General features: G+C 30.3%; 15 protein-coding genes, 2 long non-coding RNA genes and 1 other non-coding gene across 21 annotated transcripts in view; 13 read left to right on the top strand and 5 right to left on the bottom strand.

Annotated features, from left to right (window-relative positions):
- LOC109120963 (subtilisin-like protease) overlaps positions 1 to 180 on the top strand; it is a 2,640-nt gene extending 2,460 nt beyond the window's left edge. Inside the window, exon 1 of the mRNA XM_019215356.3 lies at positions 1 to 180. This exon is cut by the window's left edge and continues 2,460 nt beyond it. Coding sequence (XP_019070901.1) covers positions 1 to 39 — 39 coding nt within the window. The 3' untranslated portion in view covers positions 40 to 180.
- A 4,023-nt stretch (positions 181 to 4,203) lies between these two features.
- LOC101251910 (glyoxylate/hydroxypyruvate reductase HPR3) lies at positions 4,204 to 6,069 on the top strand. The gene is made up of 2 exons (XM_026032423.2): positions 4,204 to 4,956; positions 5,528 to 6,069. The coding sequence occupies exons 1-2, from the start codon at positions 4,495 to 4,497 to the stop codon at positions 6,050 to 6,052; spliced, it is 987 nt and encodes a 328-aa protein (XP_025888208.1). The 5' UTR covers positions 4,204 to 4,494; the 3' UTR covers positions 6,053 to 6,069.
- Positions 6,070 to 6,216: 147 nt separating this feature from the next.
- ANS (anthocyanidin synthase) lies at positions 6,217 to 8,672 on the bottom strand. 2 transcript variants are annotated; one of them, XM_019215279.3, is made up of 3 exons: positions 7,449 to 8,672; positions 6,525 to 7,230; positions 6,263 to 6,436 (listed from the first exon to the last, which is right to left on the bottom strand). In XM_019215279.3, exons 1-3 carry the CDS (start codon positions 7,958 to 7,960, stop codon positions 6,371 to 6,373), a joined length of 1,284 nt encoding a protein of 427 aa, XP_019070824.1. In that variant the 5' UTR covers positions 7,961 to 8,672; the 3' UTR covers positions 6,263 to 6,370. The 2 variants fall into 2 exon arrangements, with proteins under 2 accessions (NP_001361323.1, XP_019070824.1); NM_001374394.1 differs by having other exon boundaries at positions 6,217 to 7,230; positions 7,449 to 8,014.
- A 3,337-nt stretch (positions 8,673 to 12,009) lies between these two features.
- LOC101251312 (PGR5-like protein 1A, chloroplastic) lies at positions 12,010 to 16,663 on the top strand. The gene is made up of 11 exons (XM_004245620.5): positions 12,010 to 12,365; positions 13,540 to 13,655; positions 13,825 to 13,921; positions 14,017 to 14,117; positions 14,472 to 14,528; positions 14,629 to 14,705; positions 15,095 to 15,146; positions 15,423 to 15,533; positions 15,617 to 15,714; positions 15,813 to 15,889; positions 16,390 to 16,663. The coding sequence occupies exons 1-10, from the start codon at positions 12,182 to 12,184 to the stop codon at positions 15,880 to 15,882; spliced, it is 963 nt and encodes a 320-aa protein (XP_004245668.1). The 5' UTR covers positions 12,010 to 12,181; the 3' UTR covers positions 15,883 to 15,889; positions 16,390 to 16,663.
- Positions 16,664 to 19,464: 2,801 nt separating this feature from the next.
- On the top strand, positions 19,465 to 21,237 carry LOC101251019 (expansin-A18). Its single transcript, XM_004245619.5, has 3 exons — positions 19,465 to 19,728; positions 20,158 to 20,467; positions 20,682 to 21,237. Exons 1-3 carry the CDS (start codon positions 19,542 to 19,544, stop codon positions 20,992 to 20,994), a joined length of 810 nt encoding a protein of 269 aa, XP_004245667.2. The 5' UTR covers positions 19,465 to 19,541; the 3' UTR covers positions 20,995 to 21,237.
- A 50-nt stretch (positions 21,238 to 21,287) lies between these two features.
- Positions 21,288 to 24,182, top strand: LOC101267435 (uncharacterized). The gene has a single exon (XM_004246083.5). The coding sequence runs from the start codon at positions 23,057 to 23,059 to the stop codon at positions 23,990 to 23,992; it is 936 nt and encodes a 311-aa protein (XP_004246131.1). The 5' UTR covers positions 21,288 to 23,056; the 3' UTR covers positions 23,993 to 24,182.
- A 6,789-nt stretch (positions 24,183 to 30,971) lies between these two features.
- On the top strand, positions 30,972 to 35,190 carry ccs52A (protein FIZZY-RELATED 2). The gene is made up of 10 exons (NM_001318070.1): positions 30,972 to 31,540; positions 31,667 to 31,789; positions 31,903 to 32,007; positions 32,709 to 32,888; positions 32,991 to 33,053; positions 33,148 to 33,342; positions 34,280 to 34,381; positions 34,514 to 34,576; positions 34,695 to 34,763; positions 34,853 to 35,190. Exons 1-10 carry the CDS (start codon positions 31,049 to 31,051, stop codon positions 34,904 to 34,906), a joined length of 1,446 nt encoding a protein of 481 aa, NP_001304999.1. The 5' UTR covers positions 30,972 to 31,048; the 3' UTR covers positions 34,907 to 35,190.
- Positions 35,191 to 36,120: 930 nt separating this feature from the next.
- Positions 36,121 to 38,674, bottom strand: SGR1 (senescence-inducible chloroplast stay-green protein 1). Its single transcript, NM_001247794.1, has 4 exons — positions 38,416 to 38,674; positions 38,142 to 38,315; positions 36,856 to 37,023; positions 36,121 to 36,688 (listed from the first exon to the last, which is right to left on the bottom strand). Exons 1-4 carry the CDS (start codon positions 38,530 to 38,532, stop codon positions 36,329 to 36,331), a joined length of 819 nt encoding a protein of 272 aa, NP_001234723.1. The 5' UTR covers positions 38,533 to 38,674; the 3' UTR covers positions 36,121 to 36,328.
- A 4,830-nt stretch (positions 38,675 to 43,504) lies between these two features.
- On the bottom strand, positions 43,505 to 54,915 carry LOC101250432 (agamous-like MADS-box protein AGL19). Its single transcript, XM_004245617.5, has 7 exons — positions 54,362 to 54,915; positions 46,092 to 46,179; positions 45,511 to 45,572; positions 45,322 to 45,421; positions 44,655 to 44,696; positions 44,515 to 44,556; positions 43,505 to 43,776 (listed from the first exon to the last, which is right to left on the bottom strand). Exons 1-7 carry the CDS (start codon positions 54,541 to 54,543, stop codon positions 43,618 to 43,620), a joined length of 675 nt encoding a protein of 224 aa, XP_004245665.1. The 5' UTR covers positions 54,544 to 54,915; the 3' UTR covers positions 43,505 to 43,617.
- Positions 54,916 to 71,839: 16,924 nt separating this feature from the next.
- On the top strand, positions 71,840 to 80,814 carry LOC101249947 (uncharacterized). Its single transcript, XM_004245615.3, has 12 exons — positions 71,840 to 72,259; positions 73,798 to 73,916; positions 74,063 to 74,169; positions 74,297 to 74,384; positions 77,744 to 78,767; positions 78,927 to 78,981; positions 79,083 to 79,164; positions 79,319 to 79,399; positions 79,687 to 79,791; positions 79,875 to 79,921; positions 80,306 to 80,438; positions 80,541 to 80,814. The coding sequence occupies exons 1-12, from the start codon at positions 72,100 to 72,102 to the stop codon at positions 80,622 to 80,624; spliced, it is 2,085 nt and encodes a 694-aa protein (XP_004245663.1). The 5' UTR covers positions 71,840 to 72,099; the 3' UTR covers positions 80,625 to 80,814.
- LOC138338086 (uncharacterized) lies at positions 75,311 to 76,174 on the top strand. The gene is made up of 3 exons (XR_011211324.1): positions 75,311 to 75,548; positions 75,660 to 75,799; positions 75,888 to 76,174. It is a non-coding gene; the product is annotated as an uncharacterized lncRNA (long non-coding RNA).
- Positions 80,815 to 83,147: 2,333 nt separating the features above from the next.
- On the top strand, positions 83,148 to 83,248 carry LOC112939996 (U6 spliceosomal RNA). The gene has a single exon (XR_003247962.1). It is a non-coding gene; the product is annotated as a U6 spliceosomal RNA (small nuclear RNA).
- Positions 83,249 to 85,549: 2,301 nt separating this feature from the next.
- On the top strand, positions 85,550 to 90,184 carry THOX2 (homeobox 2 protein). Its single transcript, NM_001311183.1, has 5 exons — positions 85,550 to 86,264; positions 86,358 to 86,478; positions 88,721 to 88,911; positions 89,485 to 89,616; positions 89,805 to 90,184. The coding sequence occupies exons 1-5, from the start codon at positions 85,917 to 85,919 to the stop codon at positions 89,943 to 89,945; spliced, it is 933 nt and encodes a 310-aa protein (NP_001298112.1). The 5' UTR covers positions 85,550 to 85,916; the 3' UTR covers positions 89,946 to 90,184.
- Positions 90,185 to 92,060: 1,876 nt separating this feature from the next.
- On the top strand, positions 92,061 to 98,228 carry PLDb1 (phospholipase PLDb1). 2 transcript variants are annotated; one of them, XM_010327001.4, is made up of 10 exons: positions 92,061 to 93,869; positions 94,390 to 94,506; positions 94,820 to 95,014; positions 95,567 to 95,815; positions 95,894 to 95,962; positions 96,056 to 96,203; positions 96,523 to 96,671; positions 96,958 to 97,131; positions 97,233 to 97,430; positions 97,544 to 98,228. In XM_010327001.4, the coding sequence occupies exons 1-10, from the start codon at positions 92,913 to 92,915 to the stop codon at positions 97,835 to 97,837; spliced, it is 2,550 nt and encodes an 849-aa protein (XP_010325303.1). In that variant the 5' UTR covers positions 92,061 to 92,912; the 3' UTR covers positions 97,838 to 98,228. The 2 variants fall into 2 exon arrangements, with proteins under 2 accessions (XP_010325303.1, NP_001234509.2); NM_001247580.2 differs by having other exon boundaries at positions 92,526 to 93,860; positions 97,544 to 98,075.
- Positions 98,229 to 100,769: 2,541 nt separating this feature from the next.
- Positions 100,770 to 102,953, top strand: LOC101249670 (bifunctional dTDP-4-dehydrorhamnose 3,5-epimerase/dTDP-4-dehydrorhamnose reductase). Its single transcript, XM_004245614.4, has 2 exons — positions 100,770 to 101,371; positions 102,292 to 102,953. Exons 1-2 carry the CDS (start codon positions 100,919 to 100,921, stop codon positions 102,742 to 102,744), a joined length of 906 nt encoding a protein of 301 aa, XP_004245662.1. The 5' UTR covers positions 100,770 to 100,918; the 3' UTR covers positions 102,745 to 102,953.
- A 4,065-nt stretch (positions 102,954 to 107,018) lies between these two features.
- Positions 107,019 to 108,429, top strand: TCP20 (TCP transcription factor 20). The gene has a single exon (NM_001247027.2). The coding sequence runs from the start codon at positions 107,087 to 107,089 to the stop codon at positions 108,197 to 108,199; it is 1,113 nt and encodes a 370-aa protein (NP_001233956.2). The 5' UTR covers positions 107,019 to 107,086; the 3' UTR covers positions 108,200 to 108,429.
- Positions 108,430 to 111,568: 3,139 nt separating this feature from the next.
- LOC109120958 (uncharacterized) lies at positions 111,569 to 112,392 on the bottom strand. Of its 2 annotated transcripts, none has more exons than XR_011211326.1 (3): positions 112,238 to 112,392; positions 111,998 to 112,143; positions 111,569 to 111,853 (listed from the first exon to the last, which is right to left on the bottom strand). It is a non-coding gene; the product is annotated as an uncharacterized lncRNA (long non-coding RNA). The 2 variants fall into 2 exon arrangements; XR_011211325.1 differs by having other exon boundaries at positions 111,998 to 112,086; positions 112,238 to 112,375.
- A 214-nt stretch (positions 112,393 to 112,606) lies between these two features.
- HMGS1 (hydroxymethylglutaryl-CoA synthase 1) lies at positions 112,607 to 117,032 on the bottom strand. The gene is made up of 12 exons (XM_004245613.4): positions 116,635 to 117,032; positions 115,996 to 116,102; positions 115,681 to 115,813; positions 115,107 to 115,250; positions 114,821 to 114,979; positions 114,369 to 114,442; positions 114,207 to 114,282; positions 114,052 to 114,107; positions 113,876 to 113,963; positions 113,611 to 113,751; positions 113,316 to 113,465; positions 112,607 to 113,153 (listed from the first exon to the last, which is right to left on the bottom strand). The coding sequence occupies exons 1-12, from the start codon at positions 116,704 to 116,706 to the stop codon at positions 112,965 to 112,967; spliced, it is 1,389 nt and encodes a 462-aa protein (XP_004245661.1). The 5' UTR covers positions 116,707 to 117,032; the 3' UTR covers positions 112,607 to 112,964.
- Positions 117,033 to 123,061: the final 6,029 nt, after the last annotated feature.

The raw sequence follows: 123,061 nt of genomic DNA on the forward strand, positions 1-123,061 counted from the left end.
TATGTTGTAAGAATTCCAATATCTGTTAAATTGGAATAAGTGAAACTTCTAATTGATAATCTTTTATGTTTGTTTATGTAATAATAGTAGATTACAGCTATTCTGAATAGCTGAAAACTACAACATTGTTGTAATTTAGTGAGATTTTACTATATATTTGATATGAATACCTTTGCATTTCTTTATAGACTTTATTTTGGGTAGGTCTACCAATAATTGGAATCCCTACCATCAGTATAGTATAGTAAATTGAGACTTTGTTAAGGTCTTGAATTTGAATTCTCATCAAGTGAACTGTTTGTCGTGTCAGCTACATAGCAACCACTATTTCACTTGAAGTACCTCGCACTTCACTTGCTTAAAAGAGTTTAAAGTTTCAAAGTCCGGAGCCTAAAGGGTACAAGTTATTAACAAAAATTTCAAATAATGTTATATGAATTTTTATTTTAATCAAAAGGACAAAATCGCTAGAAGAACAACGATGTTGCTCACCAAAAAAAGCAAAATCGCTGCAATAGCAGTAATTTCCAAAATAATTTTTTTTTAATAAATCGCTGTCTAAGAAGCGATTTCTTTAATTTTTTATTTTAATTTATTATTTGAAATGTAAAAATAAAATAAAATGAAGAGCAAATCGCTGCAAGTGCAGCGATTTGTCTCCAATTTTTCCTTTATATTTTTTTAAATTAATTTTTTTAAAAAAATTTGATTACTACTTATTTTTAAAAATCAATAAAAAAAATTATTTTGGAATAAGTAGTCAATTTCTTTTTTAAAAAAATATTTTAAAACGTTTAAAATAAAATTTTAAACTTTTTTTAGAAATTTTAATTTTAAATTCTTTACTAATTATTCCAAAATAAATTTTTTTTAATGATTTTTAAAAATAAGTAAGTAATCAAAAAATTTTAAAAATTTGACTTAAAAAAACATAAAAAAATTGGAGACAAATCGCTGCACTTCATTTAATTTTTTTAAAATTTCAAATAAAAAATTAAAGAAATCGCTGCTTAGACAACGATTTATTAAAAAATTTATTTTGGAAATCGCTGCTATTGCAACGATTTTGCTTTTTTCAGCGAGCAATATCACTGCTCTTCTAGCGATTTTGCCCTTTTGGTTAAAATAAAAATTCATATAACGTTTTGAAATTTTTATTAATATTTTATACCATTTAGGCTCCGACCCCATTAATAAGCTAGTTTAATAAAATACACCTCTGATTAATTTTTAAAAAAAATACTAAGCCAATCAGGATCAATTAATTAATTTGAAATGAAAGGGAGTGCTTCTTTAAGGATATACATAAAATACATATTCTTCATTTCAAGAGCATTTTGGCACATGCTATGTGCAAATCTGGAAATTTGTTACAATAAAGGAAAAAAACTCAATGACGGAGATATGTTTTACAAATATGAACAAAACAATTTGAAAATAATTCAAAAAAGGAAATATAGTTAATAAAATATTTGACCATATAATAAGGTAGGTATCCTAGCATCCCTATAAAAGCTGAAGTTCTTCCCTTTCATTTGAGTAACATAACAAAAGAACATGGAGAAAATAATAATACTTTTTGGTTTTCTATTTGTTTTTCAATCTATATCTGCTATGTACCCTCCTTGTGATGATTGTGGTTGTAGTGGCAATGGTTGTAAACTACCAGGAGATCCAACTCCATATGAATGGCCAGAGTTGATGGGAGTTGAGATCATGAAAGCTAAGGCTGCAGTTGAAAGTAGTAATCCTAATGTTACTGCTGTACCGTTAGATAGTGATTGTATTCATATTTTTAACCTATGCTGTAACCGTGTGTGGCTTTGTCCAGATGAAAAGGGTCTTATTAGGGAAAAGCCTGTAGTTGGATAATAAATCTAGTTACGTTGGAGGGATGTGTCAATCATTTTTTTTTTCGTTTCACTCTTTATAATCTTATATATCCTTTTTGTCCAACTATTTATCGTTCTATCTCCCTCTATCTCTATTTAGTTGTTCAGCCACCATAGGTTGGTTATAATTTTATCATTAACTTAAAAGATTATGCAATTCTCCAAGTATAATAAATGTATTTTCTGATTACAAAAAGCATGCATTACAACTTAGTAGTACTGGAAAATTTCTAAAATTAAATTAAGGTATATTAGGGAAAAAAATATTGTTCTTTCTTGATTTGTTAAAATAAACAGATATAAAAGAAAATATGAACAAGTAAATAACACAGAGGATTTTGTATGAAAACGATCCAATGAAAACATCAATATTTGTTGGGTATAAACGATAACTCATAATATTTTGTGATATTGAACACTTTTTTTTTTAATTCCTATTTTGCATAGTGAGTTTAATAATTTTTTACATAAACATGATTGAAGAACATATTAAAAACTTTTATTTTTCTTGACTACTCCCTCCATTTCCTTTTAAAATTAAAATACTGAACTCCAGTATTTTAATAACAGTATTTTAATAAGAGTGATGTTTACAAATATTGAAATTCAACAAATTGAAATATTAATGAGTTGCAAATACTTCTACTAAATAACCTTTTTCCCCGCTTGGCTCATTAGTTACTATCTCCGTCTCATTTATACGCCATATTTCGAATTTTAAGAGTCAAATAAGTCTATTTTTGACCGTAAATAGATTTTTAAATATTTTGAACTATCAACTATAGTGAGTCATTGTACTTGTAATTTTTACGTAATTTACAAATATATAAATTTCATTTCAAAAAAATTGAAGATTTCATGTGTAAATTTTTTATCAAACATAAAGTGTTTGACTTTCAAAACATAAAAAGTGTCATGTAAATTAGAACAGAAGAGGTAGAAATTAAGGAAACGACTGGGGAAGAAAGTTTTACGAAAACATTTCGTCTCTTCACATTATTAATCTTTAATAATTCATAATTGAATCAAACGCACTCTATTTTATACCACTTTTGGAAATCTACCAAATAAATTTTACACAAAATTAATATTGATATTTACAAATCAAATACGGTGTAAATTAATACAGGGTTTGACTTGATCCTTGACGAGACTGAGATTTCCATATAGCTGTGTTAAAAGCCTGCTATGGTTGGTACGAGGCTCCCACTCTACAGCAAGTCTTTCTGTATCACGATTAAATTATTGTGAATTATGTATTATTATGAAAATGATTGTCTCTTCATTATTTATGTGAATATGTTATTTGTATTATTGTTCTGAGACGTGAATGTGACAAGTATTATGTGAATTGATAAATCTCGCTGTGAAAACATTAATTTTTATTTGATATAAGCAACAATTTTTTATTCTTTGTGATATTGACCACATTTCTGATCCCTAATTTCTAATATAAAAAAAACTTCTCTGTCTAGGAATTATTTACAGAAATAGTGTATCCATCTCTGTCTCTCCTCAATTATATTTGGAAATACTTATTGGTAGCATCATTTCACATTTACATTTATGAAATTTTAATAGGTACAAATAAAATCATAATATACTATTGTCTATTATCGGGGTGTATTTATTTTTACAACATACATAATTTTACTCGAATAAAGACAGAATTATTGAAGAAACGCCAACAATTGAATAATAAATATCGTTAGAGGGATGAGTCTTAAGTTATTTTTGTTTGAAAGTTATTGCTAGTAAATTGGAACATGCATTGTCATGCCTGATGTCCATGTAAATCTTCTTGTTTAAGCTACAAACAACAAGAAATGTGAAAAGCCCAAAATAATTTTTTCACCTTATAATTAAGACTTAAAATCATCTTTATTTTATATGAAGTATTGCATAGTCCATTAAATATTGATATACTTTTGATGTTTTCCCCAATTTTTCACCTATTATATAATATTAATTTAGTGCACAATTTTATTGATGGACTGTTCAATGTCTTTTTCTTTTTTAATGTTTAGTGGAAATAATAATTGGAGAAAGTGAGGTCTTATTTTGTTCAGGCAGCTAAACTAATTTTTTTTAAAAAAAAAGACTAAATCACCTTATTTTATTGATATATAACATTGCAAACAATTTATATTATCGTAGGTGAAATTAATGTGATTGAAACTTTTGATTTAAATTTAAAAAAAAATTAAAAGAGCTAATTATATTGTATTTTTATTCTTTTTCATATTTATAAAAAAATCTTGATACATTCTAAATATCTCAATATATCGTGTCTCGATCGTGATTATGTAATGTCTCAATTTCAAATATATTACTTGATATTTCAATATATCATATAAAGTGATGTAGCTGGTTAATACATTAATTAAATGTATTCGAGAATATGACAGAGTAGAAATTTTTGTAAATTATTTTTCAAAGTGATGGGAAATCTTAAAAAATATGAAAAATAAGTTGTATGTTTTAGATAATTTTTGGGGAAGAAGGAAGGAGAAAGACGACAAGTTTTGACAAAGGTTTCATCCATTGGTTGGCTCTGAAAATTTGAGCAGTAATTCAATACGCACTCCAAGAAAACCAGAACATGGCTTCTGCCGATCAGCATCAGTCGCCGGGAACTACCAATATCCGGCAAGTTCTCGTCCATCGCTATCCGAGATTTGGAAATTCGTTCTCATCCAAACTAAAAACCTGGTACAGGGTTTTCGACCCGCTTGACGAATCCGACCCATCACTTCCACCCATTTCCGGCTCGGTTCGGGTCATGCTCTGTGTTGGTCCTACTCCGGTCACCTCGGAGACCCTGGATAAGTACCCTAATTTGGAGTGCATCGTGGGTACTAGCGCTGGATATGACCATTTTGACCTCGCTGAGTGTCGCCGCCGTGGCATCCGCGTCACCGGCGCCGGAGATTCGTTCTCCGAGGATGCTGCTGACTTTGCCGTCGGCCTATTGATTGACGTCCTCCGTCGTGTATCTGTTGCTAACCGTTTTGTTTGTGCTGGCTCTTGGCCTGTTAAAGGAGAATTTCCCCTCGGTTCCAAGGTCAATTTTGTTCTAAAATGTGCTCATCATTACTATATTCTGTTTATTTTTTATGCACTTTTACTCGTCGCATATCACTTTGAATCAATTTAACTGATATATTTAGTAAACTAATTTTTATTAATTCAACATTTTAAATCAAACTGTATATTGTAATTCTTTTTATATAATTATTATGATGAAAACAAACATCTTGATATGTCCAAGTTTTTGACTCTCGTGAAGTGAAAACACATGGAGTATGTATTAAAAAATAGTATCTTGATTTGTCCAATGCCTCTTTTGGATTGTTTTGATTAATGATCAAAGATTGAAACTTTTCAAAAGAAGAAACTTGGAACAATTGGACCGAGTGCCTTTCGGAAACAATTTCTATCTACCTCCACGAGTTAAATATAAGGTCCCTGTATACTCTACTTTCCCCAAACTCCACCTATAGGATTTCACTTAAGTATTTTTCATTTCAGTTTTGCTTCACTTTGTTGACTTAATAATAGCAAGTTGTTTGTTCCTCAAATGACTTGTGGGAACTGGCTAGATGATATTGTACTTAACATGTATTTTTACGCAGGTTGGTGGGAAACGAGTGGGCATTGTAGGTTTAGGGAGCATTGGTTCGAGGGTTGGTAAAAGACTTGAGGCCTTTGGCTGCAGCATTGCATACACCTCAAAGAGGATGAAGCCCAATGTTTCGTTTCCTTTCCATTCTAATATTCATGATCTTGCAATCAACAGTGATGTTCTAATTCTTTGTTGTGCTTTAACAAAAGAAACACACCGCATAGTTGGCAAAGAAGTGCTGACTGCCCTTGGGAAGGAAGGTATTGTCATAAATGTTGGACGAGGGGCACTCATTGATGAGAAGGAATTGGTTCAGTTTCTGAAGAGAGGTGAGATTGGCGGTGCTGGTCTTGATGTTTATGAAAATGAACCTCATGTGCCAGAAGAATTGTTTGGGTTGGATAATGTGGTGCTGTCTCCACATGTTGCTGTTTTAACTCCAGAATCTTTTAAAGCACTTGAAGAGCTATTCACTTACAACTTAGAAGCTTTCTTTTCAAATAAACCCTTGCGGGCACAAATTCAATGTGAATGAGATATACATTCCTTTTACTGCTGTGAGCAACTTGATTAAGTTTCTTCACCAAGTTGAGGGTCACTTTATTCTCCAACAAAACATGCTGAACGTGAAAAGATATAATGTATGTGTATGTGAACACTTGATATTATTTCGCTTAAATAATTGTGTTTTTATTGATGAAAGAATCCACAGGATGTTGTGTTGCTCATATACAAAGGGGTGATATTGCTTGAAATTTTGTTGATATGCTTATTAAATAAAGACATCGCAGAGGACACGAAATAGGGGATCATCAACAAATAAACAACCATCGGAGTATGACAATAAGAGAAACTATTCAGATTCTTCAGCAGGAACATCCTTGAGGACTTTATGCTCAGTAACAACATCCTGATCATCCTTCTTGAAAAACTTTGAGCTCAGCAACTGCATCCTGCTCATCCTCCTTGAGAACTTTGCGCTCAGCAAGAACAATATCCTGATCAACCTTCTTGAAGGCTTTCTGTTCAGCAGCAAAATCCTGTTCGTCTTCCTTGAGGACTATGTGCTCAGCAACAATATCACGTTCATCCTTTTCGGAGGCTTTATGTACAGCAGCAGAATCCTGATCATCCTTCGTGAATACTTTTTGTTCAACAACAGCATCGTTATTATCCTTCTTGAAAAGCTTGTGTGCCATATGTTGTGCAAAGGTGCGAGGTGGGAATTGAGATGGCTCAGCCGCGGTGACAGTCTCAGGTAGGGGCTTAAGCATAATCTTCTCCTTTGGAGGCTCACAGAAAATAGCCCATGAAATCCTTACTTTCTCTTTGTTCACAACCCCTCTGTGAAGAATGCTCTTGTACTTTCCGTTGCTTAGGATTTCAATTGTATCCCCAATGTGCATAATTATGGAATTAGGCACACACTTTGCAGTTACCCACTTCTCTTCATAAAAGAGTTGCAAGCCAGGCACCATATTGTGGAGGATGAACGTCAGTGCACTCACATCAGTATGAGCTTCGACGCCAAGTGCTAGTTCTGGTTGGGGACATTTGGGGTAGTAGTTAATCTTCATTTGAAGCAGCAAGTCTTCCATGCCTCCAACTTCCTTCTCTAGTCTTCCTTCCTCCAATCCCAACCCAATCGAAAGCACTGCAAAAATCTTTGTTGCTAGGTTCCTGATCTGCTTGGCATATTCACTTGTTGCTGGACTGCAAAACAGAAATGTTTAGCGGTTAGTGAAGTGGTAAAAGTTGATGAATCTTAGTACCTCAGTTGGTTATCTACCTTCACCTTCACCTATGTTGGTGGAGGTAGTAGCCCTCGGTGGATTAGTCAAGGCAACGCACAAGCGAGCCCGGACACCACCATTGTCAAAAAAGAGAAGATTGAAAACTATGCAATCATGAAACTATGTAAAGAAGCTTACATGTAGTCAGCAGGGGTTTTAGGCCAGATGGCCAAATCGCGCTTGTCCTCGGGGAAAACACAATGAAAGAAGTAATCCTCCCACTCAAGCTGACCACAAGCACTATTTGCTAGCTTGCTTCCATAGCCTTGGACATTACCAGAAGCTTGATCATTAGCATACTTCTCCTTCTCTTCAACAGGTAGATCAAAAAAGGTCCTTCCAGCAACCTTGACACGTTCAATTAGCTCATCCGATATCCCATGGTTAACGAGGTGCATAACACCCCACTCTACCGCTGCTTTCTTCAACTCCTGGTGGCATTTTTTGCGAATTTCCTTGTCCTCTGAGTCAATTTCTTTTAGATTAATCGTCGGTACTTGAGGTCCTTCATCTTTCTTCTCTTCCTCAAAGATGTTTCCTATACCATTTAACTCTTCTTGTGGCCTCACATACTCTTTAGGAATGACTTGGATTCCACTTTTAGCCAAGCTTTCAACTCTTGAAGGAATTGAAACCACTTCACTCACCATCTCTATAATACGCGGAGTACTTATTTAGAAGTAGACTGAATACTATCTCAATCTCGAAAAATAGAAGTACAAGCAATAAGAAAAAAAAAAAGAACACCCTTGTTTCTTGTTTTTTTTAAAAAAAAATTCTTCCCCTTTAGGGTGATTTATATTGTGGGTGCCAAAAGGTAGGTTTTGTTATTTTGAATGGAAGATAAAACTTAAACATTCAACAACCACCATGCATGCATGTGACTCATAGCTAACCCTTCTTTTTTTAAAAAAATTATGTTAAGGTTTTCAGTTTTTAGTTTTTGAGTCTTACCTAAAAATAGAAATGGTGGTTGGCACACAATTTTATGATATTGCAGGTGGAAACAAATGACTGGTGGCTGGATCCATTTTTTACATATATGTTTTAGTTTGGTTATATTACTTAAAAAAGGATATTAACTATCTTAATCATCAAGAGTTTTTGTCTAACCTGTTTTGTGACTGTTCTTATACATCTCATTTAATTGACAATCCACTAATTGTGGAATTGTAAAGGTGGATTTGGCGCTCGGGTGTTGGCTAGTGATTGATGAAGTAAGTTGAAAATAACGGGATTTTATGTTTAAATTTCAGTACACGCAAAAACACTAGGTGATTGATTGTTAATTTGTTATACATCTTAACTCTTGGTGAATAGAAATATTTGATATATGTGCTAATGGGAGGTAGCAGGTATTTCGAAAAAGTTTTCGATGCGTATGTAAGTTTTAAGTTCAACCACTGATAAATGTAGTGCAATGGATGGGTTGTACCTCCCTTAACCAGAGGTCTCGACTTCCAATCTTGAAAAAGTTCGGATGCATCACAAATCTGAATTAGTAAGACTCTAATATATGAAAATTAGTTGGGTTCTAATATATGTACCGACAAAAAAAAGTTTTTTTAAGTCCAAAAGAGGAAAACTATTATACATCACGGAAATGGCACTTTGAAAGACAAATAAACATATTGAGCAAAAGTTTAGTTCTAAATATATTCTCTTCAATAAATGATGTTCACCTAAACTATGGAACTATGTTTTAGTGTTTAACAAATAAGTCTTTGACAATATAAAACCCAAACTTTTGAAAGAGTAAAATAGTAGTTTAACATTAAGATTGTATAAAAGTAGTTAAAAACTATAGTCTATTCTTCAATAAATTACTGAGATTTCTTATAATAGTACATGTACTGGTAGCTAGAAATTTAGAGTCATCTTTATTCCAAACTATTAAAACTAAAACATTTCTATTACATATACATATAATGGTTTACTAGATTATTTTATTATATTTAGAAAACTCTGTTGGAGTATTAATTATTGGACAAAAATTAGATGTGACTTTGTGTAATATAAAAAAAGATGTAGCTAAGTTGATAAATACAGAATGTCATCTCAAATTAATTCAGTACGATTATATTTATAAAAAAAATACTCCCATTTGGATATCCAGTAAAATATCAAAAGAAAATAATTCTTTATAAAAATAGAATTCTCTGGAATGCACTTAAAAGAATATGTTTATCTTCGAAACTAATTGTAGAATATTTTATGAAGATAATCAAAAATAAACTTTATGACTCAATTATCTAATTCGAAAAAAGAAAATAGAATTAGTAATAGATGTGAACATATTAATAATATATGTTGTAAGTAGATTTAAGCCTCCCTATAAAGCTTAATTTCCTTGACACATTTGAGTAATAATATGTGTCAATATTATATCAAATTAAATTCAGTATCGTTATATTATATATATAAAAAAAAATCACCCATTTGGATTCATTAAAAATATTAAAAGAGCATAACTCCTTAAGAAAAATAAATCAAACTCTTGAATTTTTGTTTTAAATACACTTAAAGAACATTTTATCTTATAAACTAATTGTAGAATACTTTATGAAGATAGTCAAAAATAGCTTTATGACTCAATTATCTAAATTAATTGTCATTAGTTAATCACCAAATAAAAATCATTTACACCTTTTAATTTTATTTTTAAAATCAAACTCTCTAGTCCATTTTGAATAATAGACATTATATTCTCTCTTTATTGAAAATTTATTCTTATATTACTAACCTTCTGTCTTTTTTTTTTCACTTTTATAAATCATGATGTTTTTATTTTAATCGATGTAACAACTACCCTAAACAATAAATATTACAAGTCTGTTTAAATTGACTTAAAAGTCAAACTGAAATGACTTTCAAATCAAAAAATAAAAGTAGGAGAAGACCTACCTACTTTTAGTTTTTGACTTATTTTAAGTCTTTTGAAATTTATTTTAACTTATATTTGATCTTGTCAAACACTTTCTAAGTTGTATTTAGTTTATATTTGTCAACTGACTTAAAAATAGATTTGATAAACTTTTAAGTCAATTCAAACATTATTTAAGTCAATAATGTTTTGTAATAAAATAAAATGAGCTCAATTAATATTACAAACAAGGAAAATAGAATTAATAATAGGTGTGAACATATTAATTAAGTATAATTAGTAGTAATCGTGTCTAGTTTGTGCTCTGATAAAAAAAGGTCTTATTGTTCAGATACCACAATAGTTGGATAATAAATGTTGTTAAAGGGATGAGTTTAAGTTATTTTTGTTTTGATTAAAATGGAACTTTAATGTACATTTTCTTGTTTAAGCTATAAGCAACAAGAAATTATTATGACATTTTATCCTAGTAATTTTTAATTTTATCTTATAAGAAAGATCCTTTGTTCCATTTTGGTTATCACTTTTTTTTTATTTTACGTTCTGAATTTTATTTATTACTCTTTCTCTTTCTTTCTTTTTTCCAAAAATTAATGATTTTATTTGAGACGATTTAGTTAAATGATAGAGTCCACTAATAAAAATAATTTCATATTCAAAAAGATATTGCATAAAAGGGTTTTTTATTTTTTTAAAAAATAATAATTAAAATTCATGAGAGTGAAATTTGTATCCACGCAGAAGGGGCAACAGTACTCCTAATAAAAATGAAAAAATTACTTAATAACATGTCTTATTTTTCTGATTTTTCCAATGTCTGCTTCTATTTGTAAAAATCTCTATAACCTCTTTTTTTTTTTTAATGTATTTGAACTGTATATTAATATATTCGAGCTACATATTATATATTCAAGCTAGTTTTTAATGTATTCGAACTATTATTATGTATCTGATTTATATTATAATGTATCTGAGATATTCTTTAATGCATTTGAACTACGTATTATTGTATCCAATTTGTGTTACTCTTTTAAAGAACTAATGTAATTACAGACTAAAGAAGATAAATTGTAATTTCATATTAAAACTACGTGATTTCAATAAAAATTTACATTTAAAAAAAAAACTCCAAGCTTTTTGTTATTTTTATTCTCACAAAAAGTGAGCATGAGAAACAGATTGTTTCAAATGTTTTTTTATAATTCTTTGTTTTTTCTTTTTATAATTTCACAGGTAAAATTAATACGAATATAACTTAGATGTCCAATAAGATATTTTTCCTTAACTTCTTGAAGGATTTCTCATATAATTGACTTTCTTTTTCTCGAATTTTACTCGTAATGACTCTTATATATATTCAAACTAAAATAAATTAACTTATAAAATTGCGACTTCTAAAAAATAACACTTAATTCAAAAGACGAGATAAAAGACCAAAATATAGCTGGATGGACCAATATCACGTGACAAACACATGAACAGACCAAGCCTCCATGTGTCAAGCAATTGTAGGATCCTAGATTCTGGTGTTCAACCACATTAAAGCTGACGTGGCAGATCATGTAACATCAAATTAAACTTAGAAAATAAAGGGCATATTTTGCCCTTCGTCGAAAGTCGTGGATGAGACTGTTCTTTCATTAGCTAGTTAATTTTCGAGTTTGAATCGTAAATATAAAAAAGAAATTCATAAATTATAAGAAATAGCTTTATCTAAATATTATACAGTGTAAATTTAAATTAATCGAGCTCTGATGGGATACAGACATATTTTGTTGATGAAATTCAAATAGAGACAAAAAAAAATTAATTTCCCTCCACACATTAACCTTATCTTGAATTCCTCTCATTTGTTGCCACTCTTTCCTCTCCCTTCTCTACCATAACCATCACATTCAAGATTTTTTCCCACAATGCATCAAAATTTTCTTCTTTTTACTCTCTTTAAGTTTCTACACATTTGTTGCCACCTCTATCAAGAACAAGAATGGCCACCAAACTTGGATTCAGTATAACAAGCTCTAAACTTTTTCATGCCCCTTTTAAAAGACCAATCTTTTCTGCTTCTTCTTCACCAAGACCCCCATTGATCCCTTTTGGTGTCAGTAGAAAGTTGTCTATTAGAAGAAAGTTGTTGGTTCTTTCCCCTAAGGCTGCTGCTGACCAGCCAGGTTAGTTAGGGCTTTAAAGTTTTCATCTTTGGTTCTGTTTACTCTGATTTGTGGATAATCTTCGGTTTATGTTAGGGAAATTGGTTAAAGATTTGATTTTTATCCATTATTGTACTTTTGGGTTCAGTCATACCCATTGAGAATTTGCTAACTGTTGGTAAATGGTTGTATTTTTCATTGATCTTAATGGGGGTTTAACTCTAACTTGAAGTGTTAAAGAAATTAATTTTAAGGCATAGTGAAAAGTAAAGGTGTAATTTTGGACCTTTTTCCTGGACATTTTGGAATTCATTCAGTGTCTAAGTGTAAATACAAGATTATTTGCTAATAGCAAAGGTATGGTTCGCGGAAGTATAACGAAGGGTAAAGTAGGATATTCATTGTAGTATGAGGAAAATTTGGACCTTTTCTCCTTTCTTTTGTTTTTTCTGAGTTTATGAATTATGATTGTCTTGAAGGATTGTTTAGGGAATAAGGATTCAATCCAAGTTTAGGGAATAAGGATTCAATCCAAGTAGTCTTGCAATTATTTTTAGGATGAGAATGAGGACAAGGTGGCAACATGACACTAGTCAATTTATGATGAATTCTCATAATATAGAGTATTGAACAATACACTAGGAGTTCCATCACATTGGCGCTTGAATGTAAGGAATTTAAATAGAGTGACATGGTCAGTAAGGATTTATATAGACGACCACAACTTTTTTGGGGTCGAGAAATAGGCGTTGTACATACCAATCTTAATAACTTTTGAAAGGATTGTGAGATATTCCAGCCTGTATGAAGTGATCTAGGCAAAGAATGACGATAGTGATTACGTACTTGCAGAGTAAGTCTGATCAAATACATTAAGACCAGACTTTTTAGCAGCAAGATTACATCAATTGAGGGAGAGAATATAAGGAAGCTTGCAAAAGTTAATGCCATCTAGTCTTCCAGGCAACTCAAATAGTTTTAACAAGCTTCTGCTGCACCTCAGAAAAGTAAACCTTGTTCTATGATCAATATGGCGAGGCAAGGTTGCTGCAAAGAAAAGTGATTCACTGTCAACTACCTTACTAACAGGAGTAAAAGAAATCAATGATAGTGCCTAAACATGTTCAACCAAATTCTCGATTTCATGGTTCCTATACCATGTTTTGTTCATGAAACCTCAGTTTTTTGCTTTCAGGTCAGGTCAAAGAAGAAGAGGAAGAGGACACTAAGATTTTGCAGTATTGTAGTCTTGACAGGAAACAAAAGAAATCTATGGGTGAAATGGAACAAGAGTTTCTCCAAGCACTACAAGTAATGAAGCAAATATCTTCTATTCATTCCCTGGATTTTATATTTTTATGATGATTGAGGCTTGTATATATGGTTATATCTTACCGCTTTTGATTGTTCTTCTTCATTGCTTTTTTATGGTTCCCTTTTCTAACAAACAGAATGGCTTTTTCTTGGTTGTGTACCACAGGCATTCTATTATGAAGGAAAGGCCATAATGTCGAATGAGGAATTTGATAACCTCAAGGAAGAACTTATGTGGGAAGGGAGCAGTGTTGTCATGCTAAGTATAGAATAATTTCATTTAATCGTCTAAACTCTTAAAATATGGTCTTTGTGTGTCTTCAATATGGGCCCTTGACATCAATTCCTCTTAATGTAGGTGCCGATGAACAGAGATTTTTGGAAGCTTCTATGGCTTATGTATCTGGGAATCCGATTTTGACAGATAAAGAGTTTGACAAGCTGAAGTTGAAACTTAAGGTGCTTTACCATTGGTCAATCATATTCTTATATTAGTGTTTCATATATAATACAACAGAAAAAATTAGCTTGGTACTGAATGTTATTGTAAAATATCCCTTTACATTACTTGCAAATGCAAATACACCACAAAAACAAGAGCAAAGTAATCTCTGTTATGAATTAAAAGTGACTGATTTACACTGTATAAGACCAGGTTTTCGATTATCAACAGTTATCTGGTACTTTCTGTAGGTATCAAGTTATTTTTAAGTTTGACCGGTACTTTCTTGTTCTCTTATTCATTTTCTTTCTTAAATATATCATTCTTATTTCGCTTTCAAAATTTTCTTTTTTGTATCTCTTAATTGCTAGATGGATGGCAGTGATATTGTGGTTGAGGGTCCACGATGCAGTCTCCGTAGTAGAAAGGTTTGTCCTAACAGTTTTCCATTTGCACTACGAGGACATGCTACTTTATTTCCATTGTGTATCCTCATAATATTCCTTTGATCAAATTTACTTGCTGCAGGTTTACAGTGACCTTTATGTTGATTACCTGAAGATGTTCTTGCTAAATGTTCCCGCTGCTGTTGTTGCGCTTGGATTGTGAGTAGCATTTCTTTTCTCTCGATAATTCTACTTCACACTTGCATTGTTTCAAACAACTCCGTTTCTAAAATTTATAGTGACATCTTAAAGGTCTGTTTTTTCTCGCTTTTGTGTTCATAATATCAAACAGACATTTTAAATTTGGGGATGGGATAACAACTTGAGACAGTGAGAGAAATGAAGAAACACAGACATCCAAATGCTTCCATCAATTTTATAAACTTATTCGTTTAACTCTCATGCTTAAATCTTGAATTCTTGATGATCTTCACACTAAGTCAAAAATGAAAAGGCAACAAGATAGCATCATTTGTATTTGTGTTCTTAGATCATAAAGCAACAATTCCATTTTTCATTAGTAAGGTTATTTGGCTGCTGTATTACAGGTTTTTCTTCCTCGATGATTTGACTGGATTCGAGATCACTTATCTTTTGGAGGTAAATATATATCATTCTTTTGCCTGGTTCTTCACTTTTTCTTCCTAGTCAAAGTGATTACGTGCAGATTATGAAAAAGTTGGGTATGTTCATTCGCTTAAGCAAAGTGACAGGAAGTTGGAAGATCTCTAAGAATGAGACAATACTAACATAGGAGAATCCTGCTTGTCTTAATGCACTGTCTATGCATGTTTCTGCTCGTCTTAATGGTTTTCCGGAAAACTAACTGTCATCATTTCTCCTTCTCTTAAAAACTAATGGTTAATTGTTTTGCAGCTTCCGGAGCCATTCAGCTTCATTTTCGTGTGGTTTGCTGCATTGCCCTTCATATTGTGGCTATCCTTTACATTTACTAACTTTATCGTTAAAGATTTTCTGATCTTAAAGGTACAAAAGTTCATAAACGTTCTGTATGATGATGTAAAGGTTATATAGATCTGAAATTGACGCATGATAAACTTAAATTTCAGGGCCCCTGTCCGAATTGTGGAACAGATAACACTTCCTTCTTCGGTACCATATTATCTGTGTCTAGCGGAGGTAAAACCAACAAAGTGAAATGCACAAAGTAAGTCCAAAAGTGTCGACTTCTTCTAAGGTTCTTCCATCATCATTCTCTAGTTGATTTATATCTCAACAGTCTAACTATTGATATAATTTTCTCAGTTGTGCTACGGAGATGGTCTATGATTCAGCCACACGCTTAATCACACTGCCAGAAGGAAGTAGCGCGTGAAATCTAGGTACCTATACTATTCTATTATTACTCAAGAAAGAAAGAAAAGACGCGTCTGTTATGTTAAAAAGGAAAATTAACCTTGAACCTAACGCAACATAAAGAAGAGACTTATTTTAGTGAAATTATCGCGCATTGTCCCTTTCCCAGACTACTTTTAGTAAATAATCATCTTTTTAATTTCTCTTGCAACTTATAGACCTCTTAAATACAGTCTGATCCTTGTTGAGCAGACTTAAAATCTTATGTGAAAAACATTAGACCACAGTCTACAACGTTCGAATATTGCACACGTTTATGATAGTGTGATGCAATATATGATCAAACATTAGACGTGCGCCTAACATGGTCTTGAAAAAGGACATTTGCACGAATTATGTTCATTTTGTGTGGAGACAAGTTTAAATTGATCAACCATGATGGTAATCGGCAACTTTCCTTTTGAGCTGAGGGTCTATCAGAGGTAGTTGTTGTTGTTGTAACTGACAACTTTAGTTGTAAATGCAGGGTGATATGTGTGTTGAGACATCTGCAAAGAGAATGCACTAACACCAGTTTGCATGGGGAATAAATCATATCAATATGTACATGATGAGAGCAATTTGTAAAAATAAAAAAAACTTTTCTTATGTTAAATGGTGGATGCTTTGCAATTTGCAGTGTGTCAATATGTAGTTAAAGTAATGTATGTATATACTATAGGATAAAATTTAACAAATTTTAAGCAAAGGGGAATGTTTTGGTTCAGATAATCAAATATCCTGAATAGAGTTGGATCCTATCATGCAGTTTTACTTGATGTTTTATTGAATGTTCCGTAATTAGTGACGGAGTCAGGAATTCAAATAAAGAGACAAAATATAATATAATGTTATGGATCGAAGGGGATTTGACCTAGTGACTTAGCAATTTTTCAACCTCAGTTATGGGTGTTTATGGTTTAATTTGAGTCGATATAGGAGAAAAATTAAAATCAAATTAATTAAGTCAATTTTTAAATTATTAATATCAAATCAAAGTAAAGATATTTTCACGTGAATTAATAAAAAATTTACACTTAAAAATATGATTTTTCCAACTCAACTCCTACTGCTGGGAAAATGCACGGCAAGAAGTAGATTCTATTGAAATATTAGGAATAACCATGGAACGTTTTTTCTTTTTCTTATTGATTCAATTAAAATACAGAATTACCTCTGTTATTTTTGGACGGGAAATTTTAATAGGAAAATAGTAATTTTTAGTAGTGATGTAATCAATATATCTCACTTTGATTCGATTTTTATTTTTTTTTTAAAAACATAATGATATTTCTCCCTATTAATTTTTTTCCCACAATTAAAAAAAAAAAACTCTTCATTTTTTTGTTGGTTGTTAAAAGACCAATTCAGTTTTAAAATAAAGGCTTAAGTCATTTGCGGCCCCTTAAAGTTGTTCGCATAATTCACTTAGACACCTCAACTAAGACTATTACCTATTAGACACTTTAATATTAAAGAATATGTATCTATTGAACATAAAACGAAAACTTTTTTTAAAAATATTTTGTGTGTAGTTCACGCGCTTTGACTTAAAAAAATGACAAATAAAATTATGACACTTGGCACATGGACCCAATCTAGCAATAAAATATAATTTTTTAATTTAAAAAAATGAAAAATAGTTTCCCTTTATTTATTAATCACAAAAATATTAACAAAAGAAAATCCCCACCCCCACTTAAGCCTTTGACCTTTCTTCTTCCTTTATCCATTCCTCTACCCAGTAACCACGACCACCATAACAAAAATAAAAACCTCCTTTCAAATTTAATCTCCTATCATCTGTTATTCTCCATTTGTTTTGAGATTTTTGTGAAAATAAATAAACGTCAATAAATTGTTTTTAAGATTCATGACCAAGAAAAATTGAAAGTATGTTGAATTTTTTAATATCATCTTTAATAAATTAATGAGTGGCGATGTTTGTTCAATCGGAGTGATCGAAATAGAGCTAGACGAATATCGATCAATTTTTAACTCCAATGTTCGAATTTCTCTTCTTCACATATTAAATTAGCAGATTTTTTTTACAAAAAATGAAAAAAAAAAAAAAAGAAGAATGAAACAAAATGCTAAGAATTTTGAAACCATTGGAATGGTGGGGGAAGAAGATAACCACTGATGCTAAGAATTTTGAAATCATTAGCATGATGGGGAAGAAGATAACCATTGAAGCATGGGTATGGGGGTTGTGTTGGGTTGGGGTTGATAGAAATAGGGAAGAAGAAGAACAAATCTTCTTTTTTGTTAATTATTTTTAAAAAAAATTAACTTAGGGGTATAAATTAAAAAAAAGAAAAAATATTATTTTTAATAAATTAACGCGCTCAAGGAAAGTGAATTACACATTTTTTGCCATGTCAGCATTTTGTGTCTAATAGGAATGACTTTTAAACAAATAAAGTGTTCAATTGGCACAAGGATTAGTTGAGGTGTCTAAATGAATTATGCGGACAACTTTGAGTGGTTGGAGATGACTTAGGCCTAAAATAAATAAACAATGAAATTGCCCATATTCTGCTTGACACGTACCCATGCATACCAAACTTTATCCTCCTTTTACTCTTTTTTAAAAAAAATAAATAATCAATTGTTCCTTGTTTGACTATTCAAAATTTCTTAAAGTTTAGTTTAATTTGTCAAAATAGAGACACAAGACATGCAACTAATCATAAGAAAATTCTAAGAACCTAGAATCAAGTTTATGTTCAATGTTACACATTCCTAGAACATCTCTGTTAATCCTTCCGTTTTAATTTGTCTCCCCGTTTTTTTTAAATTTATTTAAAAATAAACAATCTTCTTTTTAATATGTTCATGTGTTGTTTGCGAGCTATCGTATAATAATTTTATCATGAGCACAGCGAAAGGATAGCAGCAACAAATTTTCCTTTTCATAAAAAAAAATTATTTTTCAACTTTTTACGTGACATTAAGGGCGAATCTAGTGTATTGATTATAGGTTCGGATAACTTTGATTCAAATTTTGAGTAAAAAGTTCATTGAATATTTAGAAACTATTAGCTTAAAAGAATCGAAATTCTGAACTATTAAACTTAAAATTCTAGATCTGTCTTTGCATGATATGTTTTATGTTTAATTTATCAGAAGATTAAAAGAAATTTTGATACGTTTTATATATTTTTAGTTTAAAATTGAAAGATTCAAAACTCAAAAGCACGTATTCTTTATTTTCTTAAATTTTATATGTGTACGAGTCAAAATCAGACAAACAAATAAAAAAAGACGGAATATATTATTAAAAAAAAACCAATATTGAAAACAGTACGGCGGGCTAAGCACCAATGTACCACATAACTTGTTTGCACGTTATCAAAAAACAAATATAACAAACTTTGTAGTTTTGATTACGTGGTGCAATTAAGATAAAATAATTTTTAGAATAAAACATTTGACTTATAATTTATACTTTAATTTTATAAAAAAATTGACTTAATATCTCTAAAAACGTTCGTGAGGGCACGAAGGTTACAATATTTTAATTATAATATCCTTTAGACACAAACTATAAAAGGACCAAATTTATATGTCAATTTCATCAAAACAAGATTGTAACATTTTCATTCCTTAGAGAGAAAAAAAACTAAAAAAAAAACTATGGCATCTTTTAATTACAAATTGAGTTTGATTTTCTTGATAATTGTGTCAATGGCATTTTTTCATCAAGCTATGGCTGCAGCCTCTTATTCCACCCCCTCCATTAGCCCCACTATGTTCAAAGCCATGCCTTGGAAACAAGCTTTTGCCACATTTTATGGAGACGAAACTGCTTCTGAAACAATGGGTGCGTTACTTAGTTGATATCGACTATATAAATCCTTTTTTTCCCCATAGTTTGGTTACACTTTTACAGTCTATCATCAACGTACCACAATTTTTGTTCGATCATGAAATATTAATCCATTATGCGTGTGAATCAACCAAGTTACACAATACATTACTTAATTATATCTTTAAAAAAAAATCACCAATTTTTTTTCTCGAAATTTAGTAATTTTTCACACGAATATCTATATTCAACTTTAAAATATTAGGTTCAATTGAACTCGTTGATCGCTTGTAGTATAGAGAATATATACATCATTATTACTGGATTTTAATCTGTTATAGTATGTTATTTGTCTTTTTTTAAAGCTACTGATCGATTTCACTCATTATTTATCGTACTCTCATAAATGATCTGACAGTATAACCGTTTTCTTTTTTTTTTTAGGTGGGGCTTGTGGATATGGAAACTTGTTTAATTCAGGTTATGGAACAGCAACAGCAGCATTAAGCACAGTATTATTTGGCAATGGATATTCATGTGGTCAATGTTTTCAAATAATGTGTGTAAAATCAAAATTTTGCTATACAGGGTTCACCACAATTACAGCCACAAACCTTTGTCCACCTAATTGGTCCCAAGATTCAAACCATGGTGGATGGTGCAACCCACCACGCCAACATTTCGACATGTCAAAACCTGCTTTCATGAAAATTGCCCAATGGAAGGCTGGTATTGTCCCAGTCTCGTATCGCAGGTACGTAACAGTAATTTTACATCATCATCATCAGATCACCTGAAAGAAAGTTATCGTGATATGTGATAGTGTTAATCAAATTCAATGACAATTGAGTGCAAAGTTCGAAGTCATCTAATTTCGAATTTTTTTTTGAAATTCCCATTTTGCCCCTCTAAGGTTAATTTTACATCATTTCATACCCTCTAATCTAAAATAACGTGTATGGTTGTAGGGTACCTTGTATTAAGAAAGGCGGGATTAAATTCGCACTCCAAGGAAACGGTTACTGGTTATTGGTATACGTGATGAACGTGGCGGGAGGCGGTGACGTGGCAAGCATGTTGGTGAAAGGAAGCAAAACAGGATGGATGAGCATGAGCCACAATTGGGGAGCATCATATCAAGCATTTGCAACACTTTCAGGCCAAACTCTCTCATTCAAGCTCACTTCATACACATCTCATCAGACAATTATAGTTAATAATGTTGCACCTTCCAATTGGCGCGTAGGCATGACTTATCAAGCAAATGTCAACTTTCGTTAAATCGAGCCAGTAAATTTTGAATACTTACTTCTAAGCCTTCTAGAAGTCCCGATCCCGAGCCTCTATTATAGGCAATATTTTTCACCTTTCACTTTCTTTTTTTTTCTAGACGCCCTTCAAGGAGTGGTGCGATGCTCTTTTTGTTATTTTTCATAAAACTTTTATTTTGTGATATTGTACCCTAGTCTTTCATCACTATTGAAAAGAATAGAGCAATAAATTTATCATATATAATTTCCTTTATTTTTTTCAAGTCTTATATATATATGTGCATATAATTCCAATTAGTGACAATGAAGACATTGATTAAACGAATTAATTAACAAAAATTATACCAAACAAATTTGAGCAATAATTGGATCAAAATACTATATTCTGATTAACACTAGATGATATGTATAAGTAGGTGGGAAAAAATGAATCTGATGTACCAACTAATAATGGAAAGAAAAAAATTTTATACTCTAATCATAATTAGCATGGGTTACTCTTATATCAAAGAAATCAATAAGTACCTATCAAGAGAAAATTATTAAATATACTTGAGATGTATGACAATTGAGAAACAAAATTAAGCTTAATTATCATCTAATTGTCTTTCTATATATATATCATCAAAACTAACTTGAGAATCTAATCATATTTCGTAAACACAAGTAATTTTTCATACAAAATAACTTAGATATATCATCATACAATAAACTTGAACTAGTCGCTAAAAATAAACCTAAATTTTATTTTATTTTAAACTTAAAATTCCTAATGGATTGATTCAAGAGAAGTAATTTTAACAACTTCAAATTGTGTATTGTTGATTGTCTAATCTAAAAATTTACACGTATTATTAAAAGTAACATTAATATATTTTTATTTACTTTATTATATCTCTAACGACTTTTTTGACATAAAAAGATTTACGAGAATAGAAGGGTTTAATTTTTTGAATGACTCCTTGCCAATCAAGAATTATCCATTATTGGAGTGGGGGACATATAAATATAATGATAACCAAAAGATGGAATATTTTAAGTGCATAAGTAATACAAAGAGCCTTTTTTGCCTTAAGCACGCCTCTTTCTTTTTTGACATGAATTGACATCATCATATCCACCCCCTCCAAAATCATTTCTACAGCCTTTGTCACATCCCCACCCCCACCCCACCCACTCACCTCTCACTTATATTTATCTCGTAAAAGCGGTGTTCAAATTTGAAGTTTATAGTTATTTAGTTCGTGAATATATTTATACATATTAAATACAAATTCGACACTAATCCAAAGTTATTGAGCTCGTCTGAAACTGTTCCTGATATTGTAGCTTCCGCCATATTGCTTAGATTCTTCAACAAATATTGTAGCATCCATTTCAGATCCTTAAATAAATACTTGATATTTTCAGCTTTGTCGTCCTTTGTCGCTTGAAATCTTCAAAATATTATGCTCATCGTCAAGGAGCTGAGCTGAGCTAGCTAGCTCATTGGTTGGACCTGGTATCTTCGATTCAAACCTTATTTTGTATTAAGAAAATTCATTGAATATGATTAATTTTGAACCAATAACTTTATAATTTTAGAATCACAAACTAATAAACTTTAAATTCTAACTTCGACGGATCTTTAAATGATGCATTAGGTATGATTACACAGTTGCAAGATCCAATCAACATAATTAATTTCGATCCCATTTAAAAGTTACATTACTTTCAAATTTACATGCCAAAGTATAACAGCTCATTTTCCCTCAAAAAGTTTTGAAACAAAGAAGATTCACTAATAAAGTTAGTCGAGACTTCACCACAAAGTATACATTCTTTTTTAAAAAAAATTGAAACTTTATTTCAAGATTATGGCCCCCTATAGTCTACCCCTAACAAAAGTTGGAAAAAAAAATTACAATAAGACTTATATTGCCTTAAAAAACATGTTACATACCACAAATTCCAAATAATACTTCCCTCTTTTCTCCAATTATCTCCATTTTTGCCAAAAAAATTAACCTTTTGATGATCAATCCTGGAAAGAACTCAACAATCTACACTCAATTAAGCAATTCCTTGTTCAAATGGGCTCATTTCTTTACCTTACTCTAACATTAATTTCATTGTCATTCACCGCGACTCTTACATCTCAAGCACAAGGTATAAAATCATCTCGACTACTTGATCTAGTCCTACGAGACAATACATTCCGATATTACAACACAAAGAAGTTTAGAACCGCGAAGTTATACCCCATACAGTTACCATCCAATCTATCAGGCATCAAAGTCGATTCAGTAAAGTATCGTTGTGGTAGTCTAACAAGATATGGTGCAAAAATTAAAGAATTCAAATTGCCAATTGGGGTAAGTATTCAACATTGTGCTGAAAGAGTACTTATTATTCGACAAAATCTTGGATCTAATTGGTCTTCGATTTACTATGATAACTATGAATTATCAGGTTATCAACTCATTTCCCCTGTTTTAGCACTATCAATGTACAATGCTGGTGACGACATGGTAACATCGTCTAATATTCCTTTTGAACTGAATTTTCTATCTGACAATACTCCGATCACTATTGATTTTAGTAACACCACAAGTGTAGTAAATTCGAGTATGATCATACCATTATGCGCTAGCTTTGAGCGCGATGGGAAGGTGATAGTAACAAAACAAGTGTCGAAAAATGTATGCTCTGCTTCAAAACAGGGGCATTTTGGTTTGGTTATTGAGTCGCCTTTGATACCTTTGAAAAATAAACGCGAAAGTAAGTGGAAATTAGCTATTGGGAGCTCGATTGGAGCTGCATTGGGCGCGTTTCTATTAGGTTTATTATTGATCGCGATATTTGTGAAGGTGAAGAAGAAAGCAAGGATGGAGGAATTGGTGAGAAGAGCCTATGAAGAAGAAGCTTTGCAAGTTTCAATGGTGGGACATGTTAGAGCACCAATTGCAGCAGGTACTAGGACTGTTCCAACTATTGAACATGAGTATAGTCATCATAATATTTCTTGAAAAGAAAAAATTACAATATTTTTTTTTTTTTGTGGAATATTATTCTTTTTGTAAGATGAAAATGTTTTTGAAGTTTTTTTTTTATGTATTGATAGAATTTAAATGTTTTAGGTTAGGGAAATAGAGTAAAATGCTGACAATTAATTTGTTGTTATTTATCTGTTCTGTTAAAATGAAGTTCTTTCTAGTTCTTTTGTTCTTCGTTATAACTTGTCTACAATGTAGTATTTTTTTACTTTAGATGGTCTTTCGGTTTTCAAATTCATAAGATAACAGTAAAATCAGCGTATACTTTATCATTTTCGGTTTTATTTTCATAAAGTAATAGTAAAATCTGTGTATACTTTATCGTTTTCAGACTCTACTTGTAAGATTTCATTGGGTATTTGTTGTTTTAGTAGTATACTTTTACTTGTTAAAAGATGAGTAATGTACTTGATCTTCTAGGTTAATTATCTTTTAGTAATATTTTATTTCGAGAATAATGAGTGTTATACAATTTTATGGTATTTATTTGATTCTTCCAAATAATAATATAAATTATGTTTGAACTTAAGTTTGATTGTGATTCAAGGACTTGAATAGCTAATCTGTGTTTTGAATTTGAGTTTTAATTATTTGTCATGAATATTTAAATGGTTGTCACGAAAAAGAAAAATCTAAATTTCACGATACAAACAAATAATCTTCCGCTCGGAAATGCTCTAAACATTTGAGATATTTTGTTGTTGATCCTTGAATTACTTGGGAATAGCATGTAAATAATTAGACATCTACAACTTGTAGAGAAAAATTGATGACTTTTGATCCACAAGTTCGCAGGGGCGGAGCTACCTAGGATAAGAGTGTCAAATGACATTCTTTATCGAAAAAATATATTGTATATATAAGCTAAAAATTGATTTAAATAATATATATATAAGTGATAACACATCTTGACATAAGTTGAAGGTTTAGTGTAGTGATCAAGGAATCACAAAAATTATTTGAGATTTTGTGTTTAATTCTTAATAGCGGTATTTATATTTCAACTTTATATTTTAATACCCCTTAGTAAAAGTTCTGACTCCTAAAAATTTGGACATGGAAGTTAAAAATTCACACAAAATGCAAAATAAAAAGACTCATCTATGTAGGGGTTTTTGACTTTTGACTGTGGAATTAAAAATGATGTACCATGATTATGAAGGAAAAAAAGAACAGTAGAAATTATAAAAGCTTAAAGGCGTGTAACTTTGAGTAGACAAAAACTTTAGAAATAAGGCATGACATGTTAAGCAATCATGAAAAATTGTGTGATAAACATATAAAAATTGCACATGTTTGAGAATTGAGAGTCAAATGTAAGAAAATAGACAATAGCATATAGTAATGTATTTCTATAAAATTACGATTCTCTTTAATATTATCTCCGTCCCTAATTACTTGTTCATATTTTTTTATAGTTATTTTTAATTACTTGTCCATTTTGATAAATTAAGAACAATTTTTTTACCTATTATACCCTCAATTAAATGACTAATTAATTTGAAAATAATTTTTCATCCACTTCACAATTAATAGGGATAAAATAGTAAACTCACTATGTCATTAATTATTTTCTTAATAGGTGTGTCAATTTAAAAATAAACTAGTAAAAAAGAACAGAGGGAGTAGCTTTTATTTTGTGTCTAATATATTATAATTTTCTAGAATGTTGTCGCAGTTATGATTTATTCGATAACATGGAAGGAATGCATCTGACGTAAAATTAAGATATTCATGTATTTTATCTTTATTAGATCTCGTTTTATAAGAATACACTATGAAATGTAGTAACAGTTATGATTGATTCGACTAAATAGAAGGAAGGAATCTAAAATAAAAATAGTATATGTGTGCTTTCGACCTTCTTCAGACCTCACTCTATGAAAATACACTATGGAATATAGTGATAGCTATGATTAATTCAATAAAATAGAAGAAATATTTGATGTACATATAAAATATGTGTGTATTCTACCTTCTTCAAACCTCACTTTATAAGAATACACTCTGAAAATATATCTGACATAAAAATAAAATATATATTTATTTTATCTATTTCAGATCTTACCGTACGAGAAATTGAGAATATACACTTAAACTTTTATTGATAAAGTGGAAGATATTGTTTGTATTTTTTGGTGGAATTTTTTATTTATTTATTTTTTGAAAGGGGATGGGGGGTCTCATTAAATTTTGTATAATCATGGAATAGAGAAATTGTCTTTTTCCTCTATTTTTTTTTTCTCGTAGGCCCTCTTGTTGTAATTTTTTTTAAAATAATAATCTTTCCTCCTTTACTTATTTGTCTTATATGAAAATTAAATAAAAATAAGAACCTTTTTTTTTCTTCATATTAAATTATTTTTTTATTGAACTTGTAAATGACTAATATAAAAGGTGTGACTTCAAGGATATGAGAAATTGCTTTATGCTTGCAAATCAAAATGGACCTATTTGTCTCCCCTTACACTTAAAGACCTAATTTAATCCTAATACCAAAAAGTGTCTACACTTTTATTACAAGAAAGAATATGTAATGGTTTTTAATTTTGTAACCTAGCTTGCCAATAAAAGTAGTAAATTATTTTATGCGGTTTTCGGATTTCAATCATGAATGTTTATGTTTAGAAATGATTGAATAACATCATAGAATGACCATCCACAAAAACTTACATTTCAATCATCTGAACTCGATTTTAAGCACATTTTAGATTAGAATGTCTACTGAAAATTGAATAAAACCATTCTTCTTTTTGTTTTTTTGGTTTTTAATTATAAAAATGATAAATTTTGGTTTGGCTTTTATTTTAGAAAAAGAAAATCAAACCAAATTAACTAAATAAATACCAATGTAAAGAATTAGTAATTGTACATATTAATGTTTGTGCACTCCTAGTTTGTCATTCAAGTTTTTGCCTTCACTTTCTTGTTTGACTTGTAATTTTATGTTGATAATTTCTAGAATTTATTTCATGTTCTAAACAATTTATCTTTTGATAGTTATAAATTTTTCAATATTATCTAATTTAATTAGCGTCTATATCTTTGTATATCACAATTAGAGCTTTAACTTTTTACATAAATTTTATAATGTTCCTTTGGAGATGATAAATTTTCGGATGATAGTAAATTTTTGAAATTTTCTTCATTATTTACCCTTTAATTAGTAAGATTTACTGCTTTAAAATTTTTGAGATTAGTCTAAAAGTAATCAAAATTTATATCTTTAAATATTTTGGATGACACATACCTCAACAACTCATTTAATATGAACAAGAGGCAAGAGTTTTTTTCATAATAAAAAAAGAACAAACCACAAAATTGACATAAATTGAAGCGATGAAAAAACAATTAAATTTGTTTGGTTTGATTTCAATAATTAAGTAATTCGTTAACTTTAACTTTTATATGAACTAAATTATGATCTACTCTACTCTTAGGTTTAAATTTTAAAAAGGATAGTAAGTAATTTCTCTTCATTTGTTGAAGCCAAACTTATAAAATCAAATAAAATAAATATACATTGATTTGAATATCACGATTAGAAAAGAAAATAATTGAAAAATATTTTACACCACCTATGCATAGATATTAAATTCACTACAACAAATAATTAATAGCATGACCAAAACTACATATATTTATTCTCTGTCTTTTCTATTAACCCTTTGAAAGATTCCTCAATTAATCTAATATATTATTATGCCAACTACTATGGAGTATGAATTTATTTCATTTTAACAACTTGTCTCTTACCAAAAATTAATTTCTCTAATATCAACCAACCAATAATCACTTTTAAGAATCAACTCAAATTAATGATTCTCTTCCCACCAAGAAAATGAAGTTAAAAGGGTCTAATTTACTTACAATTTCTACCAATAAAATACTTAGGGTATGTTTGAACGTGTTACATAAAATAATGTTTTGAAATTAAAATGGTTTAAGTTGAAATTAGATGGAAATTTCAAATTATATAGTTTGAAGAAATTGAGATCTGAAATTACAATTTCAAATCACATGTTCAAAAGTTAATTTGAAATCATAACTTTATTGAAAAATTGATATCTGAAATTACAAGTTCAAAAGACTAAACACAATTTTCAACCACATTCTATATGTATATCAAATCAAACACAAAATATATACACCATGTATTCATTTATTTGGTGTAAACACAGAGAGATTATTATGTAGACTAAACACAATTTTCAACCATATTCCATATGTATATCAAATCAAACACAAAATATATACACCATATATTCGTTTATTTAGTGTAAACACAGAGAGAAAATTAATTTATATATATCGTCATTTGATTTCCATGGAGAGAAGGAACCAAGTAATATTAAAGAGGCCCATACGAACTCTCTTTCATCATATTTTACTATTATAACAACAAAAATAACAATATACTCGGTGTAATTTTAATACAGAATTTTAGAAAGGATTGAGCATAACGAACCTTATACATATATAAAAAGGTAAAGATACTGTTTTCCATTGACCCTGGATTCAAGTGTATATTTAAAAATAAAATTACTTTTATAATTATATGATAAAATGTCAAATCCTTTTAACTTCTTTATATATTTACTTCTCCGTATTTTAATAAAAATTGGAAACTCTTGTCTTGATCCTTCCTTTGCTTTAATAAAATTATACCTACTAATTAGGAATGTAGTAGGTTTAAAATATTAATCATACTAATCATTCGTTTGTGATAATTAACAAGTTCATACAAAGAACAAATAGAATTATCGCGCATAATTTACTCACTTGAAATCATTCAATCAAAAATTAAAACACAAACGCATTTACCATTTACCCCATCAAATTTAATATCTTTGATTTTTTTTTTTCTTTACCAAATCAGCATAAATACTAGAACAAAATTATATTTTAGGAAGTTAAACTGTTTTGACATTATTATATATTTCCTCCGTCTTAAATTATTTAATCTTAATTTTGTTTTACATACATTTTTAAACATATAAACTAGGAGAGTTATTCAAAATTACTTTATCTGTGCATTCGATTTTTCTGTTCGATTTTAAATTCAATTTGGATTTTGATTTTTTGTTTTGAAGAGGTGTAACCCAACTCAAACCAAAATAAATTTAGTTTGGTTTGGTTTTCTCTTTTTGGTTTGGATTTTTTCGATTTGGTTAATCGGTTATGTCAATAATTAGATACATAACAAAGTTATATTTGCAATTTTAAAAAAATTATATATTTATATATATTGAATTTCTTAAATATACTTTTTAATATAAATTATGAGCATAACGTACAACACAATAGTTAAAAGTATATCAATTATAGATGTTCAAACATAAAAAAATAAACTAAATTATAATGAAAATAACTAAAAAGGACAAAAGTAGTTAACTTCAACTTAATTCTAAACACACACACAAGAAATTAAAAAGTATATTTAAGAAATTCAATATATATATATCTATATATATATTAAAAATCAATTTTCATTTTTCTATGTTCGAAACCAAATCAAGAAACCAAACAAAGTAAATTATAATTCCGATACCAAATCAAGAATCTAAAAAAACAACTCAAATTAAAATTCAGTTTGACTTGATTTGATTTAATTCAAATAGTGCACATCCCTACCTAACCTCACCGATAATTGAGATTTATAGTCTTTAAAAATAGTAACTAATTTTATCATAAACATTTATTATCATATATAATTTAAATTAAATATTTTTAAAGATCACAAGAAATAATTTTAGTATAGCATTAATTGAATAAGGAACTTTTTGTTCTTGTCAAGACAGCTGGCTGTTTTGTTTTGCCGTTTTCATGTTATACAAAAACAAACATCCAATTATAGAAAATTAGAAATAAAAAGAATAAAAAATGCTTCTTTCATCCAAAAAAAAGTATTACACAAGTTTTATTCCATAACAACAATAACATATAGTAAAATTTAATTTCACAAATTGAGGGAAGTAGAATTTTACAGGTTCAGCATTATTTATTCGATGGCAAATAATTATTCTTTTATTAGCAAACAGAACTTTTAAGAGGAATATTTAGGGTTAGTAAAATTAATTTAAGAAAATATAATTTGTTCAATTTGGCAAACGTTCATTATTTATTTATCGTTGACTCAATTCATTTTAATCAATCTAATCTCAATCATTTAAAAATTGATGTAAAGATGTTTCTTAAATTCAATGAGAAGTCTAGTCAAATCAACTTGAAAGAAAATGTTAACTAATATGTTATACATAGTTATAATAATTTAAAAAATAAAATGTTATTAATGATTTTATAATTATTAAATCCACTTGATCTAACGAATCGCATCCTATATAATGACATGTTAACAATTTATCATATATTAACTCAATTCATTTTTGACTTATCAGATTTTTAACATTGACACTCACTAACAACACTCCGTACAACACCCAAGAGTATGTGCTTAATGGTCAATAATATCGATTATACATCATGAAATTTCAAATTTAATTTTCTATTTAAAAAAAATAATCTACAGTTTTCTTTATTTATGACGATGATAACAACACTCAATGCACGATAAATCTTATTCATGATAGATGATACTATCCAACCAAACTTAATTAAGCGAAGATACACGTTTGTTACTCATATATAAATATATTTATTGTTTTGACGTAAATATCAGATAAGTTTCTATCAATTTCCTAATCTATTTTAGGATAATAAAAAAGGTCCCCTACACTCTATAGTACGACACCGTTTCCGATTGTAACCATCACTTTCCTAATTTTAGTAACAGAAATAAAACCTATCTCAATTTTCCCGCAAATCTTTTTCTTCAGTTAGTAATTTTCCCGGGAAATTTTTACTACATAGTAATATTAATAATAAAAAAATAATTCGCAAATAAAACAAAAAAATTAAAAATAATTTATTTTTTTTCCCCATAAATTTTCTTAACCTTTAGATCTCTTCATTTTTGTTCTTTCTTCTTTGTTTCTTCTTCCTTCTTCCTTCTTTCTTCTTCGATCTACTATGGAAAATTCTTCTGTAAATCCTCAAAATCCAATTTCTTCATCATCTGATCTAAATCCCAAAACCCCATCAAGAACAAATCAGTTAATTCCGGGTTTCAATTCATATCATCCTTCACCTTCTAGAACAATCTACAGTGATCGTTTCATTCCGAGTAGATCTTCGTCTAATTTTGCTCTTTTTGACCTTCCTTTACCTCCACAATCATCTTCATCTGAGGATTCCACCAATGCCTATACTGCACTACTTCGTTCAGCTCTGTTTGGAGCTGATTGTGGATCGGTGGTGCCGCCGGTGACACCGGATAAGTCGTTGGGTTTAAATGCAAGAAATTTACAGATTTGTAGACCCAATTGTAATATTTTTCGGTATAAGACGGAGACCCGGCAATCATTGCAGTCATTGTCGCCGTTTGGGTTTGAGGATCAGCTTCCGGGTTTTAGTCCTAGCCCGGTTAAAGCTAACCGGAAAGTTCCAAGATCGCCTTTTAAGGTATTTTTCTCAGCTGGGTTGATCTTGACTTTGCTTATTCAACACTCAATGTAATTGTTGTTGTGGGGTTTTTTTTTTCTAGCGTACTTGAGGTGATTTTTGAACTGCTTGTTTGGTTTTAATTAGGTGTTGGATGCGCCGGCATTGCAAGATGATTTTTACTTGAACCTCGTGGACTGGTCGTCGCATAATGTGTTAGCTGTGGGGCTAGGGAGCTGTGTTTATCTATGGCATGCATCTAGTAGCAAGGTGAGTTTATTGGTTATGATAGTTTTCTGTATTGGAGTGTATTATGGTGACTCTTCGTCGATCGTAGATATTGAAGTATAGATCATTTGATTCTAATGGAATGCTATGTGCAGGTAGTGAAGTTGTGTGACCTAGGAATTGATGATAGTGTTAGTTCAGTTGGTTGGGCACAACGGGGCACGCATCTAGCTGTTGGAACAAGTAATGGCAAAGTCCAGGTGAGATTTGCAAATTGCGTACCTACATTCTAATGCTTATCTTTAAGGAAACTGTATGCATCTGTGGAAGACATAGGATCACCCCTCATTAGGTTAAATGTAATACGTCCTTGTGTCAAAAACATAGGTTATGTAAGGAGGAAAGTGCATATCCAAGAACTAGTACTATTGTCAAATGCAAAAGAATATCTTCACGTAACTAACCTAACTCTCTTTCTGCATTTGTCTCCATTATATTAATATATTTAGACCACCTGATCTAGTCTTACCTAATGAGGAAGAATCAGCATGGTGGATAATATGCAGAGGACTTTTCTCTTTGCAATTTTTTGGACTTTCATATCAATGAGAATCCTTTTAAGACATTCTCTTTGAAGTCGACACACCATTGCTTGTGGTTGTCACGGTCCAATTACCAAGGAACTTTACAACTCAACATAAATTTCAATCTGAAAATTTGAATCTCTAACAACATGAACTACCGTGCCTCAGTCGTTAACTAGTTAAAGTTTGTCACATGAATTCTTTTTCCACTTCACTAATTCGATCACTAATTATATAAATGATTGCTTGGAACTCAAGTTCTCTAAATGCATGCACAAGAATTGAGTTTAAAATCAACAAAGTTACCATATATCAGTTGAAGATGATAGGACATTTTAGTAATAGATTTTAATTTGTTTGAACATCCTTTTGTGTAGTTATGGGATTCCTCGCGCTGTAAGAGGATAAGAACCATGGAGGGTCATCGATTACGAGTTGGCGCACTTGCGTGGAGCTCATCCATGCTGTCTTCAGGAAGCCGAGACAAGAGTATTCTTCAGCGTGATATACGTGCTCAAGAAGATTTTGTCAGTAAGCTGAGTGGTCATAAATCAGAGGTGAAACTTCTTTCTTTTCTCCGCTTAGTTAAAACATTTTCTTTTCATCGGACTTCCTTTTTCCCCCTTTGCTGTTTCTTAGTAGAAACTGCCTATCTGCAGGTTTGTGGGCTCAAATGGTCTTATGATAACCGTGAATTAGCTTCAGGTGGAAATGATAATCGGGTATGTGGTTAATTTCTGCAACTAAAGTTTCTAATGTTTCTTTGTGGTTGATCATTTGCATTTTAGGTGACCTAAAGTAAATTTTGATGTCCAGCTTTTTGTATGGAACAACCATTCAACACAACCTGTGCTGAAATACTGTGAGCATACTGCTGCGGTTAAGGCCATTGCATGGTCCCCCCATCTCCATGGGCTTCTAGCATCCGGTGGAGGCACAGCTGATCGATGCATTAGATTCTGGAACACCACCACTAATACACATCTCAGTTGCATGGACACTGGCAGTCAGGTATCCCCTGTTATAGCATCCAATACCACTTTCAGTTTTCTGCCCCTCTGTTTATTATTGCTCATTCAATTAGATCTCACCATATTGTAGTCTTGATAGTATTCCTAATAGCCAGCACTTAGCTACCTAATTACATTCTCAGAAAAACAATCTTGTTGTTGAGTCTTCCTGTCCTATTCTTCATTCAACCTGGTAATAGCTTGAGACTTATGTGTCTCATTTGAAGAACAGAACCAATGCAAAGGGACAACTAGCTAAATTAGTAAAGGTCTTCCTTTTTATTTATCTGTTGAATTGACCAGAATAGATACTTCGTATCTTCGTTATCAAAATCTAGATACTTTCTATCTTAAGGAGAACAATTAAACTTAAAAGAAGATGTTAAGAACAGAAAAACAGAGGGGAGAAAAGGAGACTGGTAGAGCAGGTAACCATCTCTTTTCAGATCAAAACTCGAGGATTGAGTAGTCAATCAAGTTAACATCAATTACGTGGAGTAGGAAAAACATTCGAACATAACTTCTGCCCTTTTGAAATTTAAGCATCATAAAAAGTGGCTTCAGCTTAGGAAAGACATCATCGTAGGCACCAGGGTGTTGTTGAACTCCACATTTCTGCTCTCTTCCAACTCCCAGAAATGCAAGTACACCAATAAACTGGAGAAGTGGCTGTATGAGGAGAAAACCTAAATTTCTTTGAAGATGTATGTGTACGAGTTAGGGCTAGGGGGTAAGACAGCGAGAAAAAGAATGAATGAATGTCAACTAGAGAACTTACATGATTATGCAAAAATACTTGTATTTGCAAATAAGGAGGTAGAATAGAAGGCTCTCTCAACCGTCTTCCCTCCCCTTGTTGTCTCTCTAGGCAGTTTTGACTCTTCACATTTGCAACTGAAAATCTTTCTGATATACGAACTCTGTTGATCCCGTGGCAGGTCTGTAATCTTGTGTGGTCGAAGAATGTCAATGAATTAGTCAGCACACATGGTTACTCTCAAAATCAGATAATAGTTTGGAGATATCCGACAATGTCTAAGGTACATCAAACTATCGTGGTAGACTGCATTCTGCTGGCTTAACTGTAAAATTATAGGGATAGACAATTTTTTATTTTTTGAAATATTGTTCTTTTACTAGCTTGCTCACAAATTCTGTTGCTGTTAATGCAGATAGCTACTCTGACAGGTCATACATATAGAGTCTTATATCTTGCTATATCTCCAGATGGACAGGTATACGAGCAGAAATTGTTCATTTGTCTATTCTTTTCATTTTTCTCTTTTAAGTGCAAGCAGCAGCTTCATTTTCATTGAACTTGTAATTCTCTAACTGCTGTTACCATATCTGCAGACAATTGTCACTGGAGCAGGAGATGAAACACTTCGATTCTGGAATGTTTTCCCTTCTCCCAAGTCAAAGGTAATTAAAAGGACGATAATTGTTAGTTGCTTCTTGGGTACATTCATCTTTATAAGCATCTTACATGTGTATAATGTTAACACGTGCAGAACACCGAGACTGAAATTGGTGCATCTTCGTTTGGTAGAACTCAGATCAGGTGACGAACTGTAATTATTTTCCACTCGTAGAAATTATTCCATCAAGAAATACACATCACATTTTTCTGTTTGATGGAGCGGCAAGAAAAGATGCAATTTTACTTGAGTCAATTATTCTTTCATTATGTCACAAAATGTACAGTTGGAGATGTTATTTAATTCTCATTAACATCTCCTATTCATCATGTAATATATGGGGAAAGTGGAAGAGGTTCCTTTCTAAGGAACATCTAATGTAAGGAAAAACCACAGTTCCTTGTAAATAAAAGTTCACTTTTTTCCTCGAATAACAAGTCTTTTTTTCTGCCCCCAAGGCTTTGAACTAGTAGCAAGAGCGTAACTCGTGATGTGTGTGAACTGCATGGCAGGTTTGCTACCATATTGGTAAATAGTCTATACTATTAGTGTATAGGTTACGTATATTTCGACTATCGACCATATAGGAATAAGTTAACCTTAATTTATGGAGAGATAGAAAAAGAAGTTAGAGAAAGCATATGAGCAATGACAGTGGAAGATATGTGGAGCCACTCTGCCTTTTACAAAGTATAAAAAAGGAAAAGAGTAAATGGAAATATTCTTGATGTAACTTAGGGGAAAAGCACATTTGAGTACAAATTATCATCCAAGATTTTTTTTTTTTCAAAGAATACTTGGATTGGCTAAATTTTTAAAGCACAATTGGATTGACAAAATTTTAAAAGACCTTTTGGGTAGAGAGACAAATTTTGATAGACTCTCGGCTCAAAGGGAGTGATCAAAGAAGAATCAAGGGGCATCTTAGACTAGCCCCCTATTCATGCAAAAGTAAGATAATACTCGACTACATACTACTCTAATCTTGACCTCGACCTACATATCTTTATCTCGAAGATCATATCCTTGATAAATGGTAGATAAGTCATGTCTTTGTTTCGTTACCTCTTTAGAGCTATTTGGTAAAAATAGAACGTTACTAGAGTATCCAAGGAATACTCTCTCGAGGGCCCGAGCTCCCCGTCCCAACCAATTCCTCGTTGGATCAGGAACCGCTATGATTAAAGAAGAACATGATTTTTTGTGCAAAGATGACACATAATTCGAAAAATGGTCCAAATAAAGGCTTTCTCCTGTGGCTTAGCAAACACATTTAGATGCACATTTCCATCATGTGCAAGTGTTAATTTTTGGCAGAGACAACAAAGACAAAATCATGAAAAAAATTTAACATTGATTTAGGCACAACCCAACTTACAATAATTGTATAGTTATGTATCACCATCCTAAACTTGATGTTCTTGTCTTTAATCATGACCTCTGAATTCTTATTTACATTTCAACCAAATAAATAATGCTGCTTCCACAAACCCTATAATGACAACTAATTAAATAGTTAATTACATCAAATCACATAATAAACCAAACATAATCACTATCTCATTTTTTTCAACTTTGCTGCTCTTGCAAGCCTTGTTGGATGGTCCCATTTTCCTCACCTACCCCATCAAGATTTGAAGAAAGCCAAGGCATAACACTCACTGGGGGAAAGCAACAGGCACAAGCCTCTTCACAAGGCTTTGGTAATTCCCATTTTTTGTTGCTATTGCTTGTAAAACTTGTACTCTTCACCCCACCTACCCCACCAGAAGAAGATGAGGGGGAAGTTGCATCTCTGAGTGGACCCCAACATTCTACTTTGTTGAATTCTTGAATGTTTGAATGAAAATATACCCAAACTAAAGCTTCTTGTAACTCTGGATAATTCCTTAGTAAATTCTCATCTCCATGAACAAAAGCCTTGAGAACCTAATGCAAACAAAATAAAAACACAAGTTATGAAAATATGGTACTATTAACCTATGGTTGTGTGTTTGATCCTCCAAAAGAAGGATCTGACACAGGACCAATAACAATTTTGGGAAGTTCGAACGACATACATACATAGATATGGTGGCAATTTATTATGAACTTACCACAGGGAGTTCTTTGCAGAAGATGTAGTTTCTGAGTCTAGCAAATAAGTCTAACATAAAATGGCCTCCACTAATGTGGCAATGGACATGAAGTGACATCTTCCCTTTTACTTTCTTCCACTCTGCAACAACTTCATCTCTTTGAAGTCTGTTATACCAACCTTGCAACTGCAAATCAAACATACCATTTCCACTTTTCTCAACAGAAGTTCTACTACGATGTAGATGCAGATTCAAGATTTAAAAAAAACATATTTTCGAACTTCTCTAAATGAATATGCAGCTAATAATTTAGTGGTAAAAGTATAGCATGTGATGTGTGGGATTTCGACATGCGTCATGAGCTTGATATTGCTTTAGATAATAGTATTTAAGTTGAGAACAATAGACGGCACGGATCCATTATCCACCGAATGTAGAATTTAGTAGTTTTGGCCCAGACCCTATGTTTAGAAATTCATTAAATATGTACAAGAATCAAATTCAAATTCCAAGTTACTAGTACTTGAGTTTGCTGTCCTAAAATTCAAAACTCATAAAGATCAAATCTTGAATTCGCCTATACTCCGAATCAGCAATAGATGAAGATCAACTAATCAAGAATCCCATATTCTTATTGCCACCAAGTGTAAGAAGTTGATTTCTCTAATGGTTATTCAACTAATAATTATTATCTCATCAGATCACTTTCTTTGCTGAAGGAAATTGAAATCGAGAAGAACGATCAACTTATCAAGGACCTCCATATTCTTATTGCCATCAAATTTAAAGAGTTGATTTTTCAAATAACCATTCAACTAATAATTACTAGTATCTCGTAAAGTCACTTTCTTTGCCAAAGGAAATTGGAATAGAGAAGTATGATCAACTAATCAAGGAACTCCATATTCTTATTGCCACCAAATTAAAGATTTGATTTTTCAAATAGTCATTCAACTAATAATTCGAGAAGAATGATCAACTAATCAAGGACCTCCATATTCTTATTGCCACCAAATTTAAAGGGTTCACTCTAATAGTAATTATTATCTTATTAACTTTCTTTGCCGAAGAAAATTGGAATCGACAAGAAAAATAATTTTCCGAGATAATAACTATTATTATTTGAGTGATCATTGGAGAAATAAACTCAAAATTTAAATTAAAGGGCTAGACTCTAAAGTATGAAGAGAGTGGTGTTTACGCAACCTTAGTCCTACCTTAAAAGAGAGTTTCTGATAGACCTCGACTATTTCTCACACAGAATAATATGTCATCAAAATTTCTAAAGAGAAATATTTGATTACCTGAGAATTATTGATGGTTTGGGAGATAGCCAAAGTAAGTTTAGAAGTAATATCACTATGAGTCAGTGTATATGTTCTTGGCAACTTTCCTGGATGCTTTTCTTCATCAACTCCCAAAAAAAGTACCTTCAATTTTGAAGCTTCAAATATAGCTGGTCCAAATAACCTTGCCACCTATTTTCATTCAACAAACAAATAAAAACTATTAAGTAAACAATATCAAACCAATAGAAGAATCTTAAGAAGAAGAAAAAAGATGGTGGAAATTAATTACAGGTACTATGGATTGATTCTTCTTGCATTTCCTTCTAGTTTTGTGTATAAAAATAGAGCTCTGTTGTTCATTGTTGAGCTTAGATGGAACCACTAGAGAAGTAGTCAAAGTTCCCATTTTTTCTACAAGAAATTGGGTACCCAAAACTCCTTGAATCTTGGAGTTCCAATATTACTGGAAATTTCCAGTAATAAAACAATCTTGTTGAATGTTAAAAGTATATAAAAGAAATTGCAAGTTAGCTGTTTGATAAAAGTCCTCACAGAGAGTTGGGAAGAAGTTTATTTAAGAGCCCGTTTGGCTCAGCTTAAAAGCTGGTCAAACTGACTTAAAAGCTGATTTTTGACTTATTTAACTGTTTGGCAATACTCAAAATAGCTTATTTTAAGTTTAAAAAAAATTATTTTAAGCAAAAAGTTAAAAGTTGGGGTAGAGGTGTTTTTTTTTTTTAGCTTATAAGTTGTTTTAAGTTGACCATATTTTTATGTTTTTTCCCTTAATACTTTTATACAATCTCCAAATGAACCATATAACCCTAACATCTCTTTCTTCTATTTTTTCCCTTTTCACGTTTGACATAACAACTTCAGCATTTTTATCCAAACGCATAACTGCTTATTTTAAAAATAAGTTTCAGCACTTTCAAAAGTACTTTTTTAAAGCTGCTTTTATTAAGCCCATCCAAACGGGCCCTAAGCCTGTTTGGCTCAGCTTAAAAGCTGGTCAAACTGACTTAAAAGCTGGTTTTTGACTTATTTAGCTGTTTGGCAATACTCAAAACAACTTATTTTAAGTTTAAAAAAAACTTATTTTAAGCCAAAAGTTAAAAGCTGGGGTAGGGGTGCTTTTTCTTTTTTAGCTTATAAGCTGTTTTAAGTTGACCACATTTTTATCTTTTTGTGCTTAATATTTTTATACAATCTCCAAATTACCCATATAACCCTAACATTTCTTTCTCCCATTTTTTCCTTTTCACGTTTGAAATAACAACTTCAGCACACGCATAACTGCTTATTTTAAAAATAAATTTCAGCACTTTTAAAAGTATTTTTTTAAAGCTGCTTTTATTAAGCCTATCCAAACGGGCCCTAGTTTCTTTTGCTTTAAGCTTTAGGCTTTAGTGACTTTGAAGATTGGCCATTCATTACAAGTACTAATTTGTTTTTTTTTTTTTTTTCTTATTCCGATATTCGTATTGGAGCTCGATCGATCTGAATCTACCAATATGCTATTTGAAAAAACCCTTTTTAACAAGAATTTTTTCATACGTTAAACTAAAATCTGATACCCTAATTAAGAAAGAAACAATTTTATCCGAGTACGTGTACTAATAATTTGTGTCACTGTGTGTGAAAGAAAATAAAAGTCATTAGAGAGATGTGGAAAAGGCTAGAAAGAGACAAAAGTAGGAATTGCGTATAGGTATTGAAATTAGAAGAAATTGTAATGTGAGGCGTTAGTGAAGTTTGCTTACACCACCTTCCATGTTGTGATGTGTGAGTTAGTACAAGATTTGCATCTAATCGGATGGTCAATAAAATAGTCGAAAATTATAAAATATTTCGTAAATATATAAATATAAGATGATTTTTAAGCTTAGTGAGATAAAGTTACTCTATTTTTTTTATGTTAATGAACAAGCATTTTTAAAAATAAGTTAAGGCGTGTATAAATTGATTGAGACGCTGTCAAAAGGAATAAAGTTGGATATAAGATTTATCAAAAGGGTTTTGTGTTGAGTGATTTAGGTATAAACACGTAGTAGTAGGTTTTTTTATTCTTTCTTTATGAAAGTTAATTAGTGTATAGTCGCTTTCTTTAATGATATTTAGTTTAGGTTCTCATAAATGACAAAATAAAAAAAGAGATAAACAAATTATTAGTAGCAAATTAGATTAAAGCTAATAAAATGAAAACATAATAGAAAGATTATAAAAGGGGACAAGAAAAATATAGAAATTAAAATAAGTAGATTTTGTAAATTTAAACACTATTAAGTTTGTTAATAAATGCAGTAAACCAACTAATTAATCTTCTTTGATTGGGAGTATTTAAAAAGATATTTATAAACATAGAATAATCGTTGAGAAAGATCTGGTAGAGTGGTGTAATTTTAAGATAATTTTTATGTCCAAAAAAAAAAAATTTAGTTTGACTGTCAACTTGTCTGACTAATATACCAATATAATTCCGTGAAAAAAAATGATATTCATTATTCATGACCGAACAAAAATATCTAATTTTATTATTAAATTAATTAATTAAAATAAATTAAAACGGAAAAAATATTAACAAGGGGGTCAAATATAGTTTTGCTGCCAAAATTAAGAGGTTGAAAACGTATTTCTTGGCTACGTGGGTTCTACATAGCCTGGAGTTCCGTTGGCACATCATTCAGCTGTCTCCTTTGGCACTTTGCCATTGGTAGGTATGGCGAGTCATTAATTTAATACATTTTTTAAAAATTAATTTAATTAATTTTTAAAGTTAAATTAAATTATATTAATTTAATATTATAAATAAAAAAACTAGATATTTTATAAAAAGTACTATGAATTATAATTTTTTGCATATCAATAAGATGAAAAAACATATTGATTACTGTTAGTGAAATATTTTATATGACTTTAAAAAAAAACTATGACAATCAAAAGTAAACAGAAGTATTAATAAATAATTTTCCTCTTCTATAGATCTATTTAGCTATAAATATTACAACCATCTTTTGAGAAATCTTTTAGAAAAAACCAACTAGGTCATAAAATTTATTTCGTTTAAAAAAAACACTTTTAGCACAAAAATTCAAAATCTAAAAGGAAAAAAAAAATTGTGTGTGTGGTTGGAGGGGGTGCTAAAATATTGATGTTGAGTTCTTTTAAAATTTTAAATTTAATCCAGATATTTATATTTTATATTTTAAAAAATCATCTGTTTTTTGCTCCAAATAATTCTATCTACTCTTTCTCCTCATTAAACACGTTTTTCTTTTTTATAAAAATAAATAAATCATAACACTTCTGAAAATGAAAATTCACTTTCATTTGTTATGATAGTTTTATTGGTATATTTCGTTGTTTTTTTTAATAAATTATACAAATTGAGTTTATACAAATAACATATTATATACTATTATTTGTATTGTATAGAAACTATTAATATAAATAAATAAGTAATTGTATATAAGTGTTGAAATTATACCATTGATTTGTATAAAGTATTAGGTGGGTGATGATATACTGGGAAAAAAATATACAACCAAAAGTAAAAAGTATATAGAACAAAAAAAAGAAATTGAAGTTTGTATATACACAAATACGTATAGATATGTACAATATAATAAAAAAGTAATAATACGTATACAAATATAAAAATGTATACACGTAAGGCTTATACAAATACCCGCGATCCTTCATAGAAAGATTCATAAAACTGTAGTCGCAATTCATAATTATATAAAACTATAGCTATATTAAATTAAACAACGCGTAATTTTTCCTTAAAAGATGGCTATTCTTTAAAACAAATTTTCATTGGGCCTATCACAAGAAGTGGGCTCATGGACCTCACTGGCCCAATAAGACTTTTGAATGGGCCCAACAACTCTATTTGGTTGTGTTCTTCAATGTTCTAATGGAAATAAACCCAAACAAGAGCTTCTTGCAATTATGGGAAAGTAATAATCAACTTCCCATCTCCATAAACAAAAGCCCTAATATGCACATACCAAGGGATCGATAAAAATTTATCTGCACTCGATATTTATACTAACCTAATGAATGCACAACATGTGTCTTCATATACTTCATTATTAAATCGTTGTTTACTTGTAAGTAATTAGACATTCTAATCTTAATTTTTGTGTTAATCATGATTTGACGTAAACAAATAAATTTTTTACCATAAGAGAATTGAAAAAACCACCCATTAATTGTCTGGGTACTTTGACCCAAAATGCACCTCTACAAATGAATCACTAATATCTTCCTTTATGGGCTTAATTAGAGATGTCAAATGGATGAATTAAACTGATATAAACAAATTAAATAGAAATAGTTGATAAATAAATTGATTATAAACTCACTCAAAAAGTTGAAATTAGCTAAAAATAGGTCAAACCCAACTATTACTTACGTCAAAATCAAAATAATGGTGAAGTAATATTAATATTAAGCTAAAGGTATGGTATGATTAATCATGTTGACATGTGTTGTTAATATCGATTAATTTATTATAAATATCTAAGTGATTATTTTAATTTTCATTTATCATCAAAAAGGCTATAGGCTATGACGCCTTTTTAAAACCTAACCTCATTGACTGACACCCCTAATTTTCTTAGGGCAAATTATGATACTATTTAATTAGGACAAACATAAACTTTGAAAGTTCTAAGATTTTAATTAATTGGCCTACAAAATATTTTAATATATAGTACTACTTATTCGTTAATTCCTGCTAATATATTAACTCATTAATTAATTAAAATCAAAGAAAACATTAAAAAGGAAAATGAAGTGTACATATAAACATTTCTCTCAACAGTACTATCGTTTGCATCATTCTGATGATTATTAACTCATCAGTCATGATTGATACTATATAGCAATAATATAGATACGCAAAATCTTATTTATTCCTATCTCGTGAGATAGAGACGTTTGCTCAAGTGATGTGGAACTGATACTATAACATCATATACAGTGTGATTCATAAAAGTAGCGCGCAGTACGCTCGATCTTATCCGATCTTATGAGCTAAAGAGACTCTTTTTCATAAATCACATGTTCAATTAACAAATAGTTGATACTAAAACAATCGGCCACAACAACAACATATCCACAAAGTAACTAGATCTGAGAAAAATAAAGGGTACGCAAGATCATACCCTACTCTATGAGGTAGAGAGACGATTTCTGATAAGCCATTAGCTCAATTAACACATAGTTGATACTACTACTACAACAACATATTCGGCGTAATTTTTATAATTACAGAGTAAAAAGGACAAATTATTGTATACAAGATCTTACCCTCACCTTTTGTGAGGTAAATATGCTATTTCTGATAGACCTTCTCCTCTAACTAATGATTCAAGACATTAAAAAAAAACTATATTTAAGTAATGTAGTTTATATTATTACAACTCTATAAATTATAATTACAGTGTTAATATAAAACTTGAAACCCCAACAATTTTGACAATTAAAGTAATGTAGGTAGTGTGTTTAAATTAGGACAATATGAACTTTTTCTAGTCTCTGGAAGTCCTATAAAGAGCTCTGTCTCAACTTCCATTATTTGTCTTTCAACATCTTTCTCTACTAGAGGAACTGGTGTTAAAGTCAATGGTAGCACCTGACACTGAACAAAAAAAAACGTTTAACTATAAATTATTTTATTAAGAAAAAATGAGAAATTTTAAAGTAAAAATATTACTACGTATTAAAAGACATCATTCTAAATAGTATCACATGATATGAAACAGAAATCGAAGGAGTATGGTGGTAATTACTGTTGGACCATATACTAAAAAAAAAAAGAAAGATAATAATGATAATATAAACTAGCATAGTGTAATTAGTTAAGTGTTTATACAAAATGACATGATAAAAAATTGTTCTATAATTCACAATAAGGATTCAATTGGGAAATAGTCCACTTGCCACAATTTTGGCTTCTCAACATTTAATATCTCACATACTTTTCTAGTATAACTAGTAATAACAATATTAATATTTGTGTTCATCTCAACTAATTTATAATGTACATAATACATATTATTTCCTATCAGCAGTATCTATGTTCATCGATAGTAAATGTGTTCTCAGCTATATTATACCGTACTAGATGTTATCACCTATCAACACAAGTACTTAGATATAATATGATTATGTATTTATGTCCATCAAAGAAGAATGTTTATGCAAATAAGAAAAAGTAACTTGGTGTGCTTTTTATCTCCACTGAATTTATTTGATTGTGAATATTTTCATAATTAGTCATTAATCCAACTTCATTTATGAATCATAACCAAACATTAAACACACATATTAGAAACATTGATATGCAAGCAAAAAATTAGAGTGATATATATCTCACCTTTTTTTTCAAGTCTACATTTTCCTTCAATAGAATTTTTTCCTAAGACAAGAGAAAAAATATGTATTATAACCCAATTGCATTAATAGTTTTGACTTAAATGGATATACATATATATCATATATATAAAAGTGATTTACCTCTTCCTTCAGTTGAGCAATCTGTTCCTTGAATAACAGATTCTGAAACAAAATAAAACAAATAAACAAACAAAAATTGTATATAGGTTTAATCAGTGGTGGAGTTAGGATTTTTAATAAGGGGTTTAAAATTCGTAGAAATAAACACATGGAGTAGTCGAAGGGGGTTCGATATCTATTATATATACATTAAAAATTATTTAACCAAGTATAAATAATGTAAATTTCAGTCAAAGGGGGTCCAAGTGAACCCTCTTGTACCAAAGTGACTCCGCCCCTCAATTTAATCCATTTGTATAATATTATATCGAGACGGATTTAAAGAGAGCGATAAATAGTTAAATATAATGAGACACTAACCATAAGCACTTTTTAATTTATCAAATCTATGATGTTTATAAGCTAAAATCAGTCATAAGTTAGTAGTCACCACTCAAACTTATATCTGTGCAGCTTATAAACACTTTTAGTTAGATCAACTAATTTATTACTATACCAACAACTGTATGTACATTATTATTATAATAATTGTCATTGTTTTTATTCAAATACGTAACTGCTTCAATATAAAAACGTATTTTTTGTACTTATCAACTACTTTTAAATATCTAATCCGAAACGAACTATAATTAACTTGCTAAAGATTGAGGCATATATAGATTTTTACCTTTCTTGCCCTAATGTTGCTTAAACTTTTTTCCAACTGTTCTTCTACCTTTTGAAGTTCATCAAAGGTGGAAGATTCTAGACCATGTCCTAAAAGTTTTCTGAAAATAATTCACAAAAAAAATATTTTAGAACAATTTGCTGATTTAATTATTTTGCTACAATGAAAACTAAGAGACAATTAATTAACCTCTTAGAGTCTTCAAGAAATTCAAGCTTTCTAGTCATGGTTGCAACTTCCTCTTTCAAATGCTACACAAAATAAAGAGTTAGTATTTCAAACATACCAAAAGTCTTGTTTACCAGTGTCGAATTCTCTAAAAATTACACATTTTTAGAAGAATTTAACAGTATACAATGACAATATTGTTAAAGAGTGTGAACAACATATACACCTATCAATACAAAAGCAGGTATTTTCAAATCAATATTACTTAAAATAGAGAACTTGAAATATTTTTATCATTCGCAAAATTATCTTCATTTTTTCAAAGTGAAATTCATGTTAGAACTTCACCTAATATATAAAATATGTACATAACTCGGGGTGAAATGGGTTAATGTAAGGAAAAAAGATAAAGAAAAAAACAAAGAATCCGCGATGGATGCAAAATAAGTTTCTAATTTGACTGCTTCGTTAGCTTCATGAATTCATCAAAATTATAAGACATTTAAATTTGAATAGAATAAATATATATAAATATATATATATATATATATATGTATAGGTGTGCGAACTAATTCTCACATCGAAGGTTGAAAAGAAAATACCTCAGTGGTTAGTTGATCAGTTAATTTTCTGTTGAGTCGTCCCAGGCTCTTCTCATTCTTCTGATAGCGTTCTATTGTCTTGTTTGTACTAAAATAAATAAATAAATAAATAATGAGAACAGAATAAAAATAAGAATAATAAATAGTATTACTATTTTATAACAAGGTGAATAATTTCAATTCCAAAGACGAAGACATGAAGAAACACTCATGGTATGAGGGTTTTAAATAATCCTCGTCTTAAAAGAAATTTTTTTAGTTAATATAAACCTATGGAATATTTTCTTAATATGATATATATGAGTGTAACACTCAAGTGAAGGGTGAAAAGTGTTAGGACCGAAAATAAGCAGGTGTAAATGCGGAAGCTAGCAACGCAAACCTCGAGACATCACAAGTAAGAAGACAACGAGAAATATACCAAAAGACACAGAGATTTAACGTGGTTCGGTCAATCGACCTACGTCCACAAAGGAGATAAGCAATCCATTATAAATATGAGAGTACAAAATACAGAGGGAAACAACCTCAACCAATTCACTCAGAATACATGGAAGGTTCACACAAGTGATAACATATCAAGCTTGTGACCCATAAATTCTCCCTCTAACCAAAACTCTCAAAGCCCTTAAGACTACATTGTGAATGCTAATTAAGTTAGAAGTAACATGCCTCTATTTATAGAGTCCTAAACCTTTTCCTACAAGAAAAGAATTAGTCAACCCAAAACTTTTTCCTACAAGGAAAACCTACTTATGGTAAGAAATTTAGGGCAAATAAAACCCAACAAATCTCCCCCTTGGCCTGAATTTCTGACAAAATAAATTTGTCCACCTTCTTGACTTAATTTTCAACAACTTGCTTCTCCTCTCCATAATCTCCTTTGCAAAATTTATGTCTCGACACAGAAAACCTCTCTGAAATAATTTCTCCACTGAACCTGACTTCGTCATTGAATCTGGCTCTGATACCACTTGTTAGGACCAGAAATAAGCAGGTGTAAATGCGGAAGCTAGCAAAGCAAACCTCAAAAGACCACGAGTAAGAAGACAACGAGAAATATACTAACGTGGTTCGGTCAATCGACCTACATCCACAAAGGAGATGAACAATCCACTATAAATATGAGAGTACAAAATATAGAGGGAAACAACCTCAACCAATTCAGTCGAAATACATGGGAGGCTCACACAAGTGATAACATATCAAGCTTGTGACCCAAAAATTTTCCCTCTAACCAAAACTCTCAAAGCCCTTAAGACTACATTGTGAATGCTAATTAAGTTAGAAGGAACATGCCTCTATTTGTAGAGTCCTAAACCTTTTCCTACAAGAAAAGAATTAGTCAATCCAAAACCTTTTCCTACAAGGAAAACCTATTTATGGTAAAAAAATTTAGGGCAAATAAAACTCAACAAAAAGAAACCTAGGCATAGGAAAATACATAGAACATAAAATCGCAAGTTTATAAATAGTGGGATGAGTCAGGACTCTTGACACTGTGTGATTGTGCGTGTTTAAGAATGATCTAATGATGTCATTGTTTATGGACCAAAACCTGAGTGATCTATTTATGACTAATATGGAAACTTAGGTGAAACGAAGTAAAGGTATGATCAACTAAAATTAATGAATTAATGTGTGGGTTGTGGTAAGACTCGTACTAAATCTTGGTTGAAGGATTTGTACGGGATGAACTTTTAAACAAATTTCTCGTACTAGCTTTATCTGATATTGGATCCTCATTTTATGTTTTAATTTTTATCCAAGTTCTAGTAAATTGGAGAGCAACGGGTTGTTAGAATGTTTGAAAAAATTGTCTAATAGTTAATTTTTGAACGGTTAGTTAAGTTTTAGTTAATGTTTAAAATTATTCAGTATTTCAGTATTTTTATTGCAAAAATTAAAATTTGATAAAAATTTCCTAGTTAAAACACTGAAAAACTTCAAAAGAAAATCATATTTAAATTGTGAAAATTTAAACTTCATCAATAATCTCATGAGTCATGAGTTTGGAATGATAAAGAGATGGACATCATAAATGTGTGGAGTTTGAAATTTCAGTTCATACTTTTATTATGAAAGTTTGAACTCCACGAATCATTCATGAATATTGAACTAATATAATCCTCATTTTATGTTTTAAATTTTTATCCAAGTTCTAGTAAGTTAGATTTTGGCGTGCAAGGGGATGTTAGATTGTTTAGACAAATTGTCAAATTGTCATTTTTGGATAGTTAATTAATTAAGTTTTAGTTAATATTTCAAAATTACTCATTACTCAGTACTTTTACTACAAAAAATAAATTTTGATGTACTTCTTAATTGAAACACTGAAAAACTTTTACAAAATCACATTTAAATTGTGAAAAATTAAACTTCATGAATCATCTCATGAGTTGAAATGATAACACCATGAATGAATTTTGGAGTTCGAAATTTCAACAGATTTTCATATTTAGATTGCAAAAGTTTGAACTTCATGAATTTTTGGATTCCATGAATCATTTTTGAGATTTGAAACTTCAAAGAATTATGATAGAGTTCCACCTATCAAAGTTTCAAAAGACAACAAGGTAACATATATGTTTGAAATAGTTTCGTGATTTAGCTGAGAGTATTTTTGTCCAGATGTTATATTCACCAAATGGTGTTTAATAAGAGGCGATAGTCGATTTTAGAGTCTCTATTTTAGTCATAGTTGCTTATAAAAGTTTTGCATGTTTAGGCGCTTTAAAATCAACTTCATTTTATCGTAACTAAAGTTACAAAAATTCGTGTCTAGCAAACTTCTGATATTTTTACTAGAGTGTGTCCCGACAAAGCCAAAAGTTTCATCTTTTTTTGTAAAGTTAATATAGGATTATTTAAAAGAAAAATTGGATACCTAAACTTCAGTCATACAAACATCCAAAGTGCACCTCTTATTGAAGGAGATTTGGTTTGGGAAGATATTTTCTTGTTGTTCTTTTGTTGATACGACTTCAATATAATTCTAGTTATCCTATATCTTCGTTTGTGTGTAGCATATGATACTTTGATCTTTTTTTTTTCATACTCTTATCACTTTTACTCAATAGTAAAGAGTTTGAACAAAAAATCTGGATATTATCATAAGAGAAAGACCGCATATGAAAGCATTTCATGATATAAGTCTATCCACCTCAACTTGAAAAACAAAAATGAAAAATTGAAAAAGTAATATTTTAACCTTTTTGAACACATCTTTGTTGTTTCTCAAGCTTCTAGTGAGTTAGATAGTGAATCCCTACGTATATCATTGTGTATAGTAAGAGATGACCCCCTACTTTCACTCCACCCCCAATTGTAACTAGGACTCCTTGCAAATAAAAGCGTTCTAAGAAATTCAATTCGAATTATCTTCCCTTGTGTTTGACTATAACATGATCCCTCAAATCTAGACCTGTATAGAAATTTTATTTATTTCTCGTAAAAAAGAATTTTCGATTTTGTGGAATGAATTATATCCTTTCTTTACGGGCTAGATCATGACTGAGTAGGAAAAAATACCTCTAAAAGTATGCAAATGGTTATCTTTTTATTTTGTGGCCAAATCATGAATGGATGGTTCACCATTGTCATAGTTTATGGATCCAAACCCAAATGATCAATTTATGACTAATATGAAAACTTAGGTGAAAGTAAGTAAAGGTTTGATCAACTAAATTTAATGAATCAACATGTGAATTGTAGTGAGACTTGTAGTAAACCTTGATTGAAGGATTTGTACAGGATGACCTTCTAAGTAAATCTCTCATAATAGTTTTATCAGATACTGGATCCTCATTTTATAGTGTAATTTTTATCCAAGTTCTAGTAAATTGGCGAGCAAGAGGTTGTTAGAGTATTTAGAGAAATTGTCAAATAGTTATTTTTGAATGGTTAATTAAGTTTTTAGTAATTAGTTTTTCAAAATTATTCAGTATTTCAATATTTATATTACAAAAATTAAAATTTGGTGAAAATTTCCTAGTAAAAATACTGAAATAACTTTTAAAAAACTCATATTTAGATTCTGAAAATTAAACTTCATCAATCATCTCATGAGTCATGAGTTTGAAAAGATAAAGATATGGACACCATGAATGAATTATGGAGTTTGAAATTCATATTTTTATGATGAAAGTTTGAACTCCACAAATCATTCAGGAATATTGAACTAATATAATCCTCATTTTATGTTTTAATTTTTTATCCAAGTTCTAGTAAATTAAATTTTCGCGTGCAAGGGGGTGTTAGATTGTCTAGAGAAAATGTCAAATAGTCATTTTTGGACAGTTAATTAATTATGTTTTAGTTAGTATTTCATAATTATTTTGTATTTCAGTATTTTAATTACAAAAATTAAATTTTGATGAAAATTTTCTTAATTTAAACATTGAAAGACTTCAAAAAGTTTCACACTTGCATTGTAAAAAAATTGAACTTGATCATCAATCATCTCATGAGTTTGAAATGATAAAGATTTGGACACATCAATGAAATGTAGAGTTTGAAATTTCAACATATTTTCACACTTAAATTGTGAAAGTTTAAACTTCATGAATCAATCACGGATGTTTGAATTCCATGAATCATTTTTGAGATTTGAAACTTCAATAAATTATGATAGAATTTCACCTATCAAAATTTCAAAATCCAATAACATATGTTGAAATAGTTTCATAGTTTATCTGAGAGTATTTTTGTCCAGTGTTATATTTACCAAATGGTGGCTAAGAACAAACAATAGTCAATTTTAGAGTCTCTATTTAAGTCACAGGTTCTTATAAATTTTTTGCATGTTTAGGCGCTTAAAAACCAGCTTCATGTTGTCGTAACTAAAGTTACAAAAATTCATGCCTAAATTTAAATAACAAATTTCTGACGTTTTTACTAGAGTGTAGCTTGACAAAGCCAAAACTTCCGTTATTTTTGTTTAAAGTTTTTTTAGGATTATTTAAAAGAAAAATTGAATACTAAACTTCAATCATACAAACTTTCAAAGTGCACCTCTTATTGAAGGTTATGTTGTTAGGGAAGATATTTTCTTGTTGTTTTCTTGCTGGTATGACCTCAATATAATTCTAGTTATCCTATCTCTTTTGTTTGTGTGGCCCGTGATATTTTGATCCTTTCTTTCTTTTTTGCTCCATCCTTTTACACAATAATGAAGAGTTTGAATCGAGAATCTAGATATTGTCATGAGAGAAAGACAACATGTGGAAACATTTCAGGATACAAGTCTAACTAACTGAACTTGAAAAAAAAAGGAAAATTTTAAAAGTAATATTTTAACTTATTTGAACACATCTTTTTTTTTCTCGAGCCTCTAATGAGTTACATAGTGAATCCTTATGTATATCATTATGTATATTAAGAGAATGACACCTTTCTTCCATTCCACCCCTAACTGTAACTAGGATCCTCGCAAATAAAAGGGTTTTAAGAAATTCAATTTGAATTATCTTTCCTTGTGTTCGGCTATAGCAAGATTCCTCAAATCTTAAGTTACTAGAAAAACTTTATGTGTATTTCGTAAAAAAAAAAATTTATTTTGTGGAATGAACTATTCCTTTCTTTTCGGGCTAAATCATAATACCTCTAAAAGTATGAAAATGGTTAATCTTTTTACTTTGTGGCCATATCATGATTGAATGGTTCATTATCAAAGGAAATCATGCATGTAAAATGGAGATCAAATGCAATTTTATTTGGTTGCATTAATTTATATACAAGAGAGTATACTTTTCTCAAATCACATATTGCAAACTTTGGTAATTAGTATTTTAGATTATTGAGTATTTTAGATTCTTTCACACAACATATATATTTGTCTCTCTCTATATATATAGACAAAAAAAATTATAATAACTACTAAATTAAGCATATTATCTAAGGATTTCCAAACACCTTAAAAGTTTAAATTATTAGAAGATTATATGTTTTCTTTATCTTGTAATTAAGAGATTCTGCCAACTAGTGACCATAGGATCAAACTGCTTTATCTCAAATTTTGACCTTTATTTTCTATATATGATAGTATATTATATCACTTTGCAGTCCTCCTTAAGTCTTGAGATAAGCAAGATATTTTGTATATCAAACTGTCCTCTCTTGTTACGTTTTAATTTATTTTATATTATATCATGAGTTAACTCTCCACAGTGTGAGGGAAGATATATATTCATGCATCTTTTAATTAGGCCTTCCTATTGCTATAGCCAGCTATAAGCTATAGTAATTCCAATTCACTAACCATATGCTCGACCTTTTAAAGTAGCTCAGCGGTCAGCCTTCATTCGAATCATGTTAAGAGATAAGACTTTCATAAAGATTTTTTTTTCTTTCTAATACACTAGCAACTGATGACTCACCTAAAGAGCATCTGATTTTAATAGATATTATCCAACAACTTAATTAGGACAAAGTCAAATTGGTCATTAATACAACTATTTTAGTTCTTACAATTACAATATATTTAAGTTCTTGTATAACTAGTCTTTGAACCAAACTGACTCTTTATTACTCCTACGACATATTATTATGTTAAAAGTTATAAGTTGATAGTAAATATATAACTTTACTTCTTCACTAGATTCATTAAGCAAGTATCATGTTCGGGTCAGAATAGCTAAGACATTGGTGTTACCCAACAAATTTACTATCTTAGAATGACCTTGTTGTACCATACAACAATAAAATGATGTTCCTTACATGTTGGAACATCACAAAAGGTCATCAATATGTTTCTTAGATGTTTGAATTTCATGGAACATGAAATTCCTAGAACTTGAATAAGGAGAATCGGATATAGTTTTTTCCTAATGTTGTGTAGACTATCCAAAACTGTTGTATCTTGTATGGCACACGTGTGATTCCTATATTTTTGAAGGATCTGACATGCATCTGTTGATATTTTTGAAGTGTTCCGATAACTTTGGTCTTTTGATTAACTAGATATAATTTCATAATATGATTAATGAATCAAAAGATACATCAAAGTAAGGAAATGGAGTAAAAAAGAAGCAAGTATGACACTAATGCTATTGCACTTTCTAACACCAGAAATTCTGAAGATTTGGTTGTATAAATAGTATATTAGCTAGGTAAAGTAAAAAAAATACTATAGAATAGTATATGCATCAGTATCATATAAATAAAAAGTGCAGTACTCTTCACTATTTACAACAACAACATGATCTACTCAGTATAATTTCATAAATATAGTCTGAAAAGAATAGTCTATATGTATATAGTCTTACTTCTACCTTACGAAGTTAGAAAAGTTATTTTGAATAAACACTCGACTCAAATAACAACTAAATTGAAAAGTTTTAGCAAAATTAAAGATCCACTTCCATTTATAAGTTCCAAAATCAGGCAAAAGTTGGTGGGGTATTGGGAACAACAAATTTGTAGCAAGTACAATCTCATTTCAACTTTCAAGTTTGAACTTCATTTTAATTGTACTAAAAAATAAAAAGGAATTAACTACTACTCCCAAGTAAAAAATTTCCACATACATCATACTTTTTGTTCTCTTGTTTTGATGAACTACCCCTTGTAATATACATATAGTCATCTAGAATTTGTACAAGGTTCAGCTTTATCAAGATTGCCAAATAGTAGCAACATATAAATCATTCAAAAAAATTAATAGATTGCATTGGCACACACCTCTATACACAAAACAATCTCTCTTAAAAACAAAGCTTGAATCTCAGTGGATCGTGACAATAAAATCATTCGTTCATTTACAATATTTCATCATGTATTTAAATCGTCTGCAAAGGATTCGATGGAAATAATACTTCAAAGACTATAACACATGAAATCCCTAAAAGAACAAATTATTTTTTTGATTATATTTTAAAGGACTTAAATTATATAGAGAATCAAGAGAAGTTAACAAAACAAATAGCTAGGCAGAAAAATAAGGGACCCTATTGGACAGATAAAGCAAGTGATCATTGTACTTGGTACTTGTTATACATTTATTGTATGTAATTTTCTGAAAAAATGTATAAAATTCCTAAATTGAGCTACAAGTTGGATACCAAAACAAGATTCTTGAAATTAAAAAATCCCTTTTTAGATATTGTTATATCCACATACAATTATGATATCAAAGACAAACAAAACATCGATTTCCTACATGACATGGTAAGAGTATAGTCTTGCTGCCATACGATCCGCTTAGATTCAGCCCTTTGTCAGGTGCAATTCGTTTAAACAATAAATAAGTTCAAAGAAATAACAATATGTACCTGGAACTTGAGAACTCATAAAGCTTTCCTTTTGGAGAGAAAACAATAAGAGCAACTTCAGCATCACATAAAACTGAAAGCTCAAATGCTTTTTTTAGAAGCCCACTTCTTCTTTTTGAGAAGGTCACTTGTCTACTTGTTGCATTTTCAATTCTTTTCAACTCAGTTTTTCCTCTCACCATTTTTTTTTAATTACAAATTCAAAAAAAAAAATCAAGATTCTATAAGTGAAAATTCAAGAAAATATTGGCTTTTGAGTTTTCAGATCTAGATGATATATTAAAAGAAAAAAAAAATTGGTTCAAAGGATCAAAAACCCTAAAAAAAAACCATAAAGAAAATGGCATATTTTTTTTTCTTTCTATTTTTATCAATTTTTGGTTTGTTTGAGTTGACACAACTAAGAAAAAAAAATAGATATAAATAGGGAAATGATTAAGGAAAGACTTGTAAGAAGCAAAAACCTCATATATTTTCTTCTTTTGGTAAAACTTGCAAAGAAGCACTGTATTAGACAAACTGACAGCTCCAAAAAAAGAAAATATAAGTGAGTCTCTATGATAGGCAACAAGTGGGGAAATTATTAATTATTATTACTTTTTTTTAAAAAAAATAATTTTTTTTTAATTATAATTAAGCAGAGATGCCCATGTAGGGACCATTGACAGCACATAAAAAATAATCTTCATACTTCCCTATTGGTGTATTGACCAAAAACCCTAAGGGGGAAAGTTTGATAGCGGATTTAGAGATGAGTTATATAGTTGTTAAATTATACATAAGTAATATACTGTTTAAACAGTTCGATAGGTTTATTTTTACTTTTAAATGAATAATTTTAATTAGCTATCAAATGGTCGTTGTATTATATTATTTTAAGTTTAATTAATTATATACACTAACAATATAAATAAAAATATGTTATCTGAATATTTATTAGTTGTTTAATTGATTGACTATCTGAATTTTCATTTCATTTGTAAACAGAGACAAATCCAGGAATTAGTTATATGCACTTTATGTTCGTAATTATATTTTTATAGATATTTTGGGAGTTTCTCTAAACTTAGAGAGACAGTTCGATCAAAATTATTGAACTCATGTTAATACATAATTTGAATTGTGTGTCAATATTGGTTGATAAAGATTCGATTCTCCTCCTTACCAAAATTATTGAACCATATATATGTATGGTTCCTACGACAACTATTTAATGAATTAAGTTTTATATATATTTATATACATCAAAATTAAGAAAATGCAATAAAGCTGAACAAATTCCTATTTTAAAAAATAATAAATTGTGGATGTATAAACCTAATTGAGTTTATTACGATTCCAAATAAATACCATTCACACACTTTAAACGAAATTCAATATTTTCCCTTTTTTTTACATTGTAATTTACGTTTTTTTTCGAGACAATATAAATAGGCTCACACAAATAAAATTGAAGAAGAACCAAATATTATATAAATATCACTCAATTAATTTTATTGTTGTATCTTCATTGCACATCAAAATTTTACTTTTTACTTCGAAAATATGAAATTGGTGCTTGACAATTATACCATCTTTTTATTATTTTATTTTTTTTAAAAAAAATACAAAAATAAATAGGTAGTTATTATATCATATATGTACTTACAATATTCAGAATACTCTTTTTCAGAAATGGCTATAGAAGTCATTATCAGGGACAATTTATCACGTTAAAATAATGACTCAAATTAAAAGTTTATCTCAAATAATGGAACTTAAGATATTTGGAAATTAAAAGATCATCTCAAGATTCCCCTTTTATCTTAAATAAAATAATATTTGAATATCTGAACAAAAAGGTTTGAATTAGATTCAATGAGTTTAAATATTCAATATTTTCTGTCTCATAATATTAATCATATTTCATTATTTAAATTAGGATAATGCACAAGTATCCCTCAATCTATGTCCGAAATCTCAAAGACATACTTATACTATACTAAGGTCCTATTACCTCTCTGAACTTATTTAATTAATAATTTTTTACCCCTTTTTGACCTACGTGACACTATCTTGTGGGCCCAACAAACTAGTGCCGCGTAGGTAAAAAGGGATTAGAAAATTACTAATAAAATAACTTCAGGAGGTTAATAGGACCCTATTATAGTATAAGTGTGTTTCTGGAATTTCAGACATAGGTTGAGAGAGCAATTGTACATTTTCTCATTAAATTATTTCTTAAATTTTGAGCATATTTTAAGATGTGTGTTTGTTTGTCATACGGATATAAGAAGAAGGAGTGAAGAGTCAAAAACACACCTAAAATATTTTTATTATTTGAGTTTTAAGTTTAATCTATTAAATGTGTGAGCTCTCTCGAACTATAATCAATTGTAATTATTAAAACACATCTCAAACCATCAATTGTTCATATTTTCTACTCGAGCGATTATTGTATTTCAAATAAGAAGAACAAAAAACTAATAATTGGAATATATTTAAATAAATATAATAATAATTCAAATAAAAATCGGTGTTGTTACTTTTGGCCATTCATTGACGGTAAATTAATATCTGAATTGTTGGTGTCAAAGTGTCAACTGCCAAGTAAGAACGAAAGGGACCCTGCCAATTAAAAATAATTATTTACATACATCATTGTACTTTTCAAAATAATTTATTGACATAATATAAAATATATATTTTATTTATCTTTTGACAAGTTCAAAAGGGGAGTAATTTTTTTAAAAATGTTATTTCACTTTTTTTTCTTTACTTGACTAAGGTTTTCATTTTAAATAATTTTATGTATTTGTAGTCTCAAAAATCAATAATTACTAAAGCTAAAATGGAAAGAAGAAAGAAGACTATTTTGACTTAATAATTTATAAAGAATAGGTAATTTGAGACGGACAAAATATGACATAGTAATAAGTTTTTTTCACAATTACAAAGTTCGAGAGATGAAAAGAAAGCAATCCTTATATTACATTTCGGATGATTGATCTGAAAATAATTATCGATAATAATAAATTAATGAAAGAAAATATCATAATTTTTTATTAAAATAATATTATTTTCATATATGGACAACATTAAGACACACGTAGTGCTATTTTAGTTGAAAATTCTATAAAAGGAACACCAGGAGTTCAAAATTTATTTTTGTCCGTACAAGATTTTTATTTAAAATGTCAACATCGGTCCGTACGAAAGGTCCTATGTGGCTAGCCAATTATAGAACGCCACGTAGGATTAACCCACGCTGCTTTCACGTGCCTCGTCCTTCTGTTTTGGCGTGTTTGCTCGTATTAATAAATACTATTATCTCTCCGTTTAAAAAAAAAATTATTTTTTTTTTGTTATAGTATTCTGCTTCGATATGTTTAAAATCACAAAAATAAAAAGATATATTAATACATTTGACAAACGAGAAAAATATTGTGTTTTTTCAAGGTGGTCCCAAAGGGAAGAAAAAAATTTCATACACACAATAAATAGATCTTTTTCTTTTTTCTTCCTAACCTCTAAAGCTAGTTCGATCTATTTAAAGCAGACACTCTAAAAATTAATTAAATTAAAAAAATTTATTATCGATAGTAGAATTCTCATGAGCTAGAATATGGTCCAAACAATTATTAATGTGCTTCCTACTACTAGAGGTAGGTGGCATTTCCTTGAAACAAACTTTGAGTGTAATTACTTTTTCAGATTTTCTGTTTTTTTAAAAAAAAAATTATTATAGATTTTAAGAAAAATATATTAAAATTTAAATGTTGAATTAAATATGTGATCTATATGAAAGTTAGATATATCCGGAATATGATACTATATGTAAATTGAATATTCAAATATGTATTAAAGTGCTAATTAGATATTTTATGTTTTAAATTTTGAAAAAGTTTTTGTATGTATTTTTAAATTGCTTAATAAGATCTGCGCACATACGCTTCTCAAACTCTATTTTGTATAATTATACTTAACTTTTATGATAGCTCAATTAAAATTGACTTACAATTTTATGACTTATTAAAATTAGTACGTATATAACTAAATAATAAAAGTATAAAATACAAAATAGCCTCAAAACGGATAAAATACAAAATAGTCTTAGTTTCATTTTATTTCTTTTGATTATTTTAATTGGACGACAATGTCGGCATGTATAAATTGGTGGCTAATATATTTCTTTGCATCTTTTTAATAAATTTATATGCAGTTTTTTATTCATTTAAGAAAATTCAAAAAGTTCAAACAATTAAAAGTCGATATATTTACGGCGTCACCTGCATTTAATAGATGAAAATAGAATTTAATTTATTTATATATTAACAATGTATATATGTCAGAAATCGGCCACTTGTCAATTTTTATCTTTTATTTTTATTAGATATTTAGTATTATATTAAAATTTAACTAAACTAAAATTTATGTTGAGGAAAGTCTAACATTTGAAATGTAAAGTGCTTTCTAATAAAAGTAACTTTAAATCTATAAAATTCAAATTTAAAAGCACTAATTAAAAATTAAAACATATTTATCATTTCATTATTATCTTTATCGATCTCTATTGCCATTTTCTAGTAAGCTACCAATAATACCAACAAAATATTTTTTTTCTATTTCTAAATGTGTTGGAGGTCTTTTATTAATGGTAACAAAAACAAAAGATTCATATATAATATAATTATCTAATAAATGATTTCATTATTTCTTTGAGTTGATAATATCGTATATAATATTTTTTTCTCATATAAATAAGGATGAAATTTGCATATATCTTATTTTTTAAAATATTATTTATAAAATTATATCGAATATAGTATTACTGATACTATAAATAATTTCATATGTATATATAAAATCCAATTTGTAATCTCTGAATGTAAGAAAACTAATAGCTTATTTGACCAAATTTCCAAGAAGTTAAATGTTTGTGTTTTTTATTAAAAAAATAAGTTATTTCAAAAAGTTGAGGTATTTGGTCAAACTATATTCAAACATAAAATGACTTTATAATATTGGGAAATAAAAATATTTATATTTTTCAAATAAATTAATCAAAACACAAAATGAATTACTCCAATTTCTTGATAGAAAGTATTTTTCGTAAATAAGATGTTACGCGATATAAATTTGAAATAGTCAAATTTTAATACGATTGATGGGCTGTTAAGTTTGATAGTTTGAATAGTTGTCATTGGGCCCCATGGATAAAAGTCCGACAGCTGCTTCTCATCAAAGCCCATGAACTCTTGTTCCTACTTTTAACAACAAAACACTTTTCTTAGAACATATAAGCTTGTTTAAGTGCTAAAGTTTAAATGGTATAGTGCCCACCTTTCATTTTCATGTTCATTGTTTTAAAAAAAAAAAACTTTTATAATCATCTAATATTCGATATTTAATAATTTTAAATTTACGCAAACAAAAAATCAATTTAAGAAAAAAATATTTTTTTCAATGAGTTATCTAAGGTAGAAAGGTGTGGATTCACGTGAATTTGTGCTTCTCTCCTACAATCATATAGAGTTCTTTTCTTTTGCTTTATCATCTGGTGGTGTCTGGAGCTCACCCTTGACAAAATTTGGGTCGTTCATTACAAAGGTTCATTCAGGGGTAACGCTCCTAATAAGATTTTTTTCATATTCAGAACTGAAACTTGAAACTTCTGGTTAAAGATGAAACGGCTCCACCAGTGTACCACAATCCATATTGATAAATAATGTAGAATTATGCCTATATAATCCCCATAATTTCGACATTGAGTGTAGATATGTTACAACAATATAATTTTAAGAAAATAGAAGTTAATTTGAATCTGTAATTTTAAAAATGTAACGGGTTGATAGTATGAATTTAAGATTTTGACTTAGATATAAACTATGGATTCACCTCTTTATAGTAGTGTATTTATTCTCTTGAAGTTTTGAATCGTTTTCAAACTTGAGATATCTGTTAAGAAATAAAGGCTCATGTTAAGGCCATGATACCCCTAGTAGTTGTTCAATCAAAACCTTCTTTTAACCGTATGTTATTTGTATATATTGATTGAAAAAAAATCAAATTTATATTATGTAGGGCTTATTAAAGAGAGAATCAGATAATTACTCCCTATTGGTAGTTTCTCCATTTCCAATTAGTTAGAATAAAAGACAATGTGTTTGATATGAAGGAGAATATTTTTTCTTGAAAAATAGGTCGGATTTTTAATTATTTTTTTTCTTCAAATGCTTGGTTAATTAGCAAAAAATTAGTATTCCGTAAGTATTTTTATATAATCTAATAAATTTTTATGAGGGTGAAGAGATGTTAGACTGGGTCGGAGTGTGGTAGAAGATGGGATGATCAAGAAGTGGGGGTTGGATTGGTGGGGGAAGAAATAATGAACTTTAAATGTTACTTATAAAAAAATTATTTTCGTTATTTTAATTAGAAAAAATATTTTTCTTATTTTTTAAAAAACTTGTTAAAAAATGAAAAATACGTTCATCCCGCTACCGTCGTCGATCTGGCTAAAGTTTGTGTAGTGTGATGGTCTCTTATTAATTTTTTTGTCGAAGTGTGGGTTTGAGTAGTCTCTATTGTTGAATCATAGGTGATGTCAATTTGCCTAAGTTGGTGTTGTGTAATTGTTGTATTTATCTCCCCAACTCTATGATTCAAAACATTTTCATATCATGGATGTGGTATTGTCAATTTTATCAATTTTGTGATGTAAATGATATTATTATACAATCAATTTTTAGATAGGCCCAATAATCTTTTGTTTTAATTTTATGTTTGTCCAATAATGCATACCTATTTTATAATATATACCTCAATCACTTTAATGGACCAAGAAATTTGATCATAAAATATATATCATTTGGTACCAGATTGATAATTTGTTCGGTCAAACTTTCCGAATCGATTTATTTTAAATCGTATTCATTTGTTAGAAGAAAAACACTTTTGATAATATTAAAACGTGATTTGAACTCAACCAAGACTATAATAAACATATAAAGAAAAATATACTTTTTTCCTTTTTAAAATAGCTTATACTATTATCAAAATTCTTTTTTCGTCTTTCTAAAAACTTGATCAAACACTTTATTTTTTTTTAAAAAAAAATATATTTTTTACTTTATAAAACTTGTCCTAACAAACTATACTTGTATACGTTTAATGAAATATTAAAGATCAATTGCACGTCAAATAAAACATACCAAAAAACACTAACATAATGAGAAAGAAAAAAATATATGATAGGTGAAGTGCAAAAAACAACTATTTTTATGATCATTATTTAATAAAATAGCCGACAATACTTTTAAAGTTTAGCCGCTTTATAAACAATTTCAAATCTGATCCAAAGTTTGAAACTTCGAGCTTTCGATCTGAATTTAGGTTTTTACAATTCAAAACTTTTGATCTGGAGTTCGTCAAATCTGACTAAATTGTAAATAACTATCCAAAAGTGGCTAAAATTTTAAATAGCCCTGGGTTGGGCCATTATTTGGGCTCCCTCAAGCAACCTTTAAAGGGCGTCTTGTTTTCTTTTGGCCCATTTTAAGGAGTTGACTAAAATTAGATGGGAATAATAATAATAATAATAGGCAAACTTTTATATATATATATATATATATATATATATATATATATATATATATATATATATATATATATATATATATAAAATTATTTTTTGACAAGTGTCTAAATACGTAAATTATCCAAAATTAAAACTCATGTTATACCCCTTTTCCAACTCTAAGAAGATTCATAAAAGCCTTTATTAACAATATAATTATGTTGTAGTTAACAGAATATTGATTACTATTAGATAGTTTGTTAGTTAGACTATTAGTTAGCTGTTACATCAAGTTTGTTAGAAAATTAGAAAGTTAGTTATTTTCACATATTCCATTTTGCTTAGTTGGATACAGATGCCAATTTCACACCCTTGTATATATATTGAAATAATAAATACAGAATGTGTGTTTTACAATTCTAAAATTCAGATTCTCTGAACTGCTTTTTCTCAATTGCCTACTATGGCTTCCTTACTGTTTTTGGTGTAGATGATCACTATTGTTGAGTAATTTTGATATGGTATCAGAGCAAGGTTGCTCTCGTTGCTTCTGATCTGAATTTTTTGTTTCTTTTTCTAGTTGATTCTCTATCATGACAGGTTCTGAAAATGTTCCTCCAACACAGGGAACTCCTGTTAATGGTGATACGTACAATGCTCTTTATATATATCCTTCTGACAGTCCTGAAATGGTACTGGTTCCAGTTCAATACGATGGAACAGGATATAAATCCTAGAGAAGGGGAGTTATGCAAGCTTTGTCAGTGAAGAACAAGCTCGGATTCATCGATGGTAGCTGTGCTAAACCAGTTGCAAATTCAAGTCAGTCACGTCAATGACAGAGTTGTGATGATATGGTAACTTCCTGGATCTTAAATTCTCTCACTAAGGAAATTTCAGATAGTGTAGAATATGTTAATGATTCAGTGGAGCTTTGGAAAGAACTTGAAGATAGATATGATCAAACGAATGGAGCAAAGTTATATCGGATTCAAAAGGAAATTAATGATCTTACACAGGGAAGTTTGTATATCACAGTCTATTACACTAGAATGAAAAAACTTTGAGAAGAATTGAATACTTTAAATGTAAGGAATCAATGTTCTTGTGCTTGGACTTGTGGAGCTATGAATGGGTTGCATAGAGCAGAACAGGATAGACGTTTGATACCGTTTTTAATGGGGATGAATGAAGTGTATACTGTGATAAGAGGTAATATTCTTATGATGAATCCTCTTCCATCAATGGCGCAGACTTTCTTTTTATTGATTCAAGAGTAGAAGCAGAGAGAATTCAAACCTTTTAATTGAATTCCTATGGAATCAATTTCTTTGAATGTGAATTCTTCTAACAATAATGTTAAGGGACCAACGGGAAGGAACTACAAGACACCATTCTCTAATGATAACTACTCTGGAAATAATAACACTTCAGGAAATAACAATAGTTATGGAGGATCTAACTATTACTCAGGTAACAATAGCAATAGAAGTGCTATGTTTTGTAGTTACTGCAAAAGGATAGTAAATATCAGGAAAAAATGTTATAAGTTGATTGGATATCCCAATCAGGCTAACAGGAATAATGGATCTCATGCTAGACAGAACATTAATCATGAATATATGGGAAAGAGAGTTGTAGTTAATGTGCATGGATCTTCTGATGATATGATATCTGTACAAGGAGAAGATTGTTCACAGGGTAATCATAGACAAAAGACCACAGTCACTAAAGATCAATATGATCATATGATGAAACTTTTGCAGAATTTTCGAATTGAAGGAGCTGATTTAACTAATTCAAACATGGATGCTGGTTCTGTGAATTTTGCAAGTATTGTAGTCTGTTCTTCCTCTTAGGGGTGGGCATAAAAACCGGAAAACCGAAACACCGAACCGAATCGAAATTTTTTAAAATTTTGGTTTAGAATTTCGATTTCGGTATTTCGGTTTTCGGTTCTGTATTCGGTTTAATTTTTTGTATTTTCGGTATTTCAGTTCGGTTTTCGGTACATGTTACTTTGGAATTCGGTATTTCAGTTTAAATCGAAATATTATATTATAATTTATAAATTATATTATATTTAATAATTATTAATATTAAATAATCCTTTTAAAAAAAATAAGAAACCCTAAGTTGAAATATCAAAGCCCATTAAGTTGAAATATCAAAGCCCATTAAGTTGAAAAATCAAACAAAAAATTGAAAAAATTGTTAAGTTTAAAATTTTAAAAAGCCCACTAAACAGGTCCATTAAAAAGCCGAAATAAAAAACCGAACCGAATTAACAAAAACCGAACCGAAATATATTTCGATTCGGTATTCGGTACGCAATTTACAAAAACCGAAAACCGAAAAAACCAAAAAAAAAAACCAAACCGAACCGAAATACCGAATGCCCACCCCTACTTCCTCTATTGATTTTGGTAATCCTTCATGTGAATGTTTTAAATCAAGTGCTGACTCATTGACTCGGGGGCATCAAACCATATAACCTTTAATAGATCTTCATTAACCAACATTAAACCATGCCTTACCCAATGCTTTTTTCTTTGCCTAATGTATATAAAGTTAGGGTGACAGAATTTGGTAATGTAGTGATCACATCTGAAATTATTTTACACAATGTATTATATGTACCTTCTTTTAAATACAATCTAGTTTCAGTTCATTCATTGACTCTTTCTATGAGTTGTATAGTCTTATTCACTAATATCTCTTGTTTACTACAGGCCCCTTCAGTGAAGAGGCCTCAGGTGCTTGGTAGTAGCAGAGAAGGACTTTATTTTCTTTGTTCAAGATGTCTGAAGAATCCTGCTAAATTCACCACATGTTGCTGTACATCTCACAGCAGTCACAATTCTTCTTTGTCTAGTAATAGTAGTAAGGTTACAAATAAAGTTTTACATGATACAAATAAATGTACTGATCCACTTGTGTGTTCTTCCACTTCTGATATTATCTCTACTAAACATGTTGTAGACTTACTGTGACACAATAGACTTGACCATGTGTCTTTTGCAAAAATGAGGAAATACCTACAATTCCAGCCAGTTTTTCAAACAAACAACCATTTATGTGTACAATTTACCCTAAGGCAAGACAAGAGAGATTACCTTTTAGATGTGTACAATTTGCCCTATGGCAAGACAAGAGAGATTACCTTTTAGTAAAGTGTCATACACTCTAATTCCATTTTTGAACTCCTTCATGTTGATATATGGGGTCCTTACCATACACCTACCCATGACAACTATAAATATTTCATCACCATGGTAGATGATTTTAGTAGATCTACTTGGACTCATTTGTTGAGCACAAAAAATAATGTCTTACAAGTTCTTAAAAACTTGTGAGTATGGCAGAAAAATCAATTTCAAACCACAATCAAAGGTGTAAGATTAGACAATGGACTAGAGTTTAACAACAATGAAACAAAACTTTTCTTTCAATCCAAAGGTATAATCCATCAAAAGAGTTGTCCATATACACCCCAACAAAACAGCATAGTGGAAAGGAAGTATAAGTACTTATTGAAAACAACAAGAGCTCTCCTATTTCAATCAAAACTTCCTATGAAATACTGGGGAGAATGCATACTTACAACAACACATCTCATAAATAGGCTCCCATTAACCTACCTGAAAAATAAGTGTCCTTATGAGGTTTTATATAAGAAAAAGCCAAATTATAGTCAACTTAGATCTTTTTGGTTGTTTATGCTATCCTACACTACCCAAAGTTCAGAGGGATAAACTATATCTAGAACCACTCCTCATGTGTTTGTAGGTTATCCTTTTGGAACAAAAGGATATAAGGTGATGAATCTTGCCACAAAAAGGATACATGTGTCTAGGGATGTAGTATTTCATGAAAATATATTTCCTTTCACTTTAACTTCAGACAAATATATTTTTCCTTCTATTCCTGGAACAGTTTCTTCAAATGATTTAAATGATTGTATTGACTCAATGCTTGATAATACTTTGATAAATCAAAATACAGATGTGCATCCTATTACTTCAATTTTGTCACCTCATCCTCATTCTCCATCTCACAATATGCATTATTCACCTAATCCTTCATCACCTTCTCCTCCTGCAATACTACAAAGAAGATCACAAAGAGAAAGTAAGATTCTCTCACATTTGAAAGATTACATTTGTTCAATCCCTACTTTAAAAACTCCTATTTCTACCAAACAATCTATTCCCAAAGCTTTTTCTCTGAATGCCTTGTTCACAAACATCACCACATTACCCCCAATGACATTGCCTCCATCAGCGAAGCAATGGTTGAAAACATTTGCCATGATAGTGAACGTTCATCTTATGAGGAGGCAGCCTTAAGTCCTGCATGACAAAATGCCATGATACAAGAATTTGATGCTTTTTGTGCAAATAATACTTGGGATCTTGTGAGATTACCTGCAGGAAAGCAAGCAATTGAATGTAAATGGGTGTATAAAGTGAAGCACAAATATGATGACAGTATTGAAAGGTTTAAAGCCAGGCTAGTAGTTAAAGGCTACACTCAACAAGCTGGTGTAGACTATACAGAGACTTATTCTCCACTGGTAAAAATGACCACTGTGAGAACTTTGATTGCATGTACTGTTAAAAAAGGTTGGGATATGTTTCAACTTGATGTAAATAATGCTTTTCTTCATGGTGATCTTCATGAAGAAGTATACATGAAATTGCCACAAGGGCTTGCTGTGGATGATTTAAGCTTGGTATGCAAGCTTAATAAGTATTTTTATGATCTCGAACAAGCTAGTTGACAATGATATACCAAGTTGACTGAAGCTGTATCACTCAGAGGATATGTACATTCACATCATGATTATTCACTTTTCTACAGAAAGTCTGGTTCCTTAGTTGTTTTTGTTGCAGTCTATGTTGATGATGTTATCCTCACAGGTACAGATAATATTGAGATTACACAATTAAAGGCCTATTTGGATGGCACATTTAAGATCAAAGATCTTGGTCGATTGCATTACTTTCTAGGATTAGAGATACTTGACATACCAGGAGGGGTACTTGTCTCCCAGAGGAAGTTTGTACTGGATCTGCTAAAAGAATATGACTATTTTAGTTATAGTTCACTTACATCTCCTCTTGATCCAAATATCAAGTTAAGAGCCAAAGAAAGAACTCCATTACCTGATCCCACATATTACAGAAAATTAGTGGGGAAATTGAATTTTCTTACCAACACTAGATTGGACATAGCATTTAGTGTTCAACATCTGAGTCAATTCATGCATGACCCCAGAAATCCATACCTGCAGGCAACATTTCATCTTCTTAGGTACTTGAAACAAGATCCAACCTTGGGCCTTTATTTATCCCGAGATCCTGATTGCTCAATCAAAGCATATTGTGATTCAGACTGGGCATCCTGTCCAGACTCAAGAAGATCAGTCAGTGGTTATTTGGTTTTACTTGGAAACAGTCCAATCAGTTGGAAATCAAAGAAACAGGAAACTATCTCACTATCCTCTGCAAAAGCAGAATATAGATCCCTTAGGAAAGTTGTAGGTGAATTAGTTTGGCTTCACAGGTTGATAAATGTTGACTATATCTGATCCTTCACCAATCCCTGTCTTCTGTGATAGTTAGTCCGCTATCCATATATCTCACAATCCTGTATTCCATGAAAAAACCAAACACATTGAAGTCGATTGCCATTTTGTACGCACTAAACTTCAGGAGGGGCTTATTTCACTTCATCACATTTCCACTACTGAACAACTAGCAGATATCCTCACAAAGGCTCTTATTGGAGTCAAACATTCAACATTATTTAACAAGTTGGCCGTAAGATCATCACTGCCAACTTGAGGAGGGGTATTAACAATATAATTATGTTGTAGTTAAGATTATATTGATTACTATTAGATAGTTTGTTAGTTAGACTATTAGTTAGCTATTACATCAAGTTTGTTAGAAAATTAGAAAGTTAGTTATTTTCACATATTTCATTTTGCTTAGTTGGATACCGATGCCAATTTCACACTCTTGTATATATATTGAAATAATCAATACAGAATGTGTGTTTTACGTTTCTAAAATTCAGATTCTCTGAACTGCTTCTTCTGAATTGCCTACTATAGCTTCCTTACTGTTTTTGGTGTAGATGATCACCATTGTTGAGCAATTTTGATAGCCTTAAAACCCCACACAACTACCATCATAATAAAAATAAAATTTAAGCGGTAATCAATGTGTATATTTATAAAGAGTGCCAAATTTTAATTGATATAATTTAATTGTCATTAATTGTAATGTTATTATAGGCTTTAGCAGAATTAAGAAAGAATACTAAAATATAATTATCACTACACTAATAATAATTATTAAAAAAAATACTATATATACCAATCGTTATAATTACAAAATATAATTGTCACTACAATTAAATTGTTACCGCTAAAAAATATTTTGGCATAATATAGGTTTAATTCATACTTTTTCTGTACTAAGAAATGATTGACAATTCTTTTTATATATATATATGCGCCGATCGTTATAATTATAAAATATGGTTTAAAACTTTTTCTTACTTTTTATTCAACTTCCAGATACTAATATATGTTTTTTTGAATCTCAAATATTATAAAATTCAGGGCTCCCCCACTATATATCATCACATATCCAATTTTAAAGTCTTGAGAATAATGCCACTAATGTATTTTATTCTATAAAAAGAAAATTAAGCACATAAAGTTTCAACCAAAACATATTTCGCAAGATAAATATTTTGTATTGACCTGAGCTGTGGAGGGATGATTGAGATTTCTTTATTTTTAATGTAGAGATTTTTCATTTTTAAAAATGAAAAAATGTCATGTTGAGAGCGTCGTCATAAAATACGTGAATTTAAATTTAATTGAGTTTCAATACATTTATATAGATATTACATCAAGCGGAAAATAAAAACAAATTAAAATACCAACTGCTTATTTAATTGGATCAAAGTTGGATTAGTTGGTGTCATGTATAGGGTTTTAATGAAGACTTTATATGCTAAGCACCGCCCTATTGTTATCGTCCATGAAATAACACATTAAAAATACTTGATATATACTTTTATGATTTTTATATTAATTAATTAATTACCATATAATATAAATTAATTACTTTTTGCTCATAACTTAAGTGCTACAATTATGAATATTTTTTATCCATCATATTATACTGTGTAAAATGTACCACCTAGGTTATAAGTTTTTTTTTTTTTTCTGTCAGTACATTGTCAATTTCATAAAAAAATTGATATGTTAATAAATTAAGAGGTCATTATGCCACATTTGAAAAATTAATCACACAACAAACTAATAAGTAATTGTTACTTTTACCAAAAAGAAAGAGAGAAGATTTAAGTTACATACATAAGTGATATAATTATTTTACGTTATCAATGTAGTTTTTTCTTTTCTTTTTCTCACTAATATTCACATCATAATTCGGACAATCTGTAAAATGTTAATGAAATTTACCTAACACATGTACGTAATAATAAGTTCATTTATCATACCATCTTTCTTAATATATCGATCAAAAATAGATAATTTTTTTTTAACTTGTTATTTTATTAGAATTGATAAGTTAAGACTTAACCATTCTATATTATTTAAGTTGAGAATTTCTATATTATTATTTTTAAAAAAATCGTTGGGAAAATGCACAAGTACCCTCTCAATGTATGTTTGAAATTCTAGAGACATATTTATACCATATGAAGGTCTTATTACTCCCTGAATTTATTTTATAATTAATTTTTTACCCCTTTTCGACCCACGTGACACCAGATAAAAAAAAGTCAATAAACAATAGACCCACAAGATAGTGTCACGTAAACCGAAAAAGAGTAGAAAATTATTAATTAAATAAATTCAGAAAGTAATAAGACCTTAATATAGTATAAGTGTGTCTCTGATATTGATATAAATTGAGGGAGATACTTTTACATTATCCCTATAATTAATAACAAGTTCTTCTTGTTAATCATTGTTTCATTTTTATAATGTAACTTTTTAATCAATGTCCGCCCTCGTTGAAAAAAGATTAAAAGTATTACTTTTTAATTCAGGAAAAGACACCAAATGAGCTCAACATTTTCATTAGTAGGTAAATACGTATTCATTTTTGGTCTTTATACTAAGTTAATTCACTTTAATATAATTTAAGTAATAACAATAGTATGTAAACAATCATTAATTTGATCCAAATATCTATATAACTAAACTTTCTTTTTGATTAGTGCAAACGAGACTTTTTAATTACAGTATTCACTTATAGTCTCGTTAAATTTATTATTTTAAATAATTTTTTTACATCAATCATATGTGTAATCTCTTAAATAGAAACAAAAATTTCTATATATATAATTATATATTTATTAATTTGATATAAACATCTTATATTGATATATTTTTTCTTATTTTTACTAGTTTATGACGAAACACTGTAATTAAAGTTTAGAATAAACCTTTGATCACATAAACATAAAATTAGCAATTTAAGATTCTGTAATTTATTAGGTTTAATTATTTTTATTAACTTCTTATATTAGTAATATATATATTGGTCATTTTCACATTTGTCATCCCACAGAATTTCTCAAAGGCTTGACTGACAAAAAAAGCTCTAGAAGATTTTTTTCTAAAAAAAATTACTTATGCATTAAGTATATGTTTCCTCTTTCAACTTTCATTCAAAATAGAAATAATTAATTCCCATAACTTTTTTATTTTAACTTCAAAAATTTTCCTTTTAAGTCTTATGTACTAATCTTGAGAGTCATTTGCTTTATAAATATTACTATTATTTTATACCTTGTCATTATATTAATTCATGAAAAAATCATCAAAAGCAAAAAGTACATATAGTTATAAACTAGTGAGGCATATATATTAGTTATATGATGGAGTTCATGTATTAATTTATACAGATTTTTGATTATTTATTACTTATTATTTATGTGTTAGTTATTGTTTTTTTATCCTCTATAAAATAATATGTACTCTTTCATACCTTATATATTCGTCAATGGTCAATTTTCTAAAATGCAAATCAAACACTTCCTTAGTCTAGCTCATATATGAGTAATTTTCTTCTCAATAAGCAACCAAACATGATATGTATATTGATAAGACTATAAAACATCATTAACCAACAATGAACATTCACGATAATGCGTGTTTTCCGTCCGACATGCATGTGTTAAGCATGTCGTCACCATTTATCTTGAGCCAGGATCGAACGCTCTATGAGATTCTTAGTTGCTTTACTTATAGCTTCTTTGTTCGCAGACAAAACGGATACGAAATTATCTTTCATTTTGAAATTATCTTTCATTTCGAGACATAACTTGTATGCGTGCGCTTTTATTAGCCCGAAGATCGCTCCCAGAAATATAGTCACCCTTGCCCCTTCACCCCAATCCCAGGAGCCTCTTATTCATTCTCATTGAACGACGGCGGGGAAGCAAATCCAACTAGAAAAAACTCACATAAAGCTTAAGGATAATCAGGCTCGAATCGATGACTTTCACCACGTCAAGGTGACACTTTTTAGAAATGGTGCTAAGAAGCATAAATTTCCAACTAAAACAAGAAACCGTTAAACGCTAATGAGTAACTATTACTAGTTTTCCTTCAAACTTTTAAATAAGTCTAATCGTTCTATAACTTCTTTCTTAATTTGTACTAACACTTATATCAAACAAAAAATTAAATTAAATACATACATAACTCACCTCCCTAGTCCGTACCAGCCCTTAAAAATAGATAAATAGTAGAGAAAAATTACATATTAAACATTTATATAAAACTTCTTCTTACTTCAAAATTCTTGTTTTAATCTCTTAAATTTTTTTTATTAAAATATTGCCATATGAATCTAATTATTAACAAGTCCTCATACTTTGGCTAATTTACTCTACCGACCCATAAGAAGGGAAAAATGTTTTCTTATTCATAAAGTTTCATTTCACCTTTGATTTCGTCGATTTCCATAATCTCTTGTCTGTATATATATATATATATATATATACGTACATCATCGCTGTTCTTACTCTGAAAGTTTCACAAACTGATAGATTTTGTATTGGAATTTTGTTGAATTCAATTGAATTGTGTATTGGAAGGAATCGAATTTGAATCGAGAAGATGGATTCTTCGATACCCACTTCTCAATCGGAAGAACGGAAGCCGGAGGAGCCAGAAACCAAAGAAATGGTGCACAAAACAAAGGTTATTCAATTCTTGGGCCGAACAACACCAATCATTCTTCAGAACGATAATGGACCTTGTCCACTTCTTGCTATCTGTAAACCCTCTTTTCTCTGCCCCCTTTTTGCTGTTTTTAGGGGTTTATTAAGTGTTTAATTTGAGATTAACACATATAAGTTCTGATGTTTTGATTACTTTGTTTTGATGAATCCTGTTCTTATTTTATTTATATGTTAAATTGTGAATGATAGGATGTGAATTGAGTTTTCATGAACAATCTTTAGTTTTAGAGAACCCCATTAGAGAGAAATCAGTAGTTCTTTTGGATTATCATTTACTGTTAGGGTTGACTATAGGTTAGCTCGAAACCTGGATATGATGGCCTTTTAGGATAGCAGTCTGTATCTTTTTATTGTGAATCAAAACTGTAGCTTGAGCTGCTCTGGTTTGTGAGAGAGATCAAACGATGTAAATGGAAATAAAGAGAATTCAGAAAGAAAAGGAATTGAGGTTAGAAAAATTAGAAACTTTTCTCATTTACACTACTTGATTATAAAAATCTATAGAGATTTGATTCTAGGGATTTGGCTGGCACGTGATTGGTTGTAACGAACTTCGGATCAGTGTTATCAAGTGTGAAAAGCCTAAAAAAAGCTACATTTTCAAATATGCATAAAAAAGTATCTACTCTCAATCAGTGGAAAAGGTACAGTGCAAACCTTTAAAAAAAAATTTGGAGCAGCTTGAATTGACATTGTAGTTGAGAAAATTCCCTGAATATAGGCTGTAAAGTTGTTGAAGAAGTTACCATATGGGAAGAGAAAAAATAGGCTGGAAAAAGGTAGTCCCCGTTAGATTGGTCACTCAAAAGAAGTACTTAGAGGTCTCCATTGATATGACACCAGAAATAAAATGGTGCTGTCAGTCTGTAACAGAATGGGTCATCAAAAGAAGGAAAATTATGAAAAAGAAACAAAATGTTGGTCGGGCAAGGCCATCCATATGTACACATTTGCTACTTATATATCTTCTAGGTCTGTGCTACTTTGTGAACAGAGAAGAGAGAAATATCACTTGTCATAATTAGCAGTTACCACATTCAGCGGAGCTCCTTATATAGGAGTATTATTTTTAAGAAACATGGGAGTTTTAAGCTAAATGGAATAAGAAAAGCTTTCTACTTTGGGGATTCAATTTATTGTGAAATAACCAGTATTTGTTCTCTTGATGTTCAACACATCTCATCAAATTTAAGGTTATAAAATAACTTGTGTTCACTTATTTTGAGTTAGGGAAATCAGTTGACTAGCTGAGGTTATAGTTGTTCCTTGCTGTAAGAAAAAGAGGAAGATAAATTATGATAAAAATTAAAGGGATGATAATAATCACTTCACCTGAAATTATCTTCCTGGTTATACTCAGAGCTGTTGGAACTCAAGCAATATGTTGGTATTAATAAAGCAAAGGAAATTCATTTTCGCATGATCAATTCTATTGTATATTGTCATTTCTTGTTCATGAAGAAGGTTATTGATGTCATCAACCAGTTTGCTTGAAAATCCCTGTCAATGTTTTGACTTATATTTGATAGTCAGTATGTGTATTTAATATGAATATTTGTTATATGTTTTACAGGTAATGTACTATTGTTGAAGAACAACTTGAGCTTGAGCCCTGATATTCCTGAGGTTTCACAGGAGAAATTGCTTTCTCTCGTTGCTGAGCGGCTGATAGATTCAAACAGTAATGTCAATGTAATTAGATTGCCTTTATGGATATGCTTTTTGTTCCTTTCATTGTACTGTTTCGGGTAGTCTTGTGTTGTATAATTTATAAAGTCAAATGTAGTCTCTGTTTACTGGATTTGAGGTAATCGTCAGCTTTTTAAATTGCTATCCAGGACAAAGATGCTGGATATGTTGAAAATCAGCAACAGAATATTGCTGATGCAATTGATTTGCTTCCTAGACTTGCAACTGGTATTGATGTAAATATAAAATTCAGGAGGTAGACAATCTATCCTTTTTTGATTGCTTCTGTTCACTTTACTATACACATGTTACTATATCTTTAGGATGCAATTACCTGCATGTTTCCAGTTTGGGTCTGATGAAATACATGTCTTATTTGGCAGAATTGATGACTTTGAGTTCACTCGTGAATGTGCAATATTTGATCTTTTGGATATTCCACTTTATCATGGTTGGATAGTTGATCCACAGGTATAAGTTTAAGCTACATTTTTAAGTTGTTTATTAGGCTAGTTCTTTTTGTTTAGTTACACTTAATAGTTGACAGTCTGACAGTTGTTTTGGTTAGAACCTACCAAAAAATATGCTAGAGAATGTTGAATCTAGGATCTCTTGTTTGGGCCTTAGGTTTTGCGTCCTGTACTAAACCTCACAAGCATATCAAGACACTGTTAAAGCTGAAAGATATGCTTGATACATCTCTTAGTATGGAGATTTTGTTTTGACTTAGCGCTAGTTGTTACTGTTCTATTTTGTGGTGTTTAATATATGAAGGTACAACTTAAAAGAGAAACCTCAAATACAAATATTTTAGGTATTGATAGCAGGTTGCTTTATCGTTCTTGTTCCCAGAAGCTGCTCTATCTTGCATCTGTATTTTACATGAATTTTGAAGACGTTAGAAGCAAATCTGATTCAGTTTTGGAATTTATGCGCTCAATGTTTACTTTGGTGATTTTAATGCCTATTTGGGCTTGCAAGACATGGTGTAATTTTGGAGTAATTGATGAAAACTACTAAATTAGTTTTCAAGGAAAAGAGCGGGAACCATGATGCAAATTAATGCGAACGCCAAGCAGAATTTAAGCGATCTTATTAACAAAATAATCATAAATAATCGAGAATCTACTGCAAAAAGAGTGTGACAGGTAGTGAATACGGAACACTGAAAATCTGCCAGTTTGGTGCAACCATTCTGTAACTTATTAGGGACTAAGGAAAGCCTATTTGGAAGAGGAAAATCAAGGATCTACACTTGTTTCCATAGGTTACTCCTCCATTGGTCATATTAGGACATATGTCACGGATTTGTCTTCTTTATTGCTATACACTCCTCACTTTTATAAGCTTCTGTTCCACCTTAACTTTTTTATTGGTTTGTTTTTGTATGACATTAGTGGTGGGCTGGTGGCAAACACGGCCGAAAAAACTGTATTTAATGGGTGGGGGCAAATGGTATTTTTGATGATGGGTGATTTGGGGAAATAGCCCAAACCAACATGTAGTGAACTGGTCAACTTGGACTGAATCAATAACCCAAATCAACCCGTGAAACTGTAAAAGGCAGAGCCCGATTGATCATCACCATAATTTTGAGCATATATGGAGACATATAGGTGGGCGTGTAATAGACTGGTAAATGAGGCTATCTTTATTCATTCTAAGATTCTAACATTTGTCATTTTTTTTTTGTCTAAAAGGATGAGAATATTTTTTTTCCGTTGTAATAACAATATTATTTTTCAGATAAACTAGTGAACTGTCATACAAGTTATAGGTCTCGTAAAAGATCCATATCGGAAGACTAGTTTCTGAAGAGGCCTCTTGAACGAGAGAATTAAGAACCAGAAGTATGGCAACTACTAGAAATCCACATTTTACTAGTGGTAGGAAATAAAATATATGCCATACTCATTTGTATTTGCCTACTTGTGAGTTGTGTGTGCTGACAAGTCGGTCCATCCTTGATATCAGGCATCCAACCTTTTCACTGAACAAACTCAAAATTTTTGGTATCAATAGCTTGAGCAGGCAGATGATTCACAACATATCGGGAAACATGGGTGTGAAGCAACAAACTGAGGCAACCAATTCCATGAAAAAGATGCTCTCTCCAAGTCCTTATTCAATCCTTGATAAATCTGTAGGGACTATTGTAGTTGTGATTGCTCTCCATATTACTGTGTACTATATGAGAAATAACACCCACAATATCTCAAAGAGATTTTCAATAAGTCAATACCAAGATTTTCATTCAGAAAGACTACTGGCCTAATTTCACTCAATTAAATAAACTATTAGCCAATACTGTGTGCATATGCAACAATAGACCAACAGTACTAATAGGCTGAGAAAAGGGAGAGACGATTGATGTGCACAAATTTATCTCTGAGAAAAGGATTTTCCAACATACATTTCAAATTGGATTTTTTTTTAATTGCATATAGAAATACTCAACTTGGAAACTTTATAACTCTCTATAGTCCATATGGTTATTTTTGTTCCCAAGTGTATGATCTTTTATTTTTAGCTTTATGAATATATCTCACGTAGTTTAGTTTCTATATTATGGTCTTTACATTTGCAAGAATCTGAACAATGTCTGATTTCATTATGCAAATGAGAAGAAAAGATAAAGTATTATGTTGCAATCTATATGTTTGTGTGAGTTTTAATCAACCTGAAGGATGAAGAAACAGGTAGAAGAAAAACTAAACTACAGTTTTTTGTTTTGTATGATCTGTAGATAAACTAATAAAAAGCTGGCAAACACACAGTAAGAGAGCTACAATCACTTTCTTCAAAAGTGAAAGCGCAAAAAAAGAGGACAAAAAGGTCCTTGGAGCTTGAAGTGGAAATCGAGAACTGAAGTGGTTTGCTTCTTTATAGCAAAGCTCATAATTTACAGAAAATTGTAAAAATACTGAATCTGTATGAGTTTAGTACTACATATAAGAATCTATTTACAATTAAATTAACAAATCCCAATATCCAATTACAATAATATTGATATTAATCCAACTTCTGAAAGTTGAGATTCAAAAAACCGATTACTTTTTGTTGGGGATTATTTACAAGTCATTGTTTGAAGCACAGATCTTCCTGAACTGCTCACTTTGCATCACTTCATCTCTTTAAGCAATGAAATGATGACTATTAATGGCATTGTATACGTAGTTGAGAAATCCCTTTAGATTGGGTGGGTTGGCTATAATCCGTTTCTCAGCCCAGTTTAATTTGTACGGGGGCAATGGCCCATTTATTGACTTCCCCAAATTTAGTTCCACCTATGAATTTTTCACCCCTAGTATAAAGGCATAGTGTCTTGTTTAATGATTAAATAATTGCATCCAAGTTTAATTTTTTAACTAGTGACTAGTGATAGCTATTCCATTTAACTCTTGCTTATTTGTGCAATAATACTCTTTAGAATAGATAATGCGAATAATTTTATGTATTTTATTGATTTTAAATCAATACTCCTTGGATTGTGTGTAGTTCATCTCTTTTTATCCATGATTTAAGTGACTTCATTATGTCCTGTACTAGTTAAAAGTTTTTCTCAATGTTAGAATGAGATGTCAAATGACGGCAACTCATTTGGTCTTGGAAAACCTTCTAAGTTTTAGTACCTATAATTCAGATGTGTGCAAATATTGAAATGAAGCCTGAGATTGCATCAAGGATATATTTTTTCTTTAGACGGTTCTTGTTATGGGCTGCATTATTTTGACCATTTTGCTCTGATAATAGTTTGTTGCAAGTTTAAATACCAGTTGCAACCATTGGTTATTGGTGAATTATATTTCTGAATTATCAATTTGTTCCAGGACCATGATACGGAAAATGCAATTGGATCAAAGTCGTACAATACTTTGATGGGGGAGCTTGTTTCCCTTGATACCCAAAATATGGAAACTGAGCATAAAAAAACTTCTGAAGACGACGATGTTGATTTTGCCGCTGCTACAACTGCAGCCCTAGGTGTACCTTCTCCATGCCTCTCAAGAGGGAGATCATTTGATGATTCTCCTGTCTCCATCACTGATCGCCATACAGCTAGAAAAGGAGATATTGAAGAAGAAGCAGAGCTGTTGAAAGCCCTTCAATTATCTGAGGCTGAAATAGCAACTCCATCTGTAGAAACCGATGGACTACATTCTTTGGGTGAGATAGCAAATCTTAAGTGTCCAGAGCCAGTGGTTCTTAACAAGATATCAGAAGTCAATGCTATTGAGACGCAACCAGTTCTGCAGCATGAAGCATTGGTATCCACAGAAGAAATAGTAGCTAACATTAGCAAAATATCTGGTGATGGCAGTCGAAATAGTTCCCAGTTGGCCTCTGAAGTAGCTGTTAAGTCCTCCCTGAAATGTGATCAGGAAACACCTACCCAAGATCTTGGAAATGCAAAACTGCTGGCTGAAAATGAGAGTCTGCTTCTTGAGTCTGGTCAAATTTCTTCATCTGCCTGTGAAAATCATGAGCATCTATCTGGAGGTATGAATGACATTCCGGGAAAAATTGTTATTGCTGAAGATGGGAATGCAGCTGAACCCAATCAAGTTGGTTGTGATGTGTTTGATTCATCAAGTTTGTCGATACCATCTGCAGCCACAGATTCATCTGATGGTAGAGGACATGACACAGATGAAGCTGAAACCTTTAATTCTTCCATAGATGGCGATGAACCCATGTATGAAGGAGAGGATTGCATATTGGAGTCAGCAACCACAAGTTACCAAAGTCGAGAGCCTATGTATGAAGGCGAGGTGGTTCTTGCTGAACAAGTGAATGGAGGCAGTAGAGATGTGCCTGCGATAATCGCGAAGGATGAAATCACACAGAAAGAAGGTGAGAAATTGTTTTTATGAATGAATCAGGCAAATCAGATATTCTTGCGTAGGGTGAAGGTCTAACTTGATATTTTCGAAAGAGAAAGTAATAAAAGAATGTCTCTTTATCTAATTGTATTTCAACATCTATTGCTCTTTCTTTCTTAATTCTCATTAGGCGAACTGGTGAGGAACTTTCTGAAGAACAGTGCAAGTCAGTTAACAATCTTTGGGTATGCTCCCTTCCCTGTTATAAGTTCATTCTCCCATTCATAACTGTAATTCTATGTTTTCTAGAAGTAACAAAGTTCTCCTTTTTTCCTCTTTCGCACAGATTGTTTTCCTTGCAAGAGGGTTTGAAAGAGAGAGAACTTTGTGTTTTCTTCAGGAATAATCATTTCAATACTATGTTTAAGGTATTCACCTACTCTGTTATTCTATTGGAAGAGTATATTATTATCATTATTTATTTGATTTATACTGTGGTAAAGTAATTTCCTTTAAAGATGTGATTAATCTGCACTTATTAAGCTTTCTGAGCACGGAAAATTGATGTCAACTATTGTGCAGTTTGAAGGCGAATTATACATTTTGGCCACTGACCAAGGATTTATTAATCAGCCTGATTTGGTTTGGGAGAAATTCAACGAGGTAAGGTGTCTTTTCATATATTTACCTTGGATTACTTCTCCGTTTTTCCTAGGCACATATTGTTTGCTATGTTTGATAGTGTCAAATAGCATTAAGTTTGGTATAAACACTATACTGTTGCCTTCCCCGTTGCTATATTTGGCCTTTGCATGTCTTGCTGCCTCTTATAAGGAAGGACAAACAGTATAATGCAGCTCTATTAAGAATCTATCTTGTTTGCAGAAGTTAGTGTATTATTACTTGCATGCATTGCCTATTAAGTATCAACTTTGCACTCTCAATGTTAGGTGAATGGAAACACGATATATGTGACTAGCAATTTCAAGGAATTCAAGGTCGAAGATAATGCCAACACCACATGGGATCAACAGAGTGCTATGGACAGTACTGCAGTATGTAGTTCTTTGCCTGTAATAGAATGTTATGGATTTGTAACAATGGCGTTTGTGAAACTAACTTCAGCTGTTACTCTCAGAACTTTCTGGCAAGCGTGGACACAGAGCAAGGACATCCAACTTTCAAGTAATATTATGTTTCTTCTTTTGCATATATTAAATGAGAATGGAACACTGCGGATCATATTTCATTAGCTCTCCTGGTGTCTTTTAGTTGGCAGAATAGCGTTTTCGACCAGTCTGTCTGTTGATAATTCAACCTTTGCCTTGTTTTGTCTTCCTGTTCTAGCATCAAAGCCCTCCTATAATATGTCGTCAAAAAATGTTTCCATCAGTAGAAGTTGCTGCCACGTTTCAGTTACATAATGGCGTGAAGCAGTAATTTTTTTTAACTGTAGTGCTGACTCTTAAGGATTCCTTAAAAGTCGATAAACTTATATTTGCAACCTTAATTTTATAGCATGAATATATCTACTTGGTGATGGTGCTAAGATGTATTGTCATGTGGCAGTTCTGATCTACAATTGGCAATAGCTCTTCAGCAACAGGAATTTGATCAACAACATCAACAGGCACCACCGAGAAATCAGAACCCCCAGCAACCAGCTTTTAATGATCGGCCAAGGTTGATTACTGGTCCTCAGGTATGCTCGAAATCTTCTGATATTTTAGTTTTGCACATTTGGTAACTCCTAGTTTCAACTAGCGTTTTTAGTTATCTAAGAGAGTAAATTACTTCCGTTCAGGTACCAAGCAACAGCTCGAGAATTATGTCTTCGTCCCCCAAGCCAGATCCCAAGTCATCAAAAGACAAGTGTATTGTGATGTAAAAGACTGCACCTCTTTAGTGTGTTTGTGAAGTAGCAAACGTAACTTTTGTCTTCCTAATCACTCCCGTGTTAGCTGAAGCAGTAGCAAACGTATTGATTCAAGTTACATTTTCGACTTTTTTTTTTCTGTACAGAACGTATATAGCAGGGAAATACTGGTTTAAGGCAAAGTTAACAACTTCCTTTCTAACATTGCTCACATGTTACACCCTGTTGCACTTTCTTTCTGTTGTCACTCACATACATTGCTAGGGAAAACGCTGTTTTTTCCCGTCTGAGAATCTCCATCTACTCTAAATGGGCGTGGGTTGGAATTCTTATATCGGTTTGGTTATTTTAAAGACGTCTTTAAAGTTCATAAACTTCAAATTCTGATTACGTCTTGAATCTATGTCACAAGGTATGGAAAAGTGTGTATACATATTATCCTCTTACACTTTGACATTGTTGTTTTTGTACATGCTTGTGACATGGCAATGTATGTTCATGTGGTGAAATATCAAATATGTACTCAACTTTATTAAAAAGAATCTTAAAGTGGTGGATCATCATATATAATTTTTCACCATAATTATAGTCATGTCCCATAATTAAACAGCAATCTAATAAATGATTTTTGCAATGGAACACAAAAATAAATGATTTTAGGTTAAACATGATTAGAAAAGTTTTTATTGACTTTGGAGTATATCATTAATTGGAGGAGACAGAAAAAAGCAAAAGAGAAGATATTAAAATTTCATATGGCAGAGAGAAAAGTCAGTATATGTGGGGATAATGAAAGGGACAATACCCCTCTACCCCCCACCCCCTATGAAATTATTTTTATTTTTTTAAAATTTTCAAAAAAAAAAAAAGGAGTTATGTGTAGGGGACCATACTAACCTTTTGTCTCAATCTTAGGACTGAGAATATGACAACCCTACAGCTATGATGTTAACCCCACCCCTCTTCAACTAACATTTACTGTACACTATTGCACTATATATACTTTTTCTTTTGCCTTTCGACTTTCGGAGTTTTGATTAAATTCGAATGAGAAAGAGTCAATTAAAAATGATGTTTTTAATAGAATTTACTTCATATTCAAATCTCAAATTCAAAATCACTAATTAAAGATGAAATAGTCTTACCGACTTTTCACCCTTCTTTTTCTTGCAAATTTTGTTGGTGAAATTAATGTTTACATACATCATTCTCAATAAAAAAACATGTTTATAGTTTATGGTTTATTGAGACGAATTCGTACAACTAAAGTAATGACACAAGAATAGTTTGTGTATGTAAAATATAAGACTTATGTTTATTGATTTGTTGCAAACACATAGTTTTTATCCTAATTAATTATTTCAGCCTTAATGTAGAATGAAAATTAACTTTATAATTTTAAAATAAGTTAATTCATAATCTATTTTATGCTAAAATTAATCATCTATTTTCCTCGCACCATACAAGCTCTTAGTTTCCACCCTAATTAATTATTGTATCCTCTCCAATTAGTTTGATAATAAGTAACAATTCGAAAATAAGAATTCCTATTAATGAAAAACTAAGTAAAATTGAACCCACATTCTTTATAATAAGATAATAATAAAAATAAAATATCAAGTCTTTTTGCGAATGAAATGACATGATAATACTTAATAGTACAACGTGGTAATTTCTTTTACTATTTGAGGAACTTGATCGAAAATAGTTTGGTTATGAAATTTTTTCGGTATCTGATACTTACATTAAATTAATAAAATTCTCAATCTAACTACAATTAATTAGCACATTTAGACCTAATTTAGTACTTAATCATGATAAAATATAATATTGTTTTAATGATATATATATCGAGTGCGGATAAATTTTTATCGTCTAATTTCATCGGTTAATGATCACGGCCTTTTTTGAATCGACCATTATTTAAATACGGAATTTAGTGTTTGTACACTTTTGGAAATTATAAACAGACACATAATATGGCACTACTACTTTTTTTTTTCTTTTCATTTCTGCAGAAATCATTAAAGGAAAAGACTTTCATAAAAATTATTGAAGAAAAGATAAAGTTGTTATATTCATTTTTTGATCTTCTAAAAAGAAAGAAAAAAAAATAATATTCCAAACTGTCTCTACAAATTCTTTGTATGATGGAGTGATATTTTGTCATATTCCAAATTGTCACTAGAAAAAATAAATCCAAATTGTCAAATATGTAGTAATAATGCAAGTTTAATAATACAGTAATAATTAATACCGATGGTAAATTTGTGAACATTTACGAACCTGGATCAAAAGTATACGTTACAATTAATTGAAAGTAAAGTATGATTAAGTTGATTTCACGAGTTTTAAAATTAGAATTTATTAATAATTGAGGGACTGATAACGATAATATGCCAAGGGAAATCTCATTAAGTGAAGTCTGGGGAGAGTAGAGTGTACGTAGATCTTATTACTATTTCGAGGATGTATAGAGACTATTTTCGAAAGACGTAATAATTGAAGGACCAAAAAAAGTTTCTAAAGTTTATGGTACAAAAGTCGTAAGTACATCCAATAAAATTGGAACGATACAGAGAAGATTAGCATGACCTTTGCGCAAGGATGTACAAATAGAAAAAATAAAAGTTTTAATAAAGGTCTTAAAAGTAGAGAAAATTGTTGTAAATAATACCTTTTTATTTGAAAGGATCTTATACGATATAAAATTAAATTATGTTAGAGAAAAAAAAAATGTTGATTCAAAATTTCTAATAATGCTCAATTTCTATGCTATTCTCATCATTACCTTGTTTAAAAATGGGAAAGTTCCCATTGTTCTAAAAATAACAAAAGAAGATTCGAGTTAGTAATCAAATTTTATTTTTAAAAGTTTGATGTTACGTTTCTACTTTATATAGAATTTCAATTTAAAACTATAGAAACTTTGTGTTTTAATCAACCATTTCGAGATTAAGTTTAATCATTCAAGTTAGGGATTAATTAATGACTTGTTAGAAATATTAGCATGTACTTGTGGAGAACTTTTTAAAATGCATTATGAATTAATGATAAAAGATGATCAACATAAACAAGGAGTCAAATCATTGAATTTAGATCGTTTGTTCTAAACAAACTCTTTCGCTAAAAATCACATTCTATATAAAATCATATTTTTTATATATATATATATAGTAAATATCGAGTCTACCCTAAATAAAATTTAATTTTTTTTAAACCAACCAATTCATCTAACCATTACTACCAAACATTTTCTTGACAAAAAATATTATTTCTTGTTCCCTCCGCTACTTCACCACATAAACCAAACTATAACACAATTAATTATGTTAAAAAAAAAAGTTTTATTTCACTTCCTACTTTCATATTATGTTTGCTTATTCCTAAATCAATAGTAAAATAGCATATATCAAAGTATTAATATTTATCTAATCATATATCTACATTTAATTCACAATAAATAATTTCCAAAAAAAAATACAAAACAAACATCCATCATTCAACACGAATATCATCGCAGAATTTCAATACAGCTCAGTGGGTTGATTATCTGAATTTTCACTCTATTGGCGAGGATTATTTAGTTATTAATTTTTAAATCTCCTCCCCCCGTTTCTTTCTTCTCTGTACATAAAAGTCATCGGAAATTATAAAAGTAACATAATAGCTTCAATAATATAATTTGAAATTATGTAAGCTCCGTCGCCTAGCGAAAACCTTAGCCTTTTCATATCTTTATTATTAGTGGCCCACTTAGGGTAGATTTGTTTAATTTTGATGAGTATATATATATATATATATATGATTTGATATAATTTTGATTTTGGAGGAAGAATTTATATGAAAAAGACTTTGATATAATTGTTGTTTATGAAACATATGTGACATAGTAATTAGTAGGTAGGGGGTCATGTGTGGCCTAACAAACAGTTTAACACATGGGGGGTTTTATTGGTACATAATTAAAATTGTTACTAAATTGCGTAGAAAATAGACTAAACTTGAAAATTATATACCAGCCATGGAACTGTGACAGCTCAACTCATTTTTTGCATTTAATATATAGTTAGAAGATTGAAAATATATTATTTTTACAACTTCGTTGATAAATTATACCGTATGTAGTTAACACGATTGGTGAATTTTTGTTATTGTTTGCGATATATGTTGTTCGTAATAAATCATTTGACTTTTAAAAGTTAAAGTTAATAATAATATAAATTAAACTTTCGCGTTTATTTAATTCAGATAGAAAAAGAAAGCAATATAATTAATTTAGCTTCGAAAACATTTTGTTTAGGAAAATTTATTTTACAAATCTAGTAAAGTTTTAAACAAAGAAATAAATGAAGGTGTATGGTGGTTTAGATTTAAGGATCAAATGAGAAGTATAAAAGTGGAATTTCCTTATAAACATTAAATTATCAAAGTAGGTTATCTCAAAGTCAAAACATAAAAATAAAAGTACTTTTTAAATATTAAGGAAAAAGTAGAGCTAAAAATCGCACTGGTATGATAAGTATTTATTTAATTAGAGATTTGAACTTGATATAAAATTAACACGTAATATTCTGATGTATAATTTTTTATATTAATTTAAATATAATTCAATTCTAATGTAGATATTAAATATCGAGCAAGAATAAAAAACAATAGGACGCAACCCAGATTAAATTAAAAGCTTTTAATAAGGGTCTAGAGTTAGGTTCAAATTAAATATGTATGCTTAAAGAATACCCAATATTCTATCACCTAATCTTACCAATAACCTTATCTTAATTCAAGATTAGTGTCAATTATTTCTATTTTAAATATCAGCCCACCTTAAAAGTTAAAAATTTAAATTATTTTATTTTTTTAAAAATAAAATAAAATAATAAATCCACAAAATGTCAGGCCACAGATAAAACAGCTTTATCTATGATCTCATTACCGACGTTTCTCTTCTTGCTTCCCTTTCATAGTAATAATTCCACTCATCCTTCTTTCTCTTTTTTCAATAAATCCCAAAATATAAATTTCTTTTATTTTTTTTTTCTGTTTATGTGATAAAAATTAGAGTTTTCTGCAGAAAGTTATGTTGTTTCAGATCCCAATATATATTTAAAACTTCCAATATAGTAAAGCTTTATTGATTTTTCTTCATCAAAAATATACATCAAATCAGAAGAAAAAAAAGATTCTCTTTATTTTTTCTCTTTCATCTGCAGTGGTGGTGGTGCTAGAGGTTAAAAAAAAATAAAAAATTGACACAGATTTGATTTATATATAGATCCATGTTGTGAAGATTATTAAGAAAGTATGCAACAAGAAGAAGGAGGATTAGGGCTAATGGGTTCAAGTAATACGAGTGGTTTAGGTGGCGGTGATATTTCATCTATGATGATTTCTTCTGAGGATCATCATAATCGAAATTTGAATCATTACAATCAATTGAAAAGTGAAATTGCTACACATCCTTTGTATGAACAGCTACTTTCAGCACATGTAGCGTGTCTTCGAGTAGCTACGCCGATCGATCAGTTGCCATTAATTGATGCTCAGCTCACGCAATCTCATAATTTATTGAGATCTTATGCTTCTTCTCAGCAGCAGCAACAACAACACTCGCTTTCTCATCATGAAAGACAAGAGCTCGATAATTTTTTGGTAATTTTGTTTGTGATATATTTTTTTAATTTTGTTTGTAAATCTGAAATGGCGATAGTACTGAATTTTTTTAATTTTTTTTTTTTGCAACAGGCACAGTATTTGTTAGTTTTGTGTTCGTTTAAAGAGCAGCTTCAGCAGCATGTCAGAGTCCATGCTGTTGAAGCTGTTATGGCCTGCCGTGAAATTGAGCAGAATTTACAGCTTCTTACAGGTATGTTTATCAACTTTTTTTTTTTTTTTTAACTTTTAGCTTTACTGCAATAATATTATCATAGTGTAGGTTTATCATGTCGTTTAATTATACATAAAAGTAGAAATGGGTATTTGGATAATAGACAAAGACAATATGCTATATAGCAGACGTATATGAATAATACCGAATAGAGTGAATTGGCAATATTTGAAATTATTTTTTATTTTCGGTTTGATTTGGTGTGTTAAAGATAGTTTTGTCTTTAATTCATGTATTACAAACACTTGTATTAAGAAAAATATCATGGTTTGCTACATATTAATCAAACACCCAATAATATTAAATAAAGTGTATTCATTACACACAGATTGAAAATTTTATTTCATTTTGTTTCTTTTTATAAATCATATATTCTTACCATGAATAGTTGATTCATAAATTATAATATTTTTTCTATTTTACCCTTGTGAGTTATAAGTCTTGAAAATATACAAAATTATGTGAATAGTTTATGTTCATTGATCAAATTAATTAATCAATATCCATTAATTGAAAAGTTTGACTTTAAAAAATAAAAGGCAAAATAATAGTGTTATTACTTAATTTCTTAATGCACGTAAAATAAAATATGATGACATAAATAGAAACGGAAAAAACACCTAATAATGAAAAATAATAATTTCAATATAACTATTTTATCATATACACTCTACCAAATGATCCTAGTGTATATATTACTCCATTTTAGCAAAACCTGAATACCTGTGGAAAATATGTGAACCTAATTATGTGTTGATGTAATGCATGGTAATTAATTGAGTGAATGTTTCATGTTTGATGCTTAGGATATTTTGGATTTTTGCAAAAATATTATCGTATTCGTGTTGAATCCTTTACCTGACACGCACTTAATAACATTTTTAAAAAGTTCAAGCAACGTAAATTTTGGATTCTTGTTTGTGCCATTGTCCATGTTGAGAGTTGGGTGGTAATGGGACCTAGAAAAGAAATTTGAAATATATATATATATGTAGTTGGAGAGTTTAGTTGGTTGGTGATGGAACGAACAAATTAGAATAGGTAACAAACACTAACAACTGATGATTGATGAGAGGCTGCATTATACTATATAGTATAATATTATTACTTTAGAATATATTGAGTTTCTAGAACACTTTATTATTTTTCTAGCTTTGTTTGTGACTTTTGATTCACTGCTTGGAGATTAATCTAACAAAACATCAAATGGGCTCTTGATTATTATTTTTTGCTTCCAATTATGTTTATATATAGATTGTGTATATGATATAGTAATTAGCCAAATATAATTAGTGCCATCCACCTACAAAAAAAAAAAGGTGTGTATTACTTGATGATTAAGTTACTAAAGAAAAGGTTGGTTTCCCAACTTGAGCTGCTTTCCTCCGCCCTATTTTGTTAATTATTCTTTTCGTTTCAATTTATTTATCTTATTCTCTTTTTTAATCCGTTAAAAAGTTGTTTTTTCTTATCTGACATTTACTTTCTGCATAATATATTTAAAACAACAAAATTAAACGATATTTTGATACATTTTATATATCTTTAATTTAAGATCTGTTTTTTTTTTTAATTACGTATCAAAACAAAACTAAACAAACAACTTAAAACGAAGGGAGTATCAATTATATAACCTACTATTAATTGGCACTTAGAGAAAGTAGTAGATGAAATAAATATACCCCTTCCGTTAAAAAAAAAATTATCTATATCTCTTTTTAGTCTTTTTTCAAAAAGAATGATTCATTTTCTATTTTGGTGAACACTTCAATTTCAATTTTCAACTCAACATATTTAGGATCACGCAATTAAAGACACTTGATACATTTGACATAACTTTATTTTGAACGATAACATTGAATTTTTTTTCTTAAACTTCGTTTAAATCAAGTTAGGTCATTTTTTTTAAACGAAGGGAGTATGGCATTAACGGTTTGCCACAAGATGTGAGTAACAATCCTTTTTCATAATGTCATTCGTGAAATGGGTTTAAGTTATTAAGAGGACAACACAAATTTTTACACTCTATTTTTCCAATCATGAGGACTATTCAATACATGTTTTACCTTTTATGCATGCATGTAAAAGCCAAAAGGTTTATGATAGTACCACTAGTTATTTCTTCAGTTTCGATTTGTTCGTCTTATTTACCTTTTTAAGTCTATTTAAAAAAAAAAATCTTTTTCCTTTTGAAACGTTTTTTTTTTTCCGTCTTGATTAGGAGCAACCCTTGGAGAGGGAACAGGTGCTACAATGTCTGATGATGAAGATGAATTACAAATGGATTTTTCATTAGATGTATCTGGAGGTGATGCACATGACTTAATGGGAATGGGATTTGGTCTTCCTACTGAATCTGAAAGGTCTTTAATGGAGAGGGTCAGACAAGAACTCAAAATTGAGCTCAAACAGGTGATCTCCTCTAACAAGTTTCTTTCTTTTTTTTTGTTTCTAATCATTTAGTATCCGATATCTACTAGCTCTAACTAAGATAAGTATAAATGTTAGATGACAGTCTAATATTTCCTATAAGTAATGGGTTGGGTTAGTTTGGGCCTCTTTATCATATTGGGCCTGTCAGTCGTGTGCTGAATCTGTCCAATTTGACATGCATAGTTTTAATTAATTATTAATTGTCGCTAAATATGTATGTTTAGCGGTAACTGACACTCTTTGAATATGTCACTAAAACCTTTAGCGATATTAGTTCTAATGACACCTAACTAATGCTATTAAAATTTTAGCATTCTTTATTAATGTTAATATTTAATGCTGCTTAAAGTTGTTTTTGTTATAGTGCGTATAAGGTTCATTCAACCCCCTTTTTAGTACTATATATAGAAAGTCAAGATCAGTTTTTATGTACGTATACATCGGATGATGAATCCCCTTAATTTTTCATATGCTCACTTCTATATATTCTGAATCGCCATAGTGAAAACTCTGATTCCGCTACTAATAGCTACCAAATGTTGGTTCTTGCAGGGATTTAGATCAAGAATTGAAGATGTGAGGGAGGAGATATTGAGAAAGAGAAGGGCAGGGAAGTTGCCTGGTGACACCACTACTGTTCTAAAGAATTGGTGGCAACAACACTCAAAATGGCCTTATCCAACTGTAAGTTTTATCACCTAATCAATTGATAATATATAGGCGTAACACTCTCCAAAATTGTTGTTGCAACTCCTAAAAAATGTAAATACTACTGATCAAAGGATTCAACGCGTACTCATATACATTTTTGAACAGTCTGAGCAACATAGATTACAAGTGAATGTCGTTACTGAAAATGCAATTCATTGCAGGAGGATGATAAGGCAAAACTAGTGGAAGAAACAGGATTACAGCTGAAGCAAATCAATAACTGGTTCATCAATCAAAGAAAACGCAATTGGCATAGCAATTCACAGTCTGTGACATCTCTAAAGTCCAAACGCAAGAGATAAGAAAACGAACGATCAAAATGAAGCAACACATATATAGGTATGATGATGGTGATATGAAGAATTCTGAACTGTCAATCGTGATCTCTATGACATGGGAAAAATGTTAGGTAATTCGCGTAGATTAGGACGGATTGTAATATATATGGTACTCAGAATTGGTATACATGTATTGACATTTTCAGTATTATACAAACTAACAGTACTTTTGAGCTCTGGAGTATTGACATTTTTTCTTGTAATACTGGTAATTGTTTAGCGTTTCCATGTTTTTTCTAAAGTAGAAAAGTATCATACAAACAAACAGATAAAGAGTATTGAAGCTAATATTTCAACTTTTTTTAGTATCTCAAAAATGAAAATTAGAATTTTTTTTATAAACATTTGTGTTCTTTTCTTGTTTATTTAGCACTTCATATTGGTTTATGAAGGTTAAAAGTTGTATAACTTCGTTTCAAGTTTCAACCAAATAATTTTAGACACAACTATCAAGAAGATATTGTTTGTTTTCGCTCGACCTTACCTATCCTCAAGGTTTTTGGGCCTTACGGTTTTGTTTCTTGGGCTTTAACCCAAAAAATGCCTCAAAAGTATGATTTCTAATCTTTGCATTACATGACTTCTAACTTTCTTTCTATTTCGATGTGAGATGACTTGAGAATCGCTTGATTTGAACTAAGTTGAATATACAAAGAACCCTAAAATCTCCTTATTGGTTCGATATTTCGTTGACGTATTAGTTTCTTGGATATGAACAAAGATAATCAAGTCATACTCTGTTGACTGACAATGATAAAAGCTTGCAAAATGAAATACGATATTTCCTTTTCCTTTCCAAGAAAATTTGGTATTTGACTATGAGTTCATTTCAGAGACTTTTTGTTATCAAATTCTTCTTAGTATCTCATGACTAATTTCCACAACTTTTAAAAATGAAAATTCTTCAAAAAACAAATTCAATTCATGGTAGGATCGAATCTACACACACTTGATAAATGGAGAACACAAAAACTTTCAAGAGAAAGAGAAGAGAAATCTAGAGAGAGAAAGAGATAAACCAATATTTCGTGGTAACACTCCGTGAGTAAACTTTCAAGGCGGTGGAGTATATATATATATATATATATATTAATTATTCAGAGTATTTTTTATTACAGATAATAAATAGTAAAGCTTAAAATTTGACTACACAACCTAACAATCAGACTCCATGACCTAACAACTTCCTTAATACGCACTCTTTCACGTGTTTCTAGATTAATTGACTAATTGTTCTAGTCAATATTAATGTACTAATATTTATTGTAATTTGAGAAAAGTCTTCTTAACCTACTACTAGTAGCAGTTTATTTAACTCTTAAAAATCCAAATAAAAAAAATCAATAGAAGTCATTTGAGCTAATTAAAATATGAGATTGGGGACTTTGAAACTAATAGCATTTAATAAAAACGTATCTAACTAACTCCTCAGAAAATTATTTGTTCGTAATCATCCATTTTTCTTTTTATGTCTAAAACGTTAATGTTGAATTATATTCATCCTCTCACTTAGTTCAATTTAAAAGAACCAAAAATATCATATAAAAATTTATAATTTATAATTACAAGTGATAAATAATTTTTTTTCGTGATATTGACTTTGTTAATTTATCTACACAATATTAAAACTGCACAGAACATAGAGTTCTAAACTTTTTCTTTTATGAAAAATATGGAAGATAATTACTTCCTCCGTTTCTATTTATATATTGTCTTTATTAAAAATAAATAATTCGTAATATTTATCATTTTACAAAATCAATACATAATGACACTATTCTACTTATAATATTACCCTTTGAAAGTATACATTTATCTCACATTGGAAAACCAAATATTTAATTTTATGTTCATTGATCAATTTTCATTTAACGAATATTTGACTTAAAAAAAATACTCCCTTTATTCTTTATTAATTGAATTTTTGAAACATTTTTTATTTTTCAAATTAGCTTAATTGATCAGCTTTCAAAATTACTTTTAGAATGCTTTTTCAATTTGTTATTGAAATTAGTGATTAATTAATATTTAATTATTTTAATTATAAATTTAATAATAATATTTATGTCTTAATTTATTTTTTTTAGAGTGTGAACAGAGTGAAATACATCAAAATTTTAGTTAATATTTAATATAACAAAATATTATATAAAAATATAACGATAAATTTACCTCGTATTTTCCTTTCAGTCCAATCAACTTCTTTGATCCATCCAACTATTTGTCTTCCTGGCGGCCGGCACAACATTAACGGCTGCCGGAGTATTAACTCAAGAAGCTTCTAAGAAACAACTTCTTTTTTTCCTTCGAATTAGTAGCCCACTTCTGGAATCTCATTACAAAGTGTAAAATGTACTAATTAATACTAATTGTAATTTATGGATGCCTAGTTCAAACTTTTCAAAAGTTTCAAATCTTTCAAAACTAAATCCAAGAAATGGATTACATGAATTTAATACCATCAACTTGGTCTACTTGATTAATTATTTAATTAATACAAACTCTAAAGGATCATTCTTGGTCCAACTTGTTCAACTTTGTTTTCTCAGTTCCTTTCAGTTTCAGCAGCAGCCCTTTTACCAAGTCAATTGTTTTTTCCAAACCCCATTTTCCAATTTCAACTTCTTTGGTCTATATATCATCTGGTAAAACTTTTAGTCGTCATTTTTCCATCTGGGGTTTTGTTATTTTGGTTTCTCAACCTTTCTTGCTGATCTTTTTGGCTCCATTCTGCTAATTTTTACTTTGTTTGAGAAATTTCTATTTCAAGATTTGTTTGTTTTTTTACTGTTGGTTGTTGTTATTTGAGTTAAAGTTGAGATCTTTACATTGATTGTGGCTGACGGATTCTTGAGTGATTACCTGTTTGGTGTATGCTTTGTCCTTACTGATATAGTATATAATTTTGACTTTCTAAAAGGAGGTGTTTTTATGGCTCATTTCTCTTATTCTGAATCTATGTCTGGAAGTTCACAACATGGGGTCCAGGTTGTTCCATTTAAGACATCTGCAGGATCACTTAGGGTGTTGTTGTTGCATGGAAACTTGGATATTTGGGTGAGGGAGGCTAAGAATTTGCCAAACATGGATTTATTTCATAAGAAATTGGATAACTTATTGGGAGGATTGGCAAAACTTGGTAGTAAAAAAGAAGGATCCCCTAAAATTACTAGTGATCCTTATGTCACAGTTTCAGTATCTAATGCTGTAGTTGCTAGGACCTATGTGATTAACAATAGCGAAAATCCGATATGGATGCAGCATTTTTATGTTCCAGTGGCACATTATGCATCAGAAGTGCATTTTGTTGTTAAAGATAATGATGTTGTAGGATCACAAATTATTGGTGCTGTGGGAATTTCTGTAGAGCAGCTATGTTCTGGTGCAATGATTGAGGGAACATTTCCTGTTCTTAATAGTAGTGGGAAGCCGTGTAAGGAAGGAGCCGTACTTACTCTATCAATTCAATTCACTCCAATGGAGAGGGTACCCCTTTATCATGGTGGTGTGGGGGGAGATCACGAGTATCAGGGCGTGCCCGGGACTTACTTCCCTCTAAGAAGAGGTGGCAAAGTAACACTTTATCAGGATGCTCATGTTCCCGAAGGCAGCCTCCCGAATTTGTGGCTTGAAAATAGAGTGCAGTATCAGCATGGACAGTGCTGGCAGGATATATTTGATGCAATCACTCAAGCTCGTCGGTTGATTTACATTACAGGATGGTCCGTCTACCACCTAGTTACACTTGTTCGGGATAATGACAATGCTGAGAAGAGTATGTTGGGGGAAATTCTCAAGAGGAAGTCCCAGGAAGGTGTGAGAGTACTGTTGCTCATATGGGATGATCCTACTTCTAAGAGCATTTTGGGATACAAAACTGTAAGTACTGTAAGTATTTAGAGACAGCTTCTGTTGTTTTTTTTTAACCATAGTATAATATCTCTTTTTGCTTTCTTTGAGCAATAATAGTTAGGTAATCAAAAGAAAAAGAATTGAATTTTTACTTGAGAAACATAGATAGAACACGTAAGCAGTCTATTGATAAAGGGGGAATCAAGAATTTCATCGCCGAGTAATTTTTATCCGTATGCCATTCAGGAATGCGCAACTAAATTAGTATAATCTAACATAGATACTACCTACATTTCGGGTTGTTGAGTTTCATAAACATGTATTTCTTTGTAGCATGAATTCTTACTCTATGTACTATCAAGAATGCACAACTAGATCAGATTTATCTACCGGATGATTGTCATTCTTACATTGTAAGACGTTAAATATTGTAAATTATATCCTTTTGACTCTAAGTCTGTAGCTTTATACATGATAAAACTAGAAGCAGTATATATTTTTCTCTGTGACGCCACTTCTATGAAAGAAGCCTTAATGAGTTCTTTGTGATATGTAGGAAGGAATAATGGGAACTAATGATGAAGAAACTCGTCGCTATTTTAAGCATTCTTCAGTGCAAGTGCTACTATGTCCTCGTTCTGCTGGAAAAGGACACAGCTGGGCCAAAAAGCAGGTTCGCTTCTGAACTATGACTTATGCATACAGTATTTTAATTACCATTTCTGGAACTCTTGTATTTCCCAACCATATCATGTTAGCAACTGTTGTACTTGCGTCTCCAATTTACACTGTTCTCGTGGCACTGGATTGATCAGTAAATGGTGAAGTCTCCGAAGCTTATATTTACTCAAGAAAATTGAGAATTTTCTTGAATGAGTATATTCCACTATGTAGCTTCTTCTTGTTGCCTGTGTATTTGTTTCTGAAGTACTCAGTCTCTCCTGAGATTGTCTTAGGTACTGAACCACTTTGATTTTTGTCATCAGGAAACTGAAACAATATACACACATCATCAGAAAACTGTAATATTGGATGCAGATGCTGGTAATTACCAGAGAAAGATTATGGCTTTTGTTGGGGGACTTGATTTGTGCAAAGGACGTTATGATACTCCAGCACACCCTATCTTTAGAACGTTGCAAAATGTGCACAAGGATGACTTTCATCAGCCTAACTACACGGTAATATTTGAATATTATGTCTATGATGCATTTCTTTGAACTTAACTTTCTGTTTGTGTGACAAATTAAGTGGTGACTTTTCGATATAGTTGTCTTTTCTCTATAGGATTCAGTACATACAGTCATACACCAAGTTTTTTGCTTCTTTAACATATGGCTTATTCCATTAGGTAGGTCAAACGCTTCTATTACTGACTGTTCCGCGGATAGTTCCTTTACAGCGTTATTTCATTAAATGTTCTTAAAGGACATATCTCTTGGGATTGCACATATAAATTATAGCCTTCTGTCTTCCCACGAGAAAATAGTAACATAGGTCTCAAACACCTAAACTTGGGAACTGATTGTCTGATCCACGGTTTTTGTTAATCCTCTTGTTATTACCTTAATGATATAGAAGTGAAGGTTCTGCTGAAAGATGCAATCCGATAACGTTGTAACTCCCTCTGGAAAAGGTGTAGTGATGCTCAAAGAAGTCAAATCACAAAATTTAGTTGTTATCTATGCACTTGGTTGGCTAGCTTCTTACAAAAAGCAATTGAACTTTGGCAGGGCCCTACTACTGGTTGTCCTAGGGAACCTTGGCATGATTTGCATAGTCGGATCGAGGGGCCTGCTGCATATGATGTCCTAACTAACTTTGAGGAGCGCTGGTTGAAGGCTTCAAAGCGCCATGGACTTCAAAAGATGAAAGCTTCACATGATGATGCATTACTCAAACTTGACAGGATTCCTGATATTTTGGGAATAGCTGATGTCCCTTGCCTAAGAGAAGATGATGCAGATACGTGGCACGTCCAGGTACTGAGGAGTTGAATCTAGATATTGCTTGTTAAGTTTCCTTTTCATTTCCCCCGACTAACATTGTTACACGTGCAGATTTTCCGGTCAATCGACTCCAACTCTGTTAAAGGTTTCCCCAAAGATCCCAAAGAAGCCACTAACATGGCAAGATTTTTGCTTCTAAATACTTCAATCTATAAAATACATGCTATCTATATGACATAAGCTAACCAATCTGCTGACCATTTCCTGTAACAGAATCTAGTGTGTGGTAAGAATGTGCTGATAGACATGAGCATACATACTGCCTATGTAAAGGCAATTCGAGCTGCCCAGCATTTCATCTACATCGAGAATCAGTACTTCCTAGGGTCTTCCTATAATTGGAGTAACTACCAAAATTTAGGTGAGGACTCTCAAATACTTCTACGGGGAAACAGATTTCTTATTCTTTCAATGAACTATGAATCAATCTCTCTTGAATAGTTTCCGCATAAATCAGTCTAATATCACAAGTGACTAGAAAGTCCATGTGATAAAAGATTTGTGTAATTGTTTCATATGTTGTTCACTGCTCCACTCATCGTAATATTTGAACTGCTGAAGTCAAACCCACTTCTTGTATGGCAATTGTGAAGTCAAAGTTCTCTTTCTATCGTTCAGCATGACGTATGTGAAAGTAAGAATTACTATATAGTGATTGTAAATCTTCTTTCTGTCTCTAGGTGCAAATAACTTGATACCAATGGAAATTGCTCTTAAAATTGCCAACAAAATACGAGCAAATGAGAGGTTTGCAGCATATATAGTTCTTCCTATGTGGCCAGAGGGTAATCCGACCAGTACTCCTACTCAGAGAATACTTTTTTGGCAGGTATAATTTAGTCCATCGTTTCTGTGACATAGTCTTCGTCATGCAAAATCTGATGTAGTTATTGATATCTTTTTCTATAAATCACTAGTCCTTTTTCTTTTCACTAGACAAATTAGTTCTTTGTCCCTTCAAGTGTTTCTTACCCAACTTAAACAGCTGACACATACCGTTTACTGTGCTTCGATATCTTTAGGCCTAATTGCATGTTAGAGTAGCATTCAGATTTTGTTGCATATTTTATGCTGGTTGCATCTTCATAACTGATGTTGTTTGTATGTATTTGCAGTACAATACTATGCAGATGATGTATGAAACTATTTACAAAGCTTTACAAGAGGTAGGACTGGAAAACACATATGAACCCCAGGACTATTTGATGTTCTTCTGCCTTGGCAATCGTGAGGTCCCGGAAAATGGAATCACTACAGTTGTCAGAAGTTCGAAGCCAAATACACCTCAGGTAATCGACCGTTCCTCTGACTATACTAGCTTGTTTTTCATCCTTCTCCAGTAGTTATCAGGCTCTGATCTTTGTTATAAATGTATTTCATCCTTATTCAGGAACTCACTCAGAAAAGTCGACGTTTTATGATCTATGTCCACTCAAAAGGAATGATAGTAGACGATGAGTATGTCATAATGGGATCTGCAAACATCAATCAACGTTCTCTGGAAGGCACCAGAGATACTGAAATTGCAATGGGCGCGTATCAGCCTCATCATACATGGGCAAACAAACACTCTGGACCACACGCGCAGGTAAATCTGGAACATTTTTTGTACTGTCGTAACTTTCTCCTCTTAACCTCTAATGCGTTTTGTTCCAAGAAGTTACATTGTGTGACTCAGTTGCTATTACATCTCAACTGTAGGTATACGGATATAGAATGTCACTGTGGGCAGAGCACACGGGAACTCTAGAGCAATGTTTTGAACATCCAGAGAGCCTTGAATGCGTGAGACGGATAAGAGTATTTGGTGAACACAACTGGCTACAATACGCGGCTGATGAAGTAACTGAAATGAAAGGCCACCTTCTTAAGTATCCTGTTGAAGTTGATCGAACGGGGAAAGTCAGGTCACTTCCTGGTTGTGAAACTTTTCCAGATATTGGAGGGAAGATAATAGGTACATTCACTGGTGTTCAAGAAAATCTCACCATCTGATCTAAGGGATTTACCAGAATCCTCATTCTGCAGCCTGAGATTAATTCTTTTATACTGTTTCTGCACCAATTGTGAATTGGTGTTTCCTTAGTGTTGGTTATACAAACTAGAATGAAAAAAAAGGTGTTTTTTGTATTTTGAATATTTTGACTCTGAGACCGATTTCTCACCAGTGAAACTACACCAAGTATGTTTTTATTGTTGAAGAAAAGTCTTTATGAGTGAAGTGATCAAAAAATGAGCTCGTAGTATCTCATCAACAGAGCATTATTTCTGTTTTTTGTTTTCAACAAATATTAGATTATGATCCCATAATTTCAAAAACAAAAATAAAATATCTCCACCAATGAATTGTAAGATTTATGATTCAATGTGAATATTCACTCAAAAACTAAATCTAAACAAGCATATTATATATATATTTTTTTTTGGCTTCCCAAACAGCGGTATACTAAAGCTTTAACTAAATTTAAATGACACAATATTTTATTTTGTTCGTGAAATAATACTTCCAACAGAATTTTCTCCATAATTAAAAGCTTAAAATTAAATTGAAACCTTCATAGAAAAAATCCTTTCGCGAGAATTTGGTTAGAATGGTAAAATTATTAAAATAATATATTTTAAATTATGCTTTTTTATTTTTTTAAAAATATTTTTAGCTTTTAAATTTTAAAACACTTTAACTAAAAAATGAAATAAAAATTAATTTATTTTTAAAATTAAAAGAATATTATAGACTTTTTAAATTTTTGATATAATTTTTTTAGCTATTTAGCATTATCCTATATAAAATCAGATATTTAATATTTGTAAAATAAATATAGTGAGTTCTTTTGAAAAACTTCTAGGATTACTAATTTTCTAATTTATTTATTTTTTGTTTATTTGAAAAAGACTAAAATTTGCGATTTTTCAAAACCAATTTCACTTAGTATATCATTAGAAATGTATTTTACCTTTACATAAGTATCCCCGTAATTATTTTCTTAATCATCTCTTAAGATTTCATATGATATATTCAGTTAAGTCTTAAAGAAATCTTTTTTATCATAAAGAAAATAATATAATTTTATTAGATAATTATAGTTAATTGAGTGATCGTATATTAAATTATTATATAGAAATTACTCATCAATCCTATATTAAATTATTGAATAACCAGCTTCTTCAAATTAAAAAAAAAAAGTAAATAAAAACATCATATCGAGCAATATAAAGAAAGGAAAATGATTTATGCATTTGGCATTCAAAACTTGTTATCCAATACTAATCTGCCTTTGCACCATGAGCAATTAAGCAAAATAAAAAAAATTAAGAACTCAAAATTATATAAATACCATATTCAGTATGATTCATTAAATTAGGATATAAAAAAAAATAGAGTATATGTAATTTTATTATTATTTTATAGATGAAAAAAATTATTTCTAATAGATCCTCGGCTTGAAAATTAAAGTTCAAAAGTAAGCTTTAAAAAATTATTTTAATTATATTATTTGTTCGTTGAGTATTTTTTTTTTTAACTACGTAAAGCAAGGATTCTAAAATTTGAGGAAAAAATATTTTTTAAAAGAAAACCCAACTTTTTAAATGTAGAAATATCTTAAAATTTTTAAGTAAACTATTCGAGCCTTCATAAATCTTATGAAATTGAATAAATTCTTATTAAAATAAATATTGATATTACTATAATGTATTTCTTACAAACATTTATATCTTATAAAATACGGTACAACAAATAACAAATACAAATACAAAAAGTGATTATAACTTTTTGCATATGTGTGCCTATATTATATATATATATATATATATATATATATATATATATACACACACACATACATATTGAGTTGCTATTAACAAGACAAATCAAAAATAATCTCAATGTACAAATTACAATGAGATGCTAAACTAAAATTAGTAGTTTAAAAGAAATAAAATAACATTGACCATTACTACTTATAATATTTGAAACAAAATTAATTTAATATAGGACTCAAACACATAAAAAAATCTATTAGGGCCATAGTGATAATAGTACATAAATATATTGTCTCATTTGGTAGTTTTGTTCAAAAAAAAGACATCACTTCTTAACCACATTAAATCCAATTTTTTGAATGACCACCTAACTTTTTTATTAATACAATCTTGGCATTTATTTATTTCTTACGTCTACTTATATAATTTTGAAATGTATATATATTATTTTATAATTAAAAATAGAATAAATATATATGTTATACTGATTAAGGAGAATATTTACGTATAATGATTTATTTATCTTTCATTATTCATCATCATAGAATCATTAATGAGAAACACTTCTAAAATCTATTGATTAAAATAAATTTAAAATACTTATGTGACTATAAATAATTTTATTAAGTTAAAATTAATATCATTAAATTGAAACAGATAATATAATAATCAACTAATTTTAGAGTAGGTACCGTACATGAATTTGAACACAAAACTTCATTATTTACAAATAGACTATGCTCTTAGATATCATTAGTAATTATCAATCATCGCATAGAACTAATCTAATTCAGTTTTGACAATTAGTTAAATTGATTTTTTGAAAAGTAAAATAATGATTGTTATCTGTTATTATATTGTATTGTTTTAATGAATATAATATTTAGATAGATTGTATCGTTCTTTATGATTACATAACGTTACATATCAATAATTTGATTAATAAATCTTTAAAAAAAATGCGAGGTACAAATAGATCTAGGGAAAAAGATTAGATAATATCGTTGATTATTAAATTAATAAATAAAGACAAATTATGAAAAAAATATTAAAGTGATGATGTAAACACACTTCTTTTGACTCGAAAGTGTTTTTGAATAAAGTGACATTTATTTTGAAATCGTAACGAGTATATAATATTAGGAGTGACTTCATATTTTAGATCCGTCTATACTTCGTCCATCCACCTGTTTCTTGCTATATATATATATACTGTGTGTATATATATATATACTCCATTTACTAAATTTTCATTCTTTTTCGAATACCATTTTTTCTCTTTCTCTTTCAAGATTTATTCTTTCTCTTTCCATTATGGGTTTCCCAGCTAATGGTTCATCACAAGAAAAGCCATACAAGTTCTTGATCTATGGCCGAACTGGTTGGATTGGTGGTTTACTCGGTAAGCTCTGTGAAGCTCAAGGAATAGAATACGAATATGGGTCGGGTCGATTAGAGAATAGGAGCTCGTTAGAGTCCGACCTCGCAACCGTCAACCCGACCCATGTGTTCAACGCCGCCGGAGTGACCGGCCGGCCAAATGTTGACTGGTGTGAATCCCATAAGGTGGAGACCATCAGAGCTAATGTGGTCGGTACCCTGACGCTTGCTGATGTTTGTAGAGAGAAAGGATTGATCCTTATCAACTATGCTACTGGGTGTATCTTTGAATACGATTCGGGTCATAAATTAGGGTCGGGTATCGGATTCAAGGAAGAGGATACTCCGAATTTCATCGGATCTTTCTATTCAAAGACTAAAGCTATGGTGAGATTTTAACTCACTGTTTACTTATATACTCTGATCTAATTTTGTTTTTGAGATCTGTTTAGCTAATGCATTTATGGATCTATGGCTTTTTTCTGCTGAATCTTTTGAAGTTATTGATCTAATGTGAATCCATATAGCTGATACAAACTAAGTTAGTTATCATTGCAACGAAATGAACCTGAATAGAGCAGAATACTCGACTTATTTAGAATTGAGATGATCTAATGTGTATGCAGTAGTAGTAATAGTAGTGAGGATTGATGTAATCGTACTCCAACTTGTTTGAGACTGAGGCGTCGTTATTGTAGTTGAATATGAAAAGTATAAGTAGGCGTTGATTCGTTGAGTGCTATACGTACTAAAACGATTACGAGCTTTTGCTTAGTATTGTTAAATGCAGGGGTGAGATCCTATGTATTTGTTGTGATGAATGTACTTGCTATAATGTATTAGATTAGTCATATTTACGGTTAATGATTTGATTAGACATATTGTGATCTACGTCATCCAAGATACGTAGTAATGCTTGTGCAGCAAGTTGATTCGAATGATGAGTTTTAATAGGCAGAGTTGAGGTCCAAAGACTACGGATTCACGAGAGATGGTTCAAAGTTCAATAATGTTGCAATATTTGTTTTTTCTTGTCTTGTTTACTTCTTTCTTATGTCATTGGTTCGTTCTCTGTCGTTGAGCTCCATTCAGATTGTTTTATATCTTGGTTTACGACGTTCCTTTGGTATTCGTTGAACTTTTTGATCCAGGTTGTTCATGTTTGTGCTACTTGTTTGAAATTTTCTGTTTTCTTGGTAGTTCATTTGATCCGGGAAGAATATTTCCAATCTTGATCATCGCCAACTGTTACACCTAATGTTTGGGAGTGTGATTAAATTCTTACTTGAGCTGATCATCGTTTTCAGGTGGAGGAACTACTGAAAAACTACGACAACGTCTGTACACTACGAGTCAGAATGCCCATCTCTGCAGACTTGACCAACCCTCGAAATTTCATCACCAAGATCACTCGATACGCGAGGGTAGTAAACATCCCAAACTCAATGACAATCTTGGATGAACTTCTCCCTATTTCCATCGAGATGGCAAAGAGAAACCTCACTGGCATATGGAACTTCACGAATCCTGGAGTGGTTAGCCATAACGAGATCCTGGAGATGTACCGTGACTATATTGACCCAAGCTTCAAGTGGAACAACTTCACAATCGAGGAGCAATCGGAGGTCATTATCGCTCCACGAAGCAACAATGAGCTCGATGCTTCAAAATTGAGCAAGGAATTCCCTGAAATGAAGTCCATCAAGGAGTCCCTCATTGAGAATGTCTTCAAGCCAAATAGGAAGACACCAGTAGCTTGAAGATTTAGAGAAAAGATCCAATTTTTACATGATTTTTCTTTGTCTTGTTCAATGAACCAACTATGTTTTCAGTTCTAATATTTGGGGTTGGCTTTCTCTCTTCTCTCTTCACTATTTCTGATTTTCGGTATCTTTTTCCTTTATTGTTGTATTTGAGTGTTGTAACGGTATTATTTCATCATGAATAAAATCGAAAAAATGAGTTTCAATTTGTTTGGTTTACTTTTTTAAGCAATTCTCTCATTTCAACTTTTTACTTTTGTATGTTTAATATCACAAAATTAAAAAGTAAAAGTTTAGATCAAAATAAATCGAACTACTTGAAACTAGCAAGTATATGGTAATATGATGATATGAATGATGCAGATAATAACTTTGTAGTATTTGTTTGTCTATTTATGCAAATTACTCCTATGCCCTTTTCTAAAATAATTGAGCAGACAACCAACTTGGCTAATTAAAGGCAACCCAGCTCAGCTTGGGCCAAATACGGGTCGGCATGACCCACTTTACACCCTTAAAAACACGAGAATTTACATGAGATGTTAATTTTTGACTTCGTTAATAAAAATTATATGCAAATATGTATATAGTTCCACTAGAAGTGTTTATATCGAGCACATTTATAAAAGGTAAATTAAAAATAGAAATTTTAATTATTCGAGATAAATTAAAATTTTTACAAATTTGTGACGCAATCATTTGCCACCCTTTAATTATTATGTAACCAGAATAATAAAATATGGATCTGAAAATTAAAATAGAATTCATTTAACAGCTTGAGTCGTCCCCCGCATGGCCATTTTTTAATACATAAAATAATTTTAATAACTCACACGTTTGGCGCACTTAGAGGCTTGAATCATAATGTGTGTAATATTCTATTATATATACATCAATTGTTTTATCATTTAATCACAATCAGAAGTTGATAATATCTCATAATAATCAACCATTGAGTACTTCAAATATCAAATATATTTTTAAAACAATGATAATATCTCATTGTCTTGACATTCTATTAAATACTAAGTAATTATACTTCAAGGTCCCTATAGATTATTCATAGGTCAATTTAAATAAAAATATAATATCTCCCTATTTTTTTTTTCAAAATTAAGTAAATTTGCATCAAGTCTTTATATATGCTGTTGCATTAAAACTTGATTTATGGTTAATCCTCAGTTGTTTAATGTCTAAACATGATCTTATGACATGTGGGGAAAATTATAATTAGTGTTTAGAATTCGAAGATGACCTGAACTTTCAAATTATTGAATCTCAGACGATGTCTCTGTAGAACTCTCGATCTTTTAAATCTTTTAATATATATATAGAGAGCGTGCGTACGTTCAATAACCACTCTTATTGTAATAACAATGTAAGGTTTCCTTATGAAATTAGTACTTAGTATGTTATTTTGTTGATCATCAATATCCACTAATTAATTTTCACCTTTATTGTCACTTTGTGTATTGTGAAGACTAAGATAATATCAAATTATTTTATGATGTACAAATATATAGTAGCTAAATTCGTACTCCTTTCGTCTCATATTAGTTGTCTACTTTACTAAATTAAGAAAACATTAATTATTTCTTCTTATATTATCCGTTGTAGTTTTTTTTTAAAAAAAGTATTTATATTTATTTTTAAAATTCTAAAAAAATCTTTTAAGTGAATGATTAAAATTACTATATTTTTATTTATGATTTCTTAAATATGTATTTAAAAAAAAAAAAAGACTGGAACAAGTATATCAATGACTAGTTTTAGTTCAATTTGGGCCTATGCAAGATTACCATAGGACAAGTGTTTGGGCCGTTTTGGTTGACCCAATATATGGACTTTAATATGCTTTATGTATTGAAAAATTCTCAAAAATTATTTTGACTATTATCAAGAGTACATTCACATTTTTTACATGTATAAAATTATCAAATATATGTTTGAGACAACATTATGCAGATTTTGGAAGCATGAAAACAAATACTCATTCAATTTCTTTTTAGTTGTCATAGTTTATTTTTTTAAAGCCAAAACAATAAGAATTTTGACTAATATTTTACGATATATTTTTTCATCATATTAATATGTAAAAAATTATAATTAGTTGTACTTTTCGTATAATTTTAAAATATCTAAAAAAAAATTAGTATAGAATACAATAAATTTGATTCACATCATTGTAATCGATAAAATAAACAAGGATAATTTTTTTTTAAAAAAAATACATTAAAAGGAAGGGAAAATTTGAAGATTAATTTTCTCCCCCAAAACATCCAATGAAGTAGTTACTCACTCTCTATCTAGTGGTACTTCTATGATTAGCCTCTCGAGGTCATGTTTTTCTTTTAACTTTTTTATATGAACGTGATGTTTGGATCAGGTTTTGTATACTGAGGTTAATTATCAAAATATTTATCATTTTTCATCAGTAATAAATATCAAATAACTCATAACTCTGTTCATTGATATTAAAATAAAATGAAAACTTGTTTGAAAAATGAGGTCATTAAACTTCCAAAATCAATAAATGAGGTCATAAATGGACATTATGAGAGTATCAAAAGGAGTTGTAAATCATATATATTGACATAATGAGTTCATAAATTTTTCTACTCTTTTCCCTATCTTGTATTCCTATTAAAAGAACTTTTTTTTTAGAAATTCTATAATCAGTCCAATGTTAGATACCTAAATGACATGTTTTATTTTATTTAATTTAACTATTTAATAGACGAAAATGTATCCTTAGAATATTTTAAGAAGTTGAGATATTCAGTTAGAATATTTATAATTTGGATGTCTAACTAAAATATCATAACAAATTTAAAAAATTAACTATTTATTAAGCTTTTCTTAAAAATATCAAGTAGTATCTATTTAAAATTGTGATTTTTTAAAAGATAAGTAAATAATATGAATAGAAGATGATAATGGAAGAAAATTAAAAAAATACTCAATCTAAGCAATTTGCGAGCCACAAATTTACCATATCATAGGTGATATAGGTTTTGAAACCTACTATTTTATCAGTCTCAAAATATTTTATTTTTTCCATTAAATAGTTATTTCAAAATATTTATCATTTTTAAAAATTCAAAATAAAATTAAAAAACTGATTAATCGAAAATATTATTAGCACTTAGAAGTTGTTTGGCATAGGATATCAAATAGATACAGTTATCTCATGTATTGTGATATTCCATAAGATTAGTTATCTCACCATGTTATTTGAGATAACTTATTCAATCATTATAATACATATGATGAAATAATTTTCCTAATTAAACGCATAATATAATACTCATAATTTTTTTTTGATATTATTATACTTTATTGTAGTGATATAATAAGTACTTTTTCATCTTTAACCAAAGGGCTTAGATTCAAGTATCCTTGGTTACAGAGTCACCTTTGTTAGGTAGTGTTTTATCCCTCAATGTGAGACTTTTCAAGATGAATTCAAATTTAGTCGAGCTGGAAACTAGATATCAAATGAAGAAAAAGAACGGACACCAAATGAAGAAAAAAGAAATAAATATAAATACCAGACATCGAATGAAGAAAAAAGAAAGAAGTATAGAAACTACCTCTAAAAAATGGATACCGGACATCGAATGAAGAAATAAGAAAGAAATATATAAAATACCTCTAAACTAGAGGTAAATTATTAGTTGCGTTCTTAAACTATTAACAACCTTAAAAACACTCATCTACTTGACTAACTAAATTTAAATACACCATCGACTCATCTCCAATCTGTCATACAACATACCAAGTGACTTCAAACTCTTATAAGAGCATGATATTCTTAATAAAAAGTCAAGTTAAGTGTTGAAAACAATCATAAACTTGATAAAAATTTAGAAGTGTATTTCAATTAGGATTATATTTAAGTTTGTTTAGTTAAAAAAAAACATTTTTAAAAATGATATTAATAATTCACATTAAATTTAAAAGTATCTTCCCTACTTAACCCCCCAACCCACCCCAAAAAAAAGAAAAAAAAAGAAAGAAAGAGTATACCTATAACCCACCCACCCCTCTCCCTAAAGTAGAGCTCCCCTTATTATGGTGGGGACCTTATTGTAGTGAAGGGAGAGAGGGCCACATTTTAGATCCATTTTTTCTCTTACACCAATTGTAGGACCATTTGTGGCAGTCAGTATGGTCCACTCAGAAAAAGTCACACTTTTCTTACCCCTACACGTGTCATCATCCCACTCACTCTTCCCTTATATACCTCTTCAACTTCCACCGTCTGATTCATACTCCCATTTCCCACTACTCACACCTTTTTTTTTCTTCTTCTTTTCCGAAAAAAAAAATTAAAAATATGTCCAGTTTTCATGACCCAGATGATGATTGTGGCACCTCCGAGCTCAGTAACGGCGCTGCCGGAGATCTAAATGACCAGAAAATGGACGGTCATGCAGTTGCCGATGACAAAAAACTCGTGTTTTCCGCTATGAAAGAAGAACCGTTTGATTCCGATCATCATACTTTGGTTCCATCAATGCCTATGCCGGTAGCTACCGCCGCCCCTCCGCGGAGGTCCTCTACCAAGGACCGCCACACAAAAGTAGAAGGACGTGGACGGAGGATCCGAATACCTGCTACATGTGCAGCTCGGATCTTCCAATTGACCCGAGAACTAGGTCATAAGTCCGACGGAGAAACTGTTCGGTGGTTGCTTGAACAGGCGGAGCAATCTATAATTGAAGCTACCGGAACCGGAACTGTACCGGCGATAGCAGTTTCTGTTAACGGTACTCTTAAGATTCCGACGAGTTCCCCGGCGAGTAATCCAGAAATCGACGAGAACCATCCACAGAAACGTAGAAGGAAATCATCAAACTCAGAGTTCATTGATGTCGGAAGTTTGAATAGAAATGCTGCAAATGTTTCACAATTTGCTCCGGTAACAACCACGCCGGCAACAATAACCACCGCTCCACCGCCGGGATTCGTACCGGTATGGGGTATGAGTAATGGTGGTATGATGGTACCATCCAATGCCATTTGGATGATACCAGCTACGGTCCCACCAGCTCAAGTAAACGTGACCAATAACAATAACGTCGTGCTCCAGTATCCTCAATTATGGACACCTGTATTTAATTTGGCCACGAGGCCAATACCATCATTCGTGACTGCAGCCACGATTAATACTAACGGTCCGCCAGCAATAATGATTGCAGGACCGTTATCAGTGAATAATGGAGCAGCCACAACCACGGGGCCTAAAATTGGATCGAACAAGTCTAGCATGGCTCCAGCTAGTTTAAGCTCTAGCACAGATAAAAATAACAACAATACAAATGATGTTAAACCTCATATGCTAAGAGATTTTTCACTTGAGATTTATGATAGAAAAGAGTTACAGCTTATGAGTCGAAGTGGAAATCATCAACAAGAAACTCAAGTTACATCTTCAGAACGTTCATAGATTCAAGTGATCGTCATAATTTATTGAGAATCAATATAAATATAGAGGCAGAGTTTAGGCCAAATATGCTCATGATACTCTTGTATGTACAAACTACTAGAGGACACTAGCTATTCACTTTTTATTTTGTTTCTTTTGCTTTTGTTAAACTAATGTTAATTAGAAGTTGAATGATGTGTAACTCTCTTAGAAAAATTACAAATAAATCATTGTATAATTGTCAAAGGAAACATTATCATCCTTCAGCTTTATTATAATTTAGTTAACTGTGTATTAAAGATTTGCATTATTTTAATTGTCATGTCTTTCAAGCCCTAAAGTTAGAATTCATTGAAGTGGAAATCAAATTACTTCCAATTAACCTAACCTACTTAGTGCTTCACTACATTATATGTCACATAAGTGTCATTCTTGCACTTACTAGGCATCAAATATTTGGTCTTTTATTTCTCACCCATACTTATAAACAATTTTCACAAAATATTACTTTCTTTCGTGGACGGTCAAAATAGAAAAAATAAGTTTTCTCGAAGTGAAGATATATTTGTTTGCTCTATTAGTGTTCATCCAACTCTTCCATACTATCTTTGCCCTCGTAATATTTATCTAAAAATTTCTATCTGCCAACTGGCAGCACAAACAAACTTAATTAATAATCTTACTAGACAAACTTTTGACCATGATCTGTTTTTGGGAAATGAGAAAAATTATAAAGTGAGTTTCTGAAAAGACATTTTTTAAGTGAAGTGATTAGTGTTTAAAATTAAAAAAAAAAAAAAGAAAGTGTTGAAGACGTGCACGTGAGTATCGCACGTGTGAAAGTGGATTAGGACTTTGAGAAGAGTGGGGACCCGTTTGGGCTTTTTGATGGATCAGTTTTGGGTTTGCGTAGAGTGGTATACTTCCATTGGTGGTCGTGGTGTGGCCCACGGCCCACCTTGTCTAGTGGGTCAAAAATAGAAGCTTCCCGATAGTCGATTTTTTCATCTGATATTCGATATTCGACTAATCTAAATTTGAGTTGAGAAGGCTCGCATTGAAAGGTAAAACGTTTCTTATTAAAAAGTAGTTTCATTATCAAAACTTGAGCTTAAGACGTCTGATTTTTTTTATCATTATACTATAATCTTTGATGATTCCAGATCAATTTTCGTGATAGAATAAAGACTTTTGAGAAGAATATTCTTCTAAAAAGTATAATGTAGATGGGAAACAGGCTGTGTTTTTTTTTTCTTAACTAAGTGGTACATTTCTTACCTAATCACCCCAAGTTGATATAATATAGTGTAATTATCGAATACTTATATATACTAATGAAAAAAGTGAACACTTATTTATCATGTTTGTTTTTTACTACGTGAAAATAAACAATTGCTATGTTAATGGAGTTATATTAAAAACTTCCAAAATTTAACATCGTTGAGTGCAATTTTCAATAATTTATCATCTATAACGACTTATTATGTTTCAAAATTGCGAATTTAAAATTATCGAACTTTAATTTATTAAAAAAATATCTAAAGAGAGGTAGGTGGTGGGGGCTAGGGGTCCAGAGATAAAGTGGGACCAGGCGCGTGCTTCAAGGACTGTGGGGCCCATTTCACCTAGCAGACCGCTCAAATTATATTTAATTGGGGAATCTTCCCAAATATTCATTATAATAAATTTTTAATTATGGTCTATACCTATATTACGTATAAACTTATATATCTTTGCTTAATCATGTATTTTTTTTAATTTAATTTTTAAAGGAATTTTGTAAATATATTTATTTTTAAAATAATGTAACGTTGTAGATGCATTTTTGCATAGCTTTCGAATAAAGAAAATTGAAATTTAAAATAAAAATATATGTATTTCAAGCAAAAATAATTGAAATGAGACAAAATAACTAGATTTTAGATAAAAATAATTGGAATTCAAGTAGAAATATATGAACTTTAGCCACTTTAGACATTTTGCTAGTAATCAAACTTCATCAATATTAAAACTTTAAACATGTCTCAATTTATTTCAAAATAGATGAATGTGCAAAAAGTTATACACTTAAAAGGGTCGTGCGGTAGCTGATTCAAAGACAAAGTTGTATTAAATTCTACTCAAAGTAATACTCCTTTCGTTTAAAAAATTATGATATAGTTTGACTTTAAATAGTGTTTAATAAAAGAAAGAATATTTTTAAATCTTGTGGTGCTAAATTAAAGTTATGTCAAATGTACCAAAATGTTTTTTAATCTTATGGTCTTAAATATTTCACGTGGAAAGTTATAGTTAAGTTATTGCCAAAAAAAAGAAAATGATCATTCTTTTTAAAACAGACTAAGAAGGAAATATGATCATTCTTTTTTAAGCAAGGATATATCACATTTTGATAGTTAGTTAGAACTTAAAAGGTAAATTATTTATATATAAAATTAATATCGTGTTTGATTTTCAACTTAAAATTCCACATACAAACACACATATAAACTTACGAGACATAAATAATACTCCATACAAATAACTAAACATTAATATATAAATTTTTTATTATTAATATTTGTATAACTTTAACCAGCTATTCATCGTGTATATTTACGCTTTGGCCATAAAGTGGTGGGTGGTAGCTATTGTGGTGGGCTCCTCAAGGTGTGAAGTGGTCCACTTGTAAAAGATAGATGGGCTCTACTTTGTGCCTTAAGACACGGTTGTTGGGCCACTCGACGGCTCAAATTGGATGGTAGGCCCATTTTGTCATTGTTGGACCACAACAAATAGGCCCATGCTAGGATAATATACGTACAACGCTGTGGGCCACGTGGGGTATGGGGAATTCTGTTGGGCCCATGAAAGTGGTCCCAGCATGTGTATGGCTCATGTCCTTGGCCCAACATGTACTTGACTTTATGATATTGTGGGGACGTCAAACTTTAAACGACCGTCAAATTAGTTCACGAAAATATGATCGATTCGGTTAGCTAAAGTATGAGCTTGTCAATTATGAGTCAATTCATCCTCATTAGTCTAGTTTTTATTAAAAGATTTTTAAATATTTTTATTTGATGTGTTATACTTTTTATTAGGTTCACAATTGGTTCATATACAAATTTATATCTACCTCCAATTTCAATCTCTCTTTGATATATATACATCAATTTTTTTTTATATAGAGAGAGATATTGAGCCCTCTTTTAATTTCTGTATGCTTTCTTTTTCATATTTTAAATTAAAAGTGAAAATTTTTTGACTTTGTCATTAATGAAACTAATTATTTAAAGAAGGGAATAGGGTTAAAGTTGTCCTTAAACTATCTGAAAGGAACAAAAATGCTTTTCGTTTATAGTTTGGTTCAAGTACGCCCTTATCGTCAATACTTTCGTTCCAAACAGATGCAACCCAACAACTAATTTTATAATGATAATGTAAATACAAACAAGAATCTCATAATGAAAAAAGTGAATAACAGCAAAATCCTGCAGGCATACTTCCTAGATGTCGTTTTGTAAGGTGTATAAGAATACGATTAAATATGATATATTAGTAATGCTTATTGTGAAGGAGGGATGCAAATGCAGCATCGAGAGACGCGGTGTACATGTTGCCAACTTGTTTTGGTATCGATGTAATAGGTTCCACCTTCTCAGCGTAAAATGGTTTAGCAAGTTGTTGGGATGCCTGTATTAATCAGGCAAAGGCTTAAACAACTTGTTTGGATATCAAATATGGAGAGGTTGAATGATTAAAATAAATATTTGAAGACAATCAGAGAAATTCAATGGTAAAATAAAGAACATGAAGAAGTAGCAATTGATAGTGAACCTCATGAAGATCACGGCTTTGGTAGCTTTCATCACCAGTTAAGGAGTTCAAATGGGGCCAGGATTTGTCTAGCAGACTCGTCAATAGAGCTGAAAATGCAGAAATGAAGATGAATGTAGCCTGCTCACAAAATATCAGTAATGATACTGAAATTGTAAAAAATGTCATGCAACAGGTTAGTTAAATCTTGTACTTAACCAATTTCTGTGAGAATGAAAACTTAAAGGTTAAAGGACTTACTGGATCTTCACTGTCAAGGATGGGACACATAGCTAGCTCTGATCTTGCTTTCAAATACATTAGGCCCTTTGCATACATCTGTGAACAAAAGTTGTTGAATAAATGAACAAAAACAATGCTAAGGCTCAGGCATTTCACATATTGCTATAATGTATACAGTTATAGAGAAGTAAAATGTAATATAAAAGATCATTTGGAAGAAACCATTTAGGTACTCCATATTCAACGTCAAAATAGGATGTATTAGAAGGGAATATTTAATTCTTTAGTTTCTTTAAATTGATTATTGAAGTACACAGTTTGGAGTGTATATACAAGGTCCAACTTGTGTTAATTTAAGTTATTTTGTTTAAAGAAAATGAAGATAAGTTCTTTCATTTCACAAATTTCAGCAATCACCCATTTAAATGATCTTTCTCATAAATACATCAGTTTATTGTAGATGAGAAATGAATTTCGACAAAAGACTAGGTTGACGACTTTTACAATCATTTCACATACAGGTGAAGACAGAGGAGATGCACAACATTAGAACTCGTCAGGAACTGAAAAAAGAAAGAAAAAAGGCATAGGATCTACATCTACTACTCTGGAAAGAAACTACATGTAATAACAATCGAATCTGCCAGAGCACTAGTTATTCTTCTATGCGCTAACAATAACTTAAACAGCACGAGTCGCCTACTATATGGCCTTACACCGTGCAACAAGGACCGTGTTTGCTGTCCTAGTGTCCGTTGACCAGCCCATTCTCCTGAGCCTTCTTTGCATAAAATCTTCTGTACTTGGAATCAACTTCTGTTAGGTAGTAGGTTCCTGGTGCAAGAAGGCTGCAATCCTTGCTGGTCACGAAGTCCTTGGCACCATATCTATGCTCCATTAGTTTCAATATTTCGATGAATTTTTCAGGAGTGAACTGCACAAAATGTTATTGGTATCAGTCAGGATTGTGATGAAAAAAGAGGGATACTAGTTCAATAAAATCACTGAAAGCTAACTTGGACATCTTATAGCTTAAATGAAGTCAGTGATGGAGTCTAATTCTACAAGTGATTGTGAGATTCAGAATTTAGCATACCTCATGTCTCGATTCTAACTTCTCTGTGACATTCATCACGCTTGCAATGTTTGACAAACTAAAAGGATGTTGACCTTCGTTAAACTTTAGCGAAAACATAGTTGCAGTCAATCCACTCCCATAAGAAAACATGATTACCCGCTGACCAGCCTGAGGTGACAAAATGATTCAGAAACCGGGAGAATTATTTAGGCAATGGCAGTGAAACAAGCAGTAAGGAACAAAAGAACAAAATTTGCCAATGTGTTGAGCAGTAAGGAACAATTCTTTTTCAAAGAAAGTAACTTGTATTTACCAATGTGTTATGCTTATTGTGAAGGAGGGATGCAAAAGCAGCATAAAGAGATGCGGTGTACATGTTGCCAACTTGTTTTGGTATCAATGTGGTAGGTTGCACCTTCTCATCATAAAGTGGTTTAGCAAGTTGTTGGGATGCCTGCATGTGCATTAAAAAAACATCCATTTTCAGTTCAGTCGTAGGAGACATTAAGACTTCATTTTTCATCGCTTCCAACAATGTATAGAAAAAGAATTGCAGAAGTTTCAGGAAGAAGGTGAACCTTCTCAAGATCACGGCTCTGGTAGCTTTCATCACCGGTCAAGGATTCAAAGGGGGCCAGGATTTTTTTGGCAGACTCATCAATAGAGCTGCAAATGCAGAAATGAGGATGATCGGTCCAAAGAATTACTTTAAACAAGAAAAAGACTTCTTTCTAAGAGAAAATTAGTAACACACCTAGCATTCCTTAGAAAATCATTGAACAGCAACCGACTAAAGCTCTTCTGCACAAGCTGCATGATTCAAAAAAGATCCAGATAACTGTTTATATCCCTTTATTTGGAGAAATAGTATACGGAAATTATAATATGTATGGGATTCTCATAAGCTACCTTGTTGTATGGTGAATGGAACACAAAGTAGGCTGCATCCGACATTGAAAATTGCTTGCCTTCCAATTTCTCATATCTAAAAGATGGAAGTAAAAGGTCATTAAATAAAGATACTTGAGAAACTTGTTTCCAAATACAAGGTTGCATCAACCGGAAGCTCACTTGTTGCATAAACTCTTGTAGCAAGCATCAAGTGCCATTAGATAACAGGTTTGTGAAAGCTTACCATCAACCACCTGCAACAACAATTAACATCATAAAACAGAGCACAGATGGAAAATAAGCTTCAACAGTGATGATGCAGTAGGCATAAAGAATGACGCAAGGAACTAATAAGAGAAACTGAAATTCTACAGATTGCCATGCAATACACTGCTATCTGATGTAATCTAAATCATGTTTTTATCCAATTTCTCTAAGAACAAATCATAAAGGTATCAGCAGCAAGTGGCAGCTAGCAAAAAATTCTCAGGTCTGTAAAATACCACTCACAACACCCCCTACTCTCAAAAAATCAAAATTAAATTTTACCCAAAGCTTTGACAAAGTAGCATTTTGAAGCATTCATGCGAAATATGAAGATCACAAGAGAAGCAGGGATTAAAGAAAATTACTGGATATTCACTGTCAAGGATGGGCTTGTAAAAATCATAGACATGGGACATATGGCTAGCCCTGATCTTGCTTTCAAATACTATAGGAGCATCAGGCCCAACAAGCATAGCAATGGCTGCAGCTCCTCCAGTAGGCCGAGCAGGCCCCTCCGCATAGACCTGTGAACAGAAGTTCTCAAATAAATGGATAAAATCATGCAAGGCTCAGGCACTGCAGTCTATGTATCTAATAATCAAGCAATAGACAAAACTCAAGTTGTAGAATGCATGAACATAATGATCATACCGCGCTATCCGTGCATACTACAAGACCATAGCGTCCATCCCATGAAGCACTCTCCACCCAATTTACACAGTTGAACAATGCAGCAGTTCCCCCATAACAGGCATTAGTTGAGTCAACTCCTTCAATGTCAGTATTTCCATGTTTCTGCTTGTTTCACATGGTAAAGCACAAGAATAAGTTTTGATGATAAACATAAGTGATAGCCAACAAAGTAAAGTTTTAGCAGTGAAGAGGAAAATCAAGAAAGACAAACGGGAACAATGAAGCAACAAACATTTTTTTCCAAGGAAATGTCAAAGCAAATATTAAGCTCATTTTGGAGGAGTTACTTTGTGATAAACCAATAAACTAACTGGATAATACATTATCATTATACTTGTTTTCACCTAAGTGACAATTAGATGTGTAACAAACAGCATCAGCGAAAAAGCCCATGTCTTTGATAATTCTATTTTTGAGCTTATCAGCAGTACATCATGCAAAAGATAGAAGTTAAGTCTCACTTGTCCACATGTTTGAAAGCACCATAATTGACTCTTTACTAATCAGCATTCTTAGAAACAACAGCCAATACCTCAAATATTTCCATTAAGAATGTCTTGATAGATTTGCTCTTATCAATAACAGTTTCACTTCCAACCTCTAGTCGACCAATTTGCTTTGGATCAACAGAATACTTCTCCAGTAGGGAATTCACAGCTGTCAAACTGATGATGAAAAATACAATGAGAAGAGACACAACAGTTTCTAATGAAATTAATCCCCAGTATTATTATAAAGTACTGAAACGAAATCGAGCCGTATCCAGAGCAATGAGGATTCACATTCTTATCCTCACTAGTTTGAAATTGATACGTAGTTGCTGCAGCTACTGAAGTTAGTTGCATACCTCATTGATATAACATCTTCAACCTCAGTGCAAAAGCCCATGCAATCTTGTCCAAGACCAATTGTATACTTGCCTTTGCTTGCTCCATCATGAGCCTCCAATACTTCCTAAACATTGCATTTTTCATATAAATTACCAGATCTATTCCCCTCGAATCTATAAACTTGTTTGAATATTACATTATATCAGAAAAATAGCTTCAAAGCACCTAAACCATGTAAAGTGCATAGCTATCTATACACAAAACATTAAACAATTAGCATGCAAGTGCAATAAATTAAAATCTATGATCTCATATTCATAAATCATGAGATCTTAAATGGAAATCCAACTTTCCAAGCAATTATTACTTTCTCTGTAGAAGTAAGCTTAATAAATTTGAAGTAAAAAAACAATTTCTGACGGAAAATTAAAAGGAAACTTTACAGAAATACAAATCGCAATAACAAAAAGGCATTTGGTAATTATTAACATCGAGGAAATCATTGTTCCGAAGAAGCTGATTTCGTTTTCCCTCAGCCAAAACTGTGGCACCTAAAATACAACTCAATCGTAGAATCTAGATACACATCTGCAAGTATAAATATACGCATGTAGATGTATAAACGTATTTCACAAAATTTATTCGCAGAAATTTACCTGCTGAAGACAAGTAGGAGGAAAGTAAATCTCCATAGCGAGAATTCCAACATTCTTCGGTTGAGAAGCCATTTCCGATTTGTTTCAACTACAACTTGGAGCCAAAAGAATTGAACGGATCAAACGTAGAACCTTCAATCAACCTGAACACCGACGACGTTTATTTCCTTCTCCGGCGAGGAGAATGTTTGACAGGAAATCCTACAAGTTCGGGAAGAGGGAGAAAGAGAGTGATTCGAGAAAGAAATGAGTGAAGTTGTGCGTTGAGAGAGAGACCTTCGTATAACATTTATATACTACTCTTTCCAACCCTCAAATACAGACCAACATTTTTTTTTATTTCCGAATAAATACTACTCCCATCTGTTTCAGAAAAATATTTTCTATCTTATTTTAACAATTTTAATTTTGAAGCAAAGCCTCAAAGAAATAATAACGGAAGAGGAAGAGGGTCCGAAAAATAATTTAATTTTGAGTGAAATTATTGTTATAATATTAAATTTTATAGATGACATTTTACTCTTACACTATTTAATAATGTATTTTAAAGATATATATACGTGCTCATGTGAACACATCACTATTTATAATTATGCAATATTATTTATGTGCATGTGCACATATATATACTTTTGAAATGCACTATTAAATAGTGCAGGCCGTAAAATAGTCTTTTTCAAAGTTTGATATCATAACAACAATTTCGACAAAAGTTAAAATATTTTTCAGACATTTTTTTCAAATAATAAAGATATCACTGTATAAATAGAACGTTCATATTTCAATCTATCAAAAAAAATACTCATTCTCTCGGAAAAAAAATATTATAGTTCATACCTTATTTATTAAGTCTAATAATTTTCATCTGGTCAATAATTAATTAGTATTATATAATAATTTCGCTTAACTAATATTAAATCAATATATATATAAAAAAATATTTAAATATCTTCTTAATCTATTAGTTAATTTTCAACTATATATTTATACTTCACAAGAATGTTATTACCCTTTTGAATTATTTTGTGGTGAAATTATTTGCTCCCTTGAATTGACATAAAAAGCGTAATTTATTTTCTCACAGAGAGTGACAGACAATTTTTCTCTTAGAATTTTGAATGTGTAAGTATTTTTTTTAAAAAATAAATAAATTATTTATATCACTTTTTAACTCTTATTTATCTTCTCTATTTTACTTTTTTTTTTCTTTTTTTCATATTTGGCTGGATTTAAGTTTGCCGGAAAATAACATGTACTCATCTTACAATTCAGTTATCGCTTACCACTAATGTTATCTCCTTCCCATTTTTTTTTTTTAAAAAATTGACTTTCATTTCCGAAAATTTCAAGTGATATGAAATCAAATTAAAAATTAAATACTCTTTCATAGCTAAATATTCATAAGTTCAAGGAAAGAACACAAAAGAAACAATGTAGAGGAATCAATTGAGAAAATGAAAGTAACAAGGCATCAAATATTTATCTTTTTTTTATATTAATAAATAAATATATTATAAAATAATGAACAAATAAAATTAAAAAAAGGATAATATAGTAATTTCAATAATAAAAAAAATATAAAATTTTACTCATAAATCACATTCGGTGAATGCATTTTGTATTTCATTCCAACGCTTCTAGTTAAGTACTTGAAAAGGGTTTTTTTAGTTTTCAACTACATGACGTTTTTTAAAAACATGAAATATTTTGTCTTTTCTTGATATTATAAAAGTATTTAATGAATAAATAAATATATTATTTTAAAAATAGTGGACAAATAAAATTAAGCGAAAGAAGTAACACAGTAATTTCAACTACAAACAAAAGACATAAAATTTTACTCATAAATCGCATTTGGTGAATCCGTTTTATGTATTTCATTCTCAACATTTTCTATTTAGATATTCGACAAATGTTTTTCAAGTTTTCAACGACGTGATAATTTCTTAAAAGATAAATACATATCTTTTCTGGATACTATAAAGTAATAAATGAAATAAATAAATATATTATAAGATTTCTTGTTCAAAAATTATTTATTAGTCAATTATACTATAAGAATATATGAATATGGTTGTGGTATCATAAAATTTCTTCTTCAATAATTATTCACTAGTCAATGATACTGTTATAGTATACCAATACAGTATATATATTTATTTAATATTAATTAAGCATAATTATGAACCTTAACGCATGTTACGAACACAATATATGATACAGATTTAATATAAGCTAAGCGAAATTATCAATCTTAACGCATGATACAAACACGATATACGATACTGATTCAGTTTAAGCTAAGCGAAATTATCAATCTTAATGCATGATAGAAACACAATATATGATAATTCAGTTTAAGCTAAGTGAAATTATCAATCTTAATGCATGATACAAACACAATATATAATACTGATTCAATATAAACTAAGCGAAATTATCAATCTTAATACATGATACAAACACAATATATGATACTGATTCAGTATAAGCTAAGCAAAATTAATTCGGGAATTATTCAGTGGAATAAGTGATATATATTTGTAAGTATTTTACCTTTGTAAGATATTTGCTTAGTTTTCACTTTATAAATTGTGAATTTGAGCCTATTAGTACTTGTCTTCTCATGTATTTGATGAAGTATTAGTTCGAACCAAAATATAATTTGAAGACCAGAGAATGTAACATGTATTTGCACTTTAAGGGCCGCTTGTTTATTGGTTAGAGTTATGCAGAGTTATTATGTAAAATTTATCTATACATGTATTAGTTATGTACGATTTAGTTGTGCGAGAATTAATTATATAGGATTTAATTATGCAGGGATTAGCTATCTAGGTATTAGTTATGCAGGTTCTAGTTATGCGGGATGTAGTTTTGCAGAGTTTAGTTGTGCAGAGTTTAGTTATATTGAGTTTAATTATGTGGTATAAGCTATGCGGATATTAGTCATGTAGGTATTATTTAGTAATATAGAGATTACAAAACATAAATTATTAACTATTGAATATTAAACTTTTTGTAATATATTAATATATATTATTTACAAAATAATTACACATGCTAATAAAATGTGAAATATATATTTAATTAGCATATGTACCATCAAAAAATATACAATCAATTTTTTAATATTAAAAAAATATTTATATTTACATAAATAAATAAAAAAATGTAAGTATATAAAAAAAATAAAAATTAGCTATACATAATAGGAGAACAATAAAATTTTCAATTAATGTAATAACAGAAATGAAAATGGTGTATATATATGAAAAGAAATAAAAACAAAAAACATATATAGAAAAATAATAAAGTTTTCAATTTAAAAAATAAATTAAGTAATAGAGTAGATATGTAGTTTATCATTTTAATATATGTATAATAAATACCACATTTCATCTTCTACTCTGCATAACTTTATATATAGATTCTCGCATAAATTATTTTGGTTTTAATTATGTAGGATTACAAATAATACAACTAAACACAGTATAAATTAATACATGAATAACTTTTATATAACATTTAAATTCTTTTCAATCAAATATGGTATAAGTTATGTTGACTTTTATACCTAGCGCAAAACGTCTACCAATAAAACTTTTAATACATATATAAGATGTCTCTTTACAGTAACCAAACAATCCCTTAATTTATTAAGTATTTGATGGTACACATTATTTAGAAATACCAACTTAGAACTAAAATATTAATATGGTATTTTTTCGTATTAATTTATATGACACAATTTAGATTTTAAGATTCAACTAAATTTATATTTAATCATATATTTTTCATATATCTTTAAAATATGTTGACTTATCAATTATTGTAACTTATAATATTTTTTACGTAATTCACAAATATATAAATTTCATTGTAAAAAAATTTAATTTTTTTTTATCATACTTAAGTTATTTCAATCTCACAAAACATAAATGTGGCACAAGTGCCATACCAGATCATGTCAAAGTATATCATTTTTATTACTTATTATTGAGTCCTCTAAAATTTAAGTAAGAGCCATTATAATAAAATAAAAGAAACAATAAAATAAATATTTATTTGACAAAATTAGTGTAGACAATTTTATTTAAACTTTATAGAAAACATAAAATAGCTAAATTAATTTCAAATATCTATTCTAAATTTTTTTGCTCAAGTCTTCGCAATCAGACAAAACTTTCCCTATTTGCAAAGTTTAAGGGGAAAAACCGATTAACTTTTTTAAAAAAAAAAATTGGAGCAACCATTAGCTTATATGTAAGCGCTTTGAAATTAATATATTTTTTATTTACACATAAATTCATTTCCCTTTTTTGGAGCAATTTATCTTTAATATCTTTATTGTAGTTATCATTTAATTATAAAATTTGATTAAATTTCAAAATCTAATCTCCAGTTTAGAGATAATTTGAAGTTTCCATAGCCTATATATATTTGTCAGAAAATTATAATTAAAAAATTACTATACATAACAAGAGTTTTTCTTCAACAATTAACCAACACAAATTAACGGTCATAAATGCAAGCCACCAACCAAGATTGTCGAGTCAATGAATAAAAGATACAACGAGCAATAATATATTATAAAAATGAAAATTAATTATAATTAGTTAATTAAGTAAAGTCTAACAGTACAATTAAGTTATATTTTCTGTTGCAACATTCTTCTATGGTGTTCTCATTAATTTTTTTTCAATCATTAGCTCCAAATCGACTAAAATTGGAAAATAAGTCGTATAAATATAAAAAAAAATTAATTTTTCTTAGGATATAATGCATTGACTAAATAGCATTAATAAAATTTTAAATAAAATAATTACACAGTTCAAGCTTGTTTTGGAAAATCGATAAAGATTCTTGATTCGATTATTATTATAAAAATATAATATATTGAGTATAATTTTATAATTCGTGTCGATAGCCAAAATAATTTTCACGTGTAGGGTGGCTGACGAAAAGAAACGAGGGAGGTGCTAATAATACTGCTCACAGCCAAAACTGACCCCATTTTATAAGACCTGATGGAGTACTATAATATAAAAAATTAAAATACACAAAATTGGTGTCAAAATCAATACAAAATTGCAGATCAATGAAGTACAGTGGGACCCAGAGGAGCGGAATCAAATAAAATCAATATATTCATTTATTCGATAAAAAATTATATAAAATATATATAAAGATTAAGATATATTTATTTTTTTGTTTTTTACACGTTCTAATAAAAATTACGATTTTATTATTAATTAGGACCGGAAAAAATTAAGTTCATTCAAAGCTTAAGAGGTTATTATTTCCTGAATTCTCATTTAATGAGTTTTTACTTTTTACTTCTGATCAAGATGTCAAAATATACGTGCATTTGCTTTAAATTTAGGTGAAATAAAATGAGTTTGAATTAATAAATATATGCACTTACTAAATGATAAGTTGTTAAAATGTTAAATTAGGCTTAAATAAGTATTTCCTTAAAACATAATAACACCCTATACACATTTAAGGTTATATATATCAAGTCATAAACATACTTTTTAAAAATAAATTACTTATAGCAGATTAATATCGAGTTATAGCATATCAATTAAAAATATATATTTAATTAAAAATAAATTATAAGTAATTATTTAAATACTAATTAATATGTTTAAATATTTATTTTTATTTTTTACAACTAACTTTTTATTTTTACTTTTAGATAAAATAAAAAGAAAAAAAACGTTTATGTATGAATTGGTAACCAACACTAATTGTGGGACTTGAATTAATTTTGATTAATAATGGATAATTAACAAATTAGCACATGTTAAAGAATTCAAAAAGGACTTAAATTATTCAGTTTCCTTAAAATGCTCAAATTAGTTTTAATCAAATTAAAAGATGATTTTTTTTCTCTCTTTATCACCTTTTAAAGCTTTTAATATAAATAATAAATTATTATTAATTAAATTTTACATTATATAGTTACCTTTTAAAAAATAAAATCTAAATAATAGTGATTTGATTTTAATTAATTCCCTATTATACGGTTGCCCAATAACTATCCACCCCCATCTCAACCAATACATACATAGACATCTTTCCCCAATACACTCCATCTCTCCCCAACACGCGAACATATTTTGATCTTTCCCAAATCCTACCTCACACTCATCATCTCTTTCCAACACGCAAAGATTTTTTGTTCTTACCCAAATCTCGCCTCACTCATCTTCCCCATTATCCCTCTCAGATCAGTTCACCCAAAATCTAAACATCCCTCTCAGATAAGTTCCCCATTTAGTTCATACAGAATGTTTAGGAAAGGTAGCGAAACCCCAAGTAAAAGTAAAAGATTGGTCGATGAGACAGATGACTTTCATGTTCCTTCATTCAATATATTGTCACAAACTCAAGCGCAGAAATCAAAGGGAAAAGAGAA

The sequence above is a fragment of the Solanum lycopersicum genome, chromosome 8 (assembly GCF_036512215.1).
Source record: "Solanum lycopersicum chromosome 8, SLM_r2.1".
Classification (NCBI taxonomy): Eukaryota; Viridiplantae; Streptophyta; class Magnoliopsida; order Solanales; family Solanaceae; genus Solanum; species Solanum lycopersicum.

What these genes read in the sequence shown, in the direction of transcription:
- LOC101251910 (XM_026032423.2), top strand. Translation starts at nt 4,495, where the DNA reads ATGGCTTCTGCCGATCAGCATCAGTCGCCGGGAACTACCAATATCCGG. An exon ending in AATTTCCCCTCGGTTCCAAG is followed by an intron (nt 4,957 to 5,527) that starts GTCAATTTTGTT and finishes ATTTTTACGCAG; the next exon opens with GTTGGTGGGAAACGAGTGGG.
- ANS (NM_001374394.1), bottom strand. Translation starts at nt 7,960, where the DNA reads ATGGTGAGTGAAGTGGTTTCAATTCCTTCAAGAGTTGAAAGCTTGGCT. An exon ending in AAAACCCCTGCTGACTACAT is followed by an intron (nt 7,231 to 7,448) that starts GTAAGCTTCTTT and finishes TCTGTTTTGCAG; the next exon opens with TCCAGCAACAAGTGAATATG.
- LOC101251312 (XM_004245620.5), top strand. Translation starts at nt 12,182, where the DNA reads ATGGCCACCAAACTTGGATTCAGTATAACAAGCTCTAAACTTTTTCAT. An exon ending in AGCTGAAGTTGAAACTTAAG is followed by an intron (nt 14,118 to 14,471) that starts GTGCTTTACCAT and finishes CTTAATTGCTAG; the next exon opens with ATGGATGGCAGTGATATTGT. An exon ending in AAGATTTTCTGATCTTAAAG is followed by an intron (nt 15,534 to 15,616) that starts GTACAAAAGTTC and finishes CTTAAATTTCAG; the next exon opens with GGCCCCTGTCCGAATTGTGG.
- LOC101251019 (XM_004245619.5), top strand. Translation starts at nt 19,542, where the DNA reads ATGGCATCTTTTAATTACAAATTGAGTTTGATTTTCTTGATAATTGTG. An exon ending in AACTGCTTCTGAAACAATGG is followed by an intron (nt 19,729 to 20,157) that starts GTGCGTTACTTA and finishes TTTTTTTTTTAG; the next exon opens with GTGGGGCTTGTGGATATGGA. An exon ending in GTCCCAGTCTCGTATCGCAG is followed by an intron (nt 20,468 to 20,681) that starts GTACGTAACAGT and finishes GTATGGTTGTAG; the next exon opens with GGTACCTTGTATTAAGAAAG.
- LOC101267435 (XM_004246083.5), top strand. Translation starts at nt 23,057, where the DNA reads ATGGGCTCATTTCTTTACCTTACTCTAACATTAATTTCATTGTCATTC.
- ccs52A (NM_001318070.1), top strand. Translation starts at nt 31,049, where the DNA reads ATGGAAAATTCTTCTGTAAATCCTCAAAATCCAATTTCTTCATCATCT. An exon ending in TTCCAAGATCGCCTTTTAAG is followed by an intron (nt 31,541 to 31,666) that starts GTATTTTTCTCA and finishes GGTTTTAATTAG; the next exon opens with GTGTTGGATGCGCCGGCATT. An exon ending in CAAGTAATGGCAAAGTCCAG is followed by an intron (nt 32,008 to 32,708) that starts GTGAGATTTGCA and finishes CCTTTTGTGTAG; the next exon opens with TTATGGGATTCCTCGCGCTG.
- SGR1 (NM_001247794.1), bottom strand. Translation starts at nt 38,532, where the DNA reads ATGGGAACTTTGACTACTTCTCTAGTGGTTCCATCTAAGCTCAACAAT. An exon ending in AGAATCAATCCATAGTACCT is followed by an intron (nt 38,316 to 38,415) that starts GTAATTAATTTC and finishes GAATGAAAATAG; the next exon opens with GTGGCAAGGTTATTTGGACC. An exon ending in AAACCATCAATAATTCTCAG is followed by an intron (nt 37,024 to 38,141) that starts GTAATCAAATAT and finishes TTTGATTTGCAG; the next exon opens with TTGCAAGGTTGGTATAACAG.
- LOC101250432 (XM_004245617.5), bottom strand. Translation starts at nt 54,543, where the DNA reads ATGGTGAGAGGAAAAACTGAGTTGAAAAGAATTGAAAATGCAACAAGT. An exon ending in CTGATCAACTAACCACTGAG is followed by an intron (nt 45,573 to 46,091) that starts GTATTTTCTTTT and finishes TATTTTGTGTAG; the next exon opens with CATTTGAAAGAGGAAGTTGC. An exon ending in TTTCTTGAAGACTCTAAGAG is followed by an intron (nt 45,422 to 45,510) that starts GTTAATTAATTG and finishes AATTATTTTCAG; the next exon opens with AAAACTTTTAGGACATGGTC.
- LOC101249947 (XM_004245615.3), top strand. Translation starts at nt 72,100, where the DNA reads ATGGATTCTTCGATACCCACTTCTCAATCGGAAGAACGGAAGCCGGAG. An exon ending in AGTCAGTTAACAATCTTTGG is followed by an intron (nt 78,982 to 79,082) that starts GTATGCTCCCTT and finishes TCTTTCGCACAG; the next exon opens with ATTGTTTTCCTTGCAAGAGG. An exon ending in ATTTCAATACTATGTTTAAG is followed by an intron (nt 79,165 to 79,318) that starts GTATTCACCTAC and finishes ACTATTGTGCAG; the next exon opens with TTTGAAGGCGAATTATACAT.
- THOX2 (NM_001311183.1), top strand. Translation starts at nt 85,917, where the DNA reads ATGCAACAAGAAGAAGGAGGATTAGGGCTAATGGGTTCAAGTAATACG. An exon ending in GAATTTACAGCTTCTTACAG is followed by an intron (nt 86,479 to 88,720) that starts GTATGTTTATCA and finishes CGTCTTGATTAG; the next exon opens with GAGCAACCCTTGGAGAGGGA. An exon ending in CAAAATGGCCTTATCCAACT is followed by an intron (nt 89,617 to 89,804) that starts GTAAGTTTTATC and finishes AATTCATTGCAG; the next exon opens with GAGGATGATAAGGCAAAACT.
- PLDb1 (XM_010327001.4), top strand. Translation starts at nt 92,913, where the DNA reads ATGGCTCATTTCTCTTATTCTGAATCTATGTCTGGAAGTTCACAACAT. An exon ending in CGAAGCCAAATACACCTCAG is followed by an intron (nt 97,132 to 97,232) that starts GTAATCGACCGT and finishes ATCCTTATTCAG; the next exon opens with GAACTCACTCAGAAAAGTCG. An exon ending in ACTCTGGACCACACGCGCAG is followed by an intron (nt 97,431 to 97,543) that starts GTAAATCTGGAA and finishes TCTCAACTGTAG; the next exon opens with GTATACGGATATAGAATGTC.
- LOC101249670 (XM_004245614.4), top strand. Translation starts at nt 100,919, where the DNA reads ATGGGTTTCCCAGCTAATGGTTCATCACAAGAAAAGCCATACAAGTTC. An exon ending in ATTCAAAGACTAAAGCTATG is followed by an intron (nt 101,372 to 102,291) that starts GTGAGATTTTAA and finishes CATCGTTTTCAG; the next exon opens with GTGGAGGAACTACTGAAAAA.
- TCP20 (NM_001247027.2), top strand. Translation starts at nt 107,087, where the DNA reads ATGTCCAGTTTTCATGACCCAGATGATGATTGTGGCACCTCCGAGCTC.
- HMGS1 (XM_004245613.4), bottom strand. Translation starts at nt 116,706, where the DNA reads ATGGCTTCTCAACCGAAGAATGTTGGAATTCTCGCTATGGAGATTTAC. An exon ending in TACAAGAGTTTATGCAACAA is followed by an intron (nt 114,283 to 114,368) that starts GTGAGCTTCCGG and finishes TCCATCTTTTAG; the next exon opens with ATATGAGAAATTGGAAGGCA. An exon ending in TCCATTCACCATACAACAAG is followed by an intron (nt 114,108 to 114,206) that starts GTAGCTTATGAG and finishes TGAATCATGCAG; the next exon opens with CTTGTGCAGAAGAGCTTTAG.